At 53.5% G+C, this 136,485-nt stretch overlaps 3 protein-coding genes and 1 long non-coding RNA gene across 8 annotated transcripts; all 4 read right to left on the minus strand.

Annotated features, from left to right (window-relative positions):
- Positions 1 to 2,764: 2,764 nt before the first annotated feature.
- On the minus strand, positions 2,765 to 3,952 carry LOC101179337. Its single transcript, XR_178899.3, has 2 exons — positions 3,587 to 3,952; positions 2,765 to 3,386 (listed from the first exon to the last, which is right to left on the minus strand). It is a non-coding gene; the product is annotated as an uncharacterized LOC101179337 (long non-coding RNA).
- A 17,436-nt stretch (positions 3,953 to 21,388) lies between these two features.
- On the minus strand, positions 21,389 to 26,229 carry JOSD2 (Josephin domain containing 2). Of its 2 annotated transcripts, none has more exons than XM_012510138.1 (5): positions 25,991 to 26,229; positions 25,159 to 25,318; positions 22,948 to 23,073; positions 21,769 to 21,963; positions 21,389 to 21,663 (listed from the first exon to the last, which is right to left on the minus strand). In XM_012510138.1, the coding sequence occupies exons 2-5, from the start codon at positions 25,302 to 25,304 to the stop codon at positions 21,564 to 21,566; spliced, it is 567 nt and encodes a 188-aa protein (XP_012365592.1). In that variant the 5' UTR covers positions 25,305 to 25,318; positions 25,991 to 26,229; the 3' UTR covers positions 21,389 to 21,563. The 2 variants fall into 2 exon arrangements, with proteins under 2 accessions (XP_012365592.1, XP_003269853.1); XM_003269805.3 differs by having other exon boundaries at positions 25,159 to 25,321.
- A 246-nt stretch (positions 26,230 to 26,475) lies between these two features.
- ASPDH (aspartate dehydrogenase domain containing) lies at positions 26,476 to 29,652 on the minus strand. 2 transcript variants are annotated; one of them, XM_003269808.2, is made up of 7 exons: positions 28,777 to 29,244; positions 28,171 to 28,315; positions 27,826 to 27,910; positions 27,560 to 27,709; positions 27,258 to 27,478; positions 27,034 to 27,188; positions 26,476 to 26,649 (listed from the first exon to the last, which is right to left on the minus strand). In XM_003269808.2, the coding sequence occupies exons 1-7, from the start codon at positions 28,826 to 28,828 to the stop codon at positions 26,606 to 26,608; spliced, it is 852 nt and encodes a 283-aa protein (XP_003269856.1). In that variant the 5' UTR covers positions 28,829 to 29,244; the 3' UTR covers positions 26,476 to 26,605. The 2 variants fall into 2 exon arrangements, with proteins under 2 accessions (XP_003269856.1, XP_003269855.1); XM_003269807.4 differs by lacking the exons at positions 27,560 to 27,709; positions 28,171 to 28,315; positions 28,777 to 29,244 and adding an exon at positions 29,440 to 29,652.
- Positions 29,653 to 31,874: 2,222 nt separating this feature from the next.
- Positions 31,875 to 82,519, minus strand: LRRC4B (leucine rich repeat containing 4B). 3 transcript variants are annotated; one of them, XM_030821146.1, is made up of 4 exons: positions 82,034 to 82,380; positions 65,166 to 65,283; positions 62,518 to 62,849; positions 31,875 to 34,369 (listed from the first exon to the last, which is right to left on the minus strand). In XM_030821146.1, the coding sequence occupies exons 3-4, from the start codon at positions 62,812 to 62,814 to the stop codon at positions 32,525 to 32,527; spliced, it is 2,142 nt and encodes a 713-aa protein (XP_030677006.1). In that variant the 5' UTR covers positions 62,815 to 62,849; positions 65,166 to 65,283; positions 82,034 to 82,380; the 3' UTR covers positions 31,875 to 32,524. The 3 variants fall into 3 exon arrangements, with proteins under 3 accessions (XP_030677006.1, XP_030677007.1, XP_030677005.1); XM_030821147.1 differs by lacking the exon at positions 65,166 to 65,283 and having other exon boundaries at positions 82,034 to 82,519; XM_030821145.1 differs by lacking the exon at positions 82,034 to 82,380 and having other exon boundaries at positions 65,166 to 65,460.
- Positions 82,520 to 136,485: the final 53,966 nt, after the last annotated feature.

Consider the following 136,485-nt stretch of genomic DNA (forward strand, 5'->3'; position numbering starts at 1 on the left):
TTGAACTGCTGGACTCGAGTGATCCACCTGCCTCGGCCTCCCAAAGTGCTGGGATTACAGGCGTGAGCCACCGCGCCTGGCCTATTTTTGGTAACTTTAATAAGATAGTCTTAGCATTGCTGACTTCTGTTTCTTTCTCCACCTGCAGGAGATAGCTTATGCTTTTTCTGTCTTCATTCCATGTGAATCCTGCTTCACTCTTTTCCTAGATGATTCCCGAAATATTTACTAATGCTTTTTTTTTTTTTGAGGCCGAGTCTCGCTCTGTCACCCAGGCTGGAGTGCAATGGCACAATCTCAGCTCACGGCAACTTCCGCTTCCTGGGTTTAAGCGATTCTCCTGCCTTAGCCTCCCAAATAGCGGGGACTGCAGGTACCCGCCAACACACCTGGCTAATTTTTGTATTTTTAGTAGAGACAGGGTTTCACCATGTCGGCTAGGCTGGTCTTGAACTCCTGACCTCAGGTGATCTACCTGCCTCAGCTTCCCAAAGTGCTGGGATTACAGGCATGAGCCACTGCGCCAGGCCTCCTGATGCTTTTTGGGAAGTGTTCACAACTCAGAGTCCTGGTCCCTGTGTCTGATCTGCAGATGCCTTCTACCCCGGCACTGGGGGCACATCTTAGTTTTCCTGAGTTGAACATTGGGATCTTTATAAGCCTGATTATATCCTTTTCCCTCTAAGACTCGGTTGCTTTCAGGCTGGCAGAGTTACTCTGTGGGGTATTCCAGGAAATGCCTGAGCTCCTTCAGGCTCCCCTAGGGTCCTGTTCTTATTAAACTTTTCTTCCCGGTCTTGCTGGTCCCTGGGGAACCCACTCACTATTTTATTTTATTGACCAGGGTATCCAGGGATGAAGTATGAAACTCAAAAGATAGAGTAGGTTGGTCAGGCATAGTGATTCATGCCTGTAGTCCCAGCCGTTTGGGAGGCTGAGACAGGAGGATCGCTTGAGCCCTGGAGTTCGATGCTTCCTGAGCTGTGATTGAACCACCGCACTGCAGCCCGGGTGGCAGAGGGAGACCCTGTCTCCAGAATAGACAAAAGATGCAGTGGGATCCACGTTGAGAAACCGTATGCTCACTCTGGGCTCCAGCACCCACTTCCCCTCCCTGGAGGCAGCCTGAGTTTTCTGTCCCCTGGTATGCTGCAGATACTCTCCACAGAAACAAGCAGATGCACATGTCAGCAGTTTTGCAAGTGTTGCTCTTTTCCCTCACCACCTTTTGACATAGCTGGGGCAGTTTCCATCTCTGGTGTAAGGTGCCATCTTATTCCATCTCTGGTGTAAGAGTGTTTTGCTGGATTTGAGTTGTTCTAAGCAGCACTGCAGCAATTCCCCTGTTCTGCTGCATCGTTTTGCACGCGTGTGTGTCTGTGGAAGACATGGCCCGGTGGGGCCCCACCTTGCTGGGGGACAGGGATGTGTGTGTAATGGTGATGCATGCCTCCCCCTTGCTACTCCAGGTGTCTGCCGCATCCCTTCACCCTGGAGGTTCCAGACAGCCCCTCTTCACCAGCGATTCCCCCCAACTCATCTCCAGCTCAGATCCCACCCCTGATCTCCAGACTCATGGCCCCATCTGCCTCCTGGGCTCCTTCCCCAGGATATGCCTCAGGGGCCACTAAAGGAGCCAGTGCCTCCCACCTGCCCGGATCGGGTGCTCCTCCAGGGATCTTTGTTCCAGTGAGTGGTGCCACCACCTGCCCAACCTCATGGACGAGAGCACTGCCCTGCCCCAATCACGTTCCCCTATGCACCACCATACCTACCCGTAAAGTTCTTCCTGGCCTCACCCCTTCACGTCTGTCTCCATAGCCTTGGTCCCAGCTCAAGCCTCGTCCTCGGCCACCTGGACCATCAGCCCAGCCTCCTCTTTGGCCTCCTACCCCCAGCATCCCCCCTCAGTCCATCCCCCAATGGAGGGCTTCCTGACACTAGAGCTGACCTCACTACTCCCCTGCTCACAGACCTCCCCGTGGCCCCTCACCTCCCCCAGGATAAAGTCCTAACCCATCCTTCTGTGTCTCTTCCTTTCTGTCTCCACTGTCCTGACCCTAACTCAACCCTCATTCTCTGCCTCCTGGACCCTCATCCCAGCCTTGTGACTTGTGGTCTAAGATGTGAGAGCACCTGGCAAGGTAAATGCTCCAGGAGGGGTTGCTCCCTCCCATTTCCTGCCACCAGAAAATGTTATCGGCTCCGTGGCATTGAGAAAGTTTCCCTCTTCCCAGCCTAGGGTTTCATGTGGGCATTTAGGTGCTCCCAGTACATAGTTGCATGGCAAGCAATCCTAAAATATACAAGATTACATTTAGTATTTTGTAAAATTCTTTACTAACCCCAAATTGTCTACTGGAAACTATAGGCTCCTTTTTTTGGTGGGTGGGGGGCAGGTGTGTTTGTGGGATGGAATTTCACTTGTCACCCAGGCTGGAGTGCAGTGGCTCAATTTTGGCTCACTGCAAACTCCACCTCCCAGGTTCAAGCAATTCTCTTGCCTCAGCCTCTTGAGTAGCTGGGATTACAGCCGTGTGCCACCACACCCAGCCAATTTTTGTATTTTTAGTAGAGACCGGGTTTCACCATGTTGGCCAGGCTGGTCTTGAACTCCTGACCTCAAGCGATCCACCTGCCTCAGTCTCCCAAAGTGTTGGGATTACAGGTGTGAACCACCACCCCTGGCCTCTGTAGGCTTCTTTAACCCATCAGAGAGACTCGCTGGTAAGGATTAGGGGCTAATTACTGGTGCCTCTTCAGCTGTCAGTCCATCCTCCTTTGTTTGTACCCACCTTCCAGTCAGCAAGGCACAACAATGTTGTTACAAAGGAAACAATTTGGCCCATTTCCTGGAAATGCAATCTCCCAAACAGGTTTGTGTGAACCAAATTCCATTGTCCTTTGTTTCCCATGTGCAGTCCCAGTTGCATTTCCATGGGAGCCAATCCACCCACCCATAGAATGACTTGAAAATGTGTGAAGTTCAGAAGTTTCATACCAAGAAGTTTGCTGAGCATGATGTTTATATATTGATTAGGAGTAAAAATGTTCATTTTACAAAATATTACAACTTCTCCCTCTCCCCTCCTTCCATCCAGTATCCCCTGTTCCTCCCCTAGGCATTCTGGTCACTGTTCCTTTTTGTTGGGATCATTCTTGGTGTCTCATACAGCTGGGCTGCAGCTCCGTTCTTTGCCAGGAGGTGGTGATAGAGGATTCCACCCACTCAGAATGCCTCAGGCTGGCGCCTGTGGCTTCTCTCAGTAGAGGGAAATGTCCTGCAGGGGGCGCTGTTGGTCCTTCAGGCAAGGTCGGGTTCCCTCGAAGTCTCTGTCTTAGCAGTTGCTGGTCTTCAGAAACATTGGGCACCGATTTTCTCATCTCTGAAATGGAATTCAGGTGAGGTCCCCTCAGTGCTGAGGTGCTTCATGTTGTCAGAGGAAGAGTGGGGGAGGGAGTGGAATGGAGCAGAAAGGCGTCATCCCCTGCTCAGTGAGCTCAGATAGGAGGCCAGGGATCAGATTCAGGAGCCCATTCCTGGCCAACCCCAGGGGCCCCACCCAGTCCTGTCCCTGCTTCTTACGTGCTGTGTGTCTTTAGGCAAGTTGCTTCCTGTCTCTGAGCATCTTCTTTGTTTCCGCCTTCCTGGGCCTAGGGCAGGCCTGATTCCTCCAGGCAGCGTCCAGAGTTCCGGACAGATGGAAAAGAAAGAGAGAATGGGCGTCACAAAGGTCCGTCCACTCCTGGGCCTCAGGCCTGGGGGCCCTGCTGAGGGCTAGCCTGTTTGGGCCTCGGTATGGACTCCTGCCTCCTGGTCAGGACCTGGAAACCTGGGAGCAGGCAAGGCAGGAACAGGAGAGGGAGGCAAAGGCCCACCAGGCAGGGATGCAGAGGCCACCTGGAGACAGAGGAGACGGGGCTCCTGGGAGGGAGGCCAGTGGGAGTGAGAGCTCGGAGGAGAGAGAGGGAGAGAGAGCCAGGAGAGGAGACAGGTCCAGAGAGGAGGGAAAGGAAAGGACAGGGCAGAGACAGAGAAACCAGAGAGAGGGAAGGAAGAGAGACCCAAGGGGGAGAGACAGGGAAGGAAGAGGGAGGTGAGAAGAGGAAGAGGCAGATTCAGAGGAGAGACGAGAGAAAAGAGGTGGAAATCAAACAGGAGAAAGGGGGAGGAAAAGAGGGAGGAGAGAGTGCAGGAAAAAAGCAGGAGGAAAGAGCCGGGCGTGGTGGCTCATGCCTGTAATCCCAGCACTTTGGGAGGCCGAGGCAGGCAGATCACGAGGTCAGGAGATTGAGACTGCCCTGGCTAACACGGTGAAACCCTGTCTCTACTAAATACAAAAGAAAAAAAATTAGCCGGGTGTGGTGGCGGGCGCCTGTAGTCCCAGCTACTCGGGAGGCTGAGGCAGGAGAATGGCGTGAACCCTGGAGGCGGAGCTTGCAGTGAGCCGAGGTCACGCCACTGCCCTCTAGCCTGGGCGACAGAGCAAGACTCCGTCTCAAAAAAAAAAAAAAAAAAAAAAAAAGAAAGGATGGCCAGAGCAGGAGGGGAGAGAGGAAGAGGGAGAAAGAAGGAAACAGTGTAGGGGATCAGAAGTGGAAAGAGAAGAAAAAACAGAAGGGGAAAGAAAGATGAGGGGGTGAAAAAAGGGACAGGAAGGAAGAGAGGGAGAGGGTGGGTGCCATGGCTGGTTAGCTCGGAGAAAAGGGAAGCAGAGAAACAGGCGAAGGAGGGAGTGTCCTAGGGAGAAGGGGGTGGGGGAGAGGGGGCCGACTGCCCAGGGAGAGGGAGGGATGGAGGAGCGGGGAGCTCCAGCCAGAGAAGAGGAAAGAGAGAAAGGAGAGAGCCAGGAACTGGGAAGGAAAAGAGAGCTAGGAGGAGACCATGAGACGGAAAGAGAAGAGGGTGTAAAGAGAGGAGAGTGGCTGGGAGGAGAGAAGGGATGGAGAGAGGAAGAGGGAGGAGCACAGAGGGAGAGGAGAGGAAACGGCCAGAGAATCTGCTAGAAGGGAGAGAGAAGAGCCGGCCGGACGGGGAGTGCAGAAGTGAGAAAAAGGAGGGTGGCAGCAGAGAGGACAGCGAGAAAAAGAGAACAGGAAGAGGGGAAAAGAGAAGAAATGGGAGAGGGAAGGAGGGTGGGAGAGAAAACGGAACAGAGAGGGGGCAGAGACAGGACTGGACCGAGAGGGAGATGGAGCGTTGCGGAGGGGGAGAGAGAAGGAGGGAGGGAAGGAGGATAGGAGAGGGCTGGAGATAGCGGAAAAGAGAAAAGGAGGGTAGGAGAGGGCTGGAGAGAGGAGGGAAGTTAAGAAGGGAAGGAGAGAGACATTAGGGAAGAAGGAAAGGAGAAAGGAAAAAATACAAAAAAGGGCAGAGAGAAAAGAACAGGCCGGACATGGTGCCTCGCACCTGTGGTCCCAGCACTTTGAGAGGCTGAGGCAGGAGGATCACTGGAGCCTGGGAGGTGGAGGCTGCACTACTGCAGTCCAGCGGGTGAGCGAGCGAGAAAAAAAGAAAGAAGAGGTGCATGAGTGTGAAAGAGCAATATGGAGAGAAAGACGGGAGAGAGGATTGGAAGTAGTGGGGGACAGAGGACCGTGCCCCTCCAGCTGAGGAGGGGGCGCCCCTAAGACAGCGTCAGCCCAGAGACTGGGGCAGGAAGCAGGAACGTGAAGCAGGTTAGGAGCCAGTGTGAGGCAGGGAGAGGGCCGGGTAGCTGGGTGGTGGGGGTGTTGTGGGCACAGCCCAGGCTACTGTGGGGACAGGCAGCCAGACCCGGCGGGTCCAGGTTGGGAACTCGGCCGTGTAGCAGAAACGTTCCCCAGCCTCACAGAGACGTTCCCTGCCTCAACGGGGCGCGGCCACCCCGGGGCCATCTCTGTGACCCAGGGAGAGAAAGGACAACGAATGGGACTAGACAAGGATGGGGAGAAATGGAGCAGCTGTGGACGGTGCGGCAGAGAAGGGCCCAGGAGAAAGGAGGAAGGAAAGGAGCTGGGGGGGCGGGAGAACAGGAGACAGAACAGGACAGAGACAGCTAGCTGCCCAGGAGGATGGGAGAACAGAAAGAGGGAGGAAACGCCGAGCACTGACCTGGGAGAGGGGAGTAAAGAGAAATGAAGGGGGATTGGAAGGGAACTGGAGAATGAGAGAAGCAACAGGCGGGGTGCGTGTAGGAGGGCGGGAGAGCCAATGACAAGACAGAAAAGGCACAGAAAGCAAAGCAAGACTGGACTCCTCAGCCGGTTACACTGTGTCAGATCATCGCCCTCCCACCCCGCCCCCAACCCCATAACTGAAAACAAGTAGGAACCTGGATAAAATGTTCTTAATTTTTTTTTGAGACGGGGTCTTGCTGTATTGCCCAGGCTAGAGTGCAGTGGCGCGATCTTGGCTCACTGCAAACTCCGCTTCCCAGGTTTAAGTGATTAGGAGCCCAGCCTCCCGAGTAGCTGGGATTACAGGGGCCCGCTATCGCGCCTGCTAATTTTTGTATTTTCTAGTAGAGATGGGGTTTCACCATTTTGGCTAGGCTGGTCTCGAACTCTTGACCTCATGATCCGCCCACCTCGGCCTCCCAAAGTGCTGGGATTACAGGCGTTGAGCCACCGTGGCCGGCCCTTAAAAGCATCAAACTACATACAAGACCGTAAGGAAGCTGTGGGTCAACGCGGAGGTAGTGGGAACCCATCCTGGTGAAGCGGCAGCCTCACGTCCTTTCTCCCAGGGATCTGTTGGTCGGAGACATCTGGACTTCCATGTGGACAGCCTGGGTGACAGGGGGACCCAGGGCCCTCACCTGGGCTACCTGGGGTGGGTGGACCCTCCGCTGTGCCAAGGTGCAGCCTGGCTCAGAGGAAGATGCCCTCCGCCCAGTCCCTGACATCCTTTTCACATCCAACACGCAGAGCAGGGGCGCAAGGCAGCAGGCAAGCAGGGAAGGGAAAAACAATGAGCAAGAGCCAGCGGGACGGTGGGGCGGGTGGCAGAGGCTTCGCTGCTGGAAAGTCAGACGCAGACTACGAAATGCCTGCGCTCACTGTGTTAATAATAATAATAAAAGGCAAAAAACCAGGCTCATCGATACACTGATATTAACAAGAACAGAGTACTGAGAGAGAGAGAGAGGTGAGGAGGAAGGCAGAAGAGGGACGGCTGGGTTTCCTGCCGTCCACTTTGTGACCTCCTGCATGATGGCGCGTCCTTCCAAGTCATGGGGTAACGTCCTTGTGGCCCAGATTATGACCTGCAGACAGACGGGAATGTGCAACTGTGGAGAAACGCGAGCTTATGGTCCCAGGACCTGGCAGGACATGAAACGAGTTTCTTAAAGGGTGAAACAGATTGCAGGACCAATCGTCCAAGGCAGGATAAAAATATCCCAGCACGCGGAGGAGCCCTCCCTGCCCAGTGTCTTCCGAGGGGGCCTCAGGGCCTCTGCAGCTGCAGCTGTTGGAGTCATCAAGAAGACGGGGATGCGGGAGGGGGACAGGGACCGGGAGGCGAGGGGACGGCGGGAGTCGGGGGTGGGGTGGGGAGGGGTGGGGAGAAAGCTGTCAGCGCCAGGCTCAGACAAGCCAGTGGGAGCAGAGATGAGGAGAGGGAAGGGTCAAGGACAGTGACTGGCAGAGAAACTGGAAGGAAGGAGCGGGCATGGAGAGGCGGAGCTGGGAAGGACTTGGGGGACTACAGGCGAGGGGAGAGAGCTTGTGGGGTGAGGGAGAAAACGGAGAGAAAAGAGCGAGGAGAACAAAATACCAAGAAGGTCAGGAAAGAGCGAGTGCAGGTGAGGATGGAAAGGAAACAGGAGAGCCCCATGGAGGGGAGGATGGGAGAAATAGAGAGTGTGTGTCAGGGACAGACAGAGGGAGAGAGAGATGGCGAGAGACAGGGAGAGAGAAAGAGACAGCGAGAGAGACAGACATTGAGAGAAACAGCGAGAAAGAGTGAGAGAAAGACAGCAAGAGGGAGACCAAGAGAGAGAAAGAGTGAGCGAGAGAGAGCGAAAGAGAGACAGCCAGAAAGAGACAATGAGACAGAAAGCGAGAGAGACAGTGACAGAAACAGAGACAAAATGATGGCAAGAGAGAGCGAGAAAGAAGAGACAGCGGGAGAAACAGAGACGATGGCAAGAGAGCGAGAGAGACGGACTAAGAAAATGAGACAGCGAGAGATGGGAGAGACGGAGAGAGAGAGAGACACCAAAGAGAAGCCACCAGGAGCGTCTCGAGGGGAAGCCAGGTGGAACTCACTGAAGGCGCAGGGAGAGGAAGGGGAGGCAGGAGTGAGAGGAAAGAGGAGAGGCAAATCCAAGGGACAGAAACTGGAGGCGAAGGAGGTGGAGGAGGGAGGGAGACAAAGGGCACAGGCCCCACCCGCAGTGCTGCCCCTTGTCCTCGGCCCCCTTGTCTCCTTCTGACGCAGTCCAGCGCTGTGGACGGGCACAGTGAGACTGGGGCCCCATCAGCGCCTCCTCTGGGGGTTGGGTCCAGACAATGAGGAAATGACAGGGCAGGGATGAGGGGGAGGACCCAGCGCAGGGGAAGGAGAGAGGGCAGAGGACAGTGAGGGGTGGCAGTCTGGAGGACAAGGGAGAGGATTCCAGAAATGCCGAGAGCCACAAGGTGGACAATCAGGAAAAGGTGGGGCCGGGTGGAAGCGTGTGGAGGACTGGAATATCACCCAAGGGAGGAGCATCGTGTGTGAAACCTAGAGAGGAGGAGACACTGAGGATCCAGCCAAAGAGAGGACCCACAGGGACAGGGACAGCCTGTGTGTGTGTGTGTTACGGAGAGAGGGGAGGAGGAGGGGGAAAGAGGAGGAGGGAGAGGAAAGAGGAGGAGGGAAGAGGAGGAAAGGAGGAGGAAGGAGGAGGGAGTAAGAGGAAGGAGGAAGGAGAAGGAAAGATGAAGGAGGAGGAAAGAGGAGGAGGTGAAGGGAGTAAGAGAGAGGAGAAAGGAGGAGGAAAGGGAGGAAGGAGGAGGAGAAAGAAGGAGGAGGAGGGAGTAAGAGGGAGAAGGAGGAAGGAGGAGGAAGAAAGGAAGGAGGGGAAGAGGAGGAGAGGGAAGAAGCAGGAGGAGGAAGAGGGAGGAGGAGGAAGAAGGACGAGGAATCAGGAGGAGGAAGGAGGAGAGAGGAGGAGGAAGGCGGAGGATGAAAGGAGGAGGGAGGTGGAGGAAGGAGGAGGGGGAAAGAGGAGGAGGAAGGATGTGGAGGAAGGAGCAGGAAGAGGAAAGGGGGGAGGAGGAGAGGAGAGGAGGAAGGAGAGAGGAGGAGGAAGGAGGTGGAGGGAGGAGGAGAAAAGGGGGAGGAGGAAGGAGATGGAGGAAGGAGGAGGAGAAAGGAAGAGGGAGGAGGAGAAGGAGGAAGAGAAGGAGAGGAGGAGGAAGGAGGGGAGGAGGGAGGAAAGGAGGAAGAGGAAGGAGAAGGAAAGAGGGAGGGAGGAAGGAGGGAAGGAGGAAGGAGGGGAGGAAGGAAAGAGGGAGGAGGGGGAGGAGGAAAGAGGAGGGGTAGTTGCAGGAAGAATAATGAAAAGAAGAGATGATCAAGAAGGTGGGAGTGAAGGACGCTTGCTGGCATGTAGTGGGAGGGAAATTAGTGTGTGGAGGAAAGTGTGTGGCAAAGAGAAGTTGGGGCCGGGCGCAGTAATCACGCCTGCAATCTCAGCATTTTGGGAGGCCGAGGCAGGTGGATCATTTGAGGTCAGGAGTTCGAGACCAGCCTGGCCAACATAGCAAGACCCCGTTTCTGCTAAAAATACAAAAATTAGCGAGGCGTGGTGGCAGGTGCCTGTAATCCCAGCACTTTGGGAGGCTGAGGCAGGAGAATCACTTGCACCGGGGAGGCAGAGGTTGCGGTGAGCCAAGGTCGCTCCATTGCACTCCAGCCTGGGCAACACAGCAGGTCCCCATCTCAAAAAAAAAAAAAAAAAAAAGGAATTTGGGGGCATGCAGAGACAGGAACAGAGTGGGAGCAGGGGTGAGGGGAGAGATTCAGAGAATGGGAGAGAGGAGAGGGCGAGAAAGACAGAGGAAGGGGGTCACAGAGGAGAGGTAAAAGGAGAAACGGGGAGGGGCAAATCCTCTTTCCCGCCCGAGCCTCAGTTTCCTCATCTGCTCCCGCAGGTGGTGAGGAGTCCAGGGACCACCCGCCAAGTGTCTGCAGGGCAGGGAGGCCTGCGGAGGGGAGAGGGAGGTGGAGGAAGGAGGCTCGGGCTTGAATCCGGTGTGGTGACTGGCGGCAGAAGCGTCCCCTCCATGGGCATGGGCTGCCTCAGGCTCAGATTCTAGAGTGTTCCTTCCTAGAGTCCCTCCAGGCCTCCTTCAGCCTCCCCCACCCGACCCCGACCTGGGAGGGAGCGGCCATTGTCGCCCCACATATTTTTCCAAGGGAGAAATCAGGCTGCAGCCCACATCCTCCTTCCTCTTCCTCTTTCCTGCAGCCCCGCGCAGTGTAGCTGGCCACCCCTTCTAGGGCTGTGGCGGCTGAGACTCCTGGGGGAAACCTAAACCCCTTCCATCTGGAAGGTTTGGAGCTTCCACCTCTGAGAAGGAAGAAAAAGGGAGTCGGTGGAGTGGAAGGGGCAGAGGGAAAGGAGGGTCTAAAGAGAGTCGCCGGGTACATAGTCGGCGCTCAATTGGTGCCCTTCCCCTTTCCTAGGGGAGGGCACAGACAGCAGGAAGGCAGAGAGGAAGGGAAAGGGGGACTTGAGGGTGAGAAGGGGAGGCCGTGTCTATAAAAAGCCTGGCACACAGTTGGTGCTCAATAACTGCCCATTCCCTTCAGGACCACATGAAAAAGGAGAAGAAGAAACTCCCGCAGAGGAAAAGCAGGAGAGGCAGCCTAAAGAGAGGGACATGGGGCCAGGCGTGGTGGCTCATGCCTGTAATCCCAGCACTTTGGGAGGCCTAGGCGGGCGGATTGCCTGAGCTCAGGAGTTTGAGACCAGCCTGGGCAACACGGTGAAACCCCGTCTCTACTAAAATACAAAAAATTAGCCAAGCATGTTGGTGGGTGCCTGTAATCCCAGCTACTCGGGAGGCTGAGACAGGAGAATCGCTTGAACCCGGGAGGCAGAGGTTGCAGTGAGCTCAGATTGCCCCACTGCACTCCAGCCTGGGCGACAGAGCAAGACTCCATCTCAAAAAAAAAAAAAAAAAAAAAAAAAAAAAGAGAGAGAGAGAGAGAGGCATAGGTGGAAAGTGTGAAGCAGACCAGTAGGTGTTTGTTATTTCTTTCCCCAAGAGACAGGAGAAAGTAAAGGAGGAGTCAGGAGAGGAGGAAGAGGAGGAGGAAGAGAGGAGGAGGAGGAGGAGGAGGAGGAGGAGGAGGAGGAGGAGGAAACTCCAGCAGAGAGAATAGAAGAGACTGTTGTGTGGGAAGGAGACAATATATGTAAAGTGACTAATACACAGTGGGTGCCTAATAAATGCCCATTCTCCTCCCTAGCAGCAAGCACAGAGAAGGCAGCCAGGAAGAAGGGAGCAAGCAGAGAGAAGGAGAAAATGAAAGAAGGGAGAACAGAGCCTGTCAGGCAAGCAGACAGTGTAGATGAAGGGGCAGCATACAACAGGCACTCAACACATGCCTATTTCCTCCCCCAGGAAAGAGCTGGCAGGGCAGAGAGGAGGGGGAAAAGCTGGAGAAGAGAAGGAGGCAGGGAGAAGAGAGGAAATGAGAAGAAGTGTGCTGGTGAGGTGGTGGGCACACAGGAAGCACTCAATAAATGCACATTGTCTTCCTTGGAGGAGCAAGAGAACAAGACAGAAATGAAGGCACAGACAGGAACGAGAGGAAAAGGTGTTGGCCCAGGAGGCCTCCATGGGGGTGGAGGAGCAGAGGGAGGAGGGCTCAGTCTCACTGGCAGAGGAGAGGATACACAGGGAGGGGGCATTGCAGGTAAACCATGGGGCACACAGGAGGCGCTCAATGAACACCTGTACCCTTCCCCAGAAAAGGACCCGGAGAACAGCAAGGGGATAAGCTGGCAGAGCAAGAGGGGCGCAAGAAAGAGGTAAGAGGAGATGAGGAAGGATGGTAATTGCCTGGCATACAGGAGGTGCCCCATAATTGCTTGTTTTTGTCCCCGAGAAAGAGCCGATGGAACAGAAAGAAGTTAGAGATAAAGGAAGAAGGCGAAGTGAAGGGTTAGGGGAGAATAAGAAAACTGTCTGGCACACAATAGGTGCCCAGTAAATGCCCATTTTCTTCCCTGGCAGAGAGCAGAAAGAAGCAGAGACTGGTGGAGTCAGTGGAGACTGAAGGGCAAGAGGAGAGTAGAGAAAGGACATAATTGCTTGCATACCAGAAGTGCTCAATAAATGTAGTCCTTGCCTTGGAAGAGGGCAGAGAACTCAGAAACACAAGGAGAGGACAGAAGAGGGACTGGGGAGGAAGAGAGTGAGGAGAGGGGTATGTAAGGTGTTTAGTACACAGTAAGTGCTCAAAATGTGTCCACTCCCTCTGCCAGGAGAGAGCAGAAAGTCAGAAAGGAGAGGAAACCAATAGAGAGGAAAGGAAGGGGCCAGGCGCCGTGGCTCATGTCTGCAGTCCTAGCACTTTGAGAGGCAGAGGTGGGAGGATCACTTGAGCCCAAGAGTTCGAGACCAGCCTGGCCAACGTAGAGAGACCCTGTCTCTACAAAAAATACAAAAATTAGGCTGGGTGCGGTGGCTCACTCCTGTAATTCCAGCACTTTGGGAGCCAAGGTGGGTGGATCACCAGAGGTCAGCAGTTGAAGACCACCAGCCTGACCAACATGGTGAAACCCCGTCTCTACTAAAAATACTAAAAAATTATCCGGGCGTGGTGGCGGGTGCCTGTAATCCCAGCTACTTGGGAGGCTGAGGCAGGAGAATCACTTGAACCCAGGAGATGGAGGTTGCAGTGGGCCGAGATCACGCCATTGCACTCCAGCCTGGGCGGCAAGGGCAAAACTCCATCTCTAATAATAATAATAATAATAATACAAAAATTAGCCAGGCATGGTGGTGCGTGGAGTTCCAGCTACTTGGGAGGCTGGGGTGGGAGGATCGCTTGAGCCCAGGAAGTCGAGGCTGCAGTGGGCCGCGATTGTGTGAGCTCCAACCTGGGCAGTGGAGTGAGACCCTGTCCCAGAAAGAAAAAAAGAAAGAAAGGAATGGGGGTGGGGGGAGGAAAGAATGTAGTAAGAGACGGAGCCATGTTCCTCAACTCCTCAGCGCATAGTAGATGCTCAGTAGATGCCCACCTCCTTCCCAGGAGAGACCAAGCAAATCAGAAAGAGGAAGGAACTGGGGCAGAAGGGACAGGAAAGCAAAAAGGATGGAAAGTGCAGACGCCGTTAGGGGAACTGCCTGCCAAGCATCAGGTGCATAATAATTGCCCATTTCTTCCATGGAAGGAGCCAGAGGCACAGGAGGAACAAGTAGAGGGTGCTGAGGATGGCACACCCGAGGTGGGAGGCGGGGTGTGTGAGGAGAGGTGAGGAGGCATTTTGGGTGCATATAGCAGGTACTCCATAAATGCCTGTCCCCTTCCCCAGACAGAGCAGAGAAAGCAGGCTTGGGAGTCGGTGGAGACCCCAGGAAGGGAGGCCAGGAGAGAAGGAGAGTCTGAGCATGGAGGCTGTGGGCCAGGCCCCCAGGAGGTGCACCTTCCCCACCCCAGCAGCCGCTGTGGCCGCCCCTCCTCCGTGGCCCAGCCCACAGGCCTCCCCAGCTGGCCGGCCCCTCCGGAGCCCTGACAAGGGCCCATTGTCCTGGACCTGGCACCGCCTGGCCTGGCCTGGCCTGGAGGAGGAGGGGAGGCTGCCCAGCCCTGCCTGGCTCTTGTCCCCTGTGTCTGTTTGTGTGTATTCAAGTGGGGGCACTGTCTGGTCTCTCTCGCTCTCTGTCTCTGAGTCTCTCTCTGTGTCTCCCTGTCTCTCACGTGCTGTGTCTCTGTGACCTGCCGTCTCTCTCATTTCTGAGCTTATGGCCCCCATCTTGTCTCTGTCTCGCTCTGTCTCTTTCTCTGTCTCTCTCCGTGCCTGGCTCTGGTTCTCTCTCTGCATCCATCTCTGTCTCTGGGAGGGAGGAGCCCCCACCCCCAGCTCCAGAATTCCCGCCCCCTACACCCAGGATCAGGGCTGGGGGCTGAGCTGAGAGGCAGAGGAGTGAGGAAGGAGAGAAGGAGGCGCAGAAGGGAGAGAGGTGAGGACAGAAACAGCTTTATTCAGCAGGGACCGCAGGGGCCCCGGAGGGCTTCATCCAGGGAGCTGGGGAGAGAGGAGGAGTCAGAGAGAGACAGGAGAGACCGACAGAGACAGAGAGAAATGGGGGGAGAGACAGAGACAGAAATGGGGGGAGAGACAGAGATAGAAGTGGGGGAGAAACAGAGAGAAGTGGGGGAGAGAGAGACAGAGAAGTGGGGGAGAGGCAGAGATAGAGAGAAGGAGACAGAGAGAAGGAGACACAGAGATACAAAGCCAGGGAGAGACAGAGAGAGATGGGGAGAAAAGGGAGAGTAAGAAAGAGAAACAGGGGGTACTGAGGGAGACTGAGAGAAAGTTGGGGGGAGGAGACAGAGACAGAGAAGAGGTAGGAGGAAGAGACAGATGGAGAGACAGAGAGAAACAGACAGAGAAGGAGGAGAGAGATGGAGAGAATGATAGGGAGAAAGAGACAGAGAGTGAGGAGAGGAAGGGAGATGAGGCAGGAGAGAAGGAGATAAAGAGAACTGGGGAGAGGGACAAAGAGAAAGACGGACGGAGAGAGAGACAGAGACAGGGGGAAGGAGAAGGAGAGAGACGGAGAGAGAGAGGAGAGAGGGAGACAGCAGGAGAGAGGGAGAGAGAGAGACGGAGAGAGGGAGACAGAGAGAGAGGGAGAGAGCAAGGGAGAGAGAGACAGAGAGAGAGAGAGGGAAGACAGAGGGAGAGAGGGAGAGAGAGACAGAGAGACAGGGAGAGAGACAGGGAGAGAGAGAGACAGGGAGAGAGAGAGACAGAGGGAGAGAGAGACAGAGGGAGAGAGACAGGGAGAGAGAGAGACAGAGGAGAGAGAGAGACAGGGAGAGAGAGACAGAGGGAGAGAGAGACAGAGGAGAGAGACAGGGAGAGAGAGAGACAGAGGGAGAGAGAGACAGAGGGAGAGAGACAGGGAGAGAGAGAGACAGAGGGAGAGAGAGACAGAGGGAGAGAGACAGGGAGAGAGAGAGACAGAGGGAGAGAGAGAGACAGAGGGAGAGAGAGACAAGGAGAGAGAGAGACAGAGGGAGAGAGAGACAGAGGGAGACAGGGAGAGAGAGAGACAGAGGGAGACAGGGAGAGAGAGAGACAGAGGGAGACAGAGGGAGAGACAGAGAGAGGGAGACGGAGAGAGGGAGAGAGAGAGACAGAGGGAGAGAGAGAGATGGAGAGAGAGACAGAAGGAGAGAGAGAGATGGAGAGAGAGACAGAAGGAGAGAGAGACGAGGAGAGAGAGAGAGACAGAGGGAGATGGAGAGAGAGAGACAGAGGGAGAGAGAGACAGAAGGAGAGAGAGAGGGAGAGACAGAGGGAGACAGAGAGAGAGACAAAGGAAGACGGAGAGACAGAGGGAGAGAGAGAGACAGAGGGAGAGAGAGACAGAGGGAGAGAGAGACGGAGAGAGAGAGACAGGGAGAGAGAGACAGAGGGAAAGAGACAGGGAGAGAGACGGAGAGAGAGAGACAGGGAGAGAGAGACAGAGGGAGAAAGACAGAGGGAGAGAGAGAGACGGAGAGAGAGACAGGGAGAGAGAGAGACAGAGGGAGAGAGAGACGGAGAGAGAGACAGAGGGAGAGACAGAGAGAGAGAGAGAGACAGAGGGAGAGAGACAGAGGGAGAGGGACAGAGGGAGAGAGAGAGGGAGAGAGACAGGGAGAAAGAGACAGAGGGAGAGAGACAGAGGGAGAGGGACAGAGGGAGAGAGAGAGGGAGAAAGAGACAGAGGGAGAGAGACAGAGGGAGAGGGACAGAGGGAGAGAGAGAGGGAGAAAGAGACAGGAGAAAGAGACAGAGGAGAAAGAGACAGAGGGAGAAAGAGAGACAGAGGGAGAAAGAGAGACAGAGGGAGAGAGACAGGGAGAAAGAGACAGAGGGAGAAAGAGACAGGGAGAAAGAGACAGAGGGAGAAAGAGAGACAGAGGGAGAAAGAGACAGAGGGAGAGAGAGAGACAGGGAGAGAGAAAGAGACAGGGAGAGAGAGACAGAGGGAGAGACAGACAGAGGGAGAGAGAGAGGGAGACAGAGGAAGAGAGACGGAGAGAGAGAGAGAGGGAGACAGAGAGGGAGAGAGAGACAGAGGGAGAAAGACAGGGAGAGAGAGAGACAGAGGGAGACGGAGAGAGAGAGACGGAGAGAGAGAGAGACAGGGAGAGAGGGAGACGAAGAGAGAGGGAGAGAGACAGAGGGAGAAAGAGAGAGAGAGAGGGAGACGGAGAAAGACAGAGGGAGAGAGAGAGACAGAGAGAGAGACAGAGAGAGAGGGAGAGAGAGACAGAGGGAGAGAGAGACAGGGGAGACAGCGGGAGAAGACGCGCGGAGCCTTGCGGCAGGAGGTCGAGGAAGGAACAGCCCCTCTCACCTGGCATCGGTGGCAGCTGAACCCTGGGCCCAACCGTGCGATTTAAGGGGTGCCCTGGGGGTGAGACCGCCCTCCCACCCAACTGCCTTATCTGGCCAGACCCGGCTCTGTGAGCTAAATCGGGCAGCAGCTGTCACCACCAGGGGGTGCGGGACAGCTGTCCCCCTCCCCCCGCACCTGCCCTGCACCTGCCTCATGACCGCAGCCACTCCCTCTCTCCTTCTGCAGCCTGGGGGTGTGGAGAGGCCGCTGGCATCTGCGTGGGGCGCCCCAGCCGCCTCAGCTCTGGGACGGGCCTGGCTGGGCGCCCTGGGGCAAGTGGCAGCCCTCTGAGTCCTGAGGCGCTCCCCTGGGAAGAGCGGTCCCAGCGGGTGGGGGCAGAGGCGCTCTGCACTGTGAGGGGCAGACAGTAAGTGCTTAGTTGATGTGATGACCTGGTCTGCCCTGCCCGCTCTCACCTGCCAGAATGTGGGGGTTGGGGCAGGAGGGAGTGGGAGCAGGAGGACGTCAGCTGGCCCCTCTCCCCCCACCCCCGGCACCCCCAGCTCCTCCTCCCTGGGCTCCTCACTCCAGACCTTATTTGGCCATAGCCCAGGACGCACCTGGGGGCCACAACCCCACCTGCCACTCAGGCCCAAGAATAGCAACACTCAGGCCCTCGCCAGTCTGTCTGGGACCTGTGATGGGACAGGCGACAGGAACAGGGTGGCAGGGAGGGGCCCAGGGGCACCGAGAGAAGGGGAGAGACACAGATAAACAGAGGGGAGAGACAGCGAGTTGAGGAGAGACTGAGAGAGACCGTGGGAGAGACAGAGAGACAGGGTCAAAGAGACAGAGAGGGGCGGAGAGAAAGGCCCAGCGAGAGAGAGAGAGAAGGGAGGCTGCGACAGGCGAAGCCAGAGACAGAGGGAGACACAGAGACGGGGGGGGCTTAGCCAGGGGCCCGGGCCAGACACCCAGATGGGGCAGAGAGCGAGACCCACACCAGCAGAGGGAGCGGGCAGGAGGTGCAGGGGTCTGGGTGAGATGGGGCCAGAGCCCGTCGGGAGTTGGGGTGTCTGCAACCCCCAGCGGCTTCCCCTCCGGTGCTGTCTGGCTTTTAACTTTACGACCTGCCCTTTGACCTTGGGAAAACTTGCAAACCAGAACCTGCCGCACCCTGGTCCATTCGCAGCCAGGGCTTTTGTGAGCGTGTCCTGCGGGGCATCAGCTCCACCTTGCCGGGGGTGTCATGGGCAGCTCGTGGGCTGCCTGGATGAACTGCCTACCTGGGCGCACGGGCCTGTGGCTCCTGGAGGGGACACACCCCAAGCCGGGGACCCCTTGCCTCCCTGTGCCTGAGTCCCCCACTTCTGCACGTGGCTAACGGGGATCCCCAGGTTCAGCCAGGCCCCTGGGCACTTCCACTCATTCCTGCCTCCTCACCTCCCAGGGCCCACCAGCCTCAGACCCTCCTCTCTGTCGCCCTCAGGGGCCTGGCTCAAGCCCTGCCTCGCCCCTCCCAGCCTCCTCCCGGGCCTCCTGGCCTCAGGTTCCCCCTCCATTCTGTGCGTGCAGCCCCAGAGGGGTCTCTGCACCCAGAGCTGACCTGCCCTTCCTTTCTTGCAGCTCCCAGGCTGCCCTCGGAGGTCCCGCCTGGTTGGGTTCCTGGCCGGGACCCACCCTCCTCCTTCATCACCTCCTCAAATAACTCCGGCGATAGACAGCCGTAGCGTTCCAGTTCTCATCCGGGATGACTTCCAATTCTGGAGTGCCCTCCCCTGCCCCGCCAGCCTCTGCAGAGCCCTCCTTAGCCTTCCACGGCCAGCTTTGTCTCTGGGCCATTTTATGTGACTTGCTTGTCCCGGGGTCCCTTCTCTGTCCTCTAGTCCCTGCAGTGCTCTGTGGGAACCCCGTAAAAGCCCCCACTGCTGGGACAGGAACTCTTGATGTCCCCTTGGGTTTCCCCACAGGGTGGGAGCTGGGAAGGTGGGCCAACTCTTCCCGTCAGCACAGGCGGCCCTCCTCCGCTGTGGGGACCCTCGTGATGACCCGGGGCCCACCAGGGGATCCAGGACACTCTCCCTGTCTCAATCCCACTCGCAGCCTCACTCCCCCTTGGCCAAGTAACACAACATATTCACAGGCTCCAGGGATTAGGACAGGGCATCTTTTAATTTTATTTATTTTAATTAATTAATTAATTTTTTTTTGAGATGGAGTTTCACTCTTGTTGCTGAGGCTGGAGTTCAATGGCGCGATCTCAGTTCACTGCAACCTCTGCCTCCGGGTTCAAGCGATTCTCCTGTCTCAGCCTCCCAGGTAGCTGGAATTATAGGTACCTGCCACCATGCCCAGCTAATTTTTTTTTTTTTTTTTGAGATGGTGTCTCACTCTGTCACCCCGGCTGGAGTGCAGTGGTGCGATCTCGGCTCACTGCAACCTCCACCTCCCAGGTTCAAGCAATTCTCCTACCTCAGCCTTCTGAGTAGCTGGGATTACAGGCATGTGCCACCACGGCCAGCTCATTTTTGTTAATTTTAGTAGAGATGAGGTTTTCACCATGTTGGCCAGGATGGTCTCGATCTGTTTACCTCGTGATCCACCCACCTCAACCTCCCAAAGTGCTGGGATTATAAGTGTGAGTCACTGCACCTGGCCTAAATTTTTTTTTTTTTTTTTTTTTGAGATGGAGCCTCACTCTGTCGCCCAGGCTGGAGTACAGTGGCACGATCTCCACTCATTGCAAGCTCCGCCTTCTGGATTCACGCCATTCTGCCTCAGCCTCCCCAGTAGCTGAGACTACAGGTGCCTGCCACCAGCCTGGCTAATTTTTTTGTATTTTTAGTAGAGACGGGGTTTCACCATGTTAGCCAGGATGGTTCAATCTCCTGACCTTGTGATCCGCCTACCTCGGCCTCCCAAAGTGCTGGGATTACAGGTGTGAGCCACCGTGCCTGGTCTATTATATTTATTTTTATTTATTTTTTTGAGACAGGGTCTCACTCTGTCACCCAGGGTGGAGTGCAGTGATTCGATCATGGCTCACTACAGCCTCGACCTCCTGGGCTCAAGTGATCCTCCTGCCTCAGCCCCCCAAGTAGCTGGGATTACAGGTGTACACCACCATGCTTAGCTTATTTTAAATTTTTTTGTAGAGACGGGGTCTCACTATGTTGCCCAGGCTGGTTTCAAACTCCTGAGCTCAAGTGATCCTCCTGCTTTTGCCTCCCAAAGTGCTGGGATTACAGGCATGAGCCACCATGCCTGGGCTATTATATTTTTGAGACAAGGTCTCTCTTACTCACGATCATGGCTAACTGCAGCCTTAACCTCCTGGGCTCAAGCAATCCTCCTGCCTCAGTTTCCCAAGTAGCTGCGATTACAGGTGCTGGCCACCACATCCCGCATATTTATTTATTTATGAGGCAGAGTCTTCCTCTGTTGCTGAGGCTGGAGTGCAGTGGTGCGATCTCGGCTCACCAAAACCTCCATCTCCTGGCTTCAAGCGATTCTCCTGCCTCAGCCTCCTGAGTAGCTGGGATTATAGGCACCCGCCACTACATCCAGCTAATTTTTGTATTTTTAGTAGAGATGGGGTTTCACCATGTTGGCCAGGCTGGTCTTGAACTCTTTTTTTTTTTTTTTTTTTTTTGAGACAGAGTCTCGCTCTGTTGCCCAGACTGGCATGCAGTGGCACGATGTTGGCTCACTGCAAGCTCTGCCTCCCAGGTTCACGCCATTCTCCTGTCTCAGCCTTCCAAGTAGCTGAGACTACAGGCGCCCGCCACCATGCCCGGCTAATTTTTTTGTATTTTTAGTAGAGACGGGGTTTCACCGTATTAGCCAGGATGGTCTCAATCTCCTGACCTCGTGATCTGCCTGCCTCAGCCTCCCAAAGTGTTGAGATAACAGCCATGAGCCACCGTGCCTGGGCAGTCTTGGACTCTTGACCTCAGGTGATCCACCCCCTCGGCCTTCCAGAGTGCTGAGATTACAGGCGTGAGCCACCAGCCTCATATGCCACTAATTTAAAATTTTTTTTTTTTTTGTAGAGACAGGGTCTTGCTATGTTGCCCAGGCTGGTCTCATACTTGTGGACCTCAGCCTCCCAAAGCACTGTGATTACAGACATGAGGCACCACATCCGGCCAGGGTGTGGACATCTTTGGGGCCACTGTTCTGCCCACCTACCAATCAACGGAATAGAATCGGGAGTCAAGAAGTAAACTCAGGCATGGTGGCTCACACCTATAATCCCAGCACTTTGGGAAGCCGAGGCAGGCAGATTGCTTGAGGTCAGGAGTTCAAGACCAGCCTGGGCAACAAAGCGAGATCCCATCTCTACAAAAAAATTGAAAAGTAGCCAGGTATGGTGGCATGCACCCGTGGTCCCAGCTACTTGGGAGGCTGAGGTGGGAGGATCGCTTGAGCCCAGGAGTTCAAGGCTACAGTGAGCTGTGATTGACCCACTGCACTCCAGCCTGGGTGACAGAGTGAGACCCTGTCTCAATCAATCAAATAAAGAAGTAAACACCTGCTTTCTCCTTAGCAGTTACCCCCGTGGAACCCAGGAGATCAAACTCTTTTGTTTGCCACTGGTCTCTCTCCAGCACCGGAGGAGCATGAGCCCCAGGGGGCACGGACTTGTGTTTTTTTCTGCTGTGTGTCTGATGAGGAAACTGAGGCCCAGCAGTGAGAAACTGGCATGAGGTGGCAGAGAACCAGGAGGCCTCCTGGACTCTCGGCCCCACCCACCAGGGTGTCTGGCCTGTCAGGTAAGTGGGAGTCACTGAGTGGAAGGGGCCCCAGAAGGGCGGGGCAGTCAGACACAGACCAGGCGGGCAGCAAATCAGCCGATTTATTGAGGCAGCGGCGGCAGTGGGGAGCAGGGGAGTGGGGAGGGGGCCGGGCCTCCCCGGGGTCCATGAAGTGCTGGCCTTTCCCAGGCATGCAGTATGCGCAGCCGGAGGGGGACGCGCAGGGACTGCGCTGTGGGCGCCGATGGTCAGCCATGGTCAGTCTGTCCGCAGCCAGCAGCCCTTCTCCTCCACCTCCTTGGTCACTACGAGCAGCACCTCGCACAGGCCCTGGGCCAGCGCAGCCGCCAGGAAGGCCCTGGGTGGGAGAAATGGGGAGACTGAGGCTTGGCCAGCCTGGGCATTCCCTCTGGGGAGTGGGGTTTCAAGCCCCTGGTCTTGGAATCACCTCTGCGGGGCTCACCTGACTCCGTCCTCATCCCCCAGGGCCTCGGGCGCCTGCAGCTTGGAGTCCAGGTTGTAGTAGACGCCGTCCACCTGGCGCAGGGCCACCCAGTGCCGCCGGCGCAGCGGCAGTGACAGCAGCCCCAGTGACACGGGCGAGGGCAGGTTCAGGATCAGCCCCAGCACCTGGGGCAGGGCCAGCTGGGACAGGGGCCTGTGTGGGCAGGGAGGGGACACTGCCATCAGGGCCTGCTCCGCCCGCCGGTGAAATGTTGCTGAGCATGTGAGGCCCAGGCTGGTGGTGGTGGGGCCTCCTGAGCCCACCCAGAGGTGTTCCTTCATCAGCCACCCTGGCTCCCGACACTCACCCATTCACCCGCCCACTCAAACCTCCCACCCATGCGGCCACCCAACCAGACCTCCCCCCCACCCACCCACCATCCACCCAACTCACATCGGCCCTTCACCAACCACCACCACCCTGTCTGTCCAGCCATCCACCCACCAACTTACCCACTCCTCACACAGCCACCCAGGATCCATGCATGATCCGCCCACCCCACTGAGCCTCCCAGCCACCAGCCAACTTCCCAACGACGATTCACACACTCACCTCCCATCTATGCATTCACTTCCATCCCTCATACACACCCGCCCCACCTCCCCGTCAACCACCATCACCATCCAACTAGCCATCTACTGTTCACCACCCACCACCCACCCACACCACCGGCCACCACCCAGCCAGCCATTCACCCAACAGTGGACTCACCATGCCCCCAATCCTCACTCACTCTTGACCCACCTGCCATTGGTCTACCCCTCATCTACCAGCCACACACCCAGCCACTGGCCAGCCGGCCATCAAAACCTCCCATTCATGCACCCAACTCCCCAGCCTCCTGTCTGCTGCCCATTGCCCAGGAACACCCATCCCTTCACTCCCCCTCACCCAACACATCCAACCGCCTACTCAGCATTCACCTAGTAACCATCATCCACCCAGTAACCATCATCCACCCAGCATCTCGGCTCATCGACCACCTGATCTCCCCCTACCAACCCATCAGCGCCAGGCTTCCCGCATTCATGCCAACTTCCCCCAGCCACATTCCCCTCCCTGCCCCCACAACAGGCTCACACTACAGGGTGCCCTCTGTGCCCGGTCCAGCACATGCTGTGCTGCTCTGGGGCCTACCTCCTCCTGTCCCACCACACGGCGGCCAGGCCCAGCCCCTGCAGAGCGGCCATGATCACATTGACATCATAGTTGCCGGTGCCCAGGAGGCTGCGATGAGGGTTCAGCCGGGAGTCTGGGGACAACCTGGTAGTGGGGGTGGCCAGAGCTGAGTTGGGGACCCCTGGAAAGGCCTCTCCACAAAATGGGGGTCCCAGGGGCCACAAGTTGCCTCAGCCTTTGACTATCCCCGCTTCAGACCCCACAATTCATCCACCCCCAAGTCCTGCCTCTCCTGCCCCAACTCTGCCCTGTCCCCAAGTCCTGTCTCTCCTGCCCTGACTCTGCCCTGTCCCCAAGGCCCCAGATGAGCTCTGTCTTCTCCCGAAGCCTCCAGCCTCCCTCCAGTCCATTCCCACACGGCCCTGGCCCTCTTCTGCTCACAGCTCTCCCACGGCTCCCCAACGCCCTGGACAAAGTCCCTGTCCCTCCACCAGTCCCTTCCTCTGACCTTCAAGACCCACCTCAGATGTCACATCCTCTGAGAGGAGCCTCCTGACCTCCAGGCTGGGTCGGGGCCCTGTCTGGGCTCCCCCAGTGAACTGAGCCACCTCAACGATGACAGCTGCCCGCATCGCCCTGATTTAACACTGCTTGCTTCTCCCACGGGGTTGCCTTCACCCCTCCCCTGCTCACAGCCCATTCTGCTGCCTCATTTCCCCCAGGACAGAGTCCCACAAGGCCCTGCGTGGTCTGGCTCTGGTGGCCTCACCTCAGAGCCTCAGCACCCTCCTTCCCGGTCCCCTGTCCCCAGTGCCCACCGCCTCCCGCCCCACCCCTGCCAACCTTTCCTCCAGCTCTTCCCCTGCCCAGGAAGGCTCTTCCACCTGTCACCACTTGTCTCTGGGCCCTGCCTCTGAACAGCTGCACCTCTGTTCCCTATCTGGACCCTGGGCAGGCAGGGCATGGGAGGAAAAGGCTCGTGTGTGTGTGTGTGTGTTTCCCTCACCAACCTCAGGCTGGCACTTGTGTCTGAGTCATCTCAGGGTCTCCAGCATGGCTTTGGTATGAAAGAGCTGATGGGTCCTTGTTGTGAATGACAGAGGAAATGAATAAATACCATAATAATCAGTCTGAGGGGCTGGGACTCTTAAGATGTCCGAGAGCCGGAGGAGGCTTGGAGCAAGAGGCAGGGGAGGCAGGGCCATCTCCAGGTGTAGAAAGACTCTAGGATCAAGTGGGGACTGAAGGCGGGGACAGACTGGAGGCCATGGGCAGGCTGGGCAGGAGAGGGTCAGGCCTGAGCTGAGGCCAGGGATGTGGGGACAGAGAGGAGGGAGTGAGAGATGATAACGGAGGGATTTTTTTTTTTTTTGAGACAGTCTTGCTCTGTTGCCTGGCTCACTGAAACCTCTGTCTCCCAGCTTCAAGCAATTCTCCCACCTCAGCCTCCAGAGTAGCTGGGACTAACAGACGTGTGCCACCATGCCCAGCTAATTTTTTTTATTTTTTATTTTTATCTTTTAGTAGAGACGGGGTTTCGCCCTGTTGGCCAGGCTGGTCTGGAATTCCTGACCTCAAGTGATCCACCCGCCTCAGCCTCCTGAAGTGTTGGGATTACAGGTGTGAGCCACTGCGCCTGGCCAAGAAGTGATGTTGGACCTTGTGAATAGTGAAGAGGAATATTCCATGCTGGCAGGGAAGGAAGCCATGCCAGGCAGAAAGAAGTACCTGGAAGCCCAGAGGCCGCACAGAAGGGCGCGCGGGAGTGGAGAGTCTGGTTTGAGGGGGGCTGTGAGGGCTGAAGGTGCAGAGGCAGGCTCGGCCTCCGCTATGAGGAGGGCCCTGAGTAGGGCGAGGGCGTGTTTAGGATGGACTGGAGAGCTGTGACAGGGCTCAGATAAGAGATGCCTGAAGCTGGGTGAGCCTGTAATCCCAGCTACTGGAGAGGCTGAGGTGGGAGGATCACTTAAGCTCAGGAGTTCAAGACCAGCCAAACCTTGTCTCTAAAGAAAGAAAGAACCACTGGATTGAGGCCTGGCTGGGGCTGAGGCCACAGGGACAGACAGGCACAGGAGGCAACATCTCCCCAGAGTCCCAGCGTCTATCTTAGGCAAGTGAGCACGGGGCAGAAGAAAGCCCCTAGGCTCAGCGCCTGCCTGGTGGCGACACCCAGGTGGGTCACTCCGCCGAAGCCCTGCTGCTCCAGGGGCTGGGGTGGGTGACAGTCACCTCTTGCAGATCTCATCGGCAGCCTCCTGGCTAAAGAGCTGCTGCTGCAGAACGTTGTTGAGGGCGTGCACGGCACACAGCTCCAGGCGCTGCCGTTCGTGGTACACAGAGGGTGGGCTCGGCTGTGCTCCCGGGGCCTGGGACATGCCGTCCTCGGCTCCTGCTGGGGGTTGGGAGGGGGAGAAGGTCCTCAGGGGCCCGGGATCTAGAGGTCCAACCTCCCAGCAGGCCTTTGGGGCACCGCCATTGATTGAGCTGGGGCTCGGGGCAGCCCAGGAGGACACTGGGACCCTGACCCTGCTCACTGGCAGTCTTCTGGCAGTACACGTTCCTCCATCCCCTATTCCTATTCCCACGAAAAAGGCTGTCTCTTCTGCTCCCCTAGCAACAGAAAACCACCCCCACCAGGTCTCTAAGTAAAAGGGTCCCTATCATGGTCACCTAGCAACAGAGGAACCCTCCTCCCCGTCCCTAGGTAACCAGGGCGCTCTGTGGTTACCTAGCAACAGAGCCCCCCTCCCCACCGCACTAGGTAACAAAGTCTGTCCTCCGAGCACCTAGCAATAGAGAGTCCTCCTCCCCTGTCTCTAGGTGATAGGGACCCCTCTGGTCTCCTAGCAACAGAAGACTCCCCTTCCCCGGTCATGAAGCAGCGAGGCTCTCTGCTCTTGTCACCTGGCAACGGGGCCCCCTCCCCAGTCACTAAGCAACAGGAGTTCCTTTTCCTATCACCCGGCAACCAGGCCCCCTCCCCGGACACCAAGGAATGGAGCCCTTCACCGACCCGCACCCCAACCACGGCGCTCGCCCTTTGCCTGGCAACGCCCCTCACCCCGCCTGCCTCTCCGCTCCACCGAGCCAGGGGCTTCCGCATCCCCTTCCTGGGCGGCGGCTCTGGGCTCCGAGTGCGGGGCGGGCAGCACCGCGCTGACTGGGCAGGCGGGACGGACTACAGCTCCCGGTGATCTCCGCGTGCCGGACTACGACTCCCGTGGGACCCCGCGGGACTCCTGCTCCACACGGAACGCCGGGGCCGCGTGGCCCTGAAGACGGCCGTCGGGCCTAGGAAATGCCGCACTACAACTTCCGTCGGGCCCCGCGGCAAGTCCCGGAAGTGCGCCTCAGAGGCCCTTCTTTCGGGTACGGCCGCGCCCACTATCGCTCAGAGAGTCTAGGAAACGTAGTGGGTAGGCTCTCGCGATAGCTTCCCGACGCCGCGCTCTCGTGCGTGCTCGCCCCCGTCGATGGCGTCATGCGCGGTGCGCAGACGCAGCGTGACGTCACACAGGGGAAACAGGAACCAGAGAAGCCAGGCGGTGCAGGGGGAGGCAGGGGTGATCTTTACTGAGTCAGAAGGGAGACCCTGGGGAAGTGGGACAGGGCAGGGGTGGGATGGTGGTGGTGAGAAGCCAGGCAGATGATCCTGTCTCGGGAAGGAGGAGGCTTCTTAGCAGAGATGGATCCCCGGCCTGGAGGGGAGCTGGCAGCAGGCTGCGGGGAGAGAGGGGAATGAGCGAGTGAGACAAAGGAGAGAGAAGACAGACGCCTGGGGGAGGCAGTGGTGGGAGGAGGGGACAGGCCAGGGGGTCGGTGGAGGAAGACCCGGAGAGCGGGACAGAGCCCTGGGGGTGGACAGAGACAGAGAGAGAGTCCGGATCAGAGGCGGGCACAGAGACTCAGAGAGGGGACGCGGACGGAAATGGAGACATCTACAGTGCCAGGATTCAAAGTCGTGGAGAGAGGTTAAGGAAATAAAGGTCAGAAGTAAAGGTCAACAAATACAGAACCAGAACTGCAGAACTAGCGAGAGCCCGGGACCCCCAGGCTCTACAGAACATAGGAGCCCAGGGCCGGGGGAGAGGGGCCTGGCCGCACCCAGGAGGCTCCGCCAGAAGGCCGTGACGGTGGCGGAGCCGGTGACCGCGCCTGGCTCGGCAGGGTTCTCTCTGTGGGTGTGCACAGCAAAGCTTCGGCCCGTGGGGCCCCGGGGTCCGCTCAGCTCTACATCCACCACGTGCATGTCCGTGAGGCTGGAACAAGCGGGGCAGTCAGTCTGGTGAGCCTGGACTCAGCCCAACACCCTGCTTAGCTCTGCTCACCTGAGATCAGCCACAAGCACCCCAATCACCCCATCGAAGCCCAGGCTGGGGGCAGCCAGGGCAGCTGCCGCCATGGTGTTGGAATTTCGGGGGGCAAAGGGGCAGAGCCCACGGACAGGACCTTCGTAGAGCACAGTGCAAGGCCCAGTGCTGTGGGCTGCAGCCAGGGGTCCCTCGAGCCGGAAGCCATCGGGGTGTGTGGCCATGGTGACACGAAGGCTCTGGAAGCAAGAGCCCGGGTTAGGGGGAGTGCGGTCTTTGCAGGCCTCCCCTGGTTCCTGGAGAGCCCAGCAGGCCCGCACCTGGAGGCCCCCAGCTGCATCCAATCTCCTGATGTCCTCAGTGCCCCACAGGGCCCCTCGGGCCACAAACACGGCGTGGTCCCAGTGCTGTGAGGCCTCCAAGAGCTGCCGCTCTGTGGTCTGGTCACTTAGAGCTGAGGGGGACCCCACCTGGGGTGGATGAAGGAGGGGAGGGTTGAGGTCAGGGAAGGATATCCACTTCAGGGTGGGGTGAGACCAAGACAGAAGGGGTAGGGCTCTGTGTGAATGGTTGGGGTGGGGCTTACCAGGAGATTGGCATGGCGCAGGATTTGTGCCCCAGATTCATGGATTATTTTGGGATGGGCCACTTCCACAACCAGATCAGGGTGCCTGGGAGAGGGAAAAGAGGGCGGAGGGTCTTGGAGAGGTATTAGGCCTCTTCTCCCCGAGGTTCCCTCCGAGTCTACTGAGGGCTGCCCCTCTTCTCCCTGACTTGGGAGGCGAAATGAGATGAATGGGTTCGTCCCGTTTCACATTTGCTTGAACCAAGGCCCAGAGAGGGTCAGGGAACCCCTGAGATCACACAGTGGCTAAGACGGCCAGGACAGGAGCTTCAGGGAGCTGCACTCTCCCATGGCAAGGTCACTGACCTTTCCCCAAGGACAGCAAGGTTCCGCAGCTGCAGGGAAGGGGGCACGCTCCCTGCCATTCGTCCTGGGTCACGATTCCAGACAAAAACAAGTTCTAGGCCAAGTTCTGGTCCCTGAGCCAAGAGGCGGGAGACAAGGGACTGTCCTGGGGAGAGGGAAAGGAGAGGGTTAGCGATCCAGAGAGAGGGGGACAGAGACTCAGAGAGAGGGGGACAGTGACCCAGAGAGAGAGTGGAGGTGAGGACAGAGACTTGGGGAGACAGATGGAGCCGGGGGCAGAGATTCAGAGGGACAGGAGGACACAGGCTTAGAGAGAGAGGAGGTGGGGACAGAGACCCAGAGAGACAGGAGGTGGGGACAGACTCAGATTGCGGGGGAGGGAGACAGAGATGGGGGCAGGGGCAGAGACGCAGTGGGGTGGACAGAGGCCCAGAGAGAAGGGAGACAGAGACGGAGAGGACAGAGACCTGGGGTGTGGGTGCGGTGGGCAGACCCAGAGACACAGCCAGGGGCAGATAGAGACAGAAAAAATTGTGGAGGGCAGAGAGTCTTGGGGGCTTTAGGGAGGGGCTTGGGGAAGGAGGCCCAGGATGGTCAGGGACTCACCCAGGCGGCCATAGCCCACCACGCCCACCCTCCACGGGCCCCTGTCGGCCATGGCCCTGAGTGCGGTGTCTGCGGCCCGGCTCCCTGGGCTGCTCGCTGCCCCCTGCACAAGTCCTGGGCAGCCGCCGCTCTTTGGACATCTGACCCTTGAGCCTCTGGGCTCAGTCTTCCCCCTTCCCCGCAGGCGCAGCGTGGGGGGCGTGGCCTGCGGGAGTGGAGGCGGGAGAACCCTTCCCTGTGCTCTGTCCACTTTCCCGGGTCCAGCACAGTGAGCATGGTGACCGGGGGTTCTGGGCCCTGCGTGCCCCTCTTTCCCCTGCAGCACACCCTCTTTCTCCCTGCGGATGTGGCATGTTTCCTCTGCAGTGCCCTGCCCCCTCTCTGGCCGGCCAGGTTGTCATGGAAACTGCATCTTGCTTTGGGTGGGGAGAAGAGATGGTGACAGGGACTCTGGACTCTGTCTGTCCCCTCGCGCTCACCTCTCCTCCTTGTCCTCAGGTGGCCAAGGTCTGAGGGAGGCTTCAGCCTGGCCGTGCCCCCAGCCCTCCCAGAGGCAGCGGGAGCCCTGGCTGCGGCTTCTCCTCGATGTGCCCTTGCCTCAGCGGGTCCAACCTCCCCGCAGCCTCCGCTCCCTGCCTCCGCTCTGATCATCCTTCAGTTCACCTTGACTTGCCACCTTTCACTCTGTCCCCCATCGTGCCACCAGCTGCCTCCCATGTGACGTTCTCACTCCCACGTCTGTCCCTCCCGTTCCCCAGCTCGCATCAGCCCAGGAGAAGCCTTCGAGGCCTGGAGAGGCCAAGTGCCCCCAACATGAGCCCCAGCCACTGTGCCTTGAGGGTGCCTGGCATCGGAAATGGCGCAGGCTGCGGCAGCGCGAGCTCCCTGCTCCCAGCCACCACCTGGTACCCGCTGCAGTGTTTCCATGGCAACCAGGATTGGCGCTGGAAGGAGGCTGGAGAGAAAGCGTGAACGGGAGCATGGGGTGGGGGGGTGGGCACTGGGTGGCGAGAGCCCCAAGTTGACAGGAGGAGAGAGAAGACAGATGCAGGCAGATAGAGAGGGGCCAAGACCCTGACGCGGCACCCAGAGGCTGCCGCTGCTGATAAGGGAGGAATTGGCTTCCAGAGCCAGGAGCCCCGGGTGTGGGAGAGATAAGATGCCTGGGTGTAGACAGAGCCAGGAAGGGGGCAGGGGCCAGGCACCTCATGGAAGTCGGGGGCCTCCCGCCATCTCCACCTTCTGACTCCTCTTGGGGCCTGAATGTCCCCATAGTGCCCATAGCTGCCGTGTACGGGGTACAGGCTGGGCCACTATCAGGGGAGAAGGGGGCTGGGCGCAGGCCTGTGTGTCCTCAGGGCTGTGTCCCTGAAGCCACCTCAGCGTGGGAAAGCACTGGACGGCCCTGCATGGCTCTGTCACTCCCTCTGCCTCCCCCAGCAGCGTGAGATGGCAGCCCTGGCCAGCCCCAGCCCTCCAGGGGCTGCAACTCAGGTGCCTTGACCCCCAAAGAGACATCATCACCCCCTCCCCCAACCCACCCAACAGCTGCCCACTGTGCCAGCAACCCCCCAACCAGGCCCGCTCGGGGTTTGCTCCCTGCCCTCCCAGGGCTCTGTTCCTGCCCTTCTGGGCGGCACTGTGGTGCCCCTGCCGCCCCAGGCCCACCGGATCCGGACTTCTAGCCTCCCACTGAACTGGCCAGAAATACAGCTCCTGTGCCCCAGAGGCCACAGCCCCAGCCTCCCACTTGGCCTCCCTCCCCTTCAGCGCCCCCTCCTCCGGAGCAGCCTTGGGGGGTCTGCAGTGGAGACACACACTCTGGATTGGGCCCTGTTGTGGGTTGAACTGTCACCCAGAAAGGGAAGCGCAGAAGTCCTCACCTCCAGGGCCTCAGAATGGGACCTTATTTGGGAATTGGGTTTTTGCTAAGGATGGAGCTGAGGTTATACTGGAGGTGGAGGCTCCTGGTCCAGTCTGACCTCTGTCCTTGTAAGAGGGGAGGTTACGCAGGCTGCAGTGGCTCACGCCTATAATCCCAGCACTCTGGGAGGCTGAGGCAGGTCGATCACTTGAGGTCAGAAGTTCGAGACCAGCCTGGCCAACATGGTGAAACCCCGTCTCTACTAAAAATACAAAAATTAGCTGGCTGTGGTGGTAGGTGCGTGTAATCCCAGCTACTCAGGGGGCTGAGGGAGGAGATTCGCTTGAACCTGGGAGGCAGAGGCTTCAGTGAGCTGAAATTGTGCCACTGCACTCCAGCCTGGACAACAGAGCAAGACTGTCTCAAAAACAAACAAACAAACAAAAAAACGGTCAGTCATGGTGGCTCATGCCTGTAATCCGAGCACTTTGAGAGGCCGAGGTGAGTGGATCACCTGAGGTTAGGAGTTCGAAACCAGCCTGGCCAACGTGGTAAAACCGCATCTCTACTAAAAATACAAAAATTAGCCAGGCGTGGTGGCACATGCCTGTAATCCCAGTTACTCGGGAGGCTGAGGCAGGAGAATCACTTGAAGTTGGGAAGCAGAGGCTGCAGTGAGCCGAGATCACACCATTGCACTCCAGCCTGGGCGAAAAGAATGAAACTCCATCTCAATTAAAAAAAAATAAATAAAAGGGGGAGTGGGACACAGACAGACGCACACAGAGGGAAGAGATGAGAGGCTACAGGGGCAGGTGCTGGAAGACTGGGGTGATGTGATACAGCCACCAGCCAGGACAGCCTGGGGTCACCAGAAGCTGGCGAGGCAGGAAGCTCCCCTGAGGTACCCCCAGGTTTCAGAGAGAGCGTGGCCCTCCTGGCACCTTGATCACTTCCAGCCTCCAGAACTGTGGGACAATAGATTTCCCTTGCACTAAGTCTCCGCCTGGGTTTGGGTGTGGTGTGGCGGTGCTAGGGGAGGAGTTTAGGAAGAGAGGGAATCAGACCTTCTCTGGGGTCTCCAGGGTGAAGGCTGAGGGCCCTAAGACCACCCGGAGGTGCCCTGCGTCCACCCTCCCGACCGGGCTGCCAGGCTGGCTCTCCAGCCTCTCCTTCTGCCCCCACCCACATTCACTTTGTTTTCTCTCCTCCGTGTTTTCATGACCAAAAAAAATATTTTTTTACTTTTTCCATGTTTTTTTTTAAAGTAATTACAGAGCAGGTAGTCGTTGACGCAAACCTCCCTTCAGTATCAAAAGTGTCTGTGGGGCAGGTGGGGCTGGGGCGGGTGGAGGCTGCCACCCCCTGCCGACGACAGGGACCGCCGGCCGGGAGCAGAGCCGGGCGCTGGGAGGGGAGCTCTGGCGACGTGTCCATCTCTTCAGTTTTGAGGGCGGAGGAGTGGGAGGGAGGGACGGGCGTCAAACTGCAAAAACTGAACCGTAAAAGGAGGGTGTTTGGGGCCGAGGGGAAAGGACACCCCTGGAAAAAGCTCCTCTCTCCCCTGGAAGGCGGCGGGCCGGGAACGCTTGGTGGGAGAGCGAGGAGGAAACGCGGAGAACTCAGGCCACTTCTCCTGGGTCCCACGTCCCCTCCCGTCACCGGGGATTGGCGGGGGTGAGGCGAGGACCCCAGAGACTCCGCTCCTGGAGCCCCACCCTGTCCTCACTGGGGGTCCGAGCCCCAGATGGGGCTGGAAGCCGCCTCTCCCCAATTCCCTGCGTGGTCCCAGAAGGTGGGCTGGGCTGTGGGAGGGAGGGGTCCCAGTCAGGCTGCGCCCGGGGTGGGGGGCTCCACGCCCCTTGCCCGCCCGGCCCCGCCGCCTCAGATCTGCGTCTCTTGCACGTTCTCCTTGGAGCCGCTCTTGAAGAGCAGAGGTTCGTGGATGGAGTTGAGGCCAGGAGGGCCTTTGCCCCCGCAGCCCCCGCCGCTGGGGTTGCTGCTGTAGTGCGCCTTGAAGGCGGCAGCCACGTAGTGGTGGTGGTTGAGGTGGTCTCGCTCCAGGGCGGGCAGCGCCAGGTGGCTGTCCCCGCCCACACCACCCCCACTGGCCACGGCGGCCGCGGCGGCCACGGACACGGCCGAGGCGGCGGGCAGCTCGTCCTCCACGTTGATGATCTCCACGGTGCGCGTGGGCCCGTGGTGCTTGTGGAGCTGGTGCTGCTTGCGCAGCTTGTAGAAGGCCACGAGCATCACCGCGGCCATGAATGTGATGGCCACGAAGCAGCCGATGATGATTTTGGTGGTCTTCATGACGTCGTCCAGGTCCTTGAGGGCGTTCTCCGTCACATCCGTGATGGGCACTGTGAACGCCTTCTCCGTGGGCCGCGAGGAGCGTGGGGCGGGTGCCGTGGTAGAAGACGAGGCAGGGCCGGCCGCGTCCCCGGGCCGGCCCCCGCCCCAGACACCGTCAGTCGTGGGCCCTGGCGGTTCCTTCTCCGTCCCCCGCGGCTGCAGAGCCTCCTCTCCGGGCTGCGTCTCCAGGGTCTCCACGGTCACCGTGGTGAAGTAGGTGTAGCCGCCACTGCCCCCTCCAACACCACCACTGCCCCCAGGGCCGCCCCCGCCGCCGCCGGTGCCCCCGGCCGCCACGGGGTCCACGGCCGAGACGTTGAGTGTGGCCGAGGCGGTGGTGTTGCCGGCTGAGTTCGTCACCATGCACGTGTACTGGCCCGTGTCCTGCACGGTGACGTTGGTGAAGTTAAGCGTGCCGTCATGCAGGACGGAGATGCGCACGCGGTAGGAGCCGTGGGTCATGAGGGTGCCGTTGGGCGTCAGCCAGTTGACGGAGGTCATGGAGGTGCCCGTGCGGCATTTGAGCTCGGCGGCCATGCCCTCGGTGACGTTGAGGTCCGTGGGCGGCTCCACGATGACGGGCGCGTAGCAGGTGAAATGCGACTGGTCCAGCTCCCCAATGTAGCGCCCCTTGAGGCCGGCGGGCGCATGACAGCGGGCGCAGCACGTCGTGTTGCTGGGCACCGTCTCCTTGAGCCACCAGCTCAGCCAGAGCACGTCGCAGTTGCAATGCCAGGGGTTGTGGTTGAGGTGCACGCGCTCGAGGCGGTGCAGGGGCGTGAAGAGATCGTGGGGCAGCGACATCAGGTTGTTGTGGGACAGGTTGAGCTCCTCCAGCGACTTGAGGTCGTCGAAGGCGTTGCGCTCGATGGTGGCTACCTGGGCGTGCATAAGCCACAGCTTACGCAGGCTGGTGAGACCCTGGAAGGAGCCAGGGCGGATCAGGTCCAGCCGGTTGCCCGACAGCTCCAGCTCCTCCAGGCGCACCAGGGCAGTCAGGTTGGGGATGTCCTTGAGGTTGCACATGCCCAGGTTGAGGTAGCGCAGGTTGACCAGCCCCTCGAAGGCCGCTTCGGAGATGTACTCCAGCCGCTTGAGCTCGCCCAGGTCCAGGCGCCGCAGCGAGGGCACGCGGTTGAAGGCGTAGGAGGGGATGCTCTCGATGGGGTTGTTGCGCAGCCAGAGCTCTCGCAGCTTGGACAGGTACTCGAAGGCCTGCGTGGGCACCGTGGTCAGCCGGTTGTCAAAAAGCTCCAGCGTGTTGAGGCTGGGCAGCCCGTTGAAGGCGCCCACCTCGATCTTGCGCACCAGGTTCTTGCTCAGCTGCAGAATCTCCAGGTGCCGCAGGTGCTTGAACGTGTCCGTCCGGATCACCTGGGGAGAGGGAGACAGGGATCAGTAACGGAGATACTGACAGGGACCGTGGGGGGGATCATCAAGGTCCCAGGCGCAGGTGGGGCTGGACGGCTGCATCTCCCGTGCTGTGCTGTGACGGTAGGACCATATTGCAACATGGTTTGATGAGTTTCTTATAAAGTTAAAACTGGAGTCAAGGCTGGGTGCGGTGGCTCACGCCTGTAATCTCAGCACTTTGGGAGGCTGAGGTGGGTGGATCACCTCAGGTCAGGAGTTTGAGACCAGCCTGGCCAACATGGTGAAACCCTGTCTCTACTAAAAATACAAAGTTAGCCAGGTGTGGTGGTGCGTGTAATCCCAGCTACTCAGGAGGCTGAAGCACGAGAATCACTTGAACCCAGGAGGCGGAGTTTGCAGTGAGTTGAGATAGTGCCACTGCACTCCTGCCTGGGCAATAGAGCAAGACTCCTTGTAGAAACAAAAAAACTGGATTCAAGAATTTTGGGGGACCAGGCACGGGGGTGGCTCATGCCTGTAATTCCAGCACTTTGGGAGGCTGAGGTGGGCAGATCACTTGAACCCAGGAGATCAAGATCAGACTGGGCATCAGAGCATAGACCCCATCTCTACAAAAATTAAAATAAAATAAAATAAAATAAATTAGCCAGGCGTGGTGGCATGTGCCTGTTGTCCCAGCTACTTGGGAGGCTGAGGTGGGAGGATTGCGTGAGCCCGGAAAGTGAAGCCTGCAGTGAGCCCTGATCACGCCACTGCACTCCAGCCTGGGCAATGAAGTAATACGCTGTCAAAAAAAAAAAAAAAAAAAAAAGAGAAAAAAGTTAGTTACTTATAAAGTTAAAACTGGATTCAAGAATTTTGGGGACAGCCAGGCATGGTGGCTCACACCTGTAATGCCAGCACTTTGGGAAGCCGCAGCGGGTGGATCACCTGAGGTCAGGAGTTCGAGACCAGCCTGGCCAACATGGTGAAACTCCGTCTCTACTAAAAATACAAAAATTAGCCGGGCGTGTTGGCACATGCCTGTAATCCCAGCTACTTGGGAGGCTGAGGTAGGAGAATCACTTGAACCTGGGAGACAGAGGTTGCAGTGAGCTGAGATCGTGTCACCATACTCCAGCCTGGGTAACAGAGCGAGACTCCATCTCGAAAAAAAAAAAAGAATTTTGGGGGACAGGCACAGTGGCTCATGCCTGTAATCCCAGCGCTTTGGGAGGCCAAGGTGAGAGGATCACCTGAGCCCAGAAGCTTGAGGCCAGTCTGGGCAACATTGGGAGACCTTGTCTCTACAAAAAAGAATTTAAAAAGAAATATAAAAACAAGAATTTTGGGATTGAGGAGGAAAAAACTTTTGAAAAAAAAGTTAAAACTGGAGTGGCCATCCGACCCGGCTGTTCCATTCCTGGGTATTTCCTCAACAGAAAAGAAGGCAGATGTCCACGCAACGGCTTCTACGTGGGTGTTCACAGCATTTTTTTCTCAGGGCTGCCTAAGCTGGAGACGTCCCAAATGTTCATCAGCAGGTGAATGGACAAACACTGCGAGGTGTGGCCGTGTGAAGGATGCTGCAGCTCAGCCACGAAAGGGACCTGGCTACTGTGACCCCCTGAATGAATCTCTCAGCTCCGCCATGAAAGGCACCTGGCTACTGTGACCCTCTGGATGACTCTCTCGGGGGTTACGCTGAGCAAAAGACGCCGAACACAAAGGAGCTGGCGCGGTGGATCCGTCCACACCATGCTCTGGGTGTTCTAAGTGGGTGTCTCTGCGTGTGTGGGCGGGTGAGGTATCTGGGGCAGACAGGGAAGGGCATGAGAGAGCTTTCTGGGGTGACTGAAACGTGCTACATTGGCGTGGTGGTTACTTGACGGAAAGCGACTGTTAGGACTCCCCAAACTACACTTAAAATGAGGATATTTTATTCCATGCCAGTGATACATTATTTTATTTTATTTTTGAGACAGAGTCTTGCTCTGTCACCCAGGCTGGAGTGCAGTTGCACAATCTCGGCTCACTGTAACCTCCGCCTCCCAGGTTCTAGCGATTCTCCTGCCTCAGTCTCCCAAGTAGCTGGGATTACAAGAGCGTGCCACCACACCTGGCTAATTTTTGTATTTTTACTAGAGATGGGGTTTCACCATGTTGGCCAGGCTGGTCTTGAACTCCTGACCTCGTGATCCACCCGCCTCGGACTCCCAAAGTGCTGAGATTACAGGCGTGAGCCACCGTGCCCAGCCAATTTTGTATTTTTAGTACAGACGGGGTTTCACCATGTTGGCCAGACTGTTCTTGAACTCCCAATCTGAAGTGATCTGCCTGCCTTGGCCTCCCAAAGCGCTGGGATATTACAGGCGTGAATCACCGCGCCCGGCCACTATACATAGTTTTAAAAATGAAAAAAGTAAGGCTGGGCATGGTGGCTCACACCAGTAATCCCAGCACTTTGGGAGGCGGAGGTGGGAGGATCACTTGAGCCCAGGAGTTGAAGACAAGCCTGGTCAACAAAGCAAGACCCCCATCTCTACAAACAAATACAAAAATTAGCCCTGTGTGGTGGCATGCACCTGTGGTCCCAGCTACTCAGAAGGCTAAGATGGGAGGATCGCTTGAGCCCAGGAGGCCAAGGCTGCAGTGAACTGTGATCGTGCCACTGCACTCCAGCCTGCGTGACAGAGGGAGATCCTGTCCCCAAAATAAATAAATAAATAATAAAAAATGAAAATACTAATACCAGCAACTAAGACACATTGAACACGTCTTTGGTGCCAGACACTGTTCTAAACGCTTTGTGGGTAATAACTCTTTTAATCCTCCAAACTGCCCTGTGAGATGGGCACTATTACCAGTCCTTATTCAATACCTGCAATTCCAAAATTCATAAGGCCCTAACAACCAGATTTTTCCAAACTTTGACACCAAATCCCACTTGGCAGCAAAATCCGATCAGAACTCACATGAAGCTATTCATTTATTTATTGTATTTATTTATTCATTTTGAGATAAGAGTCTCTCTCTGTCACCCAGGCTGGAGTGCAGAGGCGTGATCTCGGCTCACCGCAACCTCCGCCTCCCAGGTTCAAGTGATTCTCCTGCCTCAGCCTCCCAAGTAGCTGGGATTACAGGCACGCATCATCATGCTTGGCTAATTTTTTGTATTTTTAGTAGAGACAGGGTTTTGCCATGTTGGCCAGGCTGGTCTCGAACTCCTGGCCTCAGGTGATCCACCCGCCTTGGCCTTCCAAAGTGCTGGGATTACCGGTGTGAGCCATCACGCCCAGCCACATGAAAGTAAAGTTTTTATTGATCCCACTCGTGATTATCCAAACATTTCATTCTAGAAATTCCCATGTTTCAAGACCACTAAGATATTATAAAACCTGTGCTATTACTACGTTTCTAATATCAGAATGTCAAAACGCATCAGACCTCAAGAGTTTCACATGAAGGATGATGAATTAGGCCCAGGGAGGTGCAGTGACTTGCCCAAGGTCACACAGAAGTGGACAGATGAGTTGGGATTGGATCCAGCCCCTCTGGTTCCAGAGTCCTGGCTCTTGACCTCTGACCCTGGCTGCCGCCTCTCAGGGCTGAGGCTGGGGTCCACAGGAGGGGCAGTGCTGGGTCAGAGCACGGGAGACAGGATCTCACAGGGTCCTCACTACTGATGACCATGCCGGGTGCACTGAGGCCCAGAAGGCCACACAGCCATTGGATCATATTTGCAAAGCTCAGATAGTGGTGGCGTGTGCCAGGGAGAAGGGGACAGACACTGGGGGAATGTGGTGTTACAGTATTAACGGAGGAAACTGAGGACCTCAGATGCATCCTGTGTCACCACAAAGAAGCTGAAGAATTAGGTATCAGAGTATATGCACCAAAAGAAAAAAGAGAAAAAGAGGCCAGGCATGGTGGCTCACACCTGTAATCCCAGCACTTAGGTAGGCCAAGGCGGGCAGATCAGTTGAGATTGGGAGTTCGAGACCAGCCTGGCCAACATGATAAAACTCCGTCTCTACTAAAAATACAAAAATTAGCTGGGGGTGGTGGTGGGTGCCTGTAATCCCAGTTACTCGGGAGACTGAGGCAAGAGGGAGGCAGATCGCGCCACTACACTCCGGCCTGGGCGACACAGCGAGACTCCACCTTAAAAAGAAAAAAAGAGGCCGGGCATGGTGGCTCATGCCTGTAATCCTAGCACTCTGAGAGGCCAAGACAGGTGGATCACCTGAGGTCAGGAGTTCGAGACCAGCTTGGCCAACATGGCGAAACCCCATCTCTACTAAAAATACAAAAAATTGGTCAGGCATGGTGGCAGGTGCCTGTAATCCCAGCTACTTGGGAGGCTGAGGCAGGAGAATCTCTTGAACCCGGGAGGCAAAGGTTGCAGTGGGCCAAGATCGCCCAGTTGCACTCCATCCTGGGTGACAGAGTGAGACTCTTAAAAAAAAAAACAAAAAAAACTGGAAGGACATACTCCAAGCTTTTCTTAGTAGTGAACTTTATCTGTTGGGAATTATGGACAATTTTTATTCTTTTGTGATTTTTTTTCCTCAATGAGCAAAAATTACTTTTATAGTAAGCAGGAATAAAAACAAAACCAAACCCAGATATACCTGAGAGGCACCCAGCATAAGAAATGGTAATATTCGTGGCACAGGCACAGTCATCAAATAATAATAATTTATGTCGGTGCTGTCCAATAGAAATAGAATGTGAACCACATGTGTAATGTTTGTTTGGTTGTTTTGTTTTAAGACAGAGTCTCGCTGTGTCACCCAGGCTGGAGTGCAGCGGTGCAGTCTCGCCTCACTGCAGCCTTGACCGTCTGGGCTCAAGTGATCTGCTCGCCTCAGCCTCCTGAGTAGCTGGGACTACAGGCACATGCCAGCACACTTGGCTAATTTTATTTTATTTTAATTTTTTGTAGAGATGGGGTCTCCCTATGTTGTCCGGGCTGGTCTCAAACTCTTGGCCTCAAGCGATTCTCCCGTCTCAGCCTCCCAAAGTGCTAGCATTACAGGCGTGAGCCACCACACCCAGCCCACATGTGTAATTTTAAATTTCCTAGACGCCACATTGAAGAAAAAAAAAAAAAAACCAAACAGGTGAAATCAACTTTACTAATATATTTATTTAGCTCATCACGTCCAAAATACTCTCATTTGAACCTGTCATCAGCTGAAAACTTGCGATTGAGCCATTTTACACTCTTTATGGTGGAGCTTTGAAATCCAAGGAAACTTAACACGTGTTTCACACCCAGGGCGTCCAGGGCGCCTCTCAGTAGCAACGCACGCAGTCCCCAAGCCCAGCCAGCAGCCCCAGTGCTGGCGGCTGCCCTGTGAGATGCTGCAGGTTTACTCGGAGCTCAGGGACGCTCTGCGGACACAGTCGCCTTTTGTCCATCCAGCAGCCCTATGAACAAGGACTGTGACGGCCCCGTTTTAGAAGGGAGGAAACAGGAGCCTAAAGGAGTGGCTTGCTCCATGGCAGAGCTGGGCAGGGCTGGCCAGAGCCTGCGCCCCTCCCCGTCTTGCTCGGCCACCTCACACCCACCCATCGCCGTTCCCCGTGGACAGACACGGAAACAGAGGTCACAGATGTGGCGTGAAGAGCAGGGCCCTGTTCAAATCCCGCCTCCCCTGTCCTGGTTGTAGGGCCTGTCACTTGAGCTCTCTGTACCTCCTGGCCCACTCTTACCACGAGGAGGATGATGAGAAGCACTTCAGAGGGTGAGGGAGAGGAGATGAAGTCCCAGTGTTCAGGGGCGCTCAGCACATCGTTATTCTCATTGTTACTGTTATTGCTGGCCTTGAGAAACTTGTGCCATGCCCTTGGGATTACAACCCTGAGCCATTCACTGAAAGGCGGCTCTTAGGGCCAAGAACCGTCCTTTTTTTTTTTTTTTTTTTTTTTTGAGAGGGAGTTTTGCTCTTGTTGCCCAGGCTGGAGTGCAATGGTGCAATCTCGGCTCACTGCAACCTCCACCTCCCAGGTTCAAGTGATTCTCCTGCCTCAGCCTCCCAAGTAGCTAGGATTACAGGCATGCACCACCATGCCCGGCTAATTTTTGTACTTTTTTTTTTTTTTAGTAGAGATGGGGTTTTACCATGTTGGCCAGGCTGGTCTTGAACTCCTGACCTCAGGTGATCTGCCCAACTCGGCCTCCCAAGGTGCTGGGATTACAGGCGTGAGCCACCCTGCCTGGCAAGAACTGTCTTACTGCATCCTTTCCTGCAGAAAATCAGGGCTGCCCCCATCCTGGCCCCCTGTCCTCTGATTCCCTGTTCCAGCCTCTCCTCTCCATGCCAACGGCCCCAGCTGCACCTCAGCCCTCTGCCTCTCCCACCAGGCCCTAGAAAGGTCTGTTTAGGCAGGGCGCATGCCTGTAATCCCAGCTATTCAGGAGGCTGAGGCAGGAGAATCGTTTGAACCCAGGAGGCGGAGGTTGTGGTGAGCCGAGATCGCGCCACTGCACTCCAGCCTGGGCAACAAGAGAGAAGCTCAGTCTCAAAAATAAAATAATAGCATAGAATAGAATAAATAGAAAGAATAGAATAGAATAGAATAGAATAGAATAGAATAGAATAGAATAGAATAGAACAGAATAGAATAAAAGTCTGTTTATACCCACAGATCCCCTATCCCTCCCCTGGGCCCTTCACAATCCTCCCAGGACTGCCCTTCAGTCCCAGCACAAGACTCTCCCGTGCCATGCTGTGCTGCCCACCAAGGCGACAATGACAGTGAGAGCCCATAAGACACAGTCTCTGCCCTGGAGCCGCTCATCCGCCTGGCACCACCTTCTCCTTCCTCCCCTACTTGTTTCCCCCACCTCCTGTTCTGGCAAGTCCCTGAGCCCAGCAGACACACTCCTGCCTCTGGCCTTTGCACCTGTGTTTCCCTCTGCCAGGAACACCTCTCCTGATTTTTTCCTGGATACCTCCCCCCATCTGTCTTTCAACACCTAGTTCCAGGATCACTTACACAGGAGGATGTCCTGGTCCAGTCTACCCACCCCAGTCTGGTCAGGGATCCCTGGGGCTGGGTTCCCTGGAGCCCAGAGTCCAGGTGCCTCCAGGGAGGGCAGGGACTGGGTCCCAACCACAGGGCGTCTTGCCCAATGAAGGACTCCACGGCCTCAGAGTGAAAAGGATAGATGAAGGCTGGGCGCAGTGGCTTATGCCTGTAATCCCAGCACTTTGGGAGGCCGAGGCAGGCAGATTACTTGAGGTCAGGAGTTCCAGACTAGCCTAGGCAATAAGGCGAAACTGTGTCTCTAAAATAAAAAAAATTTTTAAAAAGTAATATATACTCATTTAGGAAAAATGTATGAGAAGAAAATAAAAATTGGCCAAAATACATCTACCTAGAGTTAATTTATGTTAATCATTTGGCACATTCTTCCAATTTTTTCTATGCATATTATGCAGGGATATATTTTTTCATTATCTTTTACTTTTTTTTTTGAGATAGAGTCTCACTCTGTTGCCCAGGATGGAGTGCAGTGGCACAATCTTGGCTTACTACAACCTCTGCCTCCCGGGTTCATGCAATTCTCCTGCCTCAGCCTCCTGAGTAGCTGGGATTACAGGCACACGCCACTACGCCCGGCTAATTTTTTTTTTTTTTTTTTGAGGCAGAGTCTTGCTCTGTTGCCCAGGCTGGAGTGCAGTGGCGCGATCTCGGCTTACTGCAAGCTGAGCTGCCTCCTGGGTTCACGCCATTCTCCTGCCTCAGCTTCCCGAGTAGCTGGGACTACAGGCACCCGCCACCACTCCCGGCTAATTTTTTGCATTTTCAGTAGAGACAGGGTTTCACCGTGTTCGCCAGGATGGTCTCGATTTCCTGACCTCGTGATCTGCCTGCCTCAGCCTCTCAAAGTGCTGGGATTACAGGCGTGAGCCACTGCACCCGGCCGTATTTTTTTTTTTTAAGTAGAGATGGGGTTTCATCATGTTGGCCAGGTGGTCTCGAATTCCTGACCTCAAATGATCCACCCGCCTCAGCCTCCCAAAGTGCCGGGATTACAGGTGTGAGTCACTATGTCTGTGCTTGATTTCTTCTTTTCTTCTTTTCTTTGTTTCAGACAGAACTTCACTCTGTCGCCCAGGCTGGAGTGCAGTGCTGTGATCTCAGCTCACTGCAACCTCTGCCTTCTGGGTTCAAGCAATTCTCCTGCCTCAGCCTCCCGAGAAGCTGGGATTACAGGTGTGCACCACCACGCCCAGCTAATTTTTGTATTTTTAGTAGAGACAGCATTTCACCATGTTGGCCAGGTTGGTCTCGAACTCCTGACCTCAAGTGATCCACTCGCCTCAGCCTCCCAAAGTGCTCGGCATCCCAAAGGGATGACGGGCGTGAGCCACCGTGCCCGGCTGATTTTTTTCTTAATAGGCTTCTGCCTTGTCTAACTTCCCAGAGTGAACATGGCTAGCTTTCAGAACTGAATGAGACCTCTGTGAATGCTGTTTCACAGGCAGGAGGGTGTGAATGTGTTTGCAGGGAGCTGGTGGGTGCTCAGCCTGCAGGACGCAGCCTGAGGATGGGCTGGGGCAGGCCTTGTGGGGCAGGGAGAACGGCGGAGTACAACAGGAATGCCTCTGCAGGCGTGGGTCCTGAGGGTCATTTGGGTCCCAAGCCAGCCTGGGGTCTCTGCACCCAGCCGGAGATGCGACTGTGCCCGTGCATGAGGCTGGGGGCTGTGGGCATCTCCTGTCCAGGGCAGGAGAAGCAGGGGCTTGAGAATGTCTCTGGCCTGACTGAGCTGGAGCGCTAAAACTGCCCCCTCTGCCAGGGCACCCCCCAGAGCTTGCATTTCTTCCTCGGAGAGAATATCTGGGGAAGAACCCAACCTGGAGCTTCTCAGAGCCGGTTCTCAGAGCTCGTTCCCTGGCACGCTAAACACCAACAGCAAAAAAACACTCTCTCATATCAATGCATCAGGAGCCCGCACACTCCCTCCCTGAGACTCCAGTGCGCCTGGCATGTTGGAGCTCTGTGAAGCCCAGTGGCAGACAGTGGCTTTGTTTTGCTCAACTCCAGGTTTCCCAGACATAATACACATGGGACCCTTCTCACCAAACGCCGCTTATCACCTCCCTGGGAAATGCTGGTGATCGACAAAGCAGGCGCTCGGTTGCTATTTTTATTAATAATAATAACATCAATAATAATAGCAGGAGGAGGAGGCCCCGGTCATCACTGATCGCTAGGCAGAGAATGAGGTGGACTTTAAAAGAAAGCCTGGACCAAGAGGCCGGGCGCAGTGGCTCACGCCTGTAATCCCAGCACTTTGGGAGGCCGAGGCAGGCGGATCACTTGAGGTCAGGAGTTCAAGACCAGCCTGGCCAATGTGGTGACACCCCATCTCTACTAAAAACACAAAACTTAGCTGGGCATGGTGATGCACGCCTGTAATCCCAGCTACTCAGGAGCCTGAGGCAGAATTGCATGAACTTGGGAGGAGGAGGTTGCAGTGAGCTGAGATTGTGCCACTGCACTCCAGCCTGGGCGACAGAGAATTGTCTCAATAATAATAATAATAAATACAGAAAGAACAAAGGTATTGCTGCTGCATGTGCTGTCAAGAGCCCCCTGGAACTTTCCCCCTCTTTGGGTTACACTGAGATGGCCTGGGGCCCCCTTTATTCCCAGCAAACACTCCGTGCCCCACCCTCCCCTCCCTCCCTTCAGGGTCCCTGTTCTCAGTGGGCCCCCCTAGCTCACCTTCCCGGTCCAAAGCGGGGCTGCAGCCTTGCCCATGGGTCGGCCAGCAGGGCCAGGTGGCTTCATGCCTTTTAATGCCTTGCAGCGAACTCTCCCATTTCCTCTCCATCCCCACAGCCCAGCCCCGCCTCATCCTCTCTCCCTGGGCCCGCCGCAGCCTCCTGCCTGGCCTTCAGTCTCTCCCCTCCAGTCCATCTCTGGGGTCCTGCTATGCCAGAGCTGACCCTGCCTCTGCCCTCCTCTAGATGCCTCCGGGGCTCCCCAGTGCCCTCGGGAAGTTCAGCCTGCATTGGAAGCCCTGCCTGGCATCTGCCTTTCTCCCCGCTCCCCTCTGCATGGCCCCTCACTCGCAGCCCTCACTCGGATACACGTTAGCCAGGATCAGTCCTTGGACCGTCTCGCCGGGCACTCCACCTTTGCACATGCTGTTCCCTCTGCTCAGGACGCCCTTCCCTTTCAACCACCTGGAAGGCTCCTGCTCACCCTCTTGAACCCAGCCCAAAGGTCTCCACTCATCCCCCATTGCTTATTGATTGAATGGAGTTAAGCAGGCCTGCAGCTGCAGAGGTGGAGAGGGGCCGTGGTCTGTGAAAGGGCCTCACAACGTCAGCCTTGCAGAGCTGCTCTGAAGGCTTGAGGTGAGACTCACTCCGCTCAGGGCTTGGCACCTGGAGGCGTGTGCTGGGCACAGGCGATGATGTCCTGCAGGGCACGTGTTGCTAGGCTCCTTTTTTTTTTTTTTTTTTTGAGACGGAGTTTCGCTGTTTTCACCCAGGCTGGAGGGCAATGGAACCATCATGGCTCACTGCAACCTCCATCTCCCGGGTTCAAGCGATTCTCTTGCCTCAGCCTCCCGAGTAGCTGGGATTACAGGCATGTGCCACCATGCATGGCTAATTTTTTGTATTTTTAGTAGAAATGGGTGGGGTCTCTCTATGTTGGTCAGGCTGGTCTTGAACTCCCGACCTCAGGTGATCCACCCGCCTTTGCCTCTCAAAGTGCTGGGATTACAGGCGTGAGCCACTGCATCCAGCCTAGGCTCACTTTTCAGAGAAGGAAGATGGCTCAGCGAGGCCACACGACCAGGAAGTGGCAGAGCCAGGGTTTGAGCCCTGGGCCTCAGCCCCCTCCATGCCCACCTCCTGCCTGCAGCTCCCGGAGCCTCTGCAGCACCCCAGGCTCCTGCTGACTCCCCCGGCAGCTCCAGCTCCGGAGGTGAGCATCACACGCCATTTCAGAGACAGGAGACCAAGGCTCAGTGAAGTCAAGTGACTCAGCAGGGTTGCCGGTCCCAGGGAGTGTGCACCTGGGGCTCCAGCCCACAGTGTCTGTTTTCCAAGTCTCCTTGGTGCCTCTGGACAGAGGACCGTGACAACAGCATGGCCACAGGCGGACAGCTTGAGGCTGCTCGGCGCTCAGCCCGCCGTGACCCAGCTGCAGAGGGAAGGGAGTGTGAAGGGAGATGAAGGGGCACTCCCAAAGGGAGGGGGTGGGGTCCCCCCGCCAATCACTTTAATAATGCAGTTGAGAACTAAGTGGGATGGGGGTGTTGCTGCAAAGGGAAGCCTGGTTTTGTTGAAACATGTGGCATAGGGCTGCTTTAAATAGGGAGTCTCTTTATTTTGAACAGAATTCCAGTCTATTCTTTCTCCTCTTCTCTGCAGAATGCCTGCTGAGCAGCCTCGTGGGGGATGGTTGAGGCTGGGTTTGAATCCTGGCTTTGCTGCTGACCAGCTCGAACTCCCTGGTGGCCTCGGGCAAGTGTCCTAACCTCTCTGAGCCCGCTTTCCTCACAGGTACCATGGGGTTATTGTGATGCGTGGACAAGACAGTGAGTGCTGGGATGAGATAATGAGTGTGTGGGGCATGGCAAGCATGCAGTAATATATAGTTTTTCATTGTTAATTCAGTTGATAATGGTCATTAGCACTGGTTCTGGCCAGGCACAGTGGCGACACCTGTAATCCCAGGACTTTGGGGGGCCAAGGCGGGAGGATGGCTTGAGCTCAGGAGTTCGAGACCAGCCTGTCCAACATGGTGAAACCTCGTCTCTACTAAAACAACAACAACAACAACAAGAACAACACCCACCAAAATTTACCCTGGCGTGGTGGCACACTCCTGTAGTCCCAGCTACTCGGGAGGCTGAGGCAGGAGAATCACTTGAACCCGGGAGGCGGAGGTTGCAGTGAGGTGAAATTGCACCACTGCACTCCAGCCTGGGTGACAGTGAGACTCTGTCTCAAAAAAATAAAAAAATAAAAAAAACAAAAAACACTGGTTCTGTCTCCGGGCTTCCAGTTTCTCCCTCAGCATCTTTCCTCTACACTGGCTGTCAAATGACCGGAAATGCAGTTCAGACCTTGCCACAACCCCGCTCCCAGCCTCCCATGGCTATCACCCTCGACAAAGTGTCAGAGGCCCTTCAGAACCTGCCCTGCTGCCCTCTCCTTGACTCTAGCCATAGTAGGGAGAAGAGAGATGCATGGGGTTCCCTCTGCTTGCCACACTCTGTCCAGCCTCTCTGCCTTTGCACAGGCTCTGCCCCTTTTCTATACTGTCCTCCTCCTTGTTCTCTGGAAAATTCCAATTGCCTTCCTTGGAAAAGCCCTTTTTGACCCCTGGTCCCTCATCAGTCACACACACACACTCTCTTATTAGATCCCTATCGCAGTGACTATAATTTGGTTTCACATATCTGTCTCCTTGTCTAGGCTGTGAGTGAGTCTGAGTAGAGACTGTGTTGGGATGACTTCTGCATTCCCAGCTTGCTATGCAAGGCCAAGTTCATGACAGACTTCGGCCAAGGTCTGCTGAATAAACAGACTAGAGTGTCTAAGGCTCTTACTGGGGAACACCCTGGTTGTGCTGGTCCCTGTTTCCCTCACGCTTTTTGGCCTGGGTGATAATGCCAACATGTCAAAATCATGTTGATATCAATATGACAGAACCTGGGAACGGAAAAGCATTGGTGTTCTGCTTCCAATCTATTCTGCTTTTTACCTTCCTGTGCACATCTGAGATCATTAAAGCTACATCACCTTTCTTGTGTTTGTCATCATTTTTACTTTCATGATTTCTGTCCTCATGTTTTAGGTATGTCTTTGGATTTTAAGTCAGTCTGAAGTCCTTGTCTTTTAACTGGAAGTTTAGCTCATTTACATTTACTATAATTACTAATATATTTGGAATTCTTCCTATAATGTTATTTTGTGCCTTTTAATTGTCCTGATTTTTTGTAGCTTATTCTTTCCCCTTTCCTGTCTTCTTTGTATTGATTGAATTTCTTATGATTCCATTTCTTCTCTCTACTGTTTTAGAATTTATATATTTTCTCCTTATTTAGTGGTTACCCTTAAAATTTAACATGCATATCTAAAGACCAAAGCCAGTTAATTCTTCTCTCCTCCTCCCAAATAATACAAAGCTGATCTCATCTCTGACTCTAAAACAAAGAGACATCCTGGTCAGCTTCCCAATAAGGTAAAAGGCAGGGGGGATCATAATTTGTTAAGTGCCAATTATTGCCAGAGCTGTGCTAAATCCTCTGAGGTATGATCTCATTTAATCTTTGTGAAAATTCTGTCACATGGGGGTTATCAAGCACATACCCCTGCTCCCTTCATATCTGGTGGTTCATAGCTGAGAAAACGAAGGTTCAGAGAAGTAAAGTCACTTGTCCCCAGTCTCACAGGCTCCACAGTTGCAGAACCAAGACTCAACGTCTCCTTCTCCTGAACACAGACGTGGAAGTCTCCACCACACCTACCCACCCTCAACTGAAACAGTTGGGCTGTCTGTGGGCTTCACAATGCTTTTTGAGCTGTGGAGCCCACTCATTCTTACATTACCATGTATTGTGTTGCTCATTTGACATAGAGCTGCTATGTGTCAAGTGTCATACTGGGCTCTGGGGATCCAGCTGTGGACAAGACAGACAAAGCCCTGTCTTCCTAGATCCTGGCCTCAGAGAAGAAGAGAGACACTAAACAAAACTATTATGCAAACAATCATTTAACCAGCAAAGGTGCACATAGATCGTGGAGGTTGCCCTGGTTGCAGGGGTGGCAGGCCTGGGGCTCCTCCAAGGCCTGATTTGAAACACCGTAGACCAGATCACCTCTGAAGTTGTGAGTGTCATCACCCTCATGGCCCTGACACAGAGTAGGATGGGCAAGGTGGGGATTGGTTCTGGAAGCAGGGAAATCCCCCTGCCCGCTCACCCTAACATCTTTGGCCTGACGAAGATGTTGACATTTTGTCCTACAGTAGAGGACCTAGGCCTGGGGCCACCTCTGACAGCCACGTAGCTGCCCCCACTTCCAAGTTTCCTGGATCTTCAGCCCCCATCTGCTGAGCCCACCTCCACCTACGCCGGGCTCTGGGCCAGATCTCAACGATGCAGATGTGAATCTGGCAAAGGACGTGGCCCCATCAATGACTGCCTTCTAACCCGATGGGGACTTTCCTTTTATCCTGCAACTTGGCCTGTGTAGGATGTAGGGGACTTTCCACTTTGGTTGTGGTAGGTAAATATTACTAAAGCTGAAAAAAATCCCACTGAGATCTGTTGGGGTTTTTAAGAAAACAAATTGTCAAGAAATTCCTTATTAAAAATGTCACTGTGGTAAGAAAACAATTAAGTGAACTGTTCATCTTAACATTATCAGTTGTATTTATTTATCTTTATTCATTTATTTGAGATGGAGTCTTGCTCTGTCACCAGGCTGGAGTGCAGCAATCTCGGCTCACTGCAACCTCTGCCTCCCAGGTTCAAGTGATTCTCCTGCCTTAGCCTCCCAAGTAGCTAAGATTACAGGCACATGCCACCACACCCAGCTAATTGTTTGTATTTTTGGTAGAGACAGGGTTTCACTGTGTTAGCCAGGATGGTCTCGATCTCCTGACCTCATGATCTGTCCGCCCTGGCCTCCCAAAGTGCTGGGATTACAGGCGTGACCCACCACGCCCGGACTATTTATTTATTTATTTATTTATTTATTTATTTATTTATTTATTTTTAAGACAGGATCTTGCTCTATTGCTCAGGCTGGAGTGCAGTGGCGTGATCTCAGCTCACTGCAGCCTCCACCTTCTGGGTTCAAGTGATTCTCCCACCTTAGCCTCCTGAGTAGCTGGGATTACAGGTGCAAACAACCACACCAGGCTAATTTTTGTATTTTAGTAGAGACAGAGTTTCACCAAGTTGGCCAGGCTGGTCTCCAACTCCTGACCTCAGGTGATCTGCCTGCCTCTGCCTCCCAAAGGGCTGGGATTACAGACGTGAACCACTGCACTCGGCCTGTTTTTATGTTTTGAATATAATGAGTCAATCACAAAGGTTTAGCAAGCTTACTGTTGTTTCTGTGTGTGTGTGTGTGTGTGTGTGTTAATTTTTTTTACATTCAGATTTTAAAAACTGTTATTTGTCACATCAACTGTCTTTATGATGACTTCTCATATTTCTTCCTGGTCCCTGAGACAAGGAACTTGTGCCTCCCTCTCCAACAGGGACTTCCCTGACTGCCATGCCTGGCAGCACTGCAGGGGCCATTGTGGGCCCCTGATCCTCACACTGACCCGGCTCAGGCCTAGACGTCCCTGTCTCCCTCCTCCCATTCATCCTCCTGGGAGTGGCCTCCTGAGCCTTTCTGGGGCGAGGGCCTGGCCTGGGTGGAAAGTCTGGCTGGATGGCTACCCGCCCCCCACCCTCCCCACCACCAGGAACCCAGAGAGGCATCTGAACCTGGGTGTGAACAACAAGGGGATGAGATCTATATCAGAGGCATATGCAAGGCCAAGCAAGGCGGCAGGACTTTGCCTAAGGCCCCTGCGGGTGGAGTGGGAGAGCGGGGTTAAGCTGAGGCACAGGCCATGGTTCTACACCTCTTCCTGGGCAGCCTTCCCTGGCCTCCCCTCACTCCCAGCCTCTCCTGCCCTATGCTCAGCTCAGCAGCCCCCCGCCAGCTCATGCACGCTGCCACTGGACTTGTTCACCTTCCTTTTTTTTTTTTTTTTTGAGACGGAGTCTCGCTCTGTCACCCAGGCTGGAGCGCAGTGGCATGATCTCGGCTCACTGCAACCTCCACCTCCCAGGTTCAAGCGATTCTCCTGCCTCATCCTCCCGAGTATCTGGGATTACAGTAACATGTCACCACACCTGGCTAATTTTTGTATTTTTAGTAGAGATGGGGTTTCACTATGTTGGTCAGGCTGGTCTCAAGCTCCTGACCTCAAGTGATCCACCCGCCTCAGCCTCCCAAAGTGCTGGGATTACAGGCGTGAGCCACTGTGCCTGGATGAGACTTGCTCACTTTCTGAACTACCTCTTTCTGCACGTAGTGTCGAGAGGGCAGGGATCTCTGTATATCCTGCTCTCTGGGCCTTGGGTGGTGCCTGGCATACACTAGGTGCTTAATAAATGAATCAGGGCTGCACTGAATGCTGCAGATGGATTAGCCGGGGCTGTTCAGACACAGGAGGAACAGTCCATGCAGGGAGAAGGATGCATGGGTCTCAGCTCCTAGGCTTGCCTCGGGGTGGTGATGAGACCATGGCGTCTTTGTGAGGATTAAACTGTCTTGATATCTGTAAGCCATGGGGAAGAGCACCTGGCACAGGGCAAGCATATCTGTGTCTGTGACTATTTATTTATTTATTTATTTTTTGAGACGGAGTCTTGCTCTGTCCCCCAGGCTGGAGTGCAGTGGCGCGATCTCGGCTCACTGCAAGCTCCGCCTCCCAGGTTCACGCCATTTTCCTGCCTCAGCCTCCTGAGTAGCTGGGACTACAGGCGCCCGCCACCACGCCCGGCTAATTTTTTTTGTATTTTTAGTAGAGACGGGGTTTCACCGTGTTAGCCAGGGTGGTCTCGATCTCCTGACCTTGTGATCCGCCCGCCTCGGCCTCCCAAAGTGCTGGGATTACAGGCTTGAGCCACTGCGCCCGGCCGTCTGTGACTATTTAAAGGCAGGGCAAGTTTCTGGAAGGGTGGGAAAGAAGGGGCTGGGGTAGCTTCTGGTGCCCAGTAGAGGGTGCCCCTGAGCTTGGTGTAGCTGAGAGCGCCAGGAATACTCATCCTGATCTGAGATGGGGACAGGGTGGCTTGCAGAAAGGCGTCCCCTAGGAGGAGTTGGTGTGGCGACTCCAGCTGGGTGTGGTGGCAGGGGTGTGCGGGTACAGGCTACAGCTGGAAGGCTAGGAAGAAGCTGGGGCTTCTGGATAAGCAAGGACAAGGCCGGAGCCAGGCTGGGCTGTGGGGATGCAGACTGGGACTCAGTGGCCGTTCTGAAACTGAGGAGTCACCAGGGCGCAGCGCCAGGGATAGCTACGAATTAGGAAGCGCTAGGAATCGTGTTGAAAAAACCAAGTTCTGCAGCCAGCCTGCCTGGTCTGAGCCCCAGCTCCGTTACTAACCATGGGACCAGGACTGTGTGCAAGTGTCTTACTTTCCTATGCCTCAGTTTCCTCATCTGTAACATGAGAAGAATAGGACCTACTCAGGGGGCTGTCGTGAGGCTGAAATTCACTGACCCTGAAAAGGGCTTGGAGCAACGCTGGGGGCCCGGCTGACATTCTCCCGCCCACCCTCGCTGAGCTGTAGAAATAATTGGTCTATTTTCTAGACGAGAAGGCAGGTTCAGAGAGGTGACTCAAGGCCTTAGCGTCATTCGTGGAGGGGAGAACGCGGGTCTTGTGCCTCTCAGGCGTCTCAGGCTGCTCAACAGAGATGTGGGACTGATACTCCCGCCCAGCCCGTCCCGGGCCTGTCCCGAGGCTCAGGGGCCATGTGGCTTTGCAGGACGCCAAGCAATTCTACGCGTTTGTCAATTTAACTTTAACAGGTGTGAGCCACCGCGCCCAGCTGACTGTTCTTTTCTGTAAGTGTGCTGTGAGTCATCATGAGAAAAAGTTAAGAAGAAACTGACAAAGTATGGGAAACCCTATTTGAAAAGGGTAGAAACTGAGGCTCGGAGTGGTGACAAGGATTATGTGGGCCCCGAGATGGCGCTGCTGAGGGAATGAAGAGGATGACAGCTGGAATGAGAGCCAGAGAAGCCGCAGTTAGACACGAAGTCTCAGCAGCCTGGGAACGGACGGCAGAGGGCGCACTGCTCCCTCCTATCCAGAGCACCTCCTGGCTGCTGGTCGCAGGCCCGCGGCTGGGGAATGTCCCAGTTGACCTCAAGAGAGGTCAGCTCCTAGATTTCCCCCTACAGATCCTTCCTTCCGCCATTTTCTTTCTTTCTTTTTTTCTTTTCTTTTCTTTTTTTTTTTTTTTGAGATGGAGTCTCTCTCTGTTGCCCAGGCTGGAGTGCAGTGGCACAATCTCAGCTCACTGCAACCTCTGCCTCCCAGGTTCAAGTGATTCTCCTGCCTCAGCCTCCTGAGTAGCTAGTACTACAGGCATGCACTACCACTCCCAGATAATTTTTGTATTTTTGGTAGAGACGGGGTTTCGCCATGTTGGCCAGGCTGGTCTCCAATTTCTGACCTCAGGTGATCCAACCGCCTCGGCCTCCCGAAGTGGTGGGATTACAGGCGTGAGCCACCGCGCCCGGCCCTCTCACCATTTTCTTCCTTAAAGGGCTCTAACTGGGAAAAGTCTGTCCAATCGAAAGCTCCATGTTGCATGCCCCTGGAGGGATCAGCCGCCTGGAAAATGCGAACTAGTGGGTAATTTAAAAGCCATTCTTGGTATTTGCCTTGATAATGCACTATGGCCGGGGTTTTTATTTGGTTAGTTTGGGTTTTTTTATTTTTGAGACAGAGTCTCGCTCTGCCACCTAGGCTGGAGTGCAGGAGTGCAGTGGCACAATCACGGCTCACTGCAGCCTCTGCCTCCTGGCCTCATGCAATCTTCCCACCTCAGCCTCCCAGGTATCTGGGACTACAGGTGCGTGCCACCACACCTGGCTAATTTTTGTATTTTTAGTAGAGATGGGGTCTTGCTATGTTGCCCAGGCTGGTTTCAAACTCCTGAGCTCAAGTGATCCACCTGCCTTGGCCTCCCCGAGTGTTGGGATTACAGGCATGAACCACCACGCCCGGCCTTTCTCTTTGCTTTGTTGCCAGGCTGGAGTGCAGTGGCACGATCTTGGCTAACTGCCACCTCTGCCTCCCAGGTTCAAGCTGTTCTCCTGCCTCAGCCTCCCAAGTAGCTGGAATTACAGGTGCCCACCACCACGCCTGGCTAATTTTTGTATTTTTAGTAGAGATGGAGTTTCACCATGTTGGCCAGGCTGGTCTCGAACTCCTGACCTTGTGATCCACCTGCCTCGGCCTCCCAAAGTGCTGGGATTACAGGCGTGAGCCACCGCGCCTGGCCAGGTTTTGTTTTTTGTTTTTGCAACAGAATTACCATCCTGTAACTGTCCCACTTTGGCTGTCTGGGCCTGGCTTCTGCACGCTGACTCTCAGGGTGGGACAGACATATATACCTTCTGAGGCACAGGGCAAGCCCATGGGGGCTACAGCTTGCTGGGGAACCTTGGATAAGTCACTCAGAGCCTGTGCCTCCATTTCCATGTCCATAAGATGGGAGAAGTCATGCTGCCCTCACAGGAATAAATGGGGTGGATGAGCACTCCCTGACCCCCTGCTCCAGGTAAATGCTTTGAAATTTTCGTTTCTTTTTCGTCATTTAGGGAAAGGTGAGCAAATTCCAGTATAGCCTTCTTTTTTTTCTTTCCAGCTTGCATAGGATTTTATACTTGGTATTTTTAAAGCTTAATTTGTTCTGATTATAAAAGTTATTGGCTGGGTGCGGTGGCTCACATGTGTAATCCCAGCACTTTGGGAGGCCGAGGCGGGTGGATCACAAGGTCAGGAGTTCGAGACCAGCCTGGCCAGCATGGTGAAACCCTGTCTCTACTAAAAATACAAAAATTAGCAGGGCGTGGTGGCAGGTGCCTGTAGTCCCAGCTACTCGGGAGGCTGAGGCAGGAGAATCGCTTGAACCCGAGAGGTGGAAGTTGCAGTGAACCGAGATCGCGCCACTGCACTCCAGCCTGGGGGACAGTGCGAGACTCCGTCTCAAAAAAAGGAAAAAGTTATTAAATGCTCTCATTGAAGACAATCTAGAGAATAAAGAAAACATAAAGAAGAAATTAAATATCCCTGTAATACTAATGCAAAGAGAAAAGACCCTGTTGACCTTCCTGGGTGTTTCTGGGTCTTTTAAAATATATCACTTAAGTTTTGAAAGTGAATTGGAGATCCTCTTCACATTCTTTGAAAGCTTGGTATTAACGTTTTGAGCATTTCCCCATGTTGTCCACTATTATTTGAAACTCTGTTTTAAATAGCTGCATAATATTCCATTGTAACGGGCACAGTGATTCATTGAACCCAGGGGTCCCCAACCCCTAGGCCACAGACCGGTACTGGCGGGTGGCCTGTTAGGAACCAGGCTGCACAGAAGGAGGTGAGCAGCGGGCGAGCGAGCATTACTGTCTGAACTCTGCCTCCTGTCAGATCACTGGTGGCATTAGATTCTCTTTTATTTAAATTACAAAAAAAATTTTTTTTGAGACAGAGTCTTGCTCTGTTGCCTAGGCCGGAGTGCAGTGGTGCGATCTCAGCACACTACAACCTCCGCCTCCCAGGTTCAAGTGATTCTCCTGCCTCAGCCTCCAGAGTATATGGGATTACAGACACCTGCCACCACACTTGGCTAATTTTTGCATTTTCAGTAGAGATGGGTTTTGCCATGTTGGCCAGGCTGGTCTCGAACTCCTGACCTCAGGTGATCCACCCACCTCAGCCTCCCAAAGTGCTGGGGTTACAGGCGTGAGGCACCACGCTCGGCCAGCATTAGATTCTCACAGGAGCGTGAACCCTACTGTGAACTGTGCAGGTGAGGGATTTAGTCTGCTTGCTCCTTATGAGAATCTAATGCCTGATGATCCATCCCTGTCTCCCATCACCCCCAGATGGGACCATCTAGTTGCAGGAAAACAAGCTCAGGGCTCCCATTGATTCTACGTTATACTGAGTAGTATAATTATTTTATTATATATTACGATGTAATAATAATAATAGAAATAAAGTGCACCGGCTGGGCGCGGTGGCTCACGCCTGTAATCCCAGCACTTTGGGAGGCCGAGGCGAGTGGATCATGAGGTCAGGAGATCGAGACCATCCTGGCTAACATGGTGAAACCCCAACTCTACTAAAAATACAAAAAAATTAGCCGGACATGCTGGCGGGCGCTTATAGTCCCAGCTACTCGGGAGGCTGAGGCAGAAGAATGGCGTGAACCCGGGAGGCAGAGCTTGCAGTGAGCTGAGATCGCGCTACTGCACTCCAGCCTGGGCGAAAATGAGAGGCTCCGTCTCAAAAAAGGAAAGAAAAATTAGCTGCGCATGGTGGCGTGTGCCTGTAATCCCAGCTACTCAGGAGGCTGAGGCAGGAGAATCGCTTGAACCTGGGAGGCAGAGGTTGCAGTGAGCCAAGATTGCAGCACTGCACTCCAGCCTGGTGACAGAGCAAGACTCCATCTTAAAAAAAAAAAGAAAAAGAAAAAGAAAAAGAAAAAGAAATGCACCATAAATGTAATGCCAAAACCATCTCCTCGACACCCCAGTCCATGGAAAAATTATTTTCCATGAAACCAGTCCCTGGTGCCAAAAGGGTTGGGGACCGCTGACGTAACCAGTCCCTTGTCAGCAGGAGTTGAGGCAACTTCTAAACGTTGGTAGTCGGGCCATGCTTAAACACAACTCTTTGAAGCCCCTCTAATAATTTCCTTAGGCTGGATTGGTTTGTTCCTTAAGCTGGAACCACACTTACTTGCCATACAACCTCATAGTTGGCCCCAGGAGGGACCCAGGGCCGCCCGCTAAAAGCCTTGGGTGGATTCAGTGGTACTTTGTTAAATGAAGTACATGAATATCCTATGGCCCGGCAATTCCCTCTGGGTATATATTCCACAGAAATGATCACGCAGCTCCCAGAGGAGTCCTGAGGGAGGGTTTGCGGTGGGGCAGCTAGAAGCCTCCGGGACGCCCAGTCTCATCAGGAAGCAGTGGGGGTCGTGGCAGATGGACGGGGGTGGGTGCCCATCAATTCTGTAGCAGCGACAGCAGCAGAGTGGACACACACAGCAATGTGAACCACTCTCAGAAACACAGGCCGAGTGAACACAGTGAGACAAAGACAGCGATCTTAACGTGGCTTTATCCGCATAAATTAAGAATACGTGTACACAAAGCAACAATAGCCACTTTGCAAGAACACACACAAGCAAAAAATCCACAGTAAACACCGTAGGAGGACTTTCTGTGGGGAGAGGGTAAGGCAGGGATACGAGGATAAAAGGGAGGGAAGGAGGAAGGAGCCAGTCCGGTGAGGACCACGTGCCTGACTGAGGAGCGAGGAGTGGACAGCCCGGGCCCAGCCGAGGTGGTGCAGCATCCCCCCAGGCCCCGAGGAGATGGAGGAGCAGATCTGCACCCAGTCTTCTCTCAGGGGGCCAGGGCATGTGAGCTGCGGGGAGGCAGTCTCCAGGCCTCTGCCTTAAAAGGCATTTCCGGACGCTCCAGGCTTGCAGGCCCCACCAATCTCAAAAAACAGTGGTGGGGCCAGGGGAGGGCCTCAGAGGATTGCTGATTTTTTTTTTGAGACCGAGTCTCGCTGTGTCACTCAGGCGGGAGTGCATTGGTACGATCTCGGCTCACTGCAGACTCCACCTCCCGGGTTCAAGCTATTCTCCTTCGTCAGCCTCCCAAGTAGCTGGGACTACAGGCACGCGCCACTATGCCTGGCTAATTTTGGTATTTTTAGTAGAGATGGGGTTTCACCATGTTGGCCAGGTTGGTCTCGAACTCCTGACCTCAGGTGATCTGCCTGCCTCAGCCTCCCAAAGTACTGGGATTACAGGCATAGCCACCGCACCTGGCCACGATATTTTAAAAAACACATCCTCTGTCTTACTATGGGGACCACCTACTGTCCCTGTCATGTGGCAGAAGAACATTTTAACTCTCTCACCAAAGATGAACGGCAACGTTCTAGCCTCCCAGAGAGAGGCCAGCATCGTCACCCTATGGACTTAGAGTCCCCCAAAGTCCCTGCGAGGTTCTTGCTGCCCACACTGCGCCCAGGCCAGGGGCAGGCGAGAACAGGTGACAGGAGTCTCCGAGCCACCCCCTAGAGCTCACGGGAGGGCGTCGCAGGGATTCGCATCGGCTCCCACCGACAGATTGCTGCAGGTCTCTGCCAAGGATCCGGGCAGGAGCTCTGGAGCTGGCCTCTCATTCAGAGGCAAACAGCTGCTGGGCACCTCCTGTGTGCCAGGCTCGGCCCTAGGTGCTGGGGATCCGGCAGGGAACATTGCAAAGTCTCTGCCTTCATGCAGGTGGCGGCGCAGCGGGGGACAGATGACAACCAAGGCGGCAGGCCACACGGGAGGCTCTCGAATCCCCAGAATTCAGCCTGTCGCTACCAATGCTTCAGTGCCAGGCCCTGGTGTGTGTGTGTGTGTGTGTGTGTGTAAGGGAGAAGTATACTCAAATGAGGATGCCACATAGAACTCACAGGGCGGTGCTTCTCTCATCATCCCTCAGACCCGGAAACTCCGCTTCTAGGAATTTATCCCAAGGGCGGAGTCCAGAACATTAGAAAGAATGAGCCAACGGATGTCCCCCTGGTGTTGTTCATACCAACTCAGAAATTGGAAATAAGGAGGCCGGGCGCAGTGGCTCACGCCTGTAATCTCAGCACTTTGGGAGGCCGAGGTGGGCGGATCCCTTGAGGCCAGGAGTTCGAGACCAGCCGGGTCAATATCGTGAAACCCCGTCTCTACTAGAAAGTACAAAAATTAGCCAGGTGTTGTGGCAGGCACCTGTAGTCTCAGCTACTTGGGAGGCTAAGGCAGGAGAATCTCCTGAACCCAGGAGGCAGAGGTTGCAGTGAGCTAAGATCGTACCACTGCACTCCAGCCTGGGTGACAGAGTAAGACTCCATCTCAAAAAAAAAAAAAAGGGCCTGGTTCTGGTTAAATAACGGGATGCTGGCTGGGTGTGGTGGCTTGTGCCTGTAATCCCAGAACTTTGGGAGGCCAAGGCAGGCAGATCATCTGAGGTCAGGAGTTCGAGACCAGCCTGCCCAACATGGTGAAACCCTGTTTCTACTAAAAATACAAAAAATTAGCTGGGCGTGGTGGTGTGTGCCTGTAATCCCAGCTACTTGGGAGGCTGAGGCAGTGGAATCGCTTGAACACGGGAGGCAGAGGTTGCAGTGAGCTGAGATTGCACCATTGCACTCCAGCTTGGGCAACAAGAGCAAAACTCCGTCTCAAAAAAAAAAAAAAAAAAAAAAAAAAAAAAAAAAAAAAGGCTGGGCGAGGTGGCTCACTCCTGTAATCCCAGCACTTTGGGAGGCTGAGGCGGGCGGATCACGAGGTCAGGAGATTGAGACCATCCTGGCTAACACGGTGAAACCCCATCTCTACTAAAAATACAAAAAAAAATTAGCCGGGTGTGGTGGCGGGTGCCTGTAGTCCCAGCCACATGGGAGGCTGAGGCAGGAGAATGGCGTGAACCCGGGAGGTAGAGCTTGCAGTGAGCCGAGATCATGCCACTGCACTCCAGCCTGGGTGACAGAGCGAGACTCCGTCTCAAAAAAAATAAAAATAAAAATAAAAAAATAAAAAAGCAAAAACTCCGTTTACAAATCAGCAGCAATTGTGCAATGCACTGTGCATGGGTGGGGAGGGTCTCCGAATTCAAAGACACCGAAGCGAAGGACAGCTACCTGTGGCTGTGGGGTTATGGTTGGCTTCTGTCCTCCTGTTTTTACTTAGGTATATTATCTAGTTTTTCTCAGTTAATTTGTATTCATTCTGTAATAAGTAATTAAAAATACACTTATGGCTGGGTTAGGTGGTTTATACCTGTAATCCCAGCACTTTGGGAGGCCAAGGTGGGCGAATTGCTTGGGCTCAGGAGTTCAGGACCAGCCTGGGAAACATAGTGAGACCCTGTCTTCATAAAAAAGAAAAAAAGAAAAGTCAGGCTTGGTGGCTCACACCTGTAATCCCGGCACTTGGGGTGTCCGAGGCGGGTGGATAATCTGAGGTCGGGAGTTCGAGACCAGCCTGATCAACATGGAGAAACCCTGTCTCTACTAAAAATACAAAATTAGCCGGGCATGGTGGCAAATGCCTGTAATCCCAGCTACTCAAGAAGGCTGAGGCAGGAGAATTGCTTGAACCCAGGAGGCAGAGGTTGCGGTGAGCCGAGATTGCGCCATTGCACTCCAGCCTGGGCAACGAGTGAAACTCTGCCTCAAAAGAAAAAAAAAATTAGCCGGGTGTGATGGTATCCCCCAGTAGTCCCAGCTACTCTGGAGGCTGAGGCAGGAGGAGGATCACTTGAACCAGGGAAGTTAAGGCTGCAGGGAGCCGTGATAGTCCCACTGCACTCCAGCCTGAGTGACAAAGTGAGACCCTGTCTCTAAAAATGAAACCATTTACACAGACACAGGAAAGAGCCAGGAAGGTATTAAAACAAAATGTAAACAGTAGTTATTCATATCTGGTGATGGAACTAGGGTGATTTTTTCACTTTTTTATTTGGATAACTAAAAAGTTGTTACCTTTTTATTTATTTTTTTAAGACAGGGTCTCTCTGTTGCCCGGGATGGAGTGTAGTGGTGAAATCTCAGCTCGCTACAACCCCTGCCTCCTGGGCTCAAGCAAGCCTCCCACCTCAGCCTCCTGAGTAGCTGGGACCACGGACTCATGCCACCATACCTGGCTAATTTTTGTTTTTTTTTAGTGGAGATGGGGATTTGCCGTGTGGCTCAGGCTGGTCTTGAACTCCTGGGCTTAAGCAGTCCACCTGCCTCCGTCTCCCAAAGTGCTGGGATTACAGGCATGAGTCACCGCGCCAGGCTAAAAGTTATTACTTTTTAAAGAGCCTCTGGGCCGGGCGCGGTGGCTCACGCCTGTAATCCCAGCACTTTGGGAGGCCGAGGCGGGTGGATCACCTGAGGTCAGGAGTTCGAGACCAGCCTGGCCAACATGGTGAAACCTCGTCTCTACTAAAAATATAAAAATTAGCTGAGCGTGGCGGCAGGCACCTGTAATCCCAGCTACTCAAGGGACTGAGGCGGGAGAATCGCTTGAACCCGGGAGGTGGAGATTACAATGAGCCAACATTGCGCCACTGCACTCCAGCCTGGGAGACAGAGTGAGACTCTGTCTCAAAAATAAATAAATAAATAAATAAATACAAAAGTAAAGAGCCTCTGATTATCCTCGATGTGGTCCATGCCTCTTGCTGTCTGGGATGTGTCCACTGAGGGAGGTCAAGCCCACTGACAAACGCTCACAAGCAACCACTCTCGTGGACCGGACAAACACACCCTCCATCCGTGTCTCTGGGCGGGGTGGGGGGAGCGGTGCAAGAACCCCTGGGTGGGGAGGATGAGAAATAGAGGCGTCTGGATCCCTATTGATGCTTTTCACCCTTTGACAATGTCCACCTTAGTGTGTGCTTTACCAGGTGCATGATATACGGAGGGAGCGGGCCTGTGCGTGACTTATCATAAATGAACATACGTCTGCTGGTGGCGCTCAGCACATGTTTATGGGACTGAATTGTTCACTGAGCACCCCCGCCGCCCCACAAAGAGAAACGGGTCCAGGTTCTAGGACGGGGATGTTGCTACGACCTGGGGCTGCTGGTGAGTGGCGCGGGTGCCTCCCTGTCCCACGCTCTCCCTGGCCATTTCTGCAAAGTGTGCTTCCCTGGCGTGCCGTTCCAGCCACTGGCTCCTTTTTCTCCTCATTTCTTCCCCACTAGAATGTGAGCTGCCGGGGCTAGGGCTGCACTTTGCCTGGCTCGGTCACCACCCAGGACAGGGCTTGGCACAGAGCCGGTGCTGCCGGTGTCTGTTGAACGTCACGTGTCGAAGTGGGGGAAGGATGGAGTGCAGGGAAGCCGGGGGCAGGTGCATGGGGACCGCACAGTGTGGAATGTCACCTGCTCAAGGGAGACGTGGACGGATCGGTGGAGACTGCAGCTAGGGAGATGCAGGGCAGACTCAAAGCAAACCGGCAGACATGGGAGCCTGTGGGAGGTGGGTGTGGACAGAGGGACAAGGCCCTGCAGGAGCAGGGGGTGGTGATGTGACAACGCCCCTGACGTTTCTGGACCCCTTCGCTGGCCCTTGCCCCACAGCCACCAGGAAGGGACTGCTCCCCTGAGAGGTCCCCTTTCTTCCCTGAATCTGGCTCTCAGGACGGTCAGATGGGAGCAGCCTAGTCCTCCCACCCCTTCCCAGGGACAGACCAGGCAGAAGAGCAGCCACACTTCTTAGGGGAGCTGTTACATCTGGAAGGTTAGATCTGGAGGGGCTGGGACCTCTGGCATCGGCACCCTCTTCCCTCCCAGCTTTACAGGCTGGGGCAGGAGGAGGCTTGCTTGGAGGCAGGATTTGGACCAAATCAGCCTGGGGTAATGATCCCTGGGAATCACTGGCAATGCCTGGAGATATTTTTGGAACTGGGGGTGGGGTGCTACTGGCATCTAGTGGCCGGAAATGCTGCTAAACATCCTACAGCACACAGGACAGAGCCCCCCACCCTGCCCGCCAAAGGATGATCCGACCCCAAATGTCAATAGGGCAGAGGTTGAGAAGCCCTGCTTTCTAATAGCACAGCTCTGTCCCCCCAAGCCCTCGCTTACGGCCTGTCCTAATCAGAGTCATCATTAATCGAGTGGCAGCTGCCCCATCCTGAGCACCAGCCACAGGCCACCATGGCACCAAGCACCAGAGCGTTCTCAGCCTCTCTGCTCTCCAATTCTCACACCAGCTCCAGGAAATGGGGACGCAAACCCTGCACTGCCGGGCAAATGACCATGGAAACGCCTCCCGTCCTCTGACCACTCGCCAGGTGCCAGCACACAGGCTAATGCCCCAATAAGTACCAGACCCATCAGCCCTCACAGCAACACCTCAACACAGGGGCTTGCATTGTCCCCGCTTTTCAGATGAAGAAACTGAGGCTCAGAATCATGCCGTCACCTTCCCAAGGCCACGAGAGGGTGTGGTGGTGCAGATGCCACAGAGGTCCCTGTGGAAGGGTTGCTCTCTACACCCCAGGGACTCCACGGCTCGGCCTAGGCCGACCCGCCTGTCCTGTGCTGGGGGCTGGGCAGGTGGCCTGCACTTGGGCCCCAACACAGTGGCTCAGAGACAGGGAGCACTGTGCTCCCAAAGCCCAGAGGGTCTCCACTCCACCTTGGGAGCCTGGCTCCAGCTGACAGGATGCAGACGCGCAGGCCACATCCACAGGTGCCGGAGACGGGGAAGCCCCGGTGTGGGGAGGCCCAGAGGGGATGGGCTGCATCTGCACGCCTCCGCAGTGCCCCCTCCCTGGTCCCCCTCTGCCCGCTGGCCCCGCATACCTGGATGCCGTTCTCTTGCAGGTTCAGGTACCGCGTGTTGACCGGGATGCTGGCTGGGACCTCGGCCAGGTCTCTCCGTGTGCAGATCACCCGGCTGGCCTGGTTGCTGCAGGAGCAGGCCACGGGGCAGGAGGTGGCCGGCGGGGAGCCCCCTCCGGCGGCAGATGTCACGGCCACTCCACCTCCACCAGCCCCCAGGGGTGGGGAGAAGAGCCAGAGGAAGAGCAATGCCCCGTGGGGCCAGGACATCCTACCGGGCGGCAGCGGGGGGCACGGGGAGCCGCGGGCACGCGCCATCCTCAATGTTCATGCTCCGCGTGGACACTGGGGGGCTGTGGGCGCGGGAGAGAGAGGGGAGAGGCTCGGTGAGGGACAGGAGCCCATGTGGCCCGGGTGCTCGCCAACACCCAGGCAGCCCCATCACCGCCTCCCTGCCCCATGCCCAGAACAAAGGGACAGGGAGGGAGACAGCCGCCGATGGACCCACCCAGCAGGCTGGGGCAGGCAGAGGGAAGCTTGGCCTGCCCGGCCCTGCACTAGCTCATCCTCTCCATGCTGGCAAGATTCTACGCCCATTCTGCAGCAGGGAAAACTGAGGCTGGGGGAGAGGAAGTGCCTGCCCAAGGTCGCTCAGCCAGTAAGTGCAGAAGTTGTCCAGATTCAAAACCCAGTTCTTTGCATGATTTCAAAAAGGTAGATACATCAGAGGAGTGAGACAGACAGACAGACAGACAAAGCAAGGGGGCAGAAAGGGGGAAGAGCAAGCGAGGTGGCGAGGATCTCGCTCCCATCCCAACACCCGCCTGGTCCCCTTGCCACCTGCGTGATCGCCTGGGAGGCGGGTCCCAGCCTCCTCTCCCCTCCACTCCCTCTCCCTCTCCCCCTCCCAGGGATGTTAGCGAAGAGATGCATTTCCCCCACCCCCTGTGTCCTCAGCTAAACCGAAAGACCCTCCACTGCACACCCTCCTGTCACTGCCCACCCTGTCCAGGCCCTGTGGGGGCCTCACAGCAGCTTCAGAGACTTGAGTCAGACTCATGGGAGAATCTGAGGGAGAGAGAAGTAAGGTGGCAGACAAGGCAACTGTGGAGGTGACAGGTGTGGGCAGGTGAAGGGAGGGCTGGGAGGCAGCAGGGTGAAGAGAGAGGAGACTGCAGCTTGTGTGTGATGGTGGCTGGGAACCTGGCGGGGGGCGGCACAGTCTGAGAGGCCACCAGCTGCACCCCCCCCTTTACCCCGAGACTGTGGGTGCTCCAGGCAGAGACAGCCCCGATGGGACTCGTGCCAGCTGCTGCCGCAGGACCGAGCTCGGTTCTCAGGGAGGGGATGGGGAAGGGAAGGGGGTCCAGGGACTCTGCCTGGGTTCTGGGAGGAAAGTGGACAGTGGGGACTCGGGTCCTCTGAGAAGTCACGCTGTACCTCCCCAATCTGTCCTGCCCCGCCATTTCCATAGAACCAGAGAGGGAAAGGGGATGGGCGAGTCACAGCAACAGCAACGATACCAGTAACAATAGTCTCTCTGGAACACTGGGTAAGCCCTTGCAATGCAGCAAACTGTATCCTGGTCATCTCGTGTAAGCCTCATAATGACCATAGGAGAAAGCTATTAGGATGCCCAATTTACAGATGGGGACACTGAGGCACTACGAGGGAAAACGGCCTGTCCAAGGGCACAGAGCAGGCCGGGAGGGCGCAGAGGGGGTACTTTGGCCCTGGGTCTACCCTCTGGCTCCCAGCTCTCCTTTGCACGCAGCATCTCTGAGTACACACAAATACACCCACACTAGCAGGCCCTGCCCCAACACAGGCCAACCCCAAGCCGTTCCCAAGAGGCCAGGAGGAGAGCAGGTCACACAAACATGCACACCGACCCACTCACACTCAGCAGTGATGGGGCATGCCCTCTCATGGTGGACTCTCAGGACCCCCGACACAGGCTCACCCCCAAGCACACGGCTGTGCACACACACAGTCACTCCCTCCTCCTGCAGTTTCCAAGACCATTTTAACCCAGATAAAAATGTGTGTGCATACGTCTGTGTATCTGAGTGCGTGTGTGAGAGCGAGGGCTAGACAGAGACACAGAGAGACAGAGACAGAAGCAGAGGCAGAGAGACAGAGGGCAGGGGTAAGAGGGGGCTGGGGAGAGAAAGAGAGAGAGAGAGAGAGAGAGAGGAGGGAGAGGTTGATTCTGTGTCCACCCGGGCTCATTTTTCTCCTGGAGGGCCGGGGCCGTGTGTCTGTATCTGACTATGTGAGTGTGGTGAGGGTCTTCATTTTCCTGAATGTGAACAGGGAGGTCGATGCCCAGTCCTTATCCTGGGTCTGGGTCTCCCACCTCTTAAGACCCTGGCGATGATCCAGCCCACACCCTCTTAGCCAAAGGGCTGGCCCAAAGAGCAGGGCCTGGATTTGAGGCTGGGGGACCCTGCAGGGCCTGGGGGAGCCCACGGCACCCACCCCGGCCTCCAGGCCTGCCGCTGCTGTGTCTACCTCCGCATCTGTCCCCAGCTCTCCTGCTGCCAGCCCGCATCCCCCCACCCCCATCACGGCTTCTGCAGCGACTCGGCCTCCCTCCCCTTCCCCCCCTCGCCCTCTGCCATCTCCCATCCTCTTCTCCCCCCAACCCCATGGTGGGGGACACTCACCCTGGTGGCTTGGCTTCCGCTGGGCCTCTCCCTGCGCCCAGGCCCCCCCCTCCACATGCCTCCGGCCAGCCGGGGTCTCTGCCTCCCCAGTTCTCCAGGGCTTCCCGTCGAGATCGTGCTGGGGGGGGGCGCAGGGGCTTCTTGGGTCTCCCCGCGCCCCCCCCACTGGCCTGTCGTCCTTCCCAGCTCTGGGGGGAGGCTGTCCTTTGGCCACTGCAGCAGTTCTCTCCTCCCCTCCCCGCTTGCCTCCTCCGGTCTCCTTCCACCCCCTCTCCCACCTCTACCTCGACTCTCCCCCCACTGCAGCCTCCTTTCTCTCCACCCACCGACCCCAGCCCCCTTCTCCTCTCTCTCTGCCCCCTCGGTCCTCCCCCTCCGCCTCTGGTCCCCCGTCCACCTCCTCTGGCCTCAACCCCCTCCTGAGTCTCCCCCTCACAATCTTGCCTCCCTCGGGACCCCCAGGCCCCTTCTCTCCTTCTCCTCCATCTATTCCTCCCTCTTGCTCTATCCCTGTCACCCTCTCATCGGCCCTGAGCCCGTCTCAGTCAGGTCGTCTGTCTGTCCGTCTGTCTTGGTCCCTTTCTCCCGGGCTCTGTCTGTCTCTCTTTCTCCGCGATTACAATTTCTAGTCACACGGCAGTGCAGAGCCAAGCTGTGCCTCAGCTCCCTCCCTCCCCACCCCTCCCTCCTTCTTTCTCTCCTTCTGAACGGGGAGGGCGCCTCTCCTCCCTCCTCCTCAGCCTCCCTTCCCTGCGCCGCCAGGGGGGAGGCCTCCCCCTCCCCCCGCTAATCAAAGGCTTCGTTATCTAATTAACCCATTGGTTCTGGGCAGCCAAGGAGGCAGCCGAGGAAGGTCGGGGGAAGCGGGGGAGGAAGGTTGCCGGCTGGGCTGCCCAAGAAAGGGGGGTGGGGGTGGGTGGGCCGTGCCAAGCCAGAGCCTCGTGGCACACAGACAGCCTCGTTGGCTGCATGACCTGGCTGGGCCACCGCTGACCCCCCGACCCCCACTGCCGGCCAAAACCCCCCAGCATCACACCCCCCACCGGGTCTAGGCACACAATTTTGCCCAGGGTTTTCCTGCAGATGCCCCTGTACCCCAGGAACTCCTTCAAATCCCCACCATGCCACACAGCCTTTACTCCAACCCTGATATACCACACCTGATATACCAGCACTGGAACCTGTGCCCTGCACCATCACCCCTGTCCCGTGGCTGAGGGCCAGCCCCTCTTCATGCCACAAAGACCCCCACCCCTAGAGGCACCCCTCTCCCTTGGACCTTAGCCAGATCCTGACATCCGCCTCTTGACACACTTCTGCAAAATCTGCAGGGCAGCCACGTTCATTCATTCAACTTATCCACCCATCCATCCGTCCATCCATCCGTCCATCCATCCGTCTATCCATCTGTCCATCCATCCATCCATCCATCCATCCATCCATCCATCCATCCACCCATCCGTCCATCCATCCGTCCATCCATCTGTCTATCCATCCATCCTTCCATCCGTCCATCCATCCATCCATCCGTCCATCCATCCATCCATCCATCCATCCATCCACCCATCCATCCTTCCATCTGTCTGTCCAACAAATGTCTAACCAGTCCTTGCTATGTGCCAGACACTGGCCCAGGACACCCACAGGCCACAAAAGGCACCTCTCGAGAGTGGGGCACATTGGTGAGTGCCGAGAGGCCTGGGTTTGAGTCCTGACTCTGCTGCCACTTCCCGTGTAACCTCGGGCCAGTGGCTTCATTCTCCCAAGCTGCAGTTCCCTCCACTGTGAAACAGGGATAATGAGAGTGTCTGCCTCCTAGGGCCGCTGTGGGGATTAAATCGCTAAATCCTCGGTAAAGGGTTCTGTCTTCACAACATATGCGGAATCAGACCCGGGAATCAGAGGATCTTTCTCCCCACACCCAGGCTCCATCCCTGACCTGGCTCCCATCTCCCTCTTGAACGATTACAGTGTCCTCCCCTCCAGCCTCCCCATTTCTACCTTCACCCCCACTCCCTGTGCATTCCCCACGGGCAGCGAGAGGGATCCTGTCAACACCCCATGGACCCTGCCCCGCCCCTGCTCCACAGCCTTCCACAGCTCCCGTTCCACTCAGAGCAGAGGTGAGGACTTCACCGCGGTTTTCAGGCCCCCACTCTCCACCCCAGCTCCTCCTCTGACCTCATCGCTTCCCTCCTCCCCCTGCTCACTCGATGTTTCCAGAACAGGCTGTGCACACCCCAGCCCCAGGGCCTTTGCACCTGCTCTTCCCTCTGCCTGGAATGCTCTTCGTCGGTTGTCTACAGGGCTCTTGCCCTGCTCTCTATCAGGTCTGTGCTCCAATGCTACCTTCTCAGTGAGGCCATCCTGACTGCCCCGCATCAAACAGCACCCCCATCCCTCTCCAGAACCTTCTCTGTTTCGTTTTTCTCCATGACATTTATCAGCATCTGAGCTTTATATGGGTCCGTGGGCTTGAACGCAAGTTTCCCGAGGACAGCCAGTTTGTGACTATTTGGTTCCCAGGACCCACAACAGTGCTGGGCACATGGCAGTTGCTCACCACACACTGGTGCAGGGATGGATGGGTATGTTATCGTCACTGTGAGTCTATTTCCCCCCACGCTCACACACAGATACCCCCATTCTCTGTTCTGCACACCGAGCCAGGCCGCACTGCAATAGCTGCACAATGCAGGCTCCCAGCCCTGGACACCCTCGGTCCCCAGGTCCCCTTCCATCCCAGGAGGCCTGCTGGCAGAGGCAGCACTTTTTTTTTTTTTTTTTTGAGACAGAGTCTCACCCTGTTGCCCAGGCTGGAGTGAAGCGGCACGATCTCAGCTCACTGCAACCTCTACCTCCTGGGTTCAAGCAATTCTCCTGCCCCAGCCTCCTGAGTAGCTGAGACTACAGGCGCTCACCACCACCCCGGCTAATTTTTGTATTTTAAGTTAGAATCAGGGTTTCACCATGTGGGCCAGGCTGGTCTTGAACTCCTGACCTCCAGTGATCCACCTGCCTTGGCCTCCCAAAGTGCTGGGATGACAGATGTGGGCCACCATACCTGGCCGAGGAAGCACATCTCGCATCAGCTGGACACCAATGTCCCGGGTCACCCTCCATGCCCCGGGTCACCCTCCATGCCCCAGCACCACCCGGATGGCTAAGTCCTAGATATTACACCTCAGGTTCCAAACAGGAGGTCCCCAGCGCAGCTCTGTGCACCCAGAGGAAAGCTACCACTCTGCCCATACCTCAGATACCACCTGTGTGAGCTACACTCCTGGACACAGCTGCATACTGAGAGGGCACCTGGCACCAGCTGTCCCCAGATAGAGCCCTCTGACCTGGATAACAGGAATGCCGGCTAACCTCATCTCTTCCGCACACACATCTGACTTGCGTGAACTCACTGAATGACACCACCAAAGGTGGTCACGTCCAACACACATCTGGCACTGACTGGGCACCATTCTGGGAGCTTTACTTGCATTAGCCACCGCAGTTCGCATCAACCCTCTGAGAAAAGACTGCTATTACACCCAGTTCCCAGCTAGCAAAGCTGAGACACACAGAGGTACTGTTAGTTGCCTAATGCGAAACACATGGCTAGGAAGTGGCCCCTCCGAGGTCAGCCTCGCCGGAGTCCAGGGGCCCCAAAGACCCCCAAGTTTGGCCTGACAACAGCAACAATTCCCATGGAGGTTGCCTCTGTGTGTGGGGCAGGGTGCAGGCAAGGCCACAGGCATGCTGAACAGCCATCCTTCCTCAGCCCCTGTAGTCACCCGCACTGCACAGGATATGACATGCCTGACACCCCACCACGGCTTCACGCCCAGCTGGCAGAGGCTCCATGGACTACCCTCTGCCCCCACGCACCCCTAATAGTGATGGAAAGTACTGATTTCATGTGGGTGCCATGCTGTCCGCTCCTCAAGCTGCTGGCTTCTCCCCACGGCCCTGGGAGGAAGGGATGGTTCTTGTGCCCATTGTACAGATTCAGAGGTGAGCGCCACTTGCCAAAGGTTACACAGCCCTCCAGCAGCACAGCCGGCATTGGAACCCCAGGCCTGGAACTTCTCCAAGTCACCACGGTTGCTTCTCCTACCCCAGCTGCCCCGAGAGAGGACCCATCACAAGGGTACACCTGTTCTCCTCCCTCACCTGGTGCAAGGAACAAGCCAGAGGTGCAGACACAGAAGGACCCCAAAGAGGAGAAGTAGGAGGGGCAGAGAGTGGCAGAGTCACAGGGAGACAAACACAGGCACACAAAGGGGCCTGAAAGGGCAGGAGGACAGGAGGCCCCGGGATGGAGCTGAGATCCAGGGGAAGGCAGAGGCTGGGAGGGCCCAGGCACTCGAGGCATGAAGCTGAGTCCTCACCGGCTTCGCCATCCTCCCCAGCCCCAGCTCTGAGAGATCTCGGGCACTGTGCCTGGGAGGATTCAGGCAGATGGCAGATCGGAAACTCGGGGACCCAGGGGAGGCGGGGTGAGGAGAAATGGGAGGCAGGGAACGTTCCTGTCAGGCGCACTCATTTTTTGGGGTGGGGGTGGGGGGGTAAATTCAGACGGCCAGAGGGAAGATGGGAAATTGACTACCATTGCAGCAAGAGGCCTGGAGGTTAGAGCTAGAGAAGAACTTCCCCACTGCGAGGGACTGGGGCAGAAGTGGAGCCTGGGGCCCAGAGGGTGGAGAGGGATAGAAGCTGGGGAGGGATGAGCCTTTCTGTCCCTGGAAGCCTGTCCTATGGGAGAGACTTGGGTTCAGGGGAGGGGACAGGCAGCGCTGGCGTTCTGAGCCAATCCATGTCCTGAATGCTTTCAAAATAAAAGCAGCCCCACAGCCCCAAGAATTGTCAGGCTTCTATGTTTGGAGGTAGAAGAACCTTAGGGAAAGGGCCGTCCAGGCCCCCCAGGAGCTGCTGATGAGGAAGCGGGACTAGGGGCTTGGCTCAGCTCACGAGTTTCCCGGGCCACTGGCCACTGGGCAGCAGGACCAACAGGCGGCCAGTGCAGTGGGGGTGCAGCGGGTGGGGGTGAGGTGGTGACTCGCTTGGAGAGGGGGCTGTCCTTTCCCGTGCAGCCACGCCGGCCTCCCCCAGGCTCCTCCCACCCACCAGGCGCCTCCCACCCAGGCTCTTCCCATCCACACCAGGCCCATTCCCCTGAGGGGACTTTGCCCCTGCTGTGCCCTCGGCCAGCCGGGGGTGTTCTTCCTGGGGCCGGGGGAGGGGGGGGGCTCTGCGTTCCCACAACACCCCCAGGAGGTCTTCTTGGAGCTCCCCCTACCATCTCTATCCCTTGCACTTCCTTTTCTTCACAGCTTCACAGCTCGTGTCACGGCCACCCAGCACCTGATGCTCGGTGATTTGTTCCTGCGTTCATTGCCTGCCTTCCTGCTAAGAGGGGAGCTCCTGAGGGCTTTGCCGGGGCGTTCACGGCTGCATCCTCAGGGCCTGCCACAGCGCTGGCCCCTCCGAGCCTCAGTATTTGCTGCAGGAATGAGCGAGCCAGCGCCCCCACCGGCAGTTCCTCTGCTGGCACCCGAGGCAAGGAGGCCTGTGTCTCTAGGGAGGCAAGTGTGGGGGTGGGGGAGCCGTCCGAGGGCTAAGTGAGAGGGTGGGCACAGGGTGGGCCCCGGAACGTCCAGGAGGGAAGCCGGGAGGCGGGAATGTCGAGCTGTTACAGAGGCCGTGGCAATGGGCCGGGGGCGGGGGGGGCCCTCCTTCCTCCCACATCGGGCTATGACAACAGAGGGGCAGGCTCAGCTCTGGTGGGTGAACCACCCCTGAGTGGACTGGAGCGGGGCGGCTGGAGGCCAGGGAGGAGCTGCGCCAGGGGTCCGGGGGTAGAGGATGAGGCCGCGGCTGGAGCCACGGGAATGGAGAGAAGGGAAAGAGTGAACAGATAAAGCAAATTTGTAAAAGTGGCAGAAGCTGGAGGCGGTGTAGGAGGTGAGGGAGAGGGCGGAGCCAGGCTCTTCTTATAGATCTGGGGTCAAATTCCAAAAGCCGGAAGAGGATGTGGGGTGGGAAGCAGTTACGGGGAGAAGGGAATGCAAAGGTCCCTGCCACAGGCCCCCCAGCCCCAATCTCCACTCACAGGCGGTGCCTCGCTCTGGTCACACCCACAGGGCAGCAGGGGAGCTGGGGACACACCGCCCACCCGGCTCCCGTCCAGTCCCTGGCTGTGCCACCTTGGGCCAGCTGCAGCCTCTCTGATGATACTGCACGGGGCTGTGGCAAGGGGGCCCAAGTAGGGCCTGGCACACAGCAAGTGACCAACAAGTGACATATAGGACTCCGAGCCTGGCCGGAAGCCGGGAAAAGGAGAAACGTCGGCTCCGACCCCCTGGTGCTGCCAATTTGCTGCTAGGAACAGTACTCTGCGGTCACTCAGTTTCCTCATCGGAGAAATGGGAATTAACAGCAGGTTTCAGAAGACAGAGGGCTGGGAGGGCAGGGTGGGGGGCGGTGAGGACCCAGGAAGGGCTGAGGTGAGCTATTTACCAGCCAGTGGAGGACTACAGTTGACCCTTGAAGGACAGGGGTTTGAACCATGTGGTTCGCTTATATGTGGACTTTCTCCTGCCTCTGCCACTCCTGAGACAGCAAGACAACCGCCCCCTCCTCCTGCTCACAGCCCACTCAATGTGAAGACAATCAGGGGAGCCCGTTACGATGATACACTCCAGTTAGTGGCTAGTAAATGTATTTTCTCTTCCTTAGCATTTTCTCAATAACATTTTCTTTCTCTAGCTCACTTTATTGTCAGAATTCAGGATAGAATACATTTAACGTGAATGTGTTAACTGTTTATGTTATTGGTAGAGTGTCCAATCAACAGGACACTATTAGTAGTTAAGTTTTAGGGGAGTCAAAAGTTAAATGCAGATTTTCAACTGCACACGGGGCTGGCACCCCTAGCCCCGAAGTTGGTCAGGGGTCAACTGTATACATACACACACACACACACACACACATATACACACACATGCATACATACACACATCACACACACATACATATACACACACATACATACACACATACATACACACACATCACACACACAGATATATATACACACATACACACACATATACATACATATACACACATATACATACACATCACACACATACATATATACACACATACTTACACACACATACATATATATGCACACACATACATACACACACACATCACACAAATTTCTGCTGGAGTGCAGTGGCGTGATCTCAGCTCACTGCAGCCTCCACCTCCCAGGCCCAGGTGATCCTCCCACCTCAGCCTCCTGAGTAGCCGACTACAGGTGTGGACCACTACACCTGGCTAATTTTTTTGTATTTTTGTAGAGATAGGCTTTTGCCATGTTGCCCAGGCTGGCCTCAAACTCTCGGGCTCAAACAATCCTCCTGCCTCAGCCTCCCAAAGTGCTGGATTATAAGCGTGAGCCACGGCACCCGGCTGTATTTCAATATTTCAATGCATCACCATCAAATAGACTCTCTGCAATGATGCAAATGTTCTCTCCGTGCCGTCCAGCACTAGCGGCCACCGGCCACATGAGGCTACGGAGCACATGACATATGTCGAGAATGAACAGGGACTGAATTCTTCATTCGACTTGATGTGACTGTTGGTGCTCACGCGTGGCAGTGGCTGTGGCAGCTACTGTGTTGGACAGCATGGATCTAACCACTGATCCTGCTTGGAACTGCTTCTGCCTGAGTCCCTGAAGTGCCGCTCCATCTGCTCCTTGGCCCTGCCCAGCTACCTCACAGGACTCTTATAGGACTCATGGAGAGGCCAGGGAGATCATAGCCGGAGAAATGGAACGTTACGGAGAGTGTGAGGCCCGAGCACCTGGCCAGCGCTGCCTTGGTTACCTGTGCCAGGCCTGCGCTGCGGGAGCTGCCTGCAAGAGTTTATTCAGTCCCCGCGAAGGGCCCATGGCGAGAGCTGCTGCTGCCCATTTTACAGAAGGGCACACAGAGGCACGGTGAGGTCACTGCTATACACATGGATAGCCAGATTTGGGTAGGCTTTGAGATAAAAACTGAACTTAAAAAAAAAAAAAAAAGAAAAGAGGGCCGGGCGCAGTGGCTCACGCCTGTAATCCCAGCACTTTGTGAGGCCAAGGTGGGCGGATTACCTGAGGTCAGGAGTTTGAGACCAGCCTGACCAACATGGTGAAATTCCACCTCTACTAAAAATACAAAATTAGCCGTGCCTGGTGGCGGGCGCCTGTAATCCCAGCTACTGGGGAGGCTGAGAAAGGAGAATTACTTGAACCTAGGAGGCAGAGGTTGCAGTGAGCTGAGATGGCACCACTGCACTCCAACCTGGGCAACAGAGCGAGACTCCGTCTGAAAAAAAGGAAAGAAAAAAACTGAACTTCCAGGTCCCTGGACTGTGATTCTGTGCTGGGATGGGGCGGCTGAACACCCCTGAACTGAATTCACCCCAGAAGAGAACCGGACCCTGGCCTGGCATTGGTGGTTTTTACAACAGTATTTGTTGCCAAGGCTCGGGCAGTGGGGCGTGAGAGTGAGTTTGCAGGTGGGGAGGGGCGTGGCCCCAGCCAGCTCCACTCATAGTGGTCCTGCCTAGGAAGGACGCTGATCTGATCTGTTTTCTCTCACAGGGTTGTGCATAGTTATTTTGTTTACAACAAAAGGGTGCTACTAAAAGTCATAAAAAGCTGAAAACTATGTGAACTGAAACAACGCTTCTCAGACATGAATGTGTGTCCAGCTGCCTGGGAAATCTTGTTAAGAGGCAGATTCTGGCCGGGCGCAGTGGCTCACGCCTGTAATCCCAGCACTCTGGGAGGCTGAGGCGGGCAGATCACTTGAGGTGAGGAGTTTTGAGACCAGCCTGACCAACATGGTGAAACCCTGTCTCTAATAAAAATACAAAAATTAGCTGGGCGTGGAGGCATCTGCCTGTAGTTCCAGCTACTTGGGAGGCTGAGGCAGGAGAATTGCTTGAACCCGGGAGGCGGAGGTTGCAGTGAGCCGAGATCACACCACTGCATTCCAGCCTCGATGACAGAGTGAGACTCTGTCTCAAAATAACAATAAAAATAACAAAAAACCGCAGATTCTGCATCGCCATATCTAGGGTGAGGCTGTCATTCTGTTTCCCAGGGGATGCAGGTCTCACAGCAAGGGGCTGAAGAGTCTCTACGTGCCCATCTCACTCCTATATTCCATTTCGGGATGAGGAATGAAGCCCCCTCCTCTCCTCTCTGGAGCTCTGTATAGGGGTGTGGCTCAAGGCGGGCCTTGGAATCAACTAGACCTGGGTTTGAACCTCAGCTGCCACAGTTACTAACCATGTTGGCTTGCAAAGGGAACTTCACCCCTCAGGGCCTCGGTCTGCTCACCTGTAGGTAGGGAAGGTCTGATATCTGTGATGAGTTTAGGGAAATGCATGGAGCATAAAAGGAAAATGCTCAGTGAACTTATTCCAGGATCCAGAAGATCCTCCTTCTCCTCGTCTACCTCATCACACCGTCCTGTGAAGAGGAAGGATGGAGGGGTGGAAAGAGTGTTGGTGTTGAGGAAAACTCTGGCTGGCCACTTTCTCCCTGTGTCCCCCACCCCAAGCTCCGCCTTGCGGTCTGTGAAGATAATGACACCTATTAATAGCTTGTTGGGGTTCCTGGTGACCATGTACAATGCTTGACACTTAAGTGACAGCTACATTAAAAGTTATCATTTATTCTCGGCCGGGCGCAGTGGCTCACGCCTGTAATCCCAGCACTTTGGGAGGCCGAGATCACTTTAGGTCAGGAGTTTGAGACCAGGCCGGCCAACACAGTGAAACCCCCGTCTCTACTAATAATACAAAAAATTAGCCGGTCGCGGTGGCGTGTGCCTGTAATCCCAGCTACTCAAGAGGTTGAGACAGGAGAATTGCTTGAACCTGGGAGGTGGAGGTTGCAGTGAGCCAAGATAGCACCACTGCACTCCAGCCTGGGTGACAGAGCAAGACTCTGTCTTAAAAAAACAGAAAAAGTTATTTATTCTTATGGGTCAGAAGAATAAACAGTTTTCCCATTCCATGACTCAGCCCCTTCCCCACCCAACCCCGCCACTTCTCCGCCATTGTAAATCCAGCATTTCTGGCTGGATCAAAACCACTCTTCATCAAGGAGTGGGGGGCCCATGGGATCACATTTGGGGTCTTTGCCCTTCCCGCAACAAGATCCTACAACCCAAACGTCAGTGAGGGCTGATTCTCTACTGTGAGAATCAGCATGGGGAGTCCTTTCCCTTCTGGTGCTTTAGAGGCATAAACAAGATTGAGAACCTGACAGCCCCTGAGTTACAGGAGCTTCAGTGCCTTCAAAAGTCTAATCCTGTTGGCCGTGGTGGCTCATGCCTGTAATCCCAGCACTTTGGGAGGCCAAGGCAAGAGGATCACATGAGCTTAGGAGTTCCAGACCAGCCTGGGCAACATAGTGAGAACCCCCTCTCTATAAAAAATACAAAAATTAGCTGGGTGTGGTGGTGCACGCCTGTAATCCCTGCTACTTAGGAGGCTGAGGCAGGAGGATCGCTTGAGCCCAGGAAGTCAAGGCTGCAGTGAGCTGTGGTTGTGCCACTGCACTTCAGTATGCGTAACAGAGCAAGACCCTGTTCTCCCCCAACCCCAAAAGTCTAACCTTCTACGAGTGTATTGTTATTAACAACCTAATTATTGTGATTATTAACAATTTTATGGCCGAGTGCAGTGGCTCCCACCTGTAATCCCAGCACTTTGGGAGACTGAGGCAGGTGGGTCACTTGAGGCCAGGAATTTGAGACCAGCCTAGCCAGCACAGTGAAACGGTGTCTCTACCATAAAATACAAAAAAAAAAAAAAAAAAAAAATTATCCAGCTGTGGTGGCGCATGCTTGTTGTCCCAGCTACTCAGGAGGCTGAGGCAGGAGAATTGCTTGAACCCAGGAGGCAGAGGTTGCAGTGAGCCGAGATCACGCCACTGCACTCCAGCCTGGGCGACAGAGTGAGACCCTGTCTCAAAAGAAAAAAAAAAAATCGAATTTCCACTTGGAGGGCCCAATGGACCAGTGCATTCTCCTCTCTTGGCCTCAGTTTCCCCCTCTGTAAAGCAATAGTCTCATGGAGGGAAGTGACCTGCAGGGCGGCCCACACCAGGGTTTGGAGTCCCGGCTCTGCTATTTCTAGGTGTATTATTTTGGGCAAGGGACCGAACCTCTCTGGGCCTCAGTTTCCCCATCTGTCAAACCAGAGATGATGACCGTGCCTCCTTGCAGGGTTGCCCCAGGAATACATGGAAAAAATCCATATAAGGGGCTGAGCACTGAGCCTGGCTCGTGGCATGCTCTCAATCAGTTAGCTACAACCATGATCATCTCCAGCTCTGGAGACAGGGTTCGGGGCAAGGGGAGGGCCAATCTCCTCTGTGTTTACCACCTGGGGCTGGCCTCTCAGTGGAGCTGTGGCCGCACAGCCTTCTGACCTTTGTTGTAGTGTTTGAACAAGAGCTCTGGGGCCTAAGCTCAACTCCCTGGGCTGGCGCAGCATCTGGGGGGCACAGTGAGCCTGGGAGTGCCTGGGGCTGCTGCCCCCTCCTGCCCTGCCTCACTCTCTTCCTCCTCTCCATGTAGGATTTTTTTTTTTTTTTTGGCGATGGAGTTTTGCTCTTGTCATCTAGGCTGGAGTACAATGGCATGATCTCGGCTCACTGCAACCTCTGCCTCCTGGGTTCAAGCGATTCTCCTGCCTCAGCCCCCTGAGTAGCTGGGATTACAGACTCACACCACCACACCTGGCTAATTTTGTATTTTTGGTAGAGACGGGGTTTCACCGTGTTGGCCAGGCTGGTCTCAAACTCCCGACCTCAGGTGATCCACCCGCCTCAGCCTCCCCAAGTGTTGAGGTTACAGGCGTGAGCCACTGTGCCTGGCCTGTCTCTGTCTAGGTCTCTCAACCTCCCACCAGGATCCCAGATACTACCAGACACCCCCCATTCTCACTCTCAGCAGCCCGCCTGGGGAACCAGCAGTCCCCTGGGCTCCTGCCTGCCTCCTGCGGCGAGCCCCCACTAGCCCCTCTCGTGGGTCTCCAAGGCAGCCCCTCCACCTCTGCCTGCCATGACAACAGTTGCGCGTGGGTTTCCAGGCAACAAGGGGCAACCTGCCACTCTTCTTACTCTCCTGCCACCCCCTGTCTGGCGGAGCCAGCCCAGCCTCAGGAACTGGGACTGGAAGGAAAAGGAGGTTCTCCCCAATGGGGACAGAGGGTCTCCAGACTCAGAGTTAATGAGGTTTCCTGTACCCCGCCAGAGAGGACACAAAGACGTGCCCCCTTCACCCAGCAAGGGTGATGGTGGAGGGGCTGCTGCTGGGCTTGAGCGCTGCCAGGCACAAAGGGGAGCCCTGTCCTTTGCACCCCTATCTGGAGGTGAGGCCCTCCCTCCTGAAACAGGGTCCGTACGCCAGGTCCTCTAAGGCAGCCCCTGCTCTCCACCTGCTCTGGGGCCAAATGTGCAGCCTGGTGTACAGAGAAGCCTACCCCCTGCCTACGGGCTGTGATGCCACATGCTGGGGACAAGAGTGTGGGGTCTGTGGCCCACCCCAGCCATCAGCCAGCTGAGAAGGACAGGCTGCAACATGGTGGCTTCACGCAACGCTGACTCTCCCACACTGTGAGGGGCTGGCAGTTTCACAGCAGACCCTGGCTATGGAGAATGGGCGTGTGCTCTGCGCCCTGGCAGTCTTAAGAACCACTTCTCCCAGAGAAGGACAAGAGTCTTCCTGCTCTTGGCAAGGGAAGGAGGCCATTTAAGTGGAAACAGGGCCCAGTCAAAGTGAGGCTTGGAGTTAGGGCAAACTGATGGGGAGATGAAGGAGGAGGGGCAGAGAGAGGACCCGGCAAGGGAAACCAAGGGAAGGAGAGTGGAGAGGGTGACCGGGCACAAAGAGACGGAGCAGAGAGGAAGAGAAGCCAACAGCAGAGGTTGCAAACTCCTCTGTCTACAGAGCCCAGCAGGGAAGATGATCACAATGCTGGTTAGAGGGGAGAGTGGGGCGTGGTGGCCCTGCGCACCTGAGCACAACCCACAGTTATCCAGGGGGGAGACGATTCCAAAAGCTGACAGTCTAGATTTTTATGCGAAATCTCTAATTTAAAAAATGTTGGCAACAAATTAAACATGTTGAAAGCACTGGGGGAAAATAACCCTCTTGGGCCGCCCGGGGGACCCCAGTGTAAGTGAGTCCTCAGGGATGTGGGGAGAGGGAGCCATGGGGAAGGAGCAGGGGAGGCGGGGAGGCAGACAGGCTGGCAGGAACAGCAGCAGAGGTGAGGGCGAGTGACACAGAGGGACAAAGAAGAGAGGCACAGAGAGCGGCGTCGAGCGGAGACAGAAATAGGCAGGTTTCACAGCAGATGGGGTGGGAGAGGGAAAGACCGATGAATGAGTCCACACTAGACGGATGGGCCAGGCCAGCAAGACACTGGGGGCTGGGAGGGCAAAGGGTCAATCCCAGGGAAGATGAGGGGAGATGGAGAGGGGAGATGGAGAGGCGAGATGGCTTGACAGAGACAGGAGGTCCAGGTGACACCTTGAGACAGATGCCCGGCCACAGAGAGTGGGGTGGGAAGGGATGGGATGTAGAGAGAGGATGTAGAGAGAGAGCCGGTGTGAGCTACACAGCAGGTGTCCTAGCAGGTGAGACAGGTGATTGAGGGGGTGGGGACCCTGGCAAGAAAGCAGGGCCGGGGTTCCGGAAGGGACTGAGGACTCAGCGGCCACCACGCCCCCAATCCCCAACCCACAGCACCTCTGCCTTAAGATCGGCCTCTCCGCCTGGGCCCTGAGGGTGTGTGTGCGGGCACATGTGTGCACGGGCTCTGCTTGTGAGAGGTGCCAGCGCCCTCTGATACCTGATGTCTTAATTCTGCTGACCTCTCGGACGGCGAGGAGGTCCTTGAGGAGCCCCGTGGAGAGAGGAACACTCTCCGGGCTCTCTGAGTGGGATTAAGGGTGACTGCTGGAGCCCGATGGGGCTGGCCCTCCTTGCAGTGCACACACGTGCCCCCCACGCTGGCATTGTTTGGTGTGTGCGCGGCTCTGTGACTGTCTTAGCGGCACCTGGGGCTGCCTCTCTGTAGCTCTGGGGCCACCTCCTTGCCTTTTGCCTTGTGTCTGTCCCTCAGCGTGAGGCCATGAGGCCACAGGACCACAAGGCAAGGGCCTCCTGCCTTTGTCTCTCCCTCCAGGTCTGTGTACCAAGGACTGTGTGTGTCTCTGTGTGACACACGACTACAGGTCTGGGGACTGCTCCCTGTCTCTCCTGACCACTGGCTGACTGAGTGTGGGGGCTGCGTCTGCAACTGGGCCTCTCCGGTTCCACGTCGGGGTCTCTGGCTGCCAGTGAATGACTGTGTGCTCGTGTGTGTGTGTGTGTGTGTGTGTGTGTGTGTACCTGCCAGGGGAATCAATCTTTGCCTCCACGTGCCCCGTGTCTTCCTCACACGCTCCCACTCTGTCGCTGACTTGGGGTCCCTCTGACAAGTCAGAAGCGGCCTCTAATCCCCCAGAGCTCTGGTGGCCAGTGTCCCCCGCTCCCTGCTGGCCCCGGCAGGCACCCCGTGGGTCTGTCCCACCCTCCCTGAGTCTGTGGCTCCCTGCGTCTCTGCCTCACCCTCGTGTCTGCTCTCTGGGTGGGAGTGGCATGTGTCCCCGGCTCCCCGACTCTTTCTTTCGGAAATTAAGTGAGTAACTCCGTGACTCCGTGCTGATGCCCTAATTGCCTGTATGTCTGTTTCGGAGGCTGGGTCCCTTCTCTCCCTCTGTGCCTCCCTCCCTGGCTTCCACACTTCCCTTCCTTGTATCTCTCTCCCCGCCTTTCGGCGGCTTCACTCTCTGTCCCTCCTTTCTCTGTGCGCTTTTGGACAATCCGGTGGCCAGGAGGAGAGGAGCCCCAGGGAGGAGGAGGAGGAGGAGGAGGAAGGTGGGAAGGGGAAGTGGAGGCTGCGGAGAGGCAGGTTAGAAGGCGAAGGCTGCGGAAGATGCTACAGGAAGAGGGACGTGCGGTCCTGGCCGCGGTCCGGGGGTGGGGGGCGGGAGTTTTCAGGCTCCTGGACCAGGAGGGAAGCCGGCTCCGGCTACTCCCAGCTGCCTGGAGCCCGAGTTCCTGTCTGGCGGCTGCGCGGCCGGGACTTGGGATGTGAGGCGCATAGCAATGGGGCGCTGCGGAGGCGCCACTGCAGCTCCCAGCTGGAGAGGGGGGCGGGGAGGGGGCCGAGGGGCAACCCCGAGGCTCCCTTTCCCCTCCCCCTTCCCAGCTGGGCTCTCCCCAGGGGAATTCCCCACCCCGAGAGAAAGTCACCAGAGGCTGCGGGAAGGGGGCAGGGAGGAGGGGAGGGCGCCTAGGAGGAGAGCAGAGGTGAGGAGGTCTGGGGAAGGAGATGGGGGTGCAGAGAGGAGGCGAAGGGGTGGAGGGATGGGCAAGAGGCCATCCTGGGCTCTGGAGACTGGGAGTCCTGGAGAGAGACTGGCGGGGCCCCTGGCAGGACAGGACCCCAGGGAGGCAGGGGCATAGAGATGGGGGGAACCCTGAGAGCCCGGTATTGATGGTGAGTTGGAAGGAGAGGTTCCCAAAAGGAGAGAGCTAGGATTGCGGGGGGTCTGAGATTGGGGAGTACTATGGGGTGAGGAGACAACGATGGAGGGGGTCTCTGGGTGAAGAAAGGTCATAGAAGGAGGTTTCAGAGTGATGGGCTAAGGAGAAGGCAACTGGGGGTGTTGGGGAGAAAGGGGAGAGGCTGGGGTGCAAGGCCCAAAGAGGGGCGGGGAGGGAGTGGGAGGAGGGAGCTGGAGGAGAGGGCTGCTGAAGTGAGGGTCTCCTGGACAGAGGGTCTGGAGAGGCATATCTGGGGGATTGTCAGAGATGGGGGTTAGAGAATCCTGAGGAGCAGGTGCCATGTCTTAGAAGGTCCTAGAAGAGCAGGTGTGAGGGTCGGAAGCCTGGGGAGGAGGCAGCAAATGGGGGGCGGGGGTCTCCAGGAGGAGAGGTTTCCAGGAGGGGAGGGCGGAGGGAGGTGGGAGAGGCAGTGGTCCTGGAGAGACATGTGCCCAAGGATAGAAGGCCCCAAAGCCTAGTGGGGTCAGGGAACGGGGGTCTTGGAGAGAGGGAGGGGCAGGGGTCCGAGCCGCCCACCGGGAGAGGCAGGGGTGACCCCAGAGGCAGAAGGGCTGAAGACTGGGGAGGGGGTTGTCTCACTCCCCAATCACCCCCTCCGTCTTTCCCATTTTCACTTCCCAAACTCCCCGGTTCTCCCCGGTTGCCACGGCAACCGCTCTTGCCAGGCGCGGTCACCAAGGAAACCCCGTGCCCGCCTCTCCCCCCTCCCCATCACTGGCGTGCCCCCCCCACCCCAAGCAGCAGCGGTGTGGAGGGTGGGAGGGGCCATGGGGAGAGGAAGAACCCGGACTCCCGCCCCAGAAAGGGGGGCCCGGACCTACGCCCCGAGAGACCTACGCCCGGAGAGCCCCCCACCCTAAGCCTACTTCCTCAGCCCCACAGCTGGATACGCAGCGACCGCCGGACGCACCCCCCACAACCTGTCCCCAGGCAGCGGCGACAACCCTCCCCCCCCCACAGCACAGAACTCGCCCGGCCCGGAGAACCCCCACCCAGTCGCCTCCCCCACCGGCTTGTGCCTCCCATTAGGCCCCGCCCCCTGTCCTCTGCCATCCCCCCCATCCCGGAGGAGGCCTAAGACCACTGTCCCCCAATTAGAGAATGGCCCCCCACCCACCCCCCGCGGTTCCGCCTCCGGCCCCCGCCCCCGACCCGTGCCCCTTGGCGGCTACTCACAGCGAGGAGAGGGGTTCCTTCCGGGGGGCAGCATGCCCGGCCCGTGGGGGGAGGACCCCCCCAGTGAGGCTCAGGAATTTGGGGTGCAAGGCCCGCTGCGGGGAGGCGCGGGGGGCGGGGCTGCGGCCGGGCCTGGAGCCTCTCGCGCTCTCCCCCCTCCCCGGCTCCTGGGTGGGGAGGGGGCTTCCGCAGCGGCGGCGGTGGGGCTGGGGGGGCCGCTCTGCCTCCTCGCCTCGCGCCCGCCTGCCGTCCGGCCCGGCGCCCTCGCCCGCCGCCCGCCTTCCTTCTTGCCTTCCTTTCTTTCCTTCTTTCTCTCCTGGCTTCCTTCTTTCCAGCCTTCCTTCCTTCCTTCCTCCCTCCTCGGGCCCGCCGGCGCCGCTCTCCCCCCACCCCACCCCCCCCAGGCCCCGGCCCCGGCCCCGGCCCCCGCCTCGGACGGTGCGGCAGCGACCGAGAGCAGCCGAGAGCGGCGGAGACGGGAGCGGAATACTGATGATGGTGGGAGCCGGCGGGCGGAGGGAGGGAGCAGGGAGGGAGGCCCGGGAGGAGAGGAGGGGGGAGAGAGGGAGGGGAGGGAGGGCAGCGTGGAGAGGGAGGAAGGAAAGAGGGGGAAGAACCAGAGAGGATGGGAGAGGGAGGGAAGAAAGGAGAGGGAGACGGGAGGGAAGGGGAAAGGGGGAGGAAAGAAGAGGGAAGGGGAGGAAAGAAGGAAGGAAGTGGGAAGGGGGTGGAAGAAAGAAGAGGGGGAGAAAAAGGGGAGGGAGCAGGGGAGAGAGGAGGGACAGGGGAGAGGGTGTGGGAGGGGAGGGGAGGGGGTAACTCCTACAATAAGGTCCTGGATGAAGGGGAGGGGAGGGCGGGGGAGCAGGGGGAGTGGGTAGAGGAAGAGGAAAGGAGGGAGAGGAGGAGTGGAGGGAGAGATGGGTAGAGAGATGGGCAGGAGAGGCCCAGGGGCAGGGAAGTGAGGGGAAAGAGGAGGTAGGGAAGGCCTAACTTTTGAGGGCTGTAGGGGACAGAGGGGCCTGGAGGGCGGCGGGGTCTGTGGGGAGAAGAATGGGGGGGTGCGGCGTGTGTTGTCAGGAAGAGCAGGGGAAGCTGGCAGGACCCGGAAGAGGCAGGAGGATGTAAGTCGGACAGAGATGAGAGGATGGAAGAGGGAGGGAAGGACCCGTCGGGGGGAGGGGGGAGGAGAGAGATCTCGAGGAGGGGGGGGAGGAGAGAAGCTGGGGAGCTGGAGCTTTGAGGGCCCAAGACTGGGTGGCAAGAGCCCGGGGAGTAGACAGAGTAGGGGAGGGGACAGAGGGCCTTTCTTGAACCCCGCTGTATGCCCGCTTCGTCAGCCCCTCCACCTCATGAAGAGAAGAACCTTCAAACCCATTTTCCAGAAGAGACCATTGCGGCTCTTGGAGGAGCCAGGATGGGGTTTGAATGCAGTCCTGGGCTGGGGGTACCCTGAGGGAGATAGAGAACAGGTCAGTTCCTAGCTTTCGTCCCTGGTCCGGCCCTGGCAGGTGGAGGCGCCTGGGAGGGGCAGAGGGCACAGCCTGCAGCCTCCCTACTCACTCTCCTCTCACCTCCCCCAGGTGTTGGCAGCGGGTGCTGGGGACGCATTTAGAGCTGTGAAGCTGAGCTGCATCTTGGGTGCAGGGAAGGGGAGGGTGGATGCAGAGGCCTCTGGGAGGTCACTGTGACCCTCCCCTCTACCTCCCCGGTCCACTACCCCAAAAGCTTGGGCCCCAAGGAAGGGGGACATCGGGAATCAGGGGCAGAGAAACCCAGAAGGAGAGGTGGCCCCTGTCCAGGACACTGAAGATCCTTCCAGATGTTAAAATTAGCACAGAAGTTTCACCCCTTCCTTGTTATCCCCCAAAACGCTGACTAATAACTGAGGACTCAGGAGAGAGAGAAGAAAGATGAAGGTTCCTTCTTTCAGTGCCCGGGGACCCGGGACAAACTCTCCCTCTTCCCCTTCTCCTCGGAGAGCCCCAGGGAGGGAAAGTGTGGCCGTACCCCCGCAGGCAGAGCCTGGGGAGAGTCGGGGTTGGAAGCTGGAAGGAAAGTGGGCCAGACACATCTATAATGAGCCAGGGTTCCCGAGAGAAGCCAGGTCACAGATGGGTTCGGAAGAGGCGGTTTCGGGTGGCCGCTGGTGGGTGCTGAGCCCTGAGAGCTGCCGAGAGGGGAAACTGAGAAGGGGCCGGGCGAGGGCCAGGGAGTGGCAGGTGGCTGTGGCCCTTTGGGTTTCACCCGCCCCTGGGTGCTGCTCAAGTCTAGTTTTCGAGACTGGACCAGTGAATGTGTATGTGCACCAGGGTCCAGCACAGAGTAGGCCAGGACCAATGGTGACACCAGCAAAATAGAATCACATGGTGGCAGCCTGTGGTTCCTGCTGGTCCCCCACAGGCCAGATGCTGTGCCCAGCACCTCACAAGCATGGCATCGATCCTGCAACCACGAGGTACCAACTCCTAGGGACGGTGGTACCTGGTGGGCACAGGTGAGAGCAGGCCCCTGATGAGCCCCAAGTTAACCCTTTCATTACAAGAGGGTCTCGGCCGGGCATGGTGGCTCGCACCTGTAATCCCAGCACTTTGGGAGGCCGAGGCGAGCGGATCACTTGAGGTCGGGAGTTCGAGACCAGCCTGGCCAACATGGTGAAACCCCATCTCTACCAAAAATACAAAAATTAGCCAGGCATGGTGGTGCGCGCCTGTAATCCCAGCTACTCAGGAGGCTAAGGCATGAGAATCACTTGAACCCGGGAGGTGGAGGTTGCAGTGAGCCGATATCACATTATTGCACTGCAGCCTGGGTGACAGAGCGAAACTCAGTCTCAGAAAACAAACAAACAAACCAAGAGGGTCTCAGGTGAGAGGCCAAGCTGTGTCAGGTGGGGCGGTTAGAGAAGCAGGGAAGTATCCCAATATTTTAACAACCAGCGAACCCTCTCGGTCCATGCAGCCTAGGTCTCAGCCCTTCCTGGAGGGTATGACTGCCCCTGTTTTACTGAAGGAGAAATGATTTGCCATCAACCCCCAGAGCTCATCAACGGCCTTCAGCACCGGGCGCTGTTCAGCCCAGCTTTTTTTTGTATTTTGGTAGAGATGGGGTTTCACCATGTTGCCCAGGGTGTCTCGAACTCCTGTGCTCAGGCAATCCACCCGCATCAGCCTCCCAAAGTGCTATGATTACAACCATGAGCCACCACGCTCAGCCGCATTAGTGGCTTTATAACAGAGGTTTGGCCAGGCATAGTGGCTCAGACCCATAATCCCAGCAATTTGGGAGGCCGAGGTGGGAGGATCACTTGAGCCCAAGAGTTTGAGAGCAGTCTGGATAATATGGCAAAACCCATAAAAAATACAAAAAATTAGCCAGTATAGTGGCATGTGCCTGTAGTCCCAGCTACTCAAGAGGCTGAGACGGGAGGATCGCTTGAACCTGGGAGTTGCTGGTTCCAGTGAGCTGAGATTTCACCACTGCACTCCAGCCTGGGGGACAGAGTGAGATCCTGTGTCAAACAACAACAACAACACAACAACAAAAAAACTCAGAAGTTTGAGTGAGCTGTATTCCCTTTTGCTATGTGAAGACACAGCAAGAAGGCACCATCAATGAGGAACAGCTCTTCCCCAGACACTGAATCTTCTGGCGCCTTGATCTTGGAATTCCCAGCCTTCAGAACCGTGAGAGAAAATTCCCATTGTTTATAAATTACCCAATCTAGGCCAGGCGTGGTTGTTCGCACCTGTAACCCCAGCAGTTTGGGAGGCCAAGGTAGGCGGATCAGTTGAGGTCAGGAGTTCAAGACCGGCCTGGCTAACATGGTGAAACCCTGTCCATCTCTACTGAAAATACAAAAATTGGCTGGGCATGGTGGCGGGTGCCTGTAATCCTAGCTACTCAGGAGGCTGAGGCAGGAGAACTGCTTGAGCCCAGGAGGTATGGAGGTTGCAGTGAGCCAAGATTGTGCCACTGCACTCCAGCCTGAGTGACAGAGCAAAACTCTGTCTCAAAATAAATAAATAAATACATAAATAAAATTACCCAATCTGAGGTATTTTTCTGTAGCAGCCCCAATGGACGAAGACGCTGTGCCTCTAATCCAAACCCCAACCCTCACTGTTAGGAGAGATGAGTGGCCACTGAAACAGAAGCAAAGAGCTGGGTGCTCCATCCTCACAGCAGGGTAACCTCCCTATTGCCCGCTTGTCTGGTTTCCAGAACGTCTGTATTTGTCCTGAGTCAGTGTGACAGGCTACATTTCCTGAAGACGGCTGTAATCATCGCCCCGTCCCTCAGGCTCTTCTTACGACGAGACTGACACTTTCCCCTGTCTCATCCCATCAAAGTGCTGATTGGCAGTGAGGTATACCCTTGATAAATAAAAGCCCTTGAAACTGGGAGGGCTTTTGTGACTTTTTCAACCAATGGCCTGTGGCCGCCAAAAAGATGTAGCTTCTGCTTTATTTGCTAAAATAGTAACTCCAGCCTTTGGCAGCTCTATGAGCTGACTGACTGCCCTGAAGTAGTTATATGTGAGGTGGCTCAGACTAACCTGATGTAGTTGGGTATTTTTTTATTTTTTTTATTTTTTGAGGCAGGGTCTCACTCCGTCACCCAGGCTGGAGTGCAGTGAGGCAATCACGGCCTACCACAGCCTTAACCCAAGGGGTTCAAGTGATCCTCCCACCTAAGTCTCCCGAGTAGCTGGGACTATAGGTATGTGCCACCACACATGCCTAATTTTTAAGCTTTTTGTAGAGATGGGGTCTCACTGTGTTGCCCAGGCTGGTCTCAAATTCCTGGGCTCAAGCTGTCCTCCTGCCTTGGCCACTCCAAGTGCTGGCATTACAGGCATGAGCCACACCTGGCCAAGTTTAGATACTTGTCCCTTCCAAATCTCATTTAGAAATGTGATCCCCAATGGTGGAGGTGGGGCCTGGGGGGAGGTGTCTGGGTCCCAGAGGCAGACCCCCTCATGAATGTCTTGGTGCCATTCCTGCAGCAATGAATGAGTTCTTGCTCTATTAGTTCACTGAGATCTTGTTGTTAAAAAGGGCCTGGCGCCTTCCTCCTCACTGTCTTTTTTGCTCCTTCTCTCACCACATATGTGACATACCAGTTTTCCCTCCCCTTTCACCCTCTTCTGTGATTGAAAGCTTCCTGGCCGGGTGCAGTGGTTCACGCCTGTAATCCCAGCACTTTGGGAGGCTGAGGTGGGAGGATCGCCTGAGGTCAGGAGCTGGAGACCAGCCTGGCCAACATGGCAAAATCCCATCTCTACTAAAAACACAAAAATTAGCCAGGCGTGGTGGTATGCACCGGTAGTTCCAGCTACTCGGGAGGCTGAGGCAGGAGAATTGCTTGAATCCAGGAGGTGGAGGTTGCAGTGAGCCAAGATCGCACCACTGCACTCCAGCCTGGATGACAGAGCAAGACTCCGTCTTGGGAAAAAACAAAAACAAAAACAAAAACAGAGCATCACTTATGAAGTTTTCTTGCTAAGAGCATTTAAAGTAAATCTAATTAAGCCCCAAGGCCTATGGTTCCCAAACTAGATGCCAAGACAACCTGGGGGGACTACAGCAAATTCATAGCAGGCCACAGCAGTGCTATGCTGGCAAACGTTTGCCAACCGGTTCTCAACATTCGGTAGAGAAAAGATGTACTTTTTTTCCTTCTGTTTGGAAAGCCAGCACTCGCTGGCGCCAGCACTCGCTGGCTCCAGCACACAACTGGTTACAGGATCTTTAAATTTTTCGAGTGAAACACACTGATGGTTGACATCTCTCAGACACCACCATGACCTCATGGCTTGGGACAGTCCACAGTTTCAACATTAGATTATGCCACATTTGGGGGATGATATTATCTCTGTAAAGCTGAGTTTTTGGCAGTTCCGTGATTAAAAGCAAGCACTACATGTTTGTGGAACAGGAAAGGAGGGTGGTGTTGTACAATATGATTCCAAAGTGTGATAGGTTATACAGTGCCCAACAGGTGCGTATACCCTACACAAGTAATCAGCGCCATTTAAGACTGAAATAAAGGCTGGGCACTGTGGCTCATGCGTATAATCCCAGCACTTTGGGAGGCCAAGGGGGGCAGATCATTTGAGACCAGGAGTTCGAGGCAAGCCTGGCCAACATGGCAAAACCCATTGGTGAAACCCCATCTCTACTAAAAATACAAAAAGTAGCCAGGAGTGGTGGCGCACACCTGCAACCTCAGCTACTCTGGTGCCTGAAGCAGGAGAATCACTTGGACCCCAGAGGTGGAGGTTACAGTGAGCTGAGATCGCACCACTGCACTCCAGGCTGGGTGACAAAGCAAGACTCTGTATCAATTAAAAAAAAAAAAAAAGATGAAAGAAAATATTTTTTCTTTCAATTTGTGTGCATTACTTTTTCAACTGGTGCTAAGTTGCTAGAACATAATACTTCTCAAGTTGTATGAACATAACTACTTAATAACGGAACCACCAAGTATTTCTTTCTGGGTCAGGGACACCGTGAGAAAATGACTGAGGTGCTGTGAACTGAGAATGTGGGGGAACCTCTGCACGAGCTCTCATGTCCATCTACAGGAATTAGGAGAGAGAAACAAGCTGGAAGACACTGTGAAGGAACAATCGGGCAAATCCGGAATGTGGGGCATTCTAGGAGACAACCAGCTTGGTCCCTCCAAAAAGTCACCATGATGGGGCAGAGAAACTGGCTGGAGTGGCTGCTCTAAATTAAAATAGATTAAGGAGATATAACCACCACATGAAATGCCTGAGCCTTGCTTGGATCCTGGTTTGCAATATTTCTTTTTTCTTTTTATTTTTGAGATGGGGTCTCACTTTTTTGCTTAAGCTGGAGTGCAGTGGCGCAATCATAGCTCACTGCAGCCTCCAACTCCTGGGCTTAAGTGAGCCTCCTGCTGCAGCCTTCTGAGTAGCGGGGATTACAGGCAGGTGCCACCACACCTGGCTACTTTTTTTTTTTTTTTTTTTGAGCTGGAGTCTCACTCTGTCACCCAGGCTGGAGTGCAGTGGCATGATCTCAGCTCACTGCAACCTCCACCTTCCAGGCTCAATCCATTCTGCCTCAGCCTCCCAAGTAGCTGAAACTGCAGGCGCACACCACTATGCCTGGGTAATTTTTTTTCTTTTGTATTTTTAGTAGAGATGAGGTTTCACCACGTTGGTCAGGCTGGTCCCAAACTCCTGACCTCAAGTGATCTGCCCGCCTCGGCCTCCCAAAGTGCTGTGATTACAAGTGGCAGCTACTGCACCTGGCTAATTTTTAAACTTTTTTTTTTTTTTTAGAGATGGAGTCTTGCTGTGTTGCCCAGGCTGGTCTTCAACTCCTGGCCTCACGTGATCCTCCTGCCTTGGCCTCTCAAAGCACTAGGATTATAGATGTGGGCCACTGTGCCCAGCCATAGTATGTTTTAAAAGTCCTAAAAGACAATCTCTGGACGAGTGGGATAATGTGAATTTGGACTCGATCTTAGAAACACTAGGGAATTAAGTTTACTCTTCTTGGGTGTGATATGATATAATATTGTAGTTATGTAGGAGAATGTTCTTATTCTTTTCTTTCTTTTTTTTTGTTTTTTGTTTTTGAGACAACGTCTCACTCAGTTGCCCAGGCGGGCGTGCAGTGGCACCGTCTTGGCTTGGTGTAACCTCTGCCTCCCAGGTTCAAGCCATCTTCTCTTTTCAGCCTCCTGGGTAGCTGGGACTACAGGTGTGCACCACCATGGCTAATTTTTGTATTTTTTGTAGAGTTTCCGCATGTTTCTCTTCATTGCTCACACTGGTCTCGAACTCCTGGCCACAAGCGATCTGCCCGTCTCAGCTTCCCAAAGTGCTGGGATTACAGGCATGAGCCACCACGCCTGGCCTAGAATGTTCTTATTTAGGAGATTCCTATGGAAGCATTTGCATCTGCAACCTCTTCTCAGATCATTCAGCATCTCGAATATTAACAACGATGGAATGAAAGTGGTGCGCATATGGATGCTCAATGCTTTTTTCAACTTTCCGGATATATGACATTTTTCATAAAAAATTTGGGGGAGATTCATCTGAGAGAAGTCACATTTAGGGCAGGTTGTTGCTTGCAATTAACCACTCCCCTCCTGCATAAACGCTTCTCCCTGTCTGCACCAGCATTTAAAATTTCCCCAGTATCTCCCGTCTTAAAGGGGAACCACCCCATCATGCCCTCCTCTGACACATCTCCCTGCAGTGACCACCCCCTTCTCTTGTTCTTCTCAGCAAAACTTCACAAAAGCTACCTCTCCTTCTTCATCTAATAGTCCCTCTGCAAACACCAGCTGGGCTGCTGCCTCCCACCCCCGACCAAGCTGTCCTTGTCCAAGGCCACCAATGGCCTCCACACTGCACATTCAATGGCCACTTCTCTACCCCCATCCCACTCTTCCACTTGGCAGCACTGGCCACAGAACCTCCTGGAAACCAACAAGCCTTTTCATGGCTTCAGTGACTTCAAACCCTCCTCACTTTCCTCCTCTTTCACCTGGCTGAGACTTCTAGGACTCGTCTGCCAGTTCCCCTCCTTTGCTTGCTCCCTAAATGTGGGAGGAAAGCCACTGGATCCCAGCCCTCCTTGTTCTCTGTTCTCTACCCCTAGGTGACTCAGTTCTGTAGCTTTAAACCCAGACAGCCGGGCTGGGCGTAGTGGCTCAGGCCTGTAGTTCCAGCACTTTAGGAGGCAGAAGCGGGCAGATCACTTGAGGCCAGGAGTTCGAGACCAGCCTGACCAACATGGTGAAACCCTTTCTCTACTAAAAATACAAAAATTAGCCGGGTGTGGTGGTGGGCACCTGTAATCTCAGCTACTTGGGAGGCTGAGGTGGATGGATCACTTGAACCCAGGAGGTGGAGGTTGCAGTGAGCCAACATTGCACCACTGCACTCCAGCCTGGGTGACAGAGTGAGACCCTGTCTCAAAAAACAAAACAGGCCAGGTGCGGTGGCTCACACCTGTAATCCCAGCACTTTGGGAGGCCGAGGTAGGCGGATCACGAGGTCAGGAGATCAAGACCATGCTGGCTAACGTAGTGAAACCCCGTCTCTACTAAAAATACTTTAAAAAATTAGCCAGGCATAGTGGCAGGCGCCTGTAATCCCAGCTACTTGGGAGGCTGAGGCAGGAGAATGGCGTGAACCTGGGAGGCGGAGCTTTCAGTGAGCTGAGATCGCGCCACTGCACTTCAGCCTGGGCAACAGAGCAAGACTCTGTCTCCAAAAAACAAAAAACAAAAAACAAACAAACAAACAAAAAAAAAACCAAGAAAACCAAAACAAACCAACCAAACAAACAAAAAATCCAGGCAGCTGATGACTCCCCAGTATGGGTGTCCAACTCCGAACTCTGCGCCGAGCTCCTCCTGCAGGTATACAAATGGCTCCTTGACGTCTGTTCTTAAATGTAACAGCCAAAGTCGGGCTCCTGACTCCCGGCCCCTGCCCACACACACTTGCTTTGCTTCCAGTCTTCCTTATCTTAGTAAACTGTGCCATCCTCCACTCAGCTGTTGACTTAAAGATGTAGAAATTGTTCTTGATGGCACTCTTTTCTCACTCCCTCTGTCCAATCCATCATCCAGTGACGCTACCTTTAAAATACATTTCCATGCATCCCTTCTTTTCATCCCTTCTGGCACCGTGGTAGCAAAAGCCACCATCCTCTCTCCCGTGGCCGACTGAAGGCCTCCTCCCTGGTCTTACTGCTTTTTTTAATTGTTGTTGTTTTTGTTTTTTTGAGATGGAGTCTCACTCTGTCGCTCAGGCTGGAATGCAGTGTTGTGATCTCAGCTCACTGCAACCTCCATCTCCTGGGTTCAAGCTATTCTCCTGCCTCAGCCTCCCGAGTAGCTGGGATTACAGGCACCCGCCACCATGCCCGGCTAACTTTTGTATTTTTAGTAGAGGCAGAGTTTCACCATATTGGTCAGGCTGGTCTTGAACTCCTGACCTCAAGTGATCCACCCATCTTGGCCTCCCAAAGTGCTGGGATTACAGGCGTGAGCCACCATGCCCAGCCTAGCCTTATTGCCTTTGCTCTTGCCTCCCTACAATCCATTCTCCACACAGCAGCCAGGGTGAAACTTGTGGAAAAACGAAATCAGGGCCGGGTGTGGTGGCTCACACCTGTAATCCCAGCACTTTGGGAGGCCGAGGCAGGTGGATCACGAGGTCAGGAGATCAAGACCATCCTGGCTAACACAGTGAAACCCCGTCTCTACTAAAAATACAAAAAGAAAAAAGTAGCTGGCCCTGGTGGTGGCGGGCACCTGTAGTCTCAGCTACTCAGGAGGCCAAGGCAGGAGAATGGCATGAACCCGGGAGGTGGGGCTTGCAGTGAGCCAAGATTGCACCACTGCACTCCAGCCTGGGCAATAGAGCAAGACTCCATCTCAAAAAAAAAAAAAAAAGAAAAGAAAAACGAAATCAGATCGCATTAACCTCCAATTTGAAACACTCGGAGGACTTCTCACTGCATTTGGGATTCATCCCTCCTTCCCATGACTGCTGAAGCACTCGGAGGACTTCTCACTGCATTTGGGATTCATCCCTCCTTCCCATGACTGCTGAAGTCCTGAGCGGTCTGGGCCCTGATGCTGCTCCACCCTCACCTGCCACCTCTGCCCACTCCAGCTTCTCCAGGACAGTGTGCTCATTCCCACCACAGGGCCTTGGCACCTGCTCCTCTCTGCCGGAACGCTCTTCTCCCACATCATCACATGCTGGCTTCCGATTTTCGGGTTTCAGTTCAAATATCACCTTCTCAGAGGGACCTTCCTTGTCCCGCTGATTTAGAGACACTCTCCTACCTGTTCCTGGTAACTCTTCGCAACACGACTGTGTTCTATTTTCTTCACAGCTCTCATTGATAACTGAAATTTTCCTCTTTTCTTTTGCTTCCTTCCTTCCTTCCTCCTTCCTTCTTTCCTTCATTCCTTTCTCTCTCTCTTTCTCTCTCTTTTCTTCTTCCTTCCTTCCTTCCTTCCTTCTTTCCTTCCTTTCCTTCTTTCCTTCCTTTCCTTCTTTCTTTCTTTTTCTTTCTCCCTTCCTTCCTTCCTTCCTTCTTTCTTTTCTTTTCTTTCTTTCTTTCTCTTTCTTTCAGACAGTCTCCCTCTGTTGCCCAGGCTGAAGTGTGGTGGCACGATCTCGGCTCACTGCAACCTCTGCCTCCCAGCTTCAAGCAATTCTTGTGCCTCAGCCTCCTGAGTAGCTGGGATTATAGGCGTGTACCACCACACCAGGATAATTTTTGTATTTTTAGTAGAGAAGGGGTTTTGTCACGTTGGCCAGGCTGGTCTCGAACTCCTGACCTCAAGTGATCTGCCCTCCTCGGCCTCCCAGAATGCTGTGATTACAGGCGTGAGCCACTGCGCCCAGCCTGAAATTTTCTTCGCTTGTTTCCTTACTACTCACTGTCTTCCCTCACTTGAAGGCAAACTCCATGAGAACAAAGACCTGGTCTATTTTCAGTGATGACTACATTCCCAGTGTCTGGAAAATGCCAGGAGAACTGAGAATTTTCATGGAATTTGTGGAATATTACGTACAATCCATGCAGGCTTCTCTGCACTTTAAATATCTTTCTTGAAACAGAATCATCCTTCCCCATAACAAAACATTAATTGTTCTTGTTGGACTGCTGTGCATGAGATAAGTGCTTGGATTACCTCTGACCCCACCACCAATCCTGCGAGGAAGGTGCTATTAATATCCTCCTCTCCACTTTACAGAGAAGACTCCAGTGCAAAGCGCTGAGGTGCTTACACAAGACCACTGCACAGGAAGGAAGCGTCAGAGTGTGGAATCGAGACCTGTTCTACTGCACTCCAGAGCACATGTTCTTTCTACTCTGCCATAATGTTTGGGACAAAATTGAATCATGAGAGTTTTTTTTTTCCATTACAAATGTAACACATCGGGAGCTCCTGCGTACGGCTGGGATGAGTCACTGGAACCAGACGTGCCCTCCTGCGAAAAACAACTATGAAACTGGACAAAATATAGGAGGGCCACTGTTTTCAGGTGTTGAACAGTGGAAAGAGGATTGCGATCCTTGAGAGGAGACGACGGTGAAGGTGAGCCCATGCATTGGCCCAGATTCCTAACTGGGAGCCCTGTCCCTACCACAGCACAGAGATATGGGGCTAAAACAATGCAGTTGTTTTTTTGTGTTTTCTCTTCTCTTCTTTCTATTATCTTCTTCTTTTTTTTTTTTTTTTTGAGACTGAGCCTCGCTGTTGCCCAGGCTGGAGTGCAACGGCGTGATCTCGGCTCAGTGCAACCTCCACCTCCTGGGTTCAAGCGGTTCTCCTACCTCAGCCTCCCGAGTAGCTGGGACTACAGCACGTGCCATCACGCCTGGGTAATTTTTGTATTTTTAGTAGAGACGGGGCTTTGCTATGTTGCCAAAACTGGTCTTGAACTCCTGGCCTCAAGGGATCTGCCTGTCTCAGCTTCCCAAAGTGTTGGGATTACAGGCGTGAGCTACCGTGCCTGGCCCAGAGCGGTCTTACTGAGCCGAGGAGGCAGAGAGAGGGCTCTGGGGGGCTGCTGAGAAGGCTGGAATTTGCGGGATAGGGCAGTGGGGAAGAGGGAGCTGCATGAGGTGGGCCCCCAGAAGCCTGTGTGGAGTTCACCATAGGTCCTTGGCTAAGGACTGGACAGTGTCTGCAGAGGACAAGACTCCATGAGTCCCAGTCGGGGGTAGCTGCTACAAAGATGAGAGATAAACAGAAATAAAAGCCGTCATGCAGTGCTAGGAGATGCTGAGTCTCCAGCCCAGCCGGAGTGGGAGGGCCTCACTAAGCTCCCGGGCACTCAGTAAGGCCCACACCCTATAGTAAGGGCCATGCCCCAGGACTAAGAAGAGAGAAGTGAAATGGACCTATCCTAACAGTGAGTCAAAACCAAGCCTGGGCTGGGCGTGGTGGCTCACGCCTATAATCCCAGCTCTTTGGGAGGCCGAGGCGGGTTGATTGCTTGAGGCTAGGAGTTCAAGACCAGCCTGGGCAACATGGTAAAACCCCGTCTCTACAAAAAATATAAAAATTAGCTGGGTGTGGTGGCAAGGGCCTGTGGTCCCAGCTACTCAGGAGGCTGAGGTGAGAAGATTGCTTGAGCTCAGGAAGCAGAGGTTGCAGTGAGCCGAGATGGCACCACTGCACTCCAGCCTGGGCAACAGAGTAAGACTGTCTCAGAAAACAAAACAAAAACAGAAACAAAAAAAACCAAACCTCAAAATCCCAAGCTTGATGGGATCCAAAATATCTTCCAGTAACCGCCTTTCAGAACAAGACTCCACACTTTTCTTTTCTTTCTTTCTGTTTTTGTCTTTTTTTTTTTTTTTTTTTTTTTTTTTGAGACAGAGTCTTGTTCTGTGGTTCAGGCTGGAGTGCAATGGCATGATCTCGGCTCACTGCAACCTCTGGGTTCAAGCAATTCTCCTGCCTCAGCCTCCCGAGTAGTTGGGATTATAGGTGCATACCACCATGCTCAGCTAATGTTTGTATTTTTAGTAGAGACGGGGTTTTGCCATGTTGGTCAGGCTGGTCTTGAACTCCTGACCTCAGGTGATCTGCCCGCCACGGCCTCCCAAAGTGCTGGGATTACAGGAGTGAGCCACCGCACCCGGCCTAAAACTCAACGCTTTTCAAAGGAAGACAGCGTCATTCAGGGTCCCTACTATGCGCCAACCATAATATTCAATATTCAGTTAGAAAACATGAAACCTGAAAAGAAACAGAAAAATGTGTCCTAAACTAAAGCCAAAAAAAACAAAAAAAAAAAAAAAAAAAAAAGAAGAAGCCGATAGAAACAGGGGCCTGGGCCGGGCGCGGTGGCTCACGCTTGTAATCCCAGCACTTTGGGAGGCCGAGGCGGGCGGATCACGAGGTCAGGAGATCGAGACCACGGTGAAACCCCGTCTCTACTAAAAACATAAAAAATTAGCCGGGCGTGGTGGCGGGCGCCTGTAGTCCCAGCTACTCGGAGAGGCTGAGGCATGAGAATGGCGTGAACCCGGGAGGCGGAGCTTGCAGTGAGCCGAGATTGCGCCACTGAACTCCAGCCTGGGCAACAGAGCGAGACTCTGTCTCAAAAAAAAAAAAAAAAAAAAAAAAAAGAAACAGGGGCCTGAAGGTAACCCAGATGTTGGAATTGAGAGCCAAGAACTTTACAACAGCAATTACAAATATGTTCAGTGACTTAAAGGAAAAGATGCGCAGTGAGTGAGAGATGGAAAATCTCAGCAGAGATACAGAAACTATGAAAAGAATCAGAGGTCAAGCAATCTATCACCTATGCCTTCCAAAGTGCTGGGATTATAGGCATGAGCCACCATGCCCAGAGACCAGCCTGGCAAACGGGCAAAACCCCGTCTCTACTAAAAATACAAAAATTACCTGGGTGTGGTGGTGCATGCCTGTAGTCCCAGCTACTCGGGAGGCTGAGGCAGGAGAATTACTTGAACCCAGGAGGTAGAGGTTGCAGTGAGCTGAGATCATGCCCCTGCACTCCAGCCTAGGCGACACAGCCAAGACCCTGTCTCAAAAACAAAAACAAAAACAAAAACAAAAACAAACAAACAAGAAGAATCAGAGGGATGGCCAGGTGCGGTGGCTCATGCCTATAATCCCAGCACTTTGGAAGGCCAAGGCAGGCAGATCACTTGAGGTAAAGAGTTTGAGACCAGCCTGGCTAACATGGTGAAACCCTATCTCTACAAAAATACAAAAATTAGCTGGGTGTGGTGGCACGTGCCTGTGGTCCCAGCTACTGGAGAGGCTGAGGCCGGAGAATTGCTGGAACCTGGAAGGTGGAGGTTGCAGTGAGTCAAGATCATGCCACTACACTCCAGTCTGGGCGACAGAGACAGAATCTGTCAAAAAAAAAAAAAAAAAGTTAGAGAGAAGTTCTACATGTTACACAAACTCTTTCAGAAGATAGAAGAGGAAGAAACACTTCCAAAATCATTTCACAAGGCAGCATAATCCTGATATCAAAAGCTGACATTACAAGAAAAGAAAATTACAGACCAATATCCCTTATGAACACAGATGGAAAAGCCCTTAATAAAATACTGGAAAATCAAAATAGTAATATATGAAAAGGTTAATACATCGTAAGCAAGTGGGACTTAGACCAGGAAAGCAAGACTTGTTTAACATTCAAAAAGCAGTGAATATACTTTAGCACATAACACAATAAAGGAAAAAGTCATATTATCTCAATAGATGCAGAAAAAACTTTAAAACTATCTTTATTCAAGACAACAGCATATATGTAAAAAAAGCCCTTAGGAACTTACAAAACAACTTCTAGAACAAACGTGTGAATTTAAGTATTTTGAAAAATAAAAGGTCAATGTAAAAATTTTTAAATTATATTTTTATATACTGGTGCAAAAAGAATATTTAAGATTTCACTCAAAATAGCAGAAAACATACAAAATGCATAGGAATAACTTTAGCAAAAGATGTGCAAGACTTCCTCTTTTTTTTCTTTTGAGGCGGAGTCTCACTCTGTCGCCCAGGCTAGAGTACAGTGGCACAATCTTGTCTCACTACAACATCCGCCTCCCCCGTTCAAGCGATTCTCCTGCCTCAGCCTCCCAAGTAGCCAGGATTGCAGGCACCTGCCACCACCATGCCCAGCTAATTTTTGTATTTTTAGTAGAGACAGGGTTTCACCATGTTGGCCAGGCTGGTCTTGAACTCCTGACCTCAGGTGATCTGCCCGCCTCGGCCTTCCAAAGTGCTGGGATTACTGGGATCTTGAATAGTAAAAAACAATCTTGAAAAAGAAAAACAAAGTTGGAGGATTCAAACTATCTGATTTCAGACTTACCATCAAGCTGCAGTAACCCAGACAGTGTGGTATTGGCATAAGAACAGACAATTAAGAGCAAAACAGAGGCCGGCACAGCAGTTCATGCCTGTAATCCCAACACTTTGGGAGGCCAAGGCAGGAGGATCCCTTGAGCCCAGAAGTTTGAGACAAGACTAGGCAACCTAGCGAGACCCTGTCTCTACAAAAAATTAGCCAGGTGTGGTGGTGTGTGCCTGTAGTCCTAGCTACTTGGGAGGCTGAGGTGGGGGGACTGCTTGAGCCTGAGAGGTTGAGGCTGCTGTCAGCCATGATTACATCATTGCACTCCAGCCTGGGCCACAGAGGAGACCCTGTTCCCGGGGCCCACAAAAAAGAATAGAACAGAATAGAGAATCCTCATATAGACCCATATTTATTATCAAATGACTTTCAACAGAGAAGTCAGAGCAATTCATGATGAATGAGGGGTCCATTACCTCATTGTCAGGATATGGTGACCTGGTGAGTCTCAGTTCTTTGGTACTTTTTTTGAGAGGCCTGAAGGTAGTTTCCCGAGGAAGGAACTCAGATAAAACAAATGTTAAGGGCCAAGCTTTAAGACCAGAACGGTCAATTTCTCTGTTTATCCAAAAAGCCATTTATGGGACTAGTGGGTGGTTTCAAAGGGACAAACAAATTGTGGTCTAATAATAGAAGAGAATACCATAGAAGCAATTAAAGCAACAAACTACTGACATAAACAACAACCTGGATGAATACCACAGTATTATAAAGAAAATGAAGGCTGGGCTCGGTGGCTCATACCTGTAATCCCAGTACTTTGGGGGGCCAAGGTGGGCAGATCACCTGAGGTCAGGGGTTTGAGACCAGCCTGGCCAACATGGCAAAACCCTGTCTCTACAAAAAATACAAAAATTAGCCAGGCATGACGGTGTACGCCTGTAGTCCCGGCCACTCAGGAGGCTGAGGCAGGAGGATTGCTTGAGCCTAAGAGGCAGAGACTGCAGTGAGCTGAGATCTCACCACTGCACTCCAGCCTGGGCAATAGAGTGAGACTCCATCTCAAAAAAACAAATAAGAAAATGAAAAGACAAGGAACAGACTGTGAAAAATATTCATATTACATGTTCCCCCTTGGTATTCATGGGGGAATGTTTCCAGGACCCTCTTGGATAACGAAATCTGTGGATGCTCAAGTCCCTTATGTAAAATGGTGTAGTATTTGCATAACCCATCTACATCCTCCTGTATTTCAGACCGTCTCTACATTATTTGTAATACCTAATACATTATAAATACACCGTAGATAGTTGTTACACTGTATTGCTTTTAAAATGTGTTATTTTTAATTGTATTACTATTATTTTAAACATTTTCTTTTCTTTTCTTTTTTTTTTTTTTTTTTTTTTTTTTTTGAGACAGGGTCTTGCTCTGCCATCCAGGCTGGAGTGTAGTGGCGTGAGCTCAGCTCACTGCAACCTCTGCCTCCCACACTCAAGTGATTCTCCTGTCTCAGCCTCCTGAGTAGCTGGGACCACAGGTGCCTGCCACCACAACCGGCTAATTTTTTTTTTTTTTTTTTGAGACAGGGTCTTGCTCTGCCATCCAGGCTGGAGTGTAGTGGCGTGAGCTCAGCTCACTGCAACCTCTGCCTCCCACACTCAAGTGATTCTCCTGCCTCAGCCTCCTGAGTAGCTGGGACCACAGGTGCCTGCCACCACAACCGGCTAATTTTTTTTTTTTTTTTTGAGACGGAGTTTTGCTCTTGTTGCCCAGGCTGGAGTGCAATGGCGCGATCTCAGCTCACCACAACCTCTGCCTCCTGGGTTCAAGCGATTCTCCTACCTCAGCCTCCTGAGTAGCTGGGATTACAGGCATGTGCCACCACGCCCAGCTAATTTTTTGTATTTTTAGTAGAGATGGGGTTTCTCCATGTTGGCGAGGCTGGTCTCGAACTCCCGACCTCAAGTGATCCCCCCGCCTTGGCCTCCCAAAGTGAGGAAAGTGCTTGGATTACAGGCGTGATTCACCTCACTCGGTCCATTTTTGTATTTTTTTGTAGAGACGGGTTTTCACCATGTTGTCCAGGCTATTTCCAGACATTTTCGATATACTGTTGGTTGAATCTGTGGAACCCATGGATACAGAGGGCTGACTGTATTTGACAAAGGAATCAAATGCAAAAAATATAAAGAGCTTCTACAGATCGACAACAGAAAATACAAGCAACCTGATAAATGAGCAAAAGATTTAAACAAGGGTGGGTGCCTGGCCAACTCGGTGAAACTCCATCTTTACTAAAAATACAAAAATTAGCTGGGTGTGGTGGCATGTGCCTGTATCCCAGGTACTCGAGAGGCCAAGATCACCCCATTGCACTCCAGCGTGGGTGACAAGAGCAAAATCTTGTCTAAAAAAAAAAAAAAAAAAAAAAATTTAAACAGAAACTATGCAAAAAAATGATAGCACTTTTTATTTTTTTGAAACAGGGTCTTGCTCCATTGCCCAGGCTAGAGTGCAGTGGCATGATCATGGCTCACTGCAGCCTTGACCTCCCAGGCTCAAGCCATCCTCCCATCTCAGCCTCCCAAGTAGCTGGGACTATAGGCACATACCACCACACTCAGCTAATTTTTTGTAGAGACAGGGTCTCACCATGTTGCCCGGACTGGTCTCAAACTCCTGGGCTCAAGTGATCCTCCGCCTCAGCCTCCCAAAGTTCTGAGATTATAGGTGTAAGCCACCATGCCTGGCCCACTTTTTCAAAGTAAAGTAATGCATGGGTATATTAGTTTTCTATAGCTGCTATGGCAACCCCAGGCTCCATAAGCAGATGAGCAGAGAAGCAGGTGAACAGAAGAGCAGAAAAGCAGCACGAGAGAGGAGGAGAGAAGAGAAGGAGCATCTGAACGTTGAGAGGAGTTTGGCCGGGGATGGTTGGAGAGGACATTGGCTGAGGGACAGCTGAACTCCAGGGGAAGATCGTCTTCCCACTCCATCCCCTTTCCAGCTCCACATCCATCCCACTGAGAGCCACCTCCACCACTCAATAAAACCCTTGCATTCACCATCCTTCAAGTCTGTGTGTGACCTGATTCTGTGACCGGACGCCTGACAAGAACCCAGGTACCAAGAGGGCACTGAGCTGGTTAACACTTAAGCCATCTGCAGGTGGCAGAGGTAAAAGGGCACTGTAGCATGCCCACTGGGGCTTTGGGGGTCACAGGCACCCACCCTTAGAAGCGACCATGGGGCCAGAGCCCAAAAAGCGCTTGCCCCCAATCCTGCACCTGCCCATTTGCATAAGGGGTTTGAGTGCGCGGTAGCCAAACAGTCAAGCCACACTCCTGTTACATGTCCTGCGAGGGTGGGGGTGTGGGGGTGGTCGGGGAATGCTTCCGTTTCCCTTGCATGGTCATGCTGCTTTCCCTGACTCTGATCTTCCCCCCTCCTTCTTAGAGAGTCCCTGTGATTCCACTGGGGCCACTGCGACAATTCAGGATAACTTCCCGATTTCAAGAGTCTTAACTTAGTCACATCTGCAAAGTACCTTCTGCCATGAAAGATAATACATTGATAGGTCCCAGGGATCAGGACTTGAGCATTTTTATTCCATCTGCTGCAATGATCATGAAAGAACAGGTGCAAAACAGAGAAAGGCAGAAAAAGTTCCATACCCTCACCTTCCAAATACAATCCCCCCTTGAGAATCTATGGAGTTCTTAACATCTGGATTCATACTTCGTAAAATGTCTGCACTCTGCTTTTGTTCACTGAACATTACCTCATCAGCATTTTCATGCTCATACATATGTTCTTTAAAATGTCATTTTAAATGGCTGTGTAATATTCTGTTGAGTGGATACAGCATGGTTAATTTAACCATTCCTTTCTAGTTGGATACTCTGGTAATTTTATTTTTCAAAAACCAGGCCTGGCATGGTGGCTCATGCCTCTAATCCCAGAACTCTGGGAGGCCGAGGTGGGTGGATCTCTTGAGCTCAGGAGTTTGAGGCCAGCCTGGCTAACATGGTAAAACCCCGTCTCCACTAAAAATACAAAAATTAGCCAGGTTTGGTGGTGCGTGCCTATAGTCCCAGCTACTTGGGAAGCTGAGGTAGGAGAATCGCTTAAACCCGGGAGGTGGAGGCAGCAGTGAGTCGAGATGGCACCAGTGCACTCCAGCCTGGGCGACAGAGCAAGACTCCATTCAAAAAAGAAATAAAAATAAAAAATAAAAATAAAGGCCGGGCACAGTGGCTCACACCTGTAATCCCAGCACTTTGGGAGGCTCAGATGGGCGGATCACTGGAGGTCAGGAGTTCGAGACCAGCCTAGCCAACATGGCGAAACCCCGTCTCTACTAAAAATACAAAAATTAGCTGAGCCCACGTGGTGGCGTGCGCCTGTAATCCCAGCTACTCAGGAGGCTGAGGCAGGAGAATCGCTTGAAACTGGGAGGGAGAGGTTGCAGTGAGCCGAGATCACACCACTGCACTCCATCCTGGGTGACAAGAGCAAGACTCCGTCTCAAAAAATAAATAATAAATAAAAATAAATAAGTAAAAACTACTATAAATAATATCACGACGAACCTCTTTGTTTGTAAGCCTCTGACTTTCAGGTGAATTCCCAGGCATGGGATATTTTCAGGGTATGGACATTGTTCCTGTATTTGACACCTTCCACCAAATTGCTTTCCAAAATGGTGGTAGCAATTTACCTTCTGACAACTGAGTATCAGCATGAATGTCTGTTTGGCTGCACTCTCTCTAGCATTCGGTAGAACCTTAAAATATTTGTGGCTCATTTGATGGGCAGAGGAAGGAATCACTGAGCTGTTTTAATGCTATGCCTTTGGGCTTTATAAAAGGAACTAGATGAAACAGTTAATGTGAAAATTGCCTTAGCTTCTGCTGAAAAGTTTTGTTAATGACCCAGCAATTCAATTCATAGGAACTTATATTCAGGAAGTCATCAGAGAGGCAGACAAAAATATACACACAGAGATGTATCTCATAGAATCATTTATTATAGCCAAATCTGAAGAAATCTTAAGTGTTAAAAATTAATGGAGTACGTGTGAGCTGGGGATGCTGCTTTACCTGTAGCCTGTTTTCATTTGACTTCTACCTTATTTTTTTATTTTATTTATTTTTATTTTTATTTTTTTATTTTTAGAGACAGAGCCTCGCTCTGTTGCCCAGGCTAGAGTGCAGTGGCACAATCTCAGCTCATTGCAACCTTTGCCTCCCAGGTTCAAGCGATTGTCCTGCCTCAGCCTCCCGAGTAGCCGGGACTACAGGCCTGTACCACCACGCCCGGCTAATTTGTGTATTTTTAGTAGAGATGGGGTTTCACCATGTTGGCCAGACTGGTCTCGAACTCCTGACCTCAGATGATTCACCTGACTCAGCCTCCCAAAGTCTTGGGATTACAGGCTTGAGCTTCTGTGCCCGGCCCTGCCTTATTATTATTATTATTATTATTATTATTATTATTATTATTTTGAGACAGAGTCTCACTGTGTCACCCAGGCTGGAGTGCAGTGGCACAATCTCAGCTCACTGGAATTTCCACCTCCTGGGTTTAAGCTATCCTCCCACCTCAGCCTCCTGAGTAGCTGGGACTACAGGCGCCTGCCACCACGCCCAGCTAATTTTTGTATTTTTTTGTAGAGATGTATTTTGTCATGTTGCCCTGGCTGGTCTCAAACTCTTGGGCTCGAGCCTCCTGAGCTCAAGTGATCCACCCGCCTTGGCCTCCCAAAGTGCTGGGATTACAGGCATAAGCCACCATTTCTGGCCACTCCTGCCTTATTGACTAATAATTTTATTATTATTGTTATTGTTATCAAGACAGAGTCACCCAGGCTGGAGTGCAGCGGTGCAATCTTAGCTCACTACGACCTCCACCTCCTTCGTTCAAGTGATTCTCTTGCCTTAGTCTCCCAAGTAGCTGGGATTACAGGTGCCCGCCACCATACCCAGCTAATTTTTGTATTTTTGGTAGAGATGGGGTTTCACCATGTTCCCCAGGCTGGTCTTGAACTCCTGGGCTCAAATGATCTGCCCTCCTCAGCCTCCCAAAATGCTGGGATTACAGGCGTTAGGCCACCACGTCCAGCCACTCCTGACTTATTGACTAATAATTTTATTATTTTTATTTTTTTGAGACAGAGTGACCTGTAATTTTAGCACTTGGGAAGGCCAGGGCGGGAGGATAGCTTGAGCCCAGGAATTTTAGACCAGCCTGGGAAACATAGGGAGACCCCCCGTCTCTGCAAAGAATCAGAAAAATTAGCCAGACATGGTGATACGTGCCTGCTGAGGAGGCTGAGGTGGAGGATCTTTTATACCGGGGAGGTTGAGGCTGCCATGAGCTGTGATCGCACCACTGCACTCCAGCCCGGGCAACAGAGCAAGATCCTGTCTCAAAAAAAAAAAAAAAAAAAAAAAAAAAATCACCGAGAGTGGCAGGCTCTTCCACCTGGTACTTTCCCTCTACTTTGTGCTGTGTTTGGGCTGACAGTAGCCTTAAGGGAGAGGAAATCAATATATATTCCCCCCATAGGACTGGCAAAACCTAAGTTAACTGGTGTAGTAAGCATTGATGAGACGGGCTGGGCCAGTGGCTCACTCCTGTAGTCCCAGCACTTTGGGAGGCCAAGGCAGGCAGGTCACTTGAGGTCAGGAGTTCCAGAACAGCCTGGCCAACATGGTGAAATCTCGTCTCTACTAAAAATACAAAAATTAGCTGGGCATAGTGGCAAGCGCCTGTAATCCCAGCTACTTGGGAGGCTGAGGCAGGAGAACCGCTTGAATCCAGGAGGCAGAGGTTGTGGCGAGCTGAGATTGCACTGCTGCACTCCAGCCTGGGCAACAGAGAGAGGCTCAGCTTCAAAAAAAAAAGCATCGATGAGAATGTTGGGAAACAGGTCCTCTGTCCCATTACCAGCAGAAAGAAAATCAGACTGGGCGCAGTGGCTCACGCCTGTAATCCCAGAACTTTGGGAGGCTGAGGCGGCGGATCACCTGAGGTCAGGAGTTGGAGACCAGCCTGGTCAACATGGCGAAACCCCATCTCTACTAAAAATACCAAATTAGCTGGGTGTGATGGCGGGCACCTGTAATCCCAGCAACTTGGGAGGCTGAAGCATAAGGAGCAGTTAAACCCCGGAGGCGGAGGCTGCAGTGAGCCAAGATCACGCCTTTGCACTCCAGCCTGGGTGACAGAGCGATACCCTGTCACAAACACACACACAAAAAGTGAAAATCAGTATGTCTACCAATGGTTCCACACCCTCGCCGTGGCCTCATCGTGTGTGTAGGGCCTCCTTGCCCTTTAACTCTGCACAGTTAACTTGACTTGTTTTGGCCAATGGCATGTGGGTGGACACACCAGCATCTGAGTCTAGGCTTTCAGAAGCCTTGCATCTGCGTCTAGTCCGCTTGTGCCCCAACCGTCACCACGAGATGCTCTCCCTGGCAGCCGACCTTCCCTCAGCCTGTGCCCCAGAATGAGATGCTTGGAGCAGACCTGAGCCAGCCAGACCCACAGCTTCAAGCAGAGCAGCCCTAGAAAAGTCTGGCTAGGCCGGGCGCGGTGGCTCACGCTTGTAATCCCAGCACTTTGGGAGGCCAAGGCGGGCGGATCACGAGGTCAGGAGATCGAGACCACGGTGAAACCCCGTCTCTACTAAAAATACAAAAAATTAGCTGGGCGTGGTGGTGGGCGCCTGTAGTCCCAGCTACTCGGAGAGGCTGAGGCAGGAGAATGGCGTGAACCCGGGAGGCGGAGCTTGCAGTGAGCCAAGATCGCGCCACTGCACTCCAGCCTGGGCGACAGAGTGAGACTCCGTCTCAAAAAAAAAAAAATAAAATAAAATAAAGAAAAGTCTGGCTAGGCCGGGCGCAGAGGCTCATGCCTGTAATCCCAGCACTTTGGGAGGCCGAGGCAGGTGGATCACTTGAGGTCAGGAGTTCAAAACCAGCCTGGCCAACATATAGTGAAACCCTGTCTCTACTAAAATATAAAAATTAGCCAGGCATGGTGGAGCATGCCTGTAATCTCAGCTACTTGGGAAGCTGAGGCAGGAGAATCACTTGAACCCGGGAGGCGGAGGTTGCAGTGAGCCGAGGTTGTGCCATTGCGCTCCAGCCTGGGCGACAGAGAGAGACTGTCTCAAAACAAAACCAAACCAAACAAAAAACAAATAAACAAAAAAACAGAAAAGCCTGGCTAGATCAAGAACACATGAAGTTGCTGAGTTTTTGGTATTTGTTATGTAGAAATACTTGACAGTTCCAGGAATTGTTTATTAAAATTAAAATGAACACATTCATATAACTTGATAGTTCTAACCCTCCTTATTAGACATGTCTCCAAGGAAACTCGTGTAAAGATGTTCATAGCAACATTGTTTATAGGAGCCAAGAAACCAAGAATAACCCAGATGTCCAGCAAGAGGAGAGCGGACAAAGAAACGCCGAGTTCTATGGAATACTACTGCAGCTTTTAAAAGGAGGAGGACAAGCTCTTTAAATAAATCTGGATAGATTTCCAAGACATATTGTTGAGTTAAAAAAGCAAGCTGCAGAACAATATGTACAGTAGGATCCCATTTATGTTAAAAGACACTCAGATGCTTGCTCAAAACAATACTACTCATTTACTATACAATAGTATGCATATACTATATTACCACACACGCACACACATGCACATGCATGCATGCACACACACACACATGCAGCACGCACTCACTTTTAGACAAAGATCCAGAAGGATCTACCATAAACCAATAATAATGGTTACTTCCAGGGAAGAGATCTAGATGAGAGAGAGAAAGAGAATTTTAGCTTTGTCTGTAAGCTTTTTTTAAGAAGCAAGGAAAGTCTATCTGTATATTATCTGTACAATTTAAAAGTAATTTTCCTTTTTTTCTTTTCTTTTCTTTTTTGAGATAGGGTCTTGCTCTGTCATGCAGACTGGAGTGCTGTGGCACGATCATGGCTCACTGCAGCTTCAAACTCCTGGGCTCAAGTGATCCTCCCACCTCAGACTCCCCAGTAGCTGGGACTACAGATGTGTGCCACCATGCCCAGCTAATTTTTGCTTTTTTGTTTTTTTTCTGTAGAGATGGGGTCTTGCTATGTCGTCCAGGTCAGTCTTGAACTCCTGGGCTCAAGTGATCCTCCCACCTCGGACTCTCAAAGTGCTGGGATTACAGGTGTGAGCCGCTGTGCCCGGCCTAAAAATAATTTTCTGAAAGGAAGAAATATATATGAATATATACATCCGTGCATACTATGAATATAAACATAGGGCCTTATTTTAAATGTCCTTTGTGGCAGACAGGCCTGAATTCAAATCCTGCTACTGCCACCAGCTGTGTCACTAGACAAGTCCATTCTTTCACTTGGAACCTCTGTTTCTTCATATGTAAAACGGGGATACTCATTTATATTTAATAGGGTTGTCATCAAAGTAAATTATAATGTTTGTAAAGTTCCAAGAGCAGGCCGGGCATGGTGGCTCACGCCTGTAATCCCAGCACTTTGGGAGGCTGAGATGAGTGGATCACCTGAGGTCAGGAGTTGGAGACCAGCCTGGGCAACATGGCAAAACCCTGTCTCTACTAAAAATATAAAAATTAGCTGGGTATGGTGGCAGGCACCTGTAATCCCAGCTACTCTGGAGGCTGAGGCAGGAGAATCACTTGAAACCCGGAGGCAGAGGTTGCAGTGAGCCGAGATCGCATCACTGCACTCCAGTCTGGGTGACAGAGTGAGACTCTGTCTCAAAAAAAAAAAAAAAAAAAAAAAGTTCCAAGAGCAGTGTCTGACAACCAGTGTATGTTCAACTAAATACGAATTCCCTTCCCTTCCACTTCCCAGTCCCTGCTAACCCTAACCTTGTTCCTAAGCCATGAGTCACGCTGTGGTGACTATTTCGTAGGTGCCTCCTTAGCACTTACATTCCCTAGGGTAGGCGGAATAATTACTCCCCAAAGATGTCCTCATCCCCAGAACCCGTGAATATGTTTGATTACATAGCAAAGAGGAAGTAAGGCAGCTGGCGGAATTAAGGTTGCTAATCAGCTGACGTTAAGATAGGGAAAGTAGGCCAGGTGCGGTGGCTCACGTCTGTAATCCCAGCACTTTGGGAGGCTGAGGCGGGCGGATCACAAGGTCAGGAGATCAAGACCATCCTGGCTAACATTGTGAAACCCCATCTCTACTAAAAACAACAAAAAATTGGCCGTACGTGGTGGCACACGCCTGTAGTCCCAGCTACTCGGGAGGCTGAGGCAGGAGAATCACTTGAACCCGGGAGGCGGAGGTTGCAGTGAGCCGAGATATGCCGCTGCACTCCAGCCTGGGTGACAGAGCAAGATTCCATCTAAAAAAAAAAAAAAAAAAAGTTAGAGAAAGTATCCTGGCGTACACAGGCATGCCCTATGCAGTAAGAACCCTTCCAAGGGGAAGAGGGAGCCCAGAAGGAAAGAATCAGAAAAACATGTTGGACAATGGAAGCGGGGTTAGAAAAATGCTACACTGCTGACTTTGAAAATGGAAGGCGCTATCAGCCAAGGCAGCCTTTAGAAGCTGGAAAGGACAATTAAACAGATTTGCCCCTAGAACCTCCAGAAGAAATGCAGTCCTGCTGCCATCTTGATTTTAGCCCAGTGAGACCCATGTTGGACTTCTGAACTACAGAACTGTTAAGATAATGAATTTGCACTAGATGGCGGGGCTCGTTGGCTCATGCCTGTAATTCCAGCACTTTGGGAGGCTGAGGTGGGCGGATCTCCTGAGGTCAGGAGTTCAAGACCAGCCTGGCCAAAATGGTGAAACCCCATCTCTATTAAAAATAGAAAAATTAGCCAGGCATGGTGGTGGGTGCCTGTAATCCCAGCTACTTGGGAGGTTGAGGCAGGAGAATTGCCTGAACCCGGGAGGCGGAGGTTGCAGTGAGCTGAGATTGCGCCATTTTACTCCAGCCTGGGCGTGAAGAGCGAGACTCTGTCTCAAAAAAAAAAAAAAAAAAATTGCATTGCTATGGTGGCAACAAAAAACAATGCAATTTTGTGTGCATGTGTGTGTGTGTGTGTGTGTGTGTGTGTGTGTGTGTATGAGAGAGACAGGGTCTCAACTCCGTCACCCAGGCTGGGGTGCAGTGGTGCCATCTCAGCTCACTGAAACCTCTGCCTCACTGGCTCAAGCAATCCTCCCACCTCAGCCTCCCGAGTAACTAGGACCACAGACATACACACTAATACGCCCAGCTAATTTTTGCATTTTTTGTAGAGATGGGGTTTTGCCATGTTGCCCAAGCTGGTCTGAAACTCTTGGGCTTAAATATCCACCCACCTCAGCCTCCCAAAATGCTGGGATTACAGGGTGAGTCACCACACCCAGCCCAGGGCAACCTTTGATTCCTGCAAAGGCATCTCTATTTTTGGTTGCAGAACCATCCTTCTCTCCAAATAGCCCATGTGTCCTTCCTGGACATATCTTTTTGGATACACTGGGTCCTCTCGGATTCAGAGGACCCAGGCTTGGTTAATCAGGGAATTTACAATCTCTGGCCACACTGACTGGTTCAAGGATGGTCATGTGAGCAAAACTGGGCCAAAGCACAGAATTAAGCCAAAGTTGCTAAGGGGGTTGGATGTGAGCCTGATGATACTGATGGTCATATTTCCAGCATGAGGGAACAGCTTATGTGAAGCGAAGCCAGTCAGAGGGAATGAGGACTCAGAGATGCAGAGGCACATTCCCCACGACATCGTTTGAGTGCTTGGATCTAGTCCTGCCTGAAGTTCTAGGCTGGCCATGACTTTTCAGCTACATGAGGCAATACATTCAATAAATCCCCCCCAATTTTTTTTTTTTTTTTGAGACAGAGTCTCACTCTATCACCCAGGTTGGAGTGCAGTGGCGCAATCTGAGCTCACTGCAACCTCTGCCTCTGAGGTTCAAGCGATTCTCCTGCCTCAGCCTCCAGAGTAGCTGGAACTGCAAGCACGCACCACCACTCCTGGCTATTTTTTTTTTGTATTTTTAGTAGAGACAGGGTCTCACCATGTTGGCCAGGTTGGTCTTGAACTTCTGACCTCCAGCGATCTGCCAACCTTGGCCTCCCAAATTGCTGGGATTACAGGTGTGAGCCACCATGCCCGGCCATGAACCTCCTTTTTAAAATTCAGCCAATTTGAATTGGGGTCTGCCCTTTGCAAGAGGACTAATCCTTTGAGAATCTGATGACAGCTATAAATTTTTTTCCCTTGAGAAAAACGCATGTGGACGAACCTTTATATACAATTTCAGGGAAACTTTTGACCCCTGAAGTCAGGCCCCAGGTTATGAAGTCCTGCTGTGTTCCAAGCTGTATCACCAGCAAGGCATCAAAAAGGAGAGAAGAGACAGAGTATCTTCAGGGAGCCCAGGATGCCCAGTCCCTCTCTCCAGTCCTGAAGAGGAGTTTTGATATAGGTCATAAACCACTGGATCAAGGAATGAAAGGTGGGAGTTCTCTGCGGGAGGCATAAAAAGGCTTTTTGTGATCACTTCACTCAGCCTCTTTGAGAGAATCTCTCAGCCCTACTTTTGGAATCTACTGATTCCAATCTACTTTTGGAATCTACTGATTCCAATCTACTTTTGGAATCTACTGATTCCAATCTACTTTTGGAATCTAACAGCCTCTCTTGGATCTCTTTCCTGGATTATGATTATATTTCTCTCTTTCCCCTCTTTCCACACTTGGAAGAACCCAAGATCAGAGTGACACAATAAGTGCCCAAGATACACAGCAAACATATGAAGTGGGTTTTGAATTCTGGCCTTGTTAGCTCTTTTACACATAGAAGGTGTTTCTTTTTCTTTCTTTTCTTTTCTTTTTTCTTTTTCTTTCTTTCTTTTTTTTTTTTTTTTTTGAGGTTAACAGTGGAGGTTTAATAGGTGAAAGAAAGAGAAAAGCTCTCTCTCCTGCAGAGAGGGAGGGGCTGCCAAGTGGGTTATCTGGTTCCGTGGTGAAATGAACTGGGTTTTGTAGGTGAGCTTGGGGAGGTGGAGTGTGATTTACATAGAGGATGAGAGATTGGTGGGACCAGGTGTGCCATTTGCATAGTGTGCCAAGGAGCTGGCTGCTCCCACTCTAAACTTTTATTATGCAGATGGGCTCTCTAGCTGGCCAGCACCATGTTGCCTGCTCTTTTTTTTTTTTTTTTTTTTTTTTTTTTGAGACGGAGTCTCGCTTTGTCGCCAGGCTGGAGTGCAGTGGCCCCATCTCGGCTCACTGCAACCTCTGCCTCCCGGGTTCAAGATTCCCTTGCCTCAGCCTCCGGAGTAGCTGGGATTACAGGTACGCACCACCACACCCAGCTAATTTTTTGTATTTTAGTAGAGACAGGGTTTCACCATGATGGCCAGGATGGTCTAGATCCACCACGCCCAGCACATGAGATTTTTGTTTATTATTATTATTATTATTATTATTATTTTGAGACGGAGTTTGGCTCTTGTTGCCCAAGCTGGAGTGCAATGGCACAATCTCGGCTCACCGCAACCTCTGCCTCCTGGGTTCAATTGATTCTCCTGCTTCAGCCTCCTGAGTAGCTGGAATTAACAGGCATGCCCCACCACGCCCAGATAATTTTGTATTTTTAGTAGAGATGGGGTTTCTCCATGTTAGTCAGGCTAGTCTTGAACTCCCGACTTCAGGTCATCTGCCCGCCTCTGCCTCCCAAAGTGCTGGGATTACAGGCATGAGCCACTGCGCCGGGTCAAGTTATCTTTTTATTATTAACTTATAACAACCTACCTATGGTAATGACCATATTTATTCTGTATGATGTCAAACATGTGAAATGTGTTACTGCGTTTATATCTCATTTTATTGCTCCTTGCTTTATTGTACTTTGCAGATTTTTTTTTCTACAAATTGAAGGTCTGCTGTGTTGAGCCTGTCTATCAGCACCATTTTAACAACAGCGTGTGCTCCCTTAACGTCTCTGTGTCACATTTTGGTAATTCTCCCAATATTTCGAATTTTTTTATTATCATTCTGTTATGGTGATCTGTGATCAATGATTTTTTTTTTTTGAGATGCAGTCTCACTCTGTCGCCTAGGCTGGAGTACCGCAGTGCGATCTTGGCTCACTGCTGCTCAGCCTCCCGGGTCCAAGCGATTCTCCCGCCTCAGCCTCTTGAGTAGCTGGGATTACAGGCGTGCACCACCATGCTCAGCTTTGTATTTTTAGTAGAGGCGGGGTTTCACCATGTTGGCCAGGCTTATCTTGAACTCCTGACCTCGTGACCTGCCTGCCTTGGCCTCCCAAAGTGCTGGGATTACAGGCGTGAGCCACCGTGCCTGGGTGATCAGTGATCTTTGATGTGGCTATTGTAATTGTTTTGGGATGCCATGAACCACATCCGTATCAGATGGTGAACTTCATCTATAAATGTTATGTGTGTTGTGACTTTTATACCAACTGGCCTTTCCCTTGTCTTTCTCCCTCTCCTTGGGCCTCCTCATTTCCTGAGACACAACAGTATTAAAATTAGGCCAATTGATAACTCTACAGTGGCCTCCAAGCATTTAAGTGAAAGGAAGAGTCACATGTCTTTCACTTTAAATCAAAAGCTAAAAATGATTAAGTTCAGTGAGAAAGGCACGTTAGAAGCTTAGACAGGCCAAAGGCAAGGCCTCTTGCCTTTAGCCAAGGTGGAAATGGGAAGGAAAAGTTCTTAAAGGATATGAAGAGTGTTACTGCAGTGAATGGCTGAATCATAAGAAAGCCAAACAGCCTTATTGCTGATATGAAGCAAGTTTTCATGGTCTGGATAGAAGATCAAACCAGCCACAGTTTTCCCCTAAGCCAAAGCCTAATCCAGAGCAAGGCCTTAACTCTCTTCAATTCTATGAAGGCTAGGAGAGGTAAGGCCACAGAAGAAAAGTTGGAAGCTAGCAAAGGTTGGTTCATGAGGTTTAAGGAAAGAATCTATCTCTATAATATAGAAGTGCAAGGTGAGGCCAGGCGCGGTGGCTCATGCCTGTAATCCCAGGACTTTGGGAGGCCAAGGTGGGTCGATCACGAGGTCAGGAGTTTGAGACCAGCCTGGCCAACATGGTGAAACACTGTCTCTACTAAGAATACAAAAATTAGCTGGGCGTGGTGGCATGCACCTGTAATCCCAGCTACTTGGGAGGCTGAGGCAGGAGAATTACTTGAACCCAGGAGGTGGAAATTGCAGTGAACTGAGATCACACTACTGCACTCCAGCCTGGGTGATGGAGTGAGACTCTGTCTCAGAAAAAAAAAAAAAGAAGTGCAAGGTGAAGCACCAAGTGCTGATGGAGAAGCTGCAGCAAGTTATCCAGAAGGCCTAGCTAAGATAATTGATGAAGGCAGCTATACTAAACAACAGATTTTCAATGTAAATGAAACAGCCTACAGCTTTCTATGAAAAGAACGTGTCATCTAGGGCTTTTATAGCTAGAGAGGAAGATTCAATATTTGGCTTCAAAGTTCCAAAGGACAGGCTGACTCTCTTTTTAGGGGTTCATGCAGCTGATGACTTTAATAGAAGCCAGTGCTCATTTGCCATTCTGAAAATTCTAAGGCCCTTAGGAATTTTGCAGAATCTACTAGGCCTGTGCTCAAGGAATAGAACAACAAAGCCTGAATACAACACATCTGTTTACTTCATGGTTTACTGAATATTTTAAGCCCATTGTTGAGATCTGCTCAGAAAAAAATATTTCTTTCCAAATATTACTGCTGATTAACAATATATCTGGTCAGCCAAGAGCTCTGACGGAGAGATACAAGATTACCAAATATTACTGCTGATTAACAATATATCTGGTCAGCCAAGAGCTCTGACGGAGAGATACAAGAAGATTAGTGTCAGCTGGGCGCGGTGGCTCACACCTGCCATCTCAGCACTTTGGGAGGCTGAGGTGGGTGGATCACGAGGTCAGGAGTTCAAGACCAGCCTGGCCAACATGGCGAAACCGTCTCTACTAAAGATACAACAAATTAGCTGGGCATGGTGGCATGCACCTGTGATCCCAGCTACTCAGGAGGCTGAGGCAGGAGAATCGCTTGAGCCTGGGAGGTGGAGGTTGCAGTGAGCTGAGATCCTGCCATTGCACTCCAGCCTGGGTGACAGGGTGAGACTCCATCTCAAAAAAAAAATAAAAGAAAATTAGTGTAATTTTCATGCCTGCTAACACAACATCCATTTTATAGCCCATGGATCAAGAAGTAATTTTAATTTTCAGGTTTTATTATTTCAGAAATACACTTCATAAGTGCATGGCTGCCATAGATAGTGATTCCTCTGATGGATCTGGTCAAAGTCCATTGGAAACCTTCTGGAAAGGATTCACCATTCTGGATGCCATTAAGAACATTTGTGATTCATGGGAGGAGGTCCAAAATTAACATTAACAGGAGTTTGGAAGAAGTCGATTCCAGCTGTCATGATGACTTTGAGAGAAGTTCAAGACCTCAGTGGAAGAAGTCACAGCAGATGTGGTGGAAATAGCAAGGGAACTGGAATTTGAAGTAGAGCCTGAAGATTCTACTACTGAATTGACTGAATTGTGGCAATCTCATAATAAAATTTGAACACATGAGGAGTTGCTCCTTATGGACGAGGAAAGAAAGTGGTTTCTTTTTTTTTTTCTCTGAGATGGAGTCTTGCTCTGTCACCCAGGCTGGAGTGCAGTGGTGTGATCTTGGCTCACTGCAACTTCTGCCTCCCAGGTTCAAGCGATTCTCTTGCCTCAGCCTCCTCACTAGCTGGGATTACAGGCACACACCACCCTGCTAATTTTTGTATTTTTAGTAGAGAAGGGGTTTCACCATGTTGGTCAGGAAGGTCTCGAACTCCTGACCTCATGATCTGCCCGCCTCGGTCTCCCAAAGTGCTGGGGTTACAGACATGAGTCACCATGCCAGCCAAGAAAGTGGTTTCTTGAGATGGAGTTTACTCCTGGTAAAGATGCTGTGAACATTGCTGAAATGACAAACAAAAGATTTAGAATATTACATAAACTTAGTTGATAAAGCAATGGCAGGGTTTGAGAGGACTGACTCCAATTTTAAAACAAATTCTACTGTGGGTAAAATGCTATCAAACAGCATGCACACATATGTACGTATGTATAGAACAACTGGAACATGTTGACATCATTCTTGAAATATATTTTCACTGGCTGGGCGTGGTGACTCATGCCTGTAATTCTAGGACTTTGGGAGGCCAAGGCTAGTGCATCGCTTGAGATCAGGAGTTCAAGACGAGCCTGGCCAACATGGTGAAACCCTGTCTCTACTAAAAATACAAAAATTAGCCGGGTGTGGTGGTGTGTGCCTGTGGTCCCAGCTACTCAGGAGGCTGAGGCAGGAGAATTGCTTGAACCTGGGAGGCAGAGGTTGCAGTCAGCTGGAATCATGCCATTGCACTCCAGCCTGGGTGACAGAGTGAGACTCCATCTCTCTCTCTCTCTCTCTCTCTATATATATATATAAAATATATATATAATATAATATATAATATATGTAATATATATACTGTATATATATACACATATTTTACTGGATATTAAATTGACAGTTATTTTCTATCAGCACATTGATCTTATTCTAGATTCCATTGTTACTGTTGTAACAATGTCAGTTGTTATACAAATTATTTATTTTTTAAAAAGCCAGTCCAATTTAGCAGTAGGGGGTTGTATAACCACTTGCAGTGAATTTCTTTTTTAAGACAAGGTCTCACTCTATTGCCAAGGCTAGGGTGCTGTGGTGCAGTCTAGCCTTGGCTCACTGCAGCCGCGACCTCTCGGGCTCAGATGATTCTCCTGCCTCAGCCTCCTAAGTGAGTAGCTGGGACTACAGGCTGTGCCACCATGCCTGGCTAAGTTTTTAAAAATTTTTTTTGTAGAGACAGTCTTGCTATGTTAACTAGGCTGGTCTCAGACTCCTGGCCTCAAGCAATCCTCCTGCCACAGAGGCTTCCCAGAGTGCTGGGATAACAGATGTGAGGCACCACACCTGGCCCTCCAACTATGGATCTTTTAAAGGACATCTGTCTTTTCTCTCTAGCTGCTGATGAGGTCTCTTTGCCTTTAGTGTTCTGCAAACATACTGTCGTGGGTGCGACTGCTGGGGCTGGCGTCGCGGGCATTAAAGGAATTTACCGAGACAGTCATAGGTAAAGAAAAACAGATTTATTAGAGAAAGTATGAAGATACGTTGCAAGGTTGCAATGGGTTGCACAGCCGAGAAGCGGCTGTTTGCAAAGAGGCAGGGGCTAGAGGGATGAGTTTATGCTGCTGAGGTTACAAGCGGAGTGAGGTATTTGGGAACAGAATGTTGTGCCAGCCTGTTGTCTGTGATTAGCCATCTCTCAGAACAATTGTTTTCCCCAACCTGGGACCCCTTCCTTTTTGCTTACTTATTTTGTCAGGACTCCACACATATTAATACAATGATGTTTCTAAGTGTAGATTTCTTTATACTTACGATTCATTAGGCTTCTTGAATCTTTGAATTAGATTCTCTCCTCAATTTTGGAAAATTTGAAAAATCTACCATTATTTTCTTAAATATTCTTTCTGCCATATGCTCTTTCTCCCCTCTTTTGGGACTCAGAATAAATATAGATAAGACTCTCACACTCTATACTCCATGCCACTTAACCTCTTTTACATGTTTCCTGCTTTGTCTCTTATGGTGAATCGTGGATAACTTCTATTGATCTATGTTCCAATTTACTATGTCTCTACACAGCTGTTGCTTTTAGTTTTAATCCTCTTTTAGAGTTTTTGTCATTTTCAAAGCACCTAGATAATTTTTTATAGTTTCTTGGTCCCTTGCCATTGCAAAACAATGGCAATCTTATATTTTATATGAACAAACCATACTGTTTTATGTCCCTCTGATAGTTCTAAAATCACAAGGATTAGTGGGTCTGTTTACAGTGTCTCTTATTTCTGCTAGTTCTTGCTCCTGGTACTTTGTGTTCTTGGTTATACCTGTGTGCTGCTCACGTTCCTTGGGAAAAAAAATATGTTTACAGGAATAATTTGAGGCCTTTAATGAAGATTATTTTCACCAGAGAGAATTATCTGTGTGTTGTCATCAAGAGTTTAAAAATACTTCCAGTTGGGGACTTTAAGTCCACAACTTGAGGTCTTTTGGACCACCCATGGAATAGGCTGCCAAGTAACAAACCAGGGCCAATTTACTTCTAGTTCCCCCTTACCCTGAGGGCATAGCCATTGCTTTCTCAGCTCAATGTGGACTCCCCACCTTGGTGGGCCCTAGCTTTTTTTTGTATTCCTTCCATCTAAGAAGCCATCCAAATAAAAGTTTAAATTTGCCAGGGTTATAAAATTCCCTTAGGGTAGAAGTACTCTGATTACTTCTCTGAGTTCCCAATTTTCCATCAGTTACAGCCTGATAAATCCTGTGAGCCTTCAGTGGTTTTTTTTTTTAAGTTACAGAAATTCTTCTAGAGACAGGGTCTTGCTATATTACCCATGCTGGAATGCAGTGGCTATTCACGAGCATATTCATTGTGCACTACAGCCTCGAACTCCTGGCCTCGAGGGGTCCTCCTGCCTCAGCCTCCTAGGTAGCTAGGACTACAAGCACAGGCCACTGTGCCAGGGCAATGCTTTCAAGATTTAGAAAAATGCATCCAGCATTTTTAGTTGCTTTTAGTGGGAATGTTGGTCTGAATAACCTAGCCTGTCATTATCAGCAACCTCAATTACTCTATCCTCTCATCTTTGCTTACTTTCTCTTCTTAGCATTTAACACTACTTGACATTATATATTTATTTGTCCACCAATTAGGCTGAAAGCTGCGTGGGTGCATATACTTTGTTTGCTGCTGTCGTCTCTCTGGCACCCAGAATAATGCCTGGCACATAGTGAATACTCAATAGTTGTTGAATGAATGAATGAAAAAAGAATGATTTTGCTTACTGCTTTGTGCCATGGCTACTGTGGGCCAAAGAAAGAGGACTGGGGGATTCAGAAACATGTTCACAAATCTAGAACCAGTGTCGAGATCTTTCAAATCACAATTCCAAATCAAGCTCACAACTTAACCAAACTGGCAGAAAGAACCTCAAGCATTCTTGGCTTTCAGTACTTCCCAGGTTTAGGTACTGAGCTGAGTGGCTGGTCTCAGCTACCCACGGGTTTGTGGGTTCCTGTCACTCTCTCTGGGTCTTTGCTCAGTTTGCCCATCTTTGCTTTTGTCTGTTGTCCTCACCCCTTATCAAGTCTCAGACAGCTCTGACCCTCTCATTTCCTTTCTTTGCCCTTTCTCTCTATTCATCTCTGTGACTCAGTCTCTGTGTCCTTATCTTTCTCTGGTGGGTCTTGATCATGTTCTTCCTGTCACTCTCCTCCCCTGTAAGATACAATTCTAACGGTTTCTGACTCTGCCTGCATCCCTAATCTCTAGCTGCAGGATGTCTGACAAGCCATCTTCCATCTACCCCCCCGTCTTGCCTCATGCCTTTTCTTTCTCTATCACCCCCTTTTTATGTTACCATCCCTTCTTACATGACGCTCTCTGCCTTTATATCTTCACCTCTCTCTGTCTCATTGAATGGACTCTGTTATGCTCATCCTGGTAGCGTCACCACAACTGCCCCCCACTCAGAGTCTGTGCATTCTGTTGCCCTTCCCTCTGGCTCTGTCTCCTCCCACTCTGAATCCTCCATCTCTGTCCCTTGCTCAGCTTTTATCTCCTCTATTTCTCTCAGAGCCTCTTTCTCTGACTTCTACCTTCTATCTCCGTCTCTGTCCCCTCAACTTCTGTTCCACTTCTCTCTTTGATATTTTCTTTTCTTTTCTTTCTTTTTAAGACAGAATCTCACTCTGCTGCCCAGACGAGGCTGGAGTGCAGTGGCGCGAACACCACTCACTGCAGCCTCCAACTCTCAGGCTCTAGTGATCCTCCCACCTTAGCCTCCCAGGTAGCTAGGACCACAGATGTGTGCCACTATCACTGCGCCTGGCTAATTTTAAACATTTTTTGTAGGGACACGGTCTCCTTTTATTGCCCAGGTTGGAGGGTAGTGGCATCAATGTAGCTCACTGCAGCCTTGACCTCCCTGGCTCAAGTGATCCTCCTGCCTCAGCCTCCCAAATAGCTGAGATCACAGGTGCACAACACCATGCCCAGCTAACTTTTATATGTTTTTTTGTAGAGACAGGGTTTTGCCACGTTGGCCGGGCTGGTCTTGAACTCCTGACCTCAAGGGATCTGCCCACCTCCGCCTCCCAAAGTGCTGGGATTACAGGTATGAGCCACTGTGCCTGGCCTGTCTTTGCTATTTGCCACCAGCTCTCTGTCCCCTCTGTGCACTCCTAATCTAGTATTGCTTCCTGAATCTCTGATATTTACACCATTATCTCTGCCCCATCCATCTGAGTTTGTTCTCTTTGCCTCACTCACTGTTGCCTCCAACTTTGTCTCTGGCACCAGCTCCATTTTTGTCACTTGTCCCTGTATCACTTCTGTTATCTCTGCCATCTCTCTATCACTGCCCACTATATCTTTATAGCCTCTGAGTCTCTGTCTTCTCTGTCTCTATGGCTGTCCCCTTCTCTGTGTCGGCCACATCCCCTTGTCTCTTTCTCCCCTATCACTGTCCCTTAGTCTCTGTCCCTTCTGTCACAGTACTCCCTGTTTCTATTACCATCCTCTTGGTCTCTCTCCCATCTTCCTCCTTTCTCTTCTTCCCTTCTCCTTCCACTTCTCCTTCCCCTTCTGCTTCCCCTTCCCCCCTTCTTCTTCTTCGCTCTCTCTCTCTCTTACTCTTTCTTTCGTTTTTTTTGTTTTTGTTGTTGTTTTGTATTTTTTTTTTACGCAGTCTCACCCTGTCGCCCAGGCTGGAGTGCACTGACACAATCTTGGTAAATTGCAACCTTTGCCTTCCGGATTCAAGCGATTCTCCTGCCTCAGCCTCTCGAGTAGCTGGAACTCTCCAGTAGCAGGGACTACAGGCGCCTGCCACCAGGCCCGCCGAATTTTTGTATTTTTAGTAGAGATGGGGTTTCACCGTGTTGGCCAGGATGGTCTCGAACTTCTGGCTTCAAGTGATCCTCCCGCCTTGACTTCCCAAAGTGTTGGAATTACAGTCGTGAGCCACCGCGCCTGGTCCTCTTTCCCGTCCTTTCTTAGACCTCTTGACCTCTCTCCTGGCCCGTGGGGTCTTTGTCACTGTCCTGTCTCCAGTGCGCTCCCCCCGATTCACTGTCTTCTCTCTCTGGTCCTCTCCCCTTTGCCTCGGACTGTATCCTCTTCGTCGCTGTTGATCCCACTTCTGCACTGTCCTCGCGGCTGTCTTCTCCCAATCCTGTCGCCATCCCCATCCCCTGCCTCAGTCCCCTGTGCCGTCGGGCGCTCCACCTGTGACCGTGGAGTCTTTTTCTGTCCCCTGCGTCTGTGTCACATCCTCTCTCGTCGCTCCTGGTCGGAGGCCCTGCCTCCCTCCCCTCAGGGCCCTTCCCCGTCTCCTTCTCTTCCTGTCATCCCTGGCTCCTTCCCAGCGTCTTTCCTTCCTTCTCGGAATCGTCCTCTGCTCCTCTGGGTTTGCGTCTGCTGGGGGCTCTGCCCCGGGAGCTGTTTCCTCCACTCAGTCTCTGGATGTTTTCTAGGGGGTCACATCCTCTTCTAGGCCTGTCCTGGGGCAGAGAGGCCACCCTGAGGTCCATCAGTCAGTCTGACCATCTCCTTAGAACCTCGAGCCTCTCGCCTCGCCTCGCCTGACGCCCTTTCCCGCCCTTTATCTCCCTTCAGAATTAAAAAAAAAGACAGTCGGAAGCATCAGCGCATGCGTCCTAACCGTCAGTCTGGAACAGGTGCGCGCGGCCGGCCCGCGGGCTGGCGGGAGCTCACGCGAACTAACGCGCGAGCTCGCACGCTGCGGCGGCCGGCTGGCGACTAGTGACGTCGCGGAGGCTTGTCCCTGCCTTATTGGCTGCCTTCGACCAGCGCGCGCTTGCTGGAGTAGACGGCTAGCCTTGCCAAGCGCCAGGGGGCGCTCAGCGCTAGAGCTCACTGACCCCCGGAGCCCTATAGGGAGACTCGTGTCATCCTGGCAACCCTGTCCTACCTAATTGGATACCTGCTCCAGTTCGTTGGATCCATTAGTCTGATTGGATGCCTGGTGAGTCAAGGCTTGTATATAATTGGATGCCTGGAAATGTGGATCTTCCCTACCTTTCGCATGTCTCTTTTTTTTTTTTTTTTTTTTTTTTGAGACAGAATCTCGCTCTTTTGCCCAGGCCGGAGTGCAGTGGCGCTATCTCGGCTCACTGCAAGCTCCGCCTCCCGGGTTCACGCCATTTTCCTGCCTCAGCCTCCCGAGTAGCTGGGACTACAGGCGCCCGCCACCGCGCCCAGCTAATTTTTTGTATTTTTTTAGTAGAGACGGGGTCTCACCGTGTTAGCCAGGATGGTCTCGATCTCCTGACCTCATGATCCGCCCGCCTCGGCCTCCCAAAGTGCTGGGATTACAGGCATGAACCACCGCGCCCGGCCTCGCATGTCTCTTTTAGCGGAATTTCTTCCGCAAGCACTGGGGATGTGAACATGGAAAGTAACTTGAGTCTCCGTGGGGGAGTGAGGGGTGTTGGACAGGGCACGGGAACCCGGCCCGAGTCAGCGGAGCCAATTGGCTGCTCTCTCTCAGTTACAGGTCCCCTTCCTCCTTCCAAGGGGCGCCATGGAACGCAGGGCCCTCCTGGCCCTGGGGACTGGGTGACGTCAGGGGTGAGCCTCTCATGATTGGCTCCATCACCCTGCGTAAGACCAAAGGCAAGAAAGGAGAGGCCAGGCATCGGGAGCCGCTGTGGCTCAGGCTGGTTGCCCTGGCACTCGGGGAGGCGAGGCTACACGTTCGAGGCTAACCTGGCCAATATTGATTAAAAAAAAAAAAAAACTTTTATTGTTCCCTATATAACAACAAAACATAAAGGGAGGACGCCTTCATAGGAAGAAATGGCGTCTTCCTAAGTGTTTTTAAATTACTTCAATGTATTTTTTTTTTTTTTTTTTGAGACAGAGCCTTGCTCTGTTGCCCAGGCTGGAGTGCAGTGGTGTGATCTTGGCTCACTGCAACCTCTGCCTCCTGGGTTCAAGCGAGTCTCCTGTCTCAGCCTTCCGAGTAGCTGGGATTACAGGCCCACGCCACCGCGCCTGGCTAATTTTTGTATTTTTAGTAGAGACAGCGTTTCACCATGTTGGCGAGGCTGGTCTCGAACTTATGGCCTCAAGAGATCTCCCCCCTTGGCCTCCCCAAATGCTGGGATTACAGGAGTGTGCCCTCGCGCCTGGCCGTCTCTCCCGTCTTTCTTAGACCCCTTGATCTCTGTCCTGGACCCCGGGATCTTTGTCTTCGTCCCCTCTCTAGTTCGCTCCCCCGGATTCACTGTCTTCTCTCTCTGGTCCTCTCCCCTTTGCCTCGGACTGTATCCTCTTCGTCGCTGTTGATCCCACTTCTGCACTGTCCTCGCTGCTGTCTTCTCCCAATCCTGTCGCCATCCCCATCCCCTGCCTCAGTCCCCTGTGCCGTCGGGCGCTCCACCTGTGACCGTGGAGTCTTTTTCTGTCCCCTGCGTCTGTGTCACATCCTCTCTCGTCGCTCCTGGTCGGAGGCCCTGCCTCCCTCGCCTCAGGGCCCTTCCCCGTCTCCTTCTCTTCCTGTCATCCCTGGCTCCTTCCCAGCGTCTTTCCTTCCTTCTCGGAATCGTCCTCTCCTCCTCTGGGTTTGCGTCTGCTGGGGGCTCTGCCCCGGGAGCTGTTTCCTCCACTCAGTCTCTGGATGTTTTCTAGGGGGTCACATCCTCTTCTAGGCCTGTCCTGGGGCAGAGGGGCCACCCTGAGGTCTATCAGTCAGTCTGACCATCTCCTTAGAACCTCGACCTCTCGCCTCGCCTCGCCTGACGCCCTTTCCCGCCCTTTATCTCCCTTCAGAATTAAAAAAAAAGACAGTCGGAAGCATCAGCGCATGCGTCCTAACCGTCAGTCTGGAACAGGTGCGCGCGGCCGGCCCGCGGGCTGGCGGGAGCTCACGCGAACTAACGCGCGAGCTCGCACGCTGCGGCGGCCGGCTGGCGACTAGTGACGTCGCGGAGGCTTGTCCCTGCCTTATTGGCTGCCTTCGACCAGCGCGCGCTTGCTGGAGTAGACGGCTAGCCTTGCCAAGCGCCAGGGGGCGCTCAGCGCTAGAGCTCACTGACCCCCGGAGCCCTATAGGGAGACTCGTGTCATCCTGGCAACCCTGTCCTACCTAATTGGATACCTGCTCCAGTTCGTTGGATCCATTAGTCTGATTGGATGCCTGGTGAGTCAAGGCTTGTATATAATTGGATGCCTGGAAATGTGGATCTTCCCTACCTTTCGCATGTCTCTTTTTTTTTTTTTTTTTTTTTGAGACAGAATCTCGCTCTTTTGCCCAGGCCGGAGTGCAGTGGCGCTATCTCGGCTCACTGCAAGCTCCGCCTCCCGGGTTCACGCCATTTTCCTGCCTCAGCCTCCCGAGTAGCTGGGACTACAGGCGCCCGCCACCGCGCCCAGCTAATTTTTTGTATTTTTTTAGTAGAGACGGGGTCTCACCGTGTTAGCCAGGATGGTCTCGATCTCCTGACCTCATGATCCGCCCGCCTCGGCCTCCCAAAGTGCTGGGATTACAGGCATGAACCACCGCGCCCGGCCTCGCATGTCTCTTTTAGCGGAATTTCTTCCGCAAGCACTGGGGATGTGAACATGGAAAGTAACTTGAGTCTCCGTGGGGGAGTGAGGGGTGTTGGACAGGGCACGGGAACCCGGCCCGAGTCAGCGGAGCCAATTGGCTGCTCTCTCTCAGTTACAGGTCCCCTTCCTCCTTCCAAGGGGCGCCATGGAACGCAGGGCCCTCGCTGGCCCTGGGGACTGGGTGACGTCAGGGGTGAGCCTCTCATGATTGGCTCCATCACCCTGCGTAAGACCAAAGGCAAGAAAGGAGAGGCCAGGCATCGGGAGCCGCTGTGGCTCAGGCTGGTTGCCCTGGCACTCGGGGAGGCGAGGCTACACGTTCGAGGCTAACCTGGCCAATATTGATTAAAAAAAAAAAAAAACTTTTATTGTTCCCTATATAACAACAAAACATAAAGGGAGGACGCCTTCATAGGAAGAAATGGCGTCTTCCTAAGTGTTTTTAAATTACTTCAATGTATTTTTTTTTTTTTTTTTTGAGACAGAGCCTTGCTCTGTTGCCCAGGCTGGAGTGCAGTGGTGTGATCTTGGCTCACTGCAACCTCTGCCTCCTGGGTTCAAGCGAGTCTCCTGTCTCAGCCTTCCGAGTAGCTGGGATTACAGGCCCACGCCACCGCGCCTGGCTAATTTTTGTATTTTTAGTAGAGACAGCGTTTCACCATGTTGGCGAGGCTGGTCTCGAACTTATGGCCTCAAGAGATCTCCCCCCTTGGCCTCCCCAAATGCTGGGATTACAGGAGTGTGCCCTCGCGCCTGGCCGTCTCTCCCGTCTTTCTTAGACCCCTTGATCTCTGTCCTGGACCCCGGGATCTTTGTCTTCGTCCCCTCTCTAGTTCGCTCCCCCGGATTCACTGTCTTCTCTCTCTGGTCCTCTCCCCTTTGCCTCGGACTGTATCCTCTTCGTCGCTGTTGATCCCACTTCTGCACTGTCCTCGCTGCTGTCTTCTCCCAATCCTGTCGCCATCCCCATCCCCTGCCTCAGTCCCCTGTGCCGTCGGGCGCTCCACCTGTGACCGTGGAGTCTTTTTCTGTCCCCTGCGTCTGTGTCACATCCTCTCTCGTCGCTCCTGGTCGGAGGCCCTGCCTCCCTCGCCTCAGGGCCCTTCCCCGTCTCCTTCTCTTCCTGTCATCCCTGGCTCCTTCCCAGCGTCTTTCCTTCCTTCTCGGAATCGTCCTCTCCTCCTCTGGGTTTGCGTCTGCTGGGGGCTCTGCCCCGGGAGCTGTTTCCTCCACTCAGTCTCTGGATGTTTTCTAGGGGGTCACATCCTCTTCTAGGCCTGTCCTGGGGCAGAGGGGCCACCCTGAGGTCTATCAGTCAGTCTGACCATCTCCTTAGAACCTCGAACCTCTCGCCTCGCCTCGCCTGACGCCCTTTCCCGCCCTTTATCTCCCTTCAGAATTAAAAAAAAAGACAGTCGGAAGCATCAGCGCATGCGTCCTAACCGTCAGTCTGGAACAGGTGCGCGCGGCCGGCCCGCGGGCTGGCGGGAGCTCACGCGAACTAACGCGCGAGCTCGCACGCTGCGGCGGCCGGCTGGCGACTAGTGACGTCGCGGAGGCTTGTCCCTGCCTTATTGGCTGCCTTCGACCAGCGCGCGCTTGCTGGAGTAGACGGCTAGCCTTGCCAAGCGCCAGGGGGCGCTCAGCGCTAGAGCTCACTGACCCCCGGAGCCCTATAGGAGACTCGTGTCATCCTGGCAACCCTGTCCTACCTAATTGGATACCTGCTCCAGTTCGTTGGATCCATTAGTCTGATTGGATGCCTGGTGAGTCAAGGCTTGTATATAATTGGATGCCTGGAAATGTGGATCTTCCCTACCTTTCGCATGTCTCTTTTTTTTTTTTTTTTTTTTTTGAGACAGAATCTCGCTCTTTTGCCCAGGCCGGAGTGCAGTGGCGCTATCTCGGCTCACTGCAAGCTCCGCCTCCCGGGTTCACGCCATTTTCCTGCCTCAGCCTCCCGAGTAGCTGGGACTACAGGCGCCCGCCACCGCGCCCAGCTAATTTTTTGTATTTTTTTAGTAGAGACGGGGTCTCACCGTGTTAGCCAGGATGGTCTCGATCTCCTGACCTCATGATCCGCCCGCCTCGGCCTCCCAAAGTGCTGGGATTACAGGCATGAACCACCGCGCCCGGCCTCGCATGTCTCTTTTAGCGGAATTTCTTCCGCAAGCACTGGGGATGTGAACATGGAAAGTAACTTGAGTCTCCGTGGGGGAGTGAGGGGTGTTGGACAGGGCACGGGAACCCGGCCCGAGTCAGCGGAGCCAATTGGCTGCTCTCTCTCAGTTACAGGTCCCCTTCCTCCTTCCAAGGGGCGCCATGGAACGCAGGGCCCTCGCTGGCCCTGGGGACTGGGTGACGTCAGGGGTGAGCCTCTCATGATTGGCTCCATCACCCTGCGTAAGACCAAAGGCAAGAAAGGAGAGGCCAGGCATCGGGAGCCGCTGTGGCTCAGGCTGGTTGCCCTGGCACTCGGGGAGGCGAGGCTACACGTTCGAGGCTAACCTGGCCAATATTGATTAAAAAAAAAAAAAAAACTTTTATTGTTCCCTATATAACAACAAAACATAAAGGGAGGACGCCTTCATAGGAAGAAATGGCGTCTTCCTAAGTGTTTTTAAATTACTTCAATGTATTTTTTTTTTTTTTTTTGAGACAGAGCCTTGCTCTGTTGCCCAGGCTGGAGTGCAGTGGTGTGATCTTGGCTCACTGCAACCTCTGCCTCCTGGGTTCAAGCGAGTCTCCTGTCTCAGCCTTCCGAGTAGCTGGGATTACAGGCCCACGCCACCGCGCCTGGCTAATTTTTGTATTTTTAGTAGAGACAGCGTTTCACCATGTTGGCGAGGCTGGTCTCGAACTTATGGCCTCAAGAGATCTCCCCCCTTGGCCTCCCCAAATGCTGGGATTACAGGAGTGTGCCCTCGCGCCTGGCCGTCTCTCCCGTCTTTCTTAGACCCCTTGATCTCTGTCCTGGACCCCGGGATCTTTGTCTTCGTCCCCTCTCTAGTTCGCTCCCCCGGATTCACTGTCTTCTCTCTCTGGTCCTCTCCCCTTTGCCTCGGACTGTATCCTCTTCGTCGCTGTTGATCCCACTTCTGCACTGTCCTCGCTGCTGTCTTCTCCCAATCCTGTCGCCATCCCCATCCCCTGCCTCAGTCCCCTGTGCCGTCGGGCGCTCCACCTGTGACCGTGGAGTCTTTTTCTGTCCCCTGCGTCTGTGTCACATCCTCTCTCGTCGCTCCTGGTCGGAGGCCCTGCCTCCCTCGCCTCAGGGCCCTTCCCCGTCTCCTTCTCTTCCTGTCATCCCTGGCTCCTTCCCAGCGTCTTTCCTTCCTTCTCGGAATCGTCCTCTCCTCCTCTGGGTTTGCGTCTGCTGGGGGCTCTGCCCCGGGAGCTGTTTCCTCCACTCAGTCTCTGGATGTTTTCTAGGGGGTCACATCCTCTTCTAGGCCTGTCCTGGGGCAGAGGGGCCACCCTGAGGTCTATCAGTCAGTCTGACCATCTCCTTAGAACCTCGAACCTCTCGCCTCGCCTCGCCTGACGCCCTTTCCCGCCCTTTATCTCCCTTCAGAATTAAAAAAAAAGACAGTCGGAAGCATCAGCGCATGCGTCCTAACCGTCAGTCTGGAACAGGTGCGCGCGGCCGGCCCGCGGGCTGGCGGGAGCTCACGCGAACTAACGCGCGAGCTCGCACGCTGCGGCGGCCGGCTGGCGACTAGTGACGTCGCGGAGGCTTGTCCCTGCCTTATTGGCTGCCTTCGACCAGCGCGCGCTTGCTGGAGTAGACGGCTAGCCTTGCCAAGCGCCAGGGGGCGCTCAGCGCTAGAGCTCACTGACCCCCGGAGCCCTATAGGAGACTCGTGTCATCCTGGCAACCCTGTCCTACCTAATTGGATACCTGCTCCAGTTCGTTGGATCCATTAGTCTGATTGGATGCCTGGTGAGTCAAGGCTTGTATATAATTGGATGCCTGGAAATGTGGATCTTCCCTACCTTTCGCATGTCTCTTTTTTTTTTTTTTTTTTTTTTTGAGACAGAATCTCGCTCTTTTGCCCAGGCCGGAGTGCAGTGGCGCTATCTCGGCTCACTGCAAGCTCCGCCTCCCGGGTTCACGCCATTTTCCTGCCTCAGCCTCCCGAGTAGCTGGGACTACAGGCGCCCGCCACCGCGCCCAGCTAATTTTTTGTATTTTTTTAGTAGAGACGGGGTCTCACCGTGTTAGCCAGGATGGTCTCGATCTCCTGACCTCATGATCCGCCCGCCTCGGCCTCCCAAAGTGCTGGGATTACAGGCATGAACCACCGCGCCCGGCCTCGCATGTCTCTTTTAGCGGAATTTCTTCCGCAAGCACTGGGGATGTGAACATGGAAAGTAACTTGAGTCTCCGTGGGGGAGTGAGGGGTGTTGGACAGGGCACGGGAACCCGGCCCGAGTCAGCGGAGCCAATTGGCTGCTCTCTCTCAGTTACAGGTCCCCTTCCTCCTTCCAAGGGGCGCCATGGAACGCAGGGCCCTCGCTGGCCCTGGGGACTGGGTGACGTCAGGGGTGAGCCTCTCATGATTGGCTCCATCACCCTGCGTAAGACCAAAGGCAAGAAAGGAGAGGCCAGGCATCGGGAGCCGCTGTGGCTCAGGCTGGTTGCCCTGGCACTCGGGGAGGCGAGGCTACACGTTCGAGGCTAACCTGGCCAATATTTATTAAAAAAAAAAAAAAAAACTTTTATTGTTCCCTATATAACAACAAAACATAAAGGGAGGACGCCTTCATAGGAAGAAATGGCGTCTTCCTAAGTGTTTTTAAATTACTTCAATGTATTTTTTTTTTTTTTTTTGAGACAGAGCCTTGCTCTGTTGCCCAGGCTGGAGTGCAGTGGTGTGATCTTGGCTCACTGCAACCTCTGCCTCCTGGGTTCAAGCGAGTCTCCTGTCTCAGCCTTCCGAGTAGCTGGGATTACAGGCCCACGCCACCGCGCCTGGCTAATTTTTGTATTTTTAGTAGAGACAGCGTTTCACCATGTTGGCGAGGCTGGTCTCGAACTTATGGCCTCAAGAGATCTCCCCCCTTGGCCTCCCCAAATGCTGGGATTACAGGAGTGTGCCCTCGCGCCTGGCCGTCTCTCCCGTCTTTCTTAGACCCCTTGATCTCTGTCCTGGACCCCGGGATCTTTGTCTTCGTCCCCTCTCTAGTTCGCTCCCCCGGATTCACTGTCTTCTCTCTCTGGTCCTCTCCCCTTTGCCTCGGACTGTATCCTCTTCGTCGCTGTTGATCCCACTTCTGCACTGTCCTCGCTGCTGTCTTCTCCCAATCCTGTCGCCATCCCCATCCCCTGCCTCAGTCCCCTGTGCCGTCGGGCGCTCCACCTGTGACCGTGGAGTCTTTTTCTGTCCCCTGCGTCTGTGTCACATCCTCTCTCGTCGCTCCTGGTCGGAGGCCCTGCCTCCCTCGCCTCAGGGCCCTTCCCCGTCTCCTTCTCTTCCTGTCATCCCTGGCTCCTTCCCAGCGTCTTTCCTTCCTTCTCGGAATCGTCCTCTCCTCCTCTGGGTTTGCGTCTGCTGGGGGCTCTGCCCCGGGAGCTGTTTCCTCCACTCAGTCTCTGGATGTTTTCTAGGGGGTCACATCCTCTTCTAGGCCTGTCCTGGGGCAGAGGGGCCACCCTGAGGTCTATCAGTCAGTCTGACCATCTCCTTAGAACCTCGAACCTCTCGCCTCGCCTCGCCTGACGCCCTTTCCCGCCCTTTATCTCCCTTCAGAATTAAAAAAAAAGACAGTCGGAAGCATCAGCGCATGCGTCCTAACCGTCAGTCTGGAACAGGTGCGCGCGGCCGGCCCGCGGGCTGGCGGGAGCTCACGCGAACTAACGCGCGAGCTCGCACGCTGCGGCGGCCGGCTGGCGACTAGTGACGTCGCGGAGGCTTGTCCCTGCCTTATTGGCTGCCTTCGACCAGCGCGCGCTTGCTGGAGTAGACGGCTAGCCTTGCCAAGCGCCAGGGGGCGCTCAGCGCTAGAGCTCACTGACCCCCGGAGCCCTATAGGGAGACTCGTGTCATCCTGGCAACCCTGTCCTACCTAATTGGATACCTGCTCCAGTTCGTTGGATCCATTAGTCTGATTGGATGCCTGGTGAGTCAAGGCTTGTATATAATTGGATGCCTGGAAATGTGGATCTTCCCTACCTTTCGCATGTCTCTTTTTTTTTTTTTTTTTTTTTTGAGACAGAATCTCGCTCTTTTGCCCAGGCCGGAGTGCAGTGGCGCTATCTCGGCTCACTGCAAGCTCCGCCTCCCGGGTTCACGCCATTTTCCTGCCTCAGCCTCCCGAGTAGCTGGGACTACAGGCGCCCGCCACCGCGCCCAGCTAATTTTTTGTATTTTTTTAGTAGAGACGGGGTCTCACCGTGTTAGCCAGGATGGTCTCGATCTCCTGACCTCATGATCCGCCCGCCTCGGCCTCCCAAAGTGCTGGGATTACAGGCATGAACCACCGCGCCCGGCCTCGCATGTCTCTTTTAGCGGAATTTCTTCCGCAAGCACTGGGGATGTGAACATGGAAAGTAACTTGAGTCTCCGTGGGGGAGTGAGGGGTGTTGGACAGGGCACGGGAACCCGGCCCGAGTCAGCGGAGCCAATTGGCTGCTCTCTCTCAGTTACAGGTCCCCTTCCTCCTTCCAAGGGGCGCCATGGAACGCAGGGCCCTCGCTGGCCCTGGGGACTGGGTGACGTCAGGGGTGAGCCTCTCATGATTGGCTCCATCACCCTGCGTAAGACCAAAGGCAAGAAAGGAGAGGCCAGGCATCGGGAGCCGCTGTGGCTCAGGCTGGTTGCCCTGGCACTCGGGGAGGCGAGGCTACACGTTCGAGGCTAACCTGGCCAATATTGATTAAAAAAAAAAAAAAAACTTTTATTGTTCCCTATATAACAACAAAACATAAAGGGAGGACGCCTTCATAGGAAGAAATGGCGTCTTCCTAAGTGTTTTTAAATTACTTCAATGTATTTTTTTTTTTTTTTTTTGAGACAGAGCCTTGCTCTGTTGCCCAGGCTGGAGTGCAGTGGTGTGATCTTGGCTCACTGCAACCTCTGCCTCCTGGGTTCAAGCGAGTCTCCTGTCTCAGCCTTCCGAGTAGCTGGGATTACAGGCCCACGCCACCGCGCCTGGCTAATTTTTGTATTTTTAGTAGAGACAGCGTTTCACCATGTTGGCGAGGCTGGTCTCGAACTTATGGCCTCAAGAGATCTCCCCCCTTGGCCTCCCCAAATGCTGGGATTACAGGAGTGTGCCCTCGCGCCTGGCCGTCTCTCCCGTCTTTCTTAGACCCCTTGATCTCTGTCCTGGACCCCGGGATCTTTGTCTTCGTCCCCTCTCTAGTTCGCTCCCCCGGATTCACTGTCTTCTCTCTCTGGTCCTCTCCCCTTTGCCTCGGACTGTATCCTCTTCGTCGCTGTTGATCCCACTTCTGCACTGTCCTCGCTGCTGTCTTCTCCCAATCCTGTCGCCATCCCCATCCCCTGCCTCAGTCCCCTGTGCCGTCGGGCGCTCCACCTGTGACCGTGGAGTCTTTTTCTGTCCCCTGCGTCTGTGTCACATCCTCTCTCGTCCTCCTGGTCGGAGGCCCTGCCTCCCTCGCCTCAGGGCCCTTCCCCGTCTCCTTCTCTTCCTGTCATCCCTGGCTCCTTCCCAGCGTCTTTCCTTCCTTCTCGGAATCGTCCTCTCCTCCTCTGGGTTTGCGTCTGCTGGGGGCTCTGCCCCGGGAGCTGTTTCCTCCACTCAGTCTCTGGATGTTTTCTAGGGGGTCACATCCTCTTCTAGGCCTGTCCTGGGGCAGAGGGGCCACCCTGAGGTCTATCAGTCAGTCTGACCATCTCCTTAGAACCTCGAACCTCTCGCCTCGCCTCGCCTGACGCCCTTTCCCGCCCTTTATCTCCCTTCAGAATTAAAAAAAAAGACAGTCGGAAGCATCAGCGCATGCGTCCTAACCGTCAGTCTGGAACAGGTGCGCGCGGCCGGCCCGCGGGCTGGCGGGAGCTCACGCGAACTAACGCGCGAGCTCGCACGCTGCGGCGGCCGGCTGGCGACTAGTGACGTCGCGGAGGCTTGTCCCTGCCTTATTGGCTGCCTTCGACCAGCGCGCGCTTGCTGGAGTAGACGGCTAGCCTTGCCAAGCGCCAGGGGGCGCTCAGCGCTAGAGCTCACTGACCCCCGGAGCCCTATAGAGAGACTCGTGTCATCCTGGCAACCCTGTCCTACCTAATTGGATACCTGCTCCAGTTCGTTGGATCCATCAATCTGATTGGATGCCTGGCGAGTCAAGGCTTGTATATAATTGGATGCCTGGAAATGTGGATCTTTCCTACGTTTCGCATTTCTCTCTCTTAGCTGGATTTCTTCCGCAAGCACTGGGGATGTGGAGATTGAAAGTAACTTGAGTCTCCGTGGGGGAGTGATGGGTGTTGAACACGGTATGGGAACCTGGCCCGAGTCAGCGGACCCAATTGGCTGCTCTCTCTCAGATACAGGTCCCTTTCCTCCCGCCAAGGGGCGCCATGAAACGCAGGGCCCTCTCTGTCCCTGGTGACTGGGTGACGTCAGGGGTAAGCCTCTCGTGATTGGGTACATCGCTCCCCAGAAGGTCAAATGGAAGAATTGAGAGCACTTTCCCACCAGCTTTGGTGGCTCCGTCTGCTTGTCCTGGTGCACAAGCTGGCAATGCTATGTGTTTGAAGCTAACCTGGGCAAAATTAAAAAAAATTTTTTTTCATTGTTCCGTATATAACAACAAAACATAAAGGGAGGCTTGGACAGGAAGAAACTGAGTTTCCAATGTAAGTGTTTTTAAATTACTGCAGTATATCTTTCGAGACGGAGTCTTGCTCTGTTGCCTAGGGTGGAGTGCAGTCTTATGATATCGTCTCACTGCAACCTCTGCCTCCTGGGTTGAAGAGAGTCTCCTCTCTCACCCTGAGGTTACAGGCGCACACTACGATACTTGGCTAATTTTTGTATTTTTAGCTTCTTTTTGAGATGGAGTCTTGCTCTGTCGCTGAGGTTCAAGGGCAATGGCGCGATCTTGGCTGACTGCAACCTCTGCCTTCCGGGTTCAAGTGATTCATCTGCTCAGCCTCCCGAGTAGCTGGGACTACAGGCACGCGCCACCACGCCTAGCTAATTCTTTGTATTTTTAGTAGAGAAAGGGTTTCACTGTGTTAGGATGGTCTCTATCTCCTGACCTTGTGATCTGCCCGCCTTGGCCTCCGAAAGTGGTGGGATTACAGGATTGAGCCACTGCTACCCGGCCTTTTTAAAAATCAATTAATTAATTTACTTATTTATTTTATTTTGAGGTGGAGTCTTACTCTGTTGCCCAGGCTGGAGTGCAGTGGCGCGATTTTGGCTCACTGCAACCCCCGCCTCCCGGGTTCATGCAACTCCTTTGCCTCAGCGACCCGAGTAGTTGGGATGACATGCGTGTGCCGCCATGTCTGGCTATTTTGTGTATTTTTTTTTTTTTTTTTTGAGACGGAGTCTCGCTCTGTCACCCAGGCTGGAGTGCAGTGGCACAATCTCGGCTCACTGCAAGCTCCGCCTCCCGGGTTCACGCCATTCTCCTGCCTCAGCCTCTCCGAGTAGCTGGGACCACAGGCGCCCGCCACCACGCCCGGCTAATTTTTTGTATTTTTAGTAGAGACGGGGTTTCACCGTGGTCTCGATCTCCTGACCTCGTAATCCACCCGCCTCGGCCTCCCAAAGTGCTGGGATTACAAGCGTGAGCCACCGCGCCCGGCCTGTGTATTTTTAAAAGAGACGAGGTTTCCCCATTTTGGCCAGGCTGGTCTTCAACTCCTGACCTCAGGTGATCCGCCCGCCTCCGCTTTCCAAACTGCTGGGCTCACAGGCGTGAACCACTGCGCCAGCCTCTTTATCCCTTCTATACTGCATACCCCAAGTTGCAAACTGTTATTAGAGTGAATACCCAGGGGAAACTTGGATCCTTATAATGGACACCTGATATTTTTGCCTGAGTGACATCTGTTATCTCTGATTTTCTTCTTCATTAATAATTTTTTTGGAGCAGTCTTAGGTTTACAGGAAAAAATCAAATGAAAAGTACGGAGAATTTCTATATCCTCCTTCATCCCTTCATTGCCCCTCATCTCCCCTGTTAACATCTTGTGTTACTGTGCTCCGTTTGTTACAATTAATAAGCCAATATTGATACATTATTATTAGCTGAAATCTGTAGTTTACATTAAGGTCCACTCCTTGTGTGATACCTTGTACATTCTATTTTTTTTTAATAAAGCTTTTTTTTGTTTTTTTTTTTTTCTTTTTTTTTTAAGACGGAGTCTTGCTCTGTCGCCCAGGCTGGAGTGCAGTGGCGTGATCTTGGCTCACTGCAAGCTCCACCTCCCGGGTTCACACCATTCTCCTGCCTCAGCCTCCTGAGTAGCTGGGACTACAGGCGCCTGCAATCACGCCCGGCTAATTTTTTGTATTTTTAGTAGAGATGGGGTTTCACCATGTTAGCCAGGATGGTCTCGATCTCCTGACCTCATGATCCACCCGCCTCAGCCTCCCAAAGTGCTGGCATTACAGGCATGAGCCACCGCGCCTGGCCTTTTTTTTTTTTTTTTTTTTTCAGTTTTAAAATCACAGCAAAATTGAGAGGAAAGTCCCTAGTTTACATTAAGTTTCTCTCTTAGTGTTTTATTGTCTATGGGTTTGAACAAATTTATAATGACATGTGTTCACCATTATAGTATTATGCAGAGTAGTTTCACTGTCCTAAAACTTGTCTGGGCTCTGCTGATTCATCCTTCCGTCCTCCCAAACCCCTAAAAACCAGTGATTTTTTTTAACTGTCTCTATAGTGTTTCCTTTTCCAGAATGTCGTATAGTTGGAACCATACCATATGTAGCCATTTCATATTGGCTTCTTTCACTTAACAATATGCATTTTAGGTTCCTCCGTATCTTTTCATGGCTTATTATAACTGAATAATATTCCATTGTATGGATGTACTGCAGTTTGTTCATCTACTGAAGGACATCTTGGTTGCTTCCAAGTTTTGGCAATTATGTACAGAGCTGCTATGAATATTTGTCTTCAGGTTTTTGTGTGGATGTAAGTTTTGAGCTCATTTGGGTAAATACCAAGGAACATGAGTGCTACAATGTACAGTAAGAGTGTTTAGTTTTGTAAGGAAGTGCCAAATTGTCTTCTAAAGTGGCTGCACCATTTTGCATTACTGCCAGAGATGAATAAGATGTTCCTCATCCTCAACAGCACTTGGTGTTATTCGTGTTTTGGATTTTCACCATTCTAATAGGTGGTTGTCGTATCTCATTGTTGCTTTAATTTGCAATTTCCTAATGACATTTGATGTTGAGCCCCCTTTTTTTTTGGAGACGGAGTCTTGCTCTATCGCCGAGGCTGAAGTGCAATGGCATGATCTCAGCTCACTGCAACTTCTGCCTCCTGGGTTCAAGTGATTCTCCTGTCTCAGCGTCCCGAGTAGCTGGGATTACAGGCATGTGCCACCACGCCTGGCTAATTTTGTATTTTTAGTAGACACGGGGTTTCTCCATGTTGATCAGGCTGGTCTCGAATGCCTGACCTCAGGTGATCTGCCCACCTTGGCCTCCCAAAGTGCTGGGATTACAGGTGTGAGCCACTGCGCCCAGCCCAAGTACCTTTTATTTATTTATTTGTTTGTTTGTTTATTTATTTTAAGAAACAGGGTCTCTGTTGCCCAGGCTGGAGTATAGCAGTGCAATCATAGCTCACTGCCATCTCCAACTCTTAGATCCTCCTTCTCAGCCTCCCCAGTAGCTGGGACTACAGTTGTGTGCCATCACACCTGGCTATTTATTTATTTATTTATTTATCTATTTAGAAACAGGGTCTCGCTCTGTCATCCAGGCTGGAATGCAGTGGCACGATCTCTGCTCACTGCAACCTCTGCCTCCTAGACTCAAGTGATCCTCCGACCTCACCCTTCCAAGTAGCTGAGACCACAGATGTGCACAACCACACCTGGCTAATTTTTTGTATTTTCCATAGAGATGGGGTTTCACCACATTGCCTGGGCTGGTCTTGACCTCCTGAGCTCATGGGAATTACCAGCTGTGGCCTCCCAAAGTGCTGGGATTGCAGGTGTGAGCCACCGCATCTGACCTTTTTATTTTTATATTTTGTAGAGATGGAGTCTCAGTGTGTTGCCTAGGTTGGTCTGAAACTCTTGGCCTCAAATGATCCTCCTGCCCCAGCCTCCCAAAGTGTTGGGATTACAGGCAGGAGCCACCACACCTGGCCAACTATCTTTTTATTTACTTATTTGCCATCTGCATATCTTCTTTGTTGAAGTGTCTGTTCAGATCTGTTGCCTATTTTTAAATTGGGTTGTTTGTTTTCTTATTGTTGAGTTTTAGTTCTTTGTATACTTTGGATACCAGCTTTTTTTTTCTTTTTCTTTCTTTCTTTTTTTTTTTTTTTTTTTCAGACAAAGTCTTGCTCTGTTGCCCAGGCTGGAGTGCAATGGCACAATCTCGGCTCACTGCCACCTCCGCCTCCCAGGTTCAAGTGATTCTCTTGCCTCAGCCTCCCAAGTAGCTGGGATTACAGGCGCCCACCACCATGCCTGGCTAATTTTTGTATTTTTAGTAGAGGCAGGGTTTTGCCACGTTGGCCAGGCTGGTCTCAAACTCCCGACCTCAGGTGATCTGCCCTCCTCAGCCTCCCAAAATGCTGGGATTACAGATGTGAGCCACCACACCTG

Source organism: Nomascus leucogenys, chromosome 10, assembly GCF_006542625.1.
Source record: "Nomascus leucogenys isolate Asia chromosome 10, Asia_NLE_v1, whole genome shotgun sequence".
NCBI classification, from domain to species: Eukaryota; Metazoa; Chordata; class Mammalia; order Primates; family Hylobatidae; genus Nomascus; species Nomascus leucogenys.

Coding starts and splice junctions, on each gene's coding strand:
- LRRC4B (XM_030821147.1), bottom strand. CDS start 62,814: ATGGCGCGTGCCCGCGGCTCCCCGTGCCCCCCGCTGCCGCCCGGTAGG. Junction 34,370..62,517: donor TGCAAGAGAACGGCATCCAG/GTATGCGGGGCC, acceptor CCCTCTCCCCAG/GTGATCCGGACGGACACGTT.
- ASPDH (XM_003269808.2), bottom strand. CDS start 28,828: ATGGCCGACAGGGGCCCGTGGAGGGTGGGCGTGGTGGGCTATGGCCGC. Junction 27,710..27,825: donor TGCGCCATGCCAATCTCCTG/GTAAGCCCCACC, acceptor CATCCACCCCAG/GTGGGGTCCCCCTCAGCTCT. Junction 26,650..27,033: donor CTTCTGGCGGAGCCTCCTGG/GTGCGGCCAGGC, acceptor CTCTCCCCGCAG/CCTGCTGCCAGCTCCCCTCC.
- JOSD2 (XM_012510138.1), bottom strand. CDS start 25,304: ATGTCCCAGGCCCCGGGAGCACAGCCGAGCCCACCCTCTGTGTACCAC. Junction 21,964..22,947: donor GTGTGGTGGGACAGGAGGAG/GTAGGCCCCAGA, acceptor CTGCCCACACAG/GCCCCTGTCCCAGCTGGCCC. Junction 21,664..21,768: donor GGGGATGAGGACGGAGTCAG/GTGAGCCCCGCA, acceptor TCTCCCACCCAG/GGCCTTCCTGGCGGCTGCGC.